This window comes from Pseudonaja textilis, chromosome 1, assembly GCF_049901715.1.
Source record: "Pseudonaja textilis isolate UNSWEBS1 chromosome 1, rPseTex1.2, whole genome shotgun sequence".
NCBI lineage: Eukaryota > Metazoa > Chordata > Lepidosauria > Squamata > Elapidae > Pseudonaja > Pseudonaja textilis.
The window spans coordinates 220,462,068-220,584,165 of NC_141990.1; the positions used below are offsets into that span (position 1 = coordinate 220,462,068).

General features: G+C 41.0%; 2 protein-coding genes and 2 long non-coding RNA genes across 6 annotated transcripts; 2 read left to right on the top strand and 2 right to left on the bottom strand.

The window, feature by feature from the left end:
* Positions 1 to 2,214: 2,214 nt before the first annotated feature.
* Positions 2,215 to 12,157, bottom strand: LOC148128027 (uncharacterized). The gene is made up of 2 exons (XR_015740823.1): positions 11,939 to 12,157; positions 2,215 to 8,379 (listed from the first exon to the last, which is right to left on the bottom strand). It is a non-coding gene; the product is annotated as an uncharacterized LOC148128027 (long non-coding RNA).
* Positions 10,965 to 18,827, top strand: LOC113452576 (uncharacterized). The gene is made up of 4 exons (XR_015740822.1): positions 10,965 to 11,847; positions 12,006 to 12,076; positions 13,415 to 13,525; positions 18,548 to 18,827. It is a non-coding gene; the product is annotated as an uncharacterized LOC113452576 (long non-coding RNA).
* Positions 18,828 to 52,218: 33,391 nt separating this feature from the next.
* On the bottom strand, positions 52,219 to 83,436 carry LOC113441161 (putative thioesterase PNKD). Its single transcript, XM_026708008.2, has 9 exons — positions 83,278 to 83,436; positions 70,708 to 70,823; positions 69,838 to 69,950; positions 62,934 to 62,992; positions 62,196 to 62,288; positions 61,735 to 61,898; positions 61,149 to 61,235; positions 60,052 to 60,167; positions 52,219 to 59,034 (listed from the first exon to the last, which is right to left on the bottom strand). Exons 1-9 carry the CDS (start codon positions 83,427 to 83,429, stop codon positions 58,858 to 58,860), a joined length of 1,077 nt encoding a protein of 358 aa, XP_026563793.2. The 5' UTR covers positions 83,430 to 83,436; the 3' UTR covers positions 52,219 to 58,857.
* A 96-nt stretch (positions 83,437 to 83,532) lies between these two features.
* CATIP (ciliogenesis associated TTC17 interacting protein) lies at positions 83,533 to 114,670 on the top strand. Of its 3 annotated transcripts, XR_015740826.1 has the most exons (11): positions 83,534 to 83,663; positions 92,894 to 93,058; positions 97,236 to 97,436; positions 99,326 to 99,381; positions 101,845 to 101,931; positions 103,899 to 104,069; positions 105,389 to 105,513; positions 108,605 to 108,681; positions 108,950 to 109,038; positions 110,176 to 112,140; positions 113,541 to 113,667. XR_015740826.1 is itself a non-coding variant. In XM_026708035.2 (10 exons), the coding sequence occupies exons 2-10, from the start codon at positions 92,962 to 92,964 to the stop codon at positions 113,751 to 113,753; spliced, it is 1,116 nt and encodes a 371-aa protein (XP_026563820.2). In that variant the 5' UTR covers positions 83,533 to 83,663; positions 92,894 to 92,961; the 3' UTR covers positions 113,754 to 114,670. The 3 variants fall into 3 exon arrangements, 2 of the variants coding, with proteins under 2 accessions (XP_026563820.2, XP_087776683.1); XM_026708035.2 differs by lacking the exon at positions 110,176 to 112,140 and having other exon boundaries at positions 83,533 to 83,663; positions 113,541 to 114,670; XM_087920557.1 differs by lacking the exons at positions 83,534 to 83,663; positions 110,176 to 112,140 and adding an exon at positions 90,635 to 90,680 and having other exon boundaries at positions 113,541 to 114,670.
* Positions 114,671 to 122,098: the final 7,428 nt, after the last annotated feature.

Sequence of the window (122,098 nt, forward strand, 5' to 3'; positions counted from 1 at the left end):
GATTATCTAGTTGTCCTTCCCCAATTCTACAACAGTATTTCTCAACATAAGCACCATTAAAATGTTGGAATTCTGGGAGTTGAAATCCACACATTTTAAAAGTTGTTAAGGGTGAGAAATGCTGTTCTAAATCACATTTTCCTTTCTTTTTAAAAAAATTAAAACTCACCTATAGAAATTTGGAGACTGCTTTAGGATCAATCATAATAAAAATCCTGTTATCAAAGAAGAAGCACTATTAGAGTCTTCTGTCAAAGAAACAGAGGAGAACTGTAGAGAGGGTTGGTTGAAACAAACCACATAAGAATTCCCCAAACTTTTGCAATTGGTGATATCAAAGCCACAGCACAGATTTGAACATCCTGTATCTGCCCTGCTCTGGATGAGACATGTCATGCTCAACAAAGGGATAAAATTATATACACCACTGCAGATGGAAGGCAGATAGGGAGACCATTCCAGATTTGCTGACCATATGAACTGATGAAGTGAGACAATTACCGTAACTGGGCAGTTGAATGATAACAAAGCCCATGATCTGATTTTATTCCTGCTAAAATATTTTAAGCTATATACTAGCTGTTTTGTTGTGCGATGAATGGGGGGGGGGGGGGGGGTAAAGGACATGCTTCCCCTGGCCCTGCGCACGACCCCCAGGGGGCCCCTGCCTTCTGTACAAAATGGGACAGTATTCGAACTACAGTGATTGCTTATATCCAGGTACTCCTCAACTTACAACAGTTCATTTAGTGACTGTTTGAAGTTACAACGGCACTGAAAAAAGTGACAAGATCATTTTTCACACTTACAACCCTTGTAGTATGCCCATGGTCATGTAATCAAAATTTCAGACACTTGGCAACTGACTCTATATTTACGACGGTTGCAGTGTCTTGGGGTCACGTGGTCCCCTTTTGTGACCTTCTGTACAAGCAATGGGACAGCCAGATTCATTTAATAACCATGTGACTAACAACAACTACAGTGATTCACTTAACAGCTATGGCATGAAAGGTAGTAAAATAGGTCAAAACTCATTTAACAAATGTCTCACTATATATACATACATACATACATATATGATATTCAGCTTTGTTCGGGTATTTTCCCATGTCATTATAGTTGTGCTTTTAAAGTTGTAGCAATGTTTCGGCAGAATCTCATCTGCCATCATCAGGCTTCTGTATTGTGTTCGTCTGTGAGTCAGACTTTTACAGTTGTTTCAGTTTTAAATTTGGGGCTAGCCTACTGCTGTGCCAGAATGGTTTTTCCTTCATCCTGATTGGTTGGGAGTCTTGGTCTGTGTTTATTGGTCTTGGAGTTTGCTGTGTTCTGCTTGATTGGTATTTCTAATATCTTCTGTCTGTTTTGTGGCTTTTTTTGTCTTGATTGGCTGGCAACATTGTGTTCCTGTATTAAAGGCTTTTAGTGCATCTTGGCTCCGAGTAAATGGATGGCTATCATTTGTTAGGAAGCTAGGTTTCATCTGGGTGCCTGGTTGGGGTGTGTTTGAGCTGGAGGTATCAGGGGGGATCTGTTTGTGCCTGGCTTGTGGTGTGGAGATTTTTTTGTTTGTGAGTGCAGGCTTCCAAATAATTTACAGTCTGGTGGCATCATCTCTTCTATTCATGCTTTCATGCTTTCTTTTTTCAATCTCTATGGCTTCTCTGATAATTCTGTGGCTGGGGTTTTCTATAGTGGCTAGGGTTTTGGTGCTATTGAAGTTGATGCTATGATCTGTGACTTTCATGTGTTGGACTAGTGAGGAAGTGTGTTCCAGCTTTTTGACTGCATTTTTGTGTTCATCCGGGTGGGTACTTATTCTTCTATTGGTCTGTCCAGTGTATGTGCCCGGGCATGATGCACAGGGGACTTCGTATATGCCTTGATTTTCCAGGTCAATTTTATCTTTGGGGTTTCTAAGGATGTCTGCTATTTTTCTGTCTGTTTTGAAGGCAGTCTTGATGTGATGCCTGTGTAGTATCTTACTGATTTTGTCTGTAGTACCTCTTATGTAGGGCAGGACAGCTGTTCCATAGGTCTGTTCATCTTCTAGGTCTCCATTATGGTCCCCATTATGAAGATGAACAGACTATATGCTGAGTGCACTTGGTCAGCCAGTTGCAGTCTTTTCTCTCTTAAATTCTTGAACTCACAATTAAATATTATGATCTTGGTCTTACAAATGCTGCAGGAAATTACACGACTCAGAGCTTGGAATCAGAAATAGTTTTATTTGCGCAAAGGTTCAGAGCAATTTAGCCAAAGCAACATTTGAACAACTTCCTATAGATTTTACACTCACATATATACATTTCAGAAGCTGCAAACCACAGAAATATCACTTGTCAGCATTTCATTGGTTACTTGAAATACAGCCCCCCTGTTGCTAGGCTACAGTAACAAAATACCTTCCCCTCTCACTAATCGATGTCAAAGGTGAATTTCCACCTTCTAGTTTCTGGCAGTACACTTGTGGTTTTGTTGCAAGGTTATCTGTAACAAAATTCGTTTCCTTTTGAAGCATATTTGCGGTTTTGGTATTCTGTCGAGACAGGAAATTTTAACCAAACTGAACAGGAAACTCTTAGCTAGGCAGCTGGGCAGGAAACATGTGGTTTCTTGTAGGTCTTCAACTCAGACAAGCATTTAAACATAACAGTTTGCAAATATGGGACCCTCTAGGTCAGTGGTCCCCAACCTTTTTTGTACCAGGGACCAGTTTCACGCAGAAACATTTTTTCAAGGACCGGGTAGGGGCGTGAAGGTTCCAATAACAAAAATCTGTCACGGCATATTACACAGAGTGGGTGTGGGGCTTGTGAATCATCTGTTGCGATGAATCCGTAACTCATTTTGCGAGGGCTAGCTTGCATTGCTGATGCAGGATAAATACGCGCCAAAGAGTCAAGCGCGGAAGTTAGGCAAGGGCAGAAGTGGTTGTCTTTCAAAATAAGACACCCGGAACCAAAAACATACTTTTATATATATTTTAATCACGATTATTCATTCTTTGCGGCCCGGTACAAAATGATCCATGAACCCAGTACCAGTCTGGGGCCCGGTGGTTGGGGAGCCCTGCTCTAGGTCATCTAGTCCAACTCCCTTTTGATACATAAAATCCTTTAAAAGAATTCAAAAGAATGTATCTTTCCACCACATACTCTATCCCTAACATCTGTTTTACTTGTTCTTATTTTCAGCCGTAAGTAGAGAGTCAGCTTCCGGAGTAACACCAGTAAGGCCTCTTCTGCCCCGTATGTTGCCTGCCCATTGCTGGTAGGGCAGTTATAGGGGGTGCTTCTTCAAGCGTACCACTAAAGGATGGGCCTTGTCCTGCTCTGCCTCCCAATATTCATCAACTGAGGGCTTAACTCGAGTCCAGTGAATCCAAGACTTGGAGTCCAACATCTTTACTGCAAGTGAAGAACACATGACCACAGTATATGGGCCCTTCCACCTAGGCTCCAAGTTTTCCCCTTTCTAGTGTTTTACCCATACTTTGTCTCCCACTTGAATATTATGACTGGGGATACTCAAAAATGGTGGGCTGAGGGACACACAATATTGTTGGATTTCTTGTATTTGCTTATTTAACTCTCCCACCATTAGGCTCACCCATGAATCCCCCAATTGACTTAAATCCCCTATATTATTTCTCAAACTAGTACTTATAACAGGGGGTCTTCCAAACATCATTTCAAAAGGAGATAACCTCATTCTTTTTATTACTTTTTATTCTTTTAAACTTTGATAGTACTACATCTCTTATAAAGGGAATCAAACAGGAGAGAAACATTAGAACCCAGAATCCTAATACAGCAGACTTGTTGAACCCTTCACCAACCCAATTTGCTACGCTCCAAAATTTTTATTAGGGCTAGCTGGTTTTGCACAATGTTATTTTCCACACTTTCCTTTGGCTAAGGTTCTCACAACTGCAGTCACCTCTTTTAAGGGGGTTTCTACCACAGTTTGTAGTCTAATTGTATGTCCATTAGCTCCCAGAGTGCCATGCTCCACCTACGTGTAGGCCCTTGTAGAATTCCAAGCATCTGGGGCATCACTATGTTTGGTATCTAGGGATTCAAGGGCTCTTTGCTTTCCAAGCCTGAATTCACTCCTTTGATAAGGATTCCCCTATGTTGCTTTAATGAAAGATTGGCCTTATGAATCTCATTACACAGGGTCCAAACCACCCAGTGGGGATGCTAGTATAGGCATATTTTTCACATACCTTATACATACCTTCTGGGGCAGTCCAGTTGCTGTTATTTGCTTCATGATTCTCACAATAACACACTTTACTACTTGTCACATTTTTATTAGTCCAGTCCAGTGTGTCCCATTGGGCAAAACATATAGCCACCCATGATCCAAATTCGTTGGATTCCCATTAATCTCCCATATTTGATTCCACACGCACATACGCAAAGCACACAAAAGTCTTCTTGAAGCGCCCAATTTCCCCCTCTCTTCTTCTTGTTGCATGGCGTTCAGGTTCTTTTGACACCTAGCTGACTTGCAGTAAGTTTTATATATATATAGATATATCTGCAAAAAATCTGTAATAAGTTGCATAGAGAGCTTATATTTCTACTAGTTACATTTTAAGCTCAGCATTTTTCCTAAATTCTTATCTTTTGCTTTGCAAATTAATAGTTTCATCTCCCAACTCTGGCTACTGATGCTGGAGTTGGCTTTTCCCATTTATTAGGGGCTAGTGGCAATCACACTGTTGGTTTTGGTTTTGGTGGTGGTCGTGTTGCTTTTTCAAGGTTCCTAAATTGTTCACGGGTTCTTAGGCCACTTTGTTCCCATAAAAGTTTGATACAAAGCTTCTCTCCTTTCTATTGTGAAAGTCCTCACTCAGTGTAATTTCCCAACTCCCACCATCCAAACACTCAGTATTTACACCAGTCTCAGGATAATTATAAGACCAGCACATCAGGTAAATTTAGCAGTGGGATTTGTTCTGTGGTTGTTATTTTAAGTTGGGGAAATAACATTGGCAACCACTCAGTCCTAAATAGAAAAGGAATGTACAGTCCAATGACAATCAGCACTATCCCTATCCCAGGTAAGGATATCGCCCACCAGTTCTTTTAGCTTTTTCCCCCACTTTTTTCCGGAGTGTGATCTTCAGTGGGTCTCCTTGGTCAGACTTCACTTTCCACTCAGTTGGGGCTGGCACAGGCCCTTTAAGTCTTGAGGAAGGTGTCCACCCTTTTTCTCTTGTACAAACAGCTGTTTCTGTGGTACGTAGAACTAGGAAAGGTCCTTCCCACACTGGAGTTAGTTTTTCTTCCTTCCAGGATTTTATCAAAACCCACTGTCCTACCTTAAATTTATGTACAACCAAGTCCAAGGGTGGTGTTTGTGCAAGGACCCCTTTCCGTCTTAAAAGAGAAAGAGACTGGGACAATTCAAGAATATATTTTCTCACAATTTTGTCTGTTTAATCAGTTCTAGGCAAACCCTCCTTCCCATAATATGGGATCCCCAAAAACATCTCATCTCTCTTTCTGCTACTTTGGCACTTCCATCTATACAGTAGTGCTGGTCTCCTTCACTTATTCCCTCTCCCATCAAGAATTGAGCAGGGTTCACATGATTGTTTGTAGAGAATACCAAATTAGGGTCTTCTATGAGGATTCCCTCATACTTTAGGATACGAGAATTGGTTAACCATCTCTGAGCTCATTGAGGCAGGATGTTCCTGATCTGATGTTGGGTTGTAACCACCAAAGCCCGCTCCCCAAAGGTGCGGTTTCTTCTTTCTTGTACTAAGAGAGCTGTGGTGGCAATAGCTTGAATACATACCAGCCACCCCCCACCCCCCGTATTACAGGGTCCATTAATTTGGATAGGGAGACTACTGGTTTTAAGAGACCTCCCCATTTTTGAGTTAAGAACCCTTTTGCTAATCCATCACAGACTGGTACAAATAAGTGGAAAGGTTTTCTCCCATCAGGTAGTGAGAGAACTGGGGCTGTTTTAAGTGCTGTTTTTAATTTTTTCCCCCCATGGTTCAGTATCAAGCAATTTAATGTAAAGGGGCTTCACTATTTCAGTAAATTTTATTATCCAGTGTCAACAATAGCCTAACAGTCCCAAAATCTTTCTCAAGTCTCTCTTAGTTTGTGAAATGTGTTGAGATATAATTCCCTCAATTCTAGCAGGAGTTATTTTTCTAGTCCCTTCACTAATCAAGCGTCCAAGATATTTGATCTCTCTCTCTCTCTACGTACTGTAATTTAGATTTTGATGTAGCATGGGTTGATTTTTATTTCTTGGTTTTGAAATTCAAATTCTGGCTAATGTGGCATCCCAGAGGGATTATGCTTCAAGATATCCAGGATGCCTCAGTATCCACTAAAAATTTAATTTCACAATTTCTTGGTCCCACTTGCAATTTTATCTAGTGTTCTTGGTGGAACCTCAGGTGCAATGACTCCTGACATCCCTATTCTTCACTATCTTCTTCTACCATCTAATTTTCTGTTTCTCCCTCTCTCTCTAGGTTTAGTAAATCACACACATTTCTTCATGAGACCTTTCTCATTTCCTTGCACATGCCATTTCTTTATATGAAAGTACTCTCCTTTTAATCTGGGATGGGGGTCAACACACAGACATTTACACCAACTTTTTTTATCATCAACATACTCACACATTTGTACTGTAATCAGACTGCTTGCATAGACAATTTCCCACACAAAAATTTAATTTCATTCTTTCTCCAAGCAAATCAATCATTACTTACAATTCTTTTCTGGGAGCTTTTTCACAAGCCAATGAGCTCCATTTGAGTGTGTGTGTGTGTGTGTGTGTGTGTACTGTTGTTAGAGGGTCTCATCCTCCAGGTTTGGAAATGATTACACACAGACACATTCACACACACACATTTCCAGAACTGGGGAGGTTTTGTCCCTTTAAATCTTCACTTTTCTTTCTTTAGCACCCTGTAGTTTGTTCTCAGAGCAATGGGATAACTCAAGGAGCTGTTCCAATCACAAATGTGATTGTGGGCCCTAACCACTGCCTACCTGCTTCCCACAGCTCTAAGTCCAATCCAAAAAAGCCAACTTAATTCTTTGGCTTGCCAGACATGTCACAACTATGTTTTGTTTTCAGAAATAAGCCATGGGTTGTTGCCAACTTCCCTTTTCCTGAGTCAGGACTCCAAGAGCCATATTATTCTTTAAGTCCACATACAAATTGAAAGATTTCTCAAGGGTGGAAGTCCCATAAAAGGAGCTTGAGCTAATGCCAATTTTTAAAGTCTCAGAAGCCCCTATGTGTTAGTCACCCCTAAGGGTTCGCTCTGCCTCCTGCAGCAAGAAAGTTGGCTGCAATAACTACAAGAATTCCCCATTCTTGTCAAGATTCCCCAACCTATGTAACTGCCCCTCCTCTTTGTCTATCCAGTTATTAACACATCACCAACATATTGGAGTGAATAGTTGTTAAAGTGCCTGCCTTTAAGAATTTGGTAATTTAATCTTGAATTGTTTGTGCAATGAGGCAAGGGTAACTTCTCTGCTGGAAATCAACAGGCACTGCCAGAGGCTTCTCTTGAATGACTAGTGGTGCATGATGCCCTGCATATCCTGGCAGATTATCTTCTGTCCATAATTGCTGCACATCAAACTCCTGCCAAGTATCGAGGACTCAAACCTCTTGGGCCAACATTACGTGCCACATCCCATCTGGAGAATGCCTCATAACTAGTACCATATTATCTTCCTAAAATGATAAAGTTGCCCCCATTTTATCAAGGACTCAAACTTCTTGGGCCACCATTTTCACAGAATTTTTTTAAAGTCATCTGTATTGGCCTTGGGGTTTCCATAATCTCCACTAAAACCCTTCTTAAAATTCCTCAGCATACACTGAAGAGGTGTCCAGGGGACACTTCCTCCACCACCCATTTCTAGACACTGCCACTGACCTGTGATGCTGGATGTTCCAAAGGTCACCAACAGGAACTGCAATGGCATAACCACCCACACAACTCTTGGGCCTTGTTAGGATTCACCAATCCTGGACCCAGGGGGGGTGATCAGGCCCCCTCTTCCACTCTCAAAACGAGTGGGTCTACAATTCCGCAATAGTTATACTTGCCTGCAGGCATCTTCTTCCCAGCCGGCGTTATTTTGTCACTTATCTTTGATTTCATTCAGGTTCTTGGATTAGTCAGTTGTCCACCAGATACTCCTACGGTGCCATCTGCCCCTCCTGGATAAATCATCTGTGCTGGCTGAAGGTTCAGCGAGACGGCCCCGGCTGGGCACTGGTTGGTCCATGCCGTCCTCAGAGAAATATCGCTCCAAGTCCCAGTGGAGTCACCATAAATGTTGCAGGAAATTACAAGACCTTGGAATCAGAAATAATTTTATTTGCGCAAAGGTTCAGAGCAATTTAGCCAAAGCAACATCTGAACAACTTCCTGTAGATTTTACACTCACATATATACATTTCAGAAGCTGCAAACCACAGAAATATAACTTGTCAGCATTTCATTGGTTACTTGAAATACAGCCCCCCTGTTGCTAGGCTACAGTAACGAAATACCTTCCCCTCTCACTAATCAATGTTAAAGGGGAATTTCCACAGCTTCTAGTTTCCGGCAGTACACTTGTGCTTTTGTTGCAAGGTTATCTGTAACAAAGCTTCCTGCTTGACAAATATGATTGAATGACTGACAGATGAACCTATGATCTGACATTTTTCATTTCTTTAATACACACATTTCACTATCAAAAGAACAATCTTTTATATCCTCCTTTGTGTTCTACCTCACAATAGTGCAACATTGGTGAAGCGGGCACAGCACCACATGCATTTTCTGTGTCATATGAGAAGAGCGCATCTTCCTTCTCCTATCCTTACCACTTTCTATAGAAGGATGATTGAAAGCATCCTGCCATATAGTAGCATTGTGTGGTTTGGAAATATTATTGTTTCGGACAGGAAGGCTGTGCAGAGAGTGGTGAGGATGACAGAAATGATTATTGGCAGTTCACTTCCTTCTATCCATGAGAATTTCATTTTTAATGTGTGCTATGATCACCCTACCAACAAAAGTGCATATAGTTTTCCCAGTTCCAATGTATGGTTGGACCATAAAAAAGGCTGAGCGCCAAAGAATTGAGGCCTTTGAACTATTGTGCTGGAGAAGACTCCTGCGAGTCCCTTGGACTGCAAGGTGACCAAACCAGTCAATCCTAGAAACGAAAACAGCTTGAAAACCCATTTTTGCTGTCTGAGTGCTCGGGCCACCACAGGCACCCCTGACATGAGTGATGTTGAGCTGGATATGCCCACCCTGGCCACACCCCGCCTGCCCCGCCAAGGTCAAACACAACCCTGATGCGGCCTTCAATGAAATTGAGTTTGACACCCCTGCTATAGACTCTTTGCTTATACCCACCTTTCTTTTCCCATCAACGTAATAGATAATTTGCAAAGATATAGATACATGAGGGTGATTAAATCCATTCACACAGTGGAACAGCCAACATAAGCTCGAGAATAGCCTCAAGTTAGACAAAGCTAGGTTCACATAGCAAGCTAGTTGTGGCCATCAGGTTTCTTTGGTGGGTTAACTAAACTACACACTATTTCATCTTATCCCCAACCCTCAACAGCAATGGCCCCATAATCCAGGTCTGTGTCTGGCTCAGACTGTGGTTCTTTTATCACCGCACTGCTAGTCTTTCTTTAACTAAAATGGGGAACAATGAAACCATGACAAAGCTGGACCCACCAGCTTTGGCTTATTGAATAAGCCCCACTTAAAACACAGATTTGTGTGTCAATTGCCTATGGGGTTACAAATATAGGAATGGGGTACAGAAGGGTTGTTTTATATGGGGGGCTTGTCCTGGGTGTGGAAATGTGTACGTGCTTATGCTAGAATGTCACGTGAGGGGTGTGGGTGTATGTGTTGAGCCAGAAAAGGGGTTGATTAAATGAAGTGGTTTGGGTTGAGTCTGTTCGTTTGAACTGTGAGCATTATAATTATGTTTACATTGTGTTAATTCAGTTTTCTGTGTTTGCTTGTTTATTTATTTATTTATTTCACTTATTTGATTTGTCAATCACTTACAGGATAATAAGTATATGGATAAATATAGTTATGAATACATGAAATGGATACATATAAGAAAAATAATAGAAAAATAATAGAAACAATAGGACAGGGATGGTAGGCACGGTGATGCACTTATGCACGCCCATGACAGACCTCTTAGGAAAGAGGTGATGTCAATAGTAGAAAGTCTAAGGTTAAAGTTTTTTGGGTTTGGGGAAGAAACCACAAAGTCAGGTAGAGTATTCCAGACATTGACCACTCTGTTGCTGAAGTTGTATTTCCTGCAATCAAGTTTGGTGCGGTTTATCTTGTATCTATTGTTTGCTCTTGTGTTGTTATGGTTGAAGCTGAAGTATTCATTGACAGGTAGGACATTGCAATGTATGATTTTATATACTATACTTAGATTGGACCGAAGACGGCGTAGTTCTAGGTTTTCTAGGTCTGGAATTTCGAGTCTGGTAGCATAAGGTATTCTGCAACGAGTAAAGGAGTGGAGAACTCTTCTTGTGAAATATTTCTGGACTTTCTCAACTGTGTTAATATCAGATATGTGATGTGGGTTCCAGACTGATGAGCTGTATTCGAGTATTGGTCTAGCAAATGTTTTGTATGCCCTGGTTAGTAGTGTGATATTACCAGAGAAAAAGCTACATAGGATTAGGTTAACAACTCTTAATGCCTTTTTGGCTATGTTGTTACAGTGGGCTCTGGCACTTAGATCATTAGAGATGAGTATTCCAAGGTCCTTGACTGAGTTTGGATCATCAACAAGGTCTTGACTATTCAGCTTGTATTTTATTTTCTGAATTTTTTTTTTGCCAATATGTACATATATAGAGAGTGACGGCAGCTCCAATCACACACTGCTTGCACTCGCATGAAGCCGAAAGCACCAGCCTAAGGATGGAAAGTGAGACCTCGCCGAAACATCACCAAGATACTCTTAATCTTACATGGGAAGAGACCCGAACATACTTAGACCTATATATAATATATATGTACATATATACAATATATGTATTTTTATAACTTGAAATAAGTATTTAATTCTTATGTTTATGTTTATAGGATTTCAGAGGCTGTTGATCAGTAACTCAGTGGAGTCCAGGTTTAGTTAACATATGATTCCCCATATATTTGTACAAGTTATATAAATTTATAATTTTCCACATTATATAATTAACAGGAGAACAAATATTTAATGTACTTTAGAGGGATGGATGGAGGAAATATTTTCATTTTGTGCAATTGAGAACAGCTAAAGCATCAGCAGCAAACTTGACATCTTGCCAGCTTGTCAGCCTACTCCATAAATAAAAAAAACTACTTGGCTGCAGCATGCCCTGTGCTTTGCAAATCCAGAACATTGCACTCTGATCCTTACTTTGCAAATCCAGAACATTGCACTCTGATCCTTACTTTGCAAATCCAGAACATTGCACTCTGAACCTTACTTTGCAAATCCAGAACATTGCACTATGATCCTTACTTTGCAAATCCAGAACATTGCACTCTGATCCTTACCTTAAGGTATTTACCCATTGAGAAAGAAATGGATTTCCCTTTCTGTTAAAAACTCCTACATCACAATTATTGCAGAATAGGGGATTTTAGAGAAAGAATTTCCCAAAATCAGAGGAAAAAAAAGAGGGAGGAGTGGAGAAGGCACCTCTCTATATATATACTTGCAGTTGTATCACCCAGGTAGCAAACCATAGCTCAGTTTTACTTCAGCTGTACGAAAGGTAAGATTCAGTTTTTCTTAAACATTTTTTAAAATTCATTATGTGCCTATTTATACAATAAATATACAGGGAAAAAAAATCTTACATATACCTTATATTTTAAACTAGAGGCTCTGTATGTACAGCTTGTGACCCTCATTTTCAACTCTTGATTGCAGACAATCTATTTCCAGAAAAACAATGAGAAAAATAGTCTTGTGCGTTCTTGCTGCAATGCTTTGGGCACAAGGTAAGTTATCAGTCATGATCAGTCAACATTGACCATTCTTCTTTCACAGTCCCCTCCTGTTAAAACTGAGAGGGCCTTTTTAATGGCAAGAAAACAAGATGAGTGACATTCAGCAAAGTTTCTTGGCAAGCTAGAAAGAGTGACATTCAAACATGATTGTTGTATACCCTTTGAGTTTTTGTCTAAAATTGGTTTTTGGTGACATTTCTGCCAATGAGCCAGACAGGGCTTTGCTTGGTGATGTTTAATCCTGTGTTTATTGATGGGATAATTTTCCCTATTCTGGAAGGAGGAAGGTAATCTCTGTTCCTGAAAGGAAGCAAGGTTGAGAAATCTAATTCCTGTGTCTGTTTGTTCTAGTAATTGGTCCAACAAGCCACAGCTACCATGTTTACTCTTTTGCTACATTCTAATGCTAATTGTGGGGGTTTTTTTTTTGTAGTTAGGTTTATTACACTTGAGCTTGCCTGAGGTATGAGTGTTTGGATTATTTGCTGCCTCGTGGTTTCTTTTTCTATGGAGGGGTGGCTTCTTTCAGGATCAAAGGGGGATTTGGTGGTACTTGGGGCACAAGGGCCAGCACTGGCCAATTCTGCCCACTCCTAGGCTTTTCTTCCCAGGAATAAACTAGCATGCTCTTCTCCTTTCCCATTCAGGTGCTTCGCTGCAGTTGCCAGAACCAGTTCTTAAAGGGTTGTGTACAATAGAGCTAAGTCAAAGATCAATATTTTTCCTGCCTTGCCTAGAGCAATATGGACTTGACTTTTTAAACTTTCAAGGTCAAGGAATGCCAAAGAACTCAAAGCCTATTATTTAAATATGACAGTCCAAGCTAAAACCGTTCCTTACTGCCACCCTGCATAACCTTGCAGGTCTCTCTCCTGTCCTCTTACCTCTATTAGTTCATACAGCACAGGTGTACCCGGTTGGCTCTCAGCAATATATTGCAGTGTCTGGGAAATTCTAGGTAGGCAGAGAAGGGGCATCAAGAGAAAAAACAGAAGGCAATACTTAATAAGAAAGGCTAAATTGATCCAAGGCAACGACAAGCTGAGTACTAATACAAGCACAGGCTTATTCTGAGAGACTTTTCAATCTGCCATGGTCAGCAGTTCCATTTTTAGCAGAGCTGTCTTCCATTTGCCATTTTTCCCAGAGGTCTCAGTTCTCAAATCTTACTGAATTTGAAATTGAGCCATAGCACTCGGACTTTCCAAAATCTTTCATGCAAATAATTTTCAGCATTTTTATTCCCAAATCCCATCGATGTAACATGTTAGCTAAAAGATAGCTGATGGAAATGAGGGATTGAGTTGCTCTTTTTCTACTCTCTTTCAGCTGTGGACGCTCTGGAATGTTATCATTGTCCCAATGGAGGTCCCAATTGTCTTACCAAAACCTGCTCTAGTAACCAGGACCAATGTATGACCATATGGTTTAGAGGAGTTGGTAAGTATAATAGTATGGGAAAAAATGATTATATTTAGCTCTTTAATTTGGGGGTGGTGGGGTGAGGACTTCAATGAGCTTTGAAGAAAGGCTATGGAGAATCATCTGACGATGGAATTAGTTGAGATCAAAGTCTCCACGTCTCCAAAACGCACAAACCTTACAAAAGATGCAGCTCTACGAAGGATGCTATTTTCCACTTGAGTTGCTAAGTGCCTCTTTCAAAGGCTGTGTACAGCCTTATTCGCTAATAGATGGGTAGAATACATGTAGCCTTCGACTCAGGAGGCCCAGGAGTCCAGGGGTGGATTTTATTTCTACTTCTCTCTGAACCCAGGCAATAGGTTGTTAACATCCTTATTGATCCAGCCATAGTGGCAATAAACAAGTCCAGAGATTGTTTGAGCCAGGTGCAAATATTTTTACTATCGGTTCTGTGGGCATGACTTCCTCTTTTTTCGCAGGAACCCCTTCTCATGCTCCATTTTTTTTTTGCCTCCTAGGCCTCAGGGAAGCCTCCTCGGAGGCCATTTTTGCTCCCAGGAGGCTTTCCTGAGGCCCAGATGGCAAAAAACGGAGTGCGGGCGAGCCATGCAGCACACTCCCTGCGCACCTCTTTTTGTCTCCTAGGCCTCAGGAAAGCCTCCTGGGTGAAGCAGTAAGACAACGAGGGGGATCCCGGCACAGCTGATTGTCAGAACAGCTGATTGTTGGGAGGAAAAAAAAAGAAATAACATAAGGAGGGATGGGGCGGGCGAGGAAGAATGCAGTCAGTGATAATGCACATGCACATGATGTTGTGCATGCGCAATAAGGACTGACTGAGTGGGAAAGGGAGGAGAGGGTGGAGAGGGGCGGGGCCAGCCAGGGGCACAATTTGCCAGTTCTCTGAACTCCACAGAATCGTAACAACCAGTTCTACCAAACAGGTCCGAACTGGTAGAATTGTACCCCTGCCCAGGATGCACCTTTCAGGACCGAAAGAATCCTAGGATACCTAGCTTCCATTGCTCCTCAAAATTTGCATTAGTGTCTCAGGTATCCAAACAATAGAACTGACTAGATTAATCTGGACCCTGGAACAAAGGCAAGTGTTGCCCTAAGTATTGCTCAAGAAGAACAATGAGGGACAATTCTTTATCAACAGTTTATGCAATGTTTCTCATTGCTACAAGTAATGGATGTGCTACATGCCTGGCCCAGCTTTCTGATCAAATGACGAAGGGGTAATTTAAAAAATAATAATTAAAAAAGTACTTTATTAAAGTTCCAAATATTAAAAAGTTTACAAAAAGTAAAACGTTAAAAAGTTTTACAAACATTTCTGTAATAGAAATTATATCAATAATTTTCAGTATCATTTTCTCGACAGTACACTAAATACCATAAGTTCACTTAGAGTTTGACAGTTTTTTCCATATTAATTATATTAATTCACAGTTGTTAATTAATGTTAAGAAAGGGAATGGAAGGGACAAAGGAAAAGATCGAGATGGACATTAAATAATTCTATTTTAAAGGATAAGGAATTTATACAATGGATGGAGAAAGAATTGGCCTTCTTCTTTAAAGAGAACAGAAAAGAAGACACCTCAATACAGAATGTTTGGGACACAATGAAGGCCTATGTTAGAGGCTTGATAATAGACTATACAAGAAAAAGAACAACAGGAAAAGGCGAACTCTTAAAGCCTTGGATGATGAATATAAGGGACTTGAAAAAGAATTACAGAAAATGCCACACAGAAAAGATGTTAAAATGAAATTGGATATAACTAAACATAAAATGGATTTAATAGAGAAAGAAGAACTGGCACAGAAAATTAGGAATGCTAAACAGAATTATTTTGAGGATGCAAATAAGCCAGGTAGATGGCTAGCATACAAATTGAGAAAGGAGAAAGAGTCGAGGAAAATACCGCAGTTAATAGACGATCAAGGTAAAATTTGTTATGGCAGCAAAGAAAAAAAGATTATTTATGATTTTTATAAGCATTTGTATAAGAAAGAAGACATTGATGAGGAGAAAGTTAAACAATACCTACAGAATGCAAATCTACCTAAGATACCTAAAGAGATTGAAGAAATGCTAGAAAGTAATATAACAATGATGGAGTTAAGTCAAGCACTTAAGAAACAAAATAATGGAAAGGCACCAGGTCCAGACGGGTTTCCTGTAGAATTTTATAAAATCTTTCAAGAATCACTGTGTATTTCACTGTTAGAAGTTATGAATGAAGTTATGTTAAAAAAGATGATACCTAAAACATGGTCAGAGGCTTACATTACACTTATTCCAAAAGAGGAGGCGGACCTACTGCAAATCAAGAATTATAGACCGATTTCTTTACTAAATGCAGATTATAAAATTTTTGCTTCAATATTAGCAGAAAGACTTAAAAAGTACTTGAATAACTTTATCCACCCAGACCAAAATGGGTTTTTGCCAAAGCGACAAATCAGAGACAATATGAGAGTAATTCTGGACACCCTGGAATACTATGAGGCACATCCTGAAAAACAAATGGCTTTGATATTTTTAGATGCTCAAAAGGCATTTGATAACGTGAATTGGAGATTTATGTTACTTTTAATGGAACAGATGGGCTTTGCTAGAAGATTTATTCAGGCAATAGAAGCAATTTATAATGAACAAACAGCTAAGGTAATGATGGAGGGAGAATTTACAGATCCTATTAATATAAGAAAAGGCACAAGACAAGGTTGTCCTCTTTCTCCTTGATATTTGTATTGACTTTGGAAGTGTTGAATAGAAATATCAGAGAAGATAAAACTATAAAAGGAATGAAAATTAAAAAGGAAGAATTTAAACTACAAGCCTTTGCAGATGACCTAGTCTTTATCTTGGAAGATCCTATAGAAACAGCCTCAAACTGTTGGAAAAGATAGAGGTCTATGGGGAGGTGGTGGTTTGAAAATAAATAGAGATAAAACAAAGATTTTGTCAAAGAATATGTTGCTGAAACAAAGGGAAGAGTTGGCAGAACTGTTAAAAATTCAAGTTACAAACAAGGTTAAGTATCTGGGGATATATTTGACATCAAGATGTAGTACTATTGAAGGAGAATAATTATATTAAACTTAAACAACAGATAGCTCAAGACTTGAAAAAATGGGAGAACTTACAATTGTCATTAATAGGAAGGATTTCAACAATTAAGATGAACATTTTACCCAGAGTCTTATTTTTGTTTCAAACAATACCAATTAGGCTTGGAAAAGAATATTTTGAGGATTTAAATAAAATTGTTTTGAAGTATATATGGCAAGGTAAGAAAGCAAGAATAAAGTTAAAGCTTTTACAGGATGCTAGATTTAGAGGAGGGTTTGGACTGCCTAATTGGGAGTTGTACTACCAAGCTGCAAACTTGACGTGGGTTAAAGAATGGATAACATTAAGGAAAACCAGATTGTTGACATTAGAAGGTCATGATTTGTTGTTGGGCTGGCATGCTTTTTTTATGGTACAAGGAACTAAAACACAGGGGTATTTTAGAAGGCATTATATACGGGAGTCTCTGTGGTTGAATTGGGAGAAGATAAAAAAACAGTGTTATTTGAAAATTCCAGTTTGGTTATCGGTTTATAGAAGCGTTTTCTTATCCTATAATCTATAAAAAGGAACAAACAGTTAACTATGGGGAATTATTAGATGAAAAGGGTGAACTTAAATCGATGCAAAAATTGGAAGAACAAGGTATCTGGATGAATTGGTTTTCATATTTGCAAATATATTCAAAGTACTATGAGGATTCCAAAGCAGAGGGATTTTATGATAAGCAAACTGACTTGGATAAGATTTTGATGGGTACTGATGAAAAGGTGATTAAAAATTGTATGGTTATTTATTGCAAATTAAGCTTGAGGAAGAACAAGTTAAAGAAACTATGATTGCGTGGGGGAGGAATTTTGGATATGGGATTGATTTAGAGAAATGGCAGAAATTATGGTCGCAAAACTATAAAATGACAATGTCTACAGCCTATAAAGAAAACTTGTATAAGATGTTTTACAGGTGGCATTTTCCCGACAAGGATAGCAAGAATGTTTAAGAACAAATCCGAAAAATGTTGGAAATGTCATCAGAAACCTGGTTCATACTATCACATGTGGTGGACTTGTGAGGATGCTAGAAAATATTGGACTAAAATCCACATGTGGCTGGAAAAATGACAAAGAAGCATATAGACTTGAAACCGGAGTTTTTTTATTGGGAATACTACCAGATACTTATAGTAAAGAGTTGAAATATTTGATTGTAAATGTATTGACTGCTGCTAGGATTGTATTTGCAAAAATTGGAAAAATGAGAAAATTCCATTGCAAGAAGAAGTTGTAAAGAAAATTTTGGAATGTGCTGAGATGAGTAGATTGACTTTGAAATTAGAGAGCAAGAAGATAAACAATTTTATTTAGTTTGGGATCTTTTCTATCAATGGTTGAATGATGAAATATTAAAATATAAAAGTTAGATAATAAGGAATAATAATGACTTTATTTTCCCTTCTTTTTATTGGTTTTGATACTATATTTATATAATAGTTTTCTTTGTTTCTTTCTTTTTCATATTTGGGATAGAATTGGTATGATTATAAGATTTGTTTTAGAATAAAATATTTAAAATATAGTTATCTCATAAAGGCATGACCGAATAAAAGTTTAGTCAAATTTTTTTTTTTTTTTCTTTAATAGAGATATTAGGATTTATAAATTTGTATTGATAAGAGTATTATATAAAGTAACTGTAATTGTGACTATGAGGTGAATGCACAAAACCGATGGACCAACCGACTTACGGTGTGTACAAAAATATGGGGGAGCTGATACTTTTATGTTTTGTTGTTGTGTTTTTTATGTTAAAAAAATAATAAAAATTTATATTTATAAGAAAGGGTAATCTATCTAGGAGCTTCCATCATTAATAAAGAACAATGTGGGTGAAGTGAAAAATTAGATTTATTTTTTCCATAAGCAACCACAAGGTCTTTTTTTTCCCTGTAGGATCCATGCCACCAAGGTATGGCAAGAGGTGTGGCACTCTGTATGAGTGTCAAACTCTGAATGCATTTCCAGGGTCAGGAGTTAGTGCCATTTGTTGTGGCTTTGACAGATGCAACCGTTAGTGTTCCCTTTCAACGGGAGACCTTCTCAATGACATCATTGGCTTCAACTGATAGCATTGGATGTGATTTGTCTGAAATTGAAGAGTGATTTCGAATGTGCTGCCAGTAATCAGTCCTATGTGGATGGAAAAATAAATAAAATCTTACATTGTATGCTATGCATAAGGGCTTGGTTTTGTCTATCCTGTGTCTACACCAAATCAATGTTTTTGGAGTTTCCTCGGGTACTGATAATGTTGCATAAAAGCTAACACAAGTGTACATTATATCCCTGAACATCACAACTCTATGCCAATTATCAAAACTCAAGATGAAAAGAAAAAGCTTAACATTATTTCACACCAATATGCATATGTATATCGCCATCATTTACCTTACTCTTTACACTTTCCAACTTCAACAGCTGATTAGCAGTTTTTTGGGGAGTCTTGCTGTCTTTAAAGTTGGACTACAAAAATTATCTCTCATCCACCATTTTGATGGGAATGTACAGCCAAGCTGGCATGTAGAACCAATTTCTGGGTGGGGTGAGAAGGAGAAGTTCCCCTAACAAAACTATGTCCTTCTAGGAATCAGTAAAGGATGATTCTAACCAGATACAACACAGAGCTGCTATTAAGGTCTACCTCGTGGTGGTAAGAGTGGGTAACAGCTTTATTTCTCCTCGCTTATTTTGTCCTCAGAGTGTCACCCGGTAGCCCTGTTCCAGATCATCTGGTCCCTCCTGGGACAGTGGGGTGTATGTGTCAGGTGATCATCTTCAGGGCTGTGCAGAAGAATTTGTTCAACCCCAGGTAGACAAAGTCACTCAGATTCATTCCCATGTGTGGACCAAGTTCCAGTCATGCATGACTCCTGAGGAGTAGTCTTTCCCGGTTATCTGGGAACGATTTTACGCTGTGGAACCTGACAAAGCTGATAACGTCCTTGGTGCTATCACCACCACTACCTGTCAGTTAGATCCTTGTCCCTCTTGGATGGTGGAAGCCTCCAAGTCAGTGACTGGCAGGTGGATTCAGGCAGAGGTCCTGGCTCACCCCCTCCTTAAAAAGCCATCACTTGAACCCACCTGCTAGGACAATGTTCACTCTCTTTCCAATCTTCCCTTTTTAGGGAAAGTGGCAAAAAAGATGGTTGCCTGGCAGCTTCAGAGAGTCCTGAATAAAACAGATTATCTGGACTCCTTTCAATCAGGATTCAGGCCTGATTAGACCAAGTGATCATGCTTGTTGATGATTTCTGGCGAGAGTGGGATTGGGGTAATGCAACCATCCTCACTCTCCTTGACCTCTCAGTGTCCTTCAGTGCCATTGATCATGGTATCCATTCAGCTGGCTATGAGGACTGTGGCTGCACAGCATGGTTTTCTGCTGGTTCAGCTCTGTTTTCCAAGGCCCCTCCCAATCAGAGTTAATAGGGAGTGAGAGATTCAGCCCTCACCCAATATCTTGAGGCATGTAGCAGGGCTCAGTCCTGTCTCCATTCCATTTTAACATCTACATGAAGCCACTGGGTGAGATCAAATGTAACCATGACTACCGTTATCTAAAATAGGGCTGATGATATCCAACTCTACATTTCCATCTCTGGTGGCCCACATGATGCTGTTGCTGCCCTCCCAGGATGCCTGGAGGCTGTGGAGGCCTGGATGGAGGAGCACAGGCTTTGAGTGAACCCTGGCAAGACCAAATGGCTTTGGGTGCACGGAGCCCCAAGATCTAGGACTTTGACATCTATAGTTCTGGATTGCATAGCACTACCCCAGACAGATCCAGACCTCAACTGGGAGATTCTCCTGGACTCGTGACTCTTGCTTGAAGAGCAGGTGGCAAGTGCAGCTAGGAATGCTTTTGCACAACTTCATATTGTGTACCAGTTGCAGCTCCTCCTGGGTTAGGAGTGTCTACCCTTGGTCTTTCAAGCCCTAGTCATCTCGCGGCTGGACTATTGCAACACACTCTACATGGGGCTGCCCTTGAAAAATATTTGAAAGCCACAGGTAGTACAGAGTGCAGCAGGCAGTCAGCTCTTGGGGCCCAAAAGCTGGCCCATGTAACACCACTGCTCTGGGAGCTGCCCAGGCTACTGTTTTGCTTCCGGATGCAATTCAAGGTGTTGGTAGTCACCTTTAAAGCCCTTCATGGCATGGGTCCTGACTACTTGAATGACCATCTCATCCCACTGGGATGGGCACGCCACCTCCCAGTGGGCTGGCAGAGGAGGCATGCAGTGGGCCCCATCGGCCAGACTATTCTGGCTGGCGGGGTTCTTGAGAAGGGTCTTCTCTGCCACTGAGTCTGCCCTTTGGAACATCTTTCCCCCCTCCCCCCACCAAGTGAGGCTGGCTCCAACCCTCCTGACCTTCTGCAAAAGCTTAAAGACTTAACTCTGCCAGTTGGCTTGCAGCTCCAATGGAGGGTTTTCAAATTGGGGGTGGCTGATAGGCTAATAACAGATACCCTCTCCCTGCTTCTCATCCTACTCCCTCCACCCCTCCTCATCTTTTAGTTAGGGCGGAATAATTGGATCTTTGATCGTATTTTATTTATATCATTTAGGTCAGCAGTCGCCAAACAGTGGGCCGTGGCCCACCGGTGGGCCATGAGAAAATTTTGGTGGGCCACAGAGAAGTCACACCCCCAGAGCACCCCCCCAAAGCAATTAACCCAGGTTGTGCAGAAACACAAGGCTGTGCCACCCACATGGCCCGCGGGAACCCTCCCTGCCCATTCACTCCTTACCCGGCAAACTTGCCTGCTAAATTTCTATTTTTCCTTTTTCCGACCATCATCTGTTCTGCTGTGCCAAGAGATTTAGATTAGCTAGGAAGCAGGAAATGGTTGGATTTCTTGCTTTCTAGCTAGTCTTTAGATCTTTGGCTCGGCTTTTAAGTACAGCGAACCTCCCTTAGGACTGAAGTTTTGCTTGCAGGCAAATTCAGTGCAGACTCACAGCAAGCAAATTTGAGAGACTGATCTAGCCGATGGTAGATAGATAGATCACTGAATGATTCTATGAGCAACTCGGTCTGCCTGCTTTGCCTGGTTTGGGTAAAAGTTGCTCTTTTTTAAATAAACAATTCAATATTTACATACATGGTGTATTGTGAGTCAATTTTGTGAGTTTGCTTGCTAGCAAATTTTATGAGTTTGCTTGCAGGTAAATTTTATGTGACAGACTGAGCTAGCTGATGGCAGGATAGAGTTCTGAATGAATCTGTGATTCTGTGAGCAACTCAATCTGCCTGCCTGCTTTGCCTGATTTTAGGTAAAAGTTGCTCTTTTTTATAAAAAAATCAATATTTACATCAATATTTATAATATTTATATAAAAGCCATGCCCAGCCAGTCACATGACCACCAAGCCACAACCACAAATTAGGCCACGTCCACAGGACCAGTTAGTGGTCCCTGGGATCTAAAATTATGAGTTTGGGGGTCCCTGAGGTCCAAAAGGTTGGCAACCCCTGATCTAGGTTTTACATAGTTTAATCTTCTAATATTGTAAAATGCTCAAGTTACCCTTGTGGTAAGATGGGTGACCAATAAATTTTACATATAAATAAATAAATAAATATATTACAATACCACTGAGAAAGAAAAACAAGAAACCCAAGAAGAAACCAGCATGGCTGCACAAAGATCTCTCTGGAAAATTGAAAGAAAAAAAGGACAAGTACAAAAAATGGAAAGAAGGACATACAACTAAGGCAGAATATTGGCAGATAGCCAGAATCTGCAAAGACAAAGTCAGGATAGCAAAGACTCAGAACGAACAAAGACTTGCAACAAAAGTCAAAGATAATAAAAAAAAGTTTCTTCCAACATATAAATAACCAGAAAAAAAAATCAAAGAAACAGTCAGTCCACTAAAGAGAGAAGACGGCAAGAAGTAACAGGCAACAGAGAGAAAGCAGACTGTTTAACTCTTTCTTTTCATCGGTCTTCACGCAAAAAGAAACTATAGCTCAACCCACCAAAAACATAACTGTAAAAGACAGACCAGAAATAAAAGTTAAAATAAGCAAAAAATAGTAAGAGAACACCTGTCTGATCTTGATGAAAACAAATCACCAGGACCTGATGGATTACATCCCAGAGTTTTAAAGGAGCTGGCAGAGGTCATCTCAGAACCACTGAACCATATCTTTCAAAAATCCTGGAGCACCGGGGAACTACCAGAGGACTGGAAAAGAGCTGATGTGATTCCCCTCTTCAAAAAAGGGGAAAAAACAGACCCAGGAAACTACAAACCTATCAGCCTAACATCAATACCCAGGAAGATACTGGAAAAGATAATAAAAAAACCCGATCTGCCAACATCTAGAAACAAATAAAGTAATAACTAGCAGTCAGCAAAGGTTTGTTAAGAACAGATCATGCCAATCCAATCTGATTTCATTGTTCAACATAGTGATTAAATTAGTAGACCAGCAAAATAACGTGGACATAATATATTTAGATTTCAGCAAGGCATTTGATAAAGTAGACCATAACCTACTTCATAATAAGCTAGAAAAAAGTGGGATAGCACCACCACTAGATGGACTCGCAACTGGCTGGCAAACCGTACTCAACGAGCAGTCTTTAATGGGTCTAAGTCTATATGGAGGAAAGTAAGCAGTGGGGTGCCACAAGGTTCCGTCTCAGGCCCAGGACTCTTCAACATCTTCATTAACAATTTAGATGAGGGAATAGAAGGGGAACTTACCAAATTTGCAGATGATACTAAGCTGGCAGGAATAGCTAACACCCAAGAAGATAGGCTCAAGATCCAGATGGATCTTGACAGACTAGAACACTGGGCTGTATCTAACAAAATGAAATTCAATGTAGAGAAAACTAAAGTCCTACACTTAGGCAAGAAAAACCAAAGGTACACATAGAGACTAGGTGAAACCAGGCTCAATAGCAGTAACTGTGAGAGGGATCTTGGAGTCTTAGTGGACAACCAGCTAAATATGAGCCAGCAGTGTGCAGCAGCAGCCAAAAAAGCTAATGCAATCCTAAATTGCATTAACAGAGGGATACACTCAAGATCAAGTGAGGTACTAATACCACTCTATAAAGCCTTAGTAAGTACTGCATCCAGTTTTGGTCACCACATTTTAAAAAAGATGTTGAGACTCTAGAAAAAGTACAGAGAAGAGCAACCAGGATGATTAGGGGACTGGAGACTAAAACATGAAGAACAGTTACAGGAACTGGGCTTGGCGAGTCTAGTGAAGAGAAGGACCAGGGGAGACATGATAGCAGTCTTCCATATTTGAGGGGCTGTCACAGAAAGGAGGGGGGTTAATTTATTTTCTAAAGTGCCTGTAGGCCAGACAAGGAATAATGGATGGAAACTGAACAAGGAGAGATATAACCTGGAAAGGAGGAGAAACTTTCTGACAGTGAGAACAATCAACCAATGGAACAGCTTACCCTCGGAAGTTGTGGAAGCGCCATCACTTGAGACCTTCAAGAAGAGATTGGACTGCCATTTGTCAGAAATGGTGTAGCGTCTCCCGCCTGGGTGGGGGGTTGGACTAGATGACCTACAAGGTCCCTTCCAACTCTGATTATCTGTTATCTGTAAAATGCAGAAAAAACCAAATTGAGTTTGGAATGCTTAAAATATTCAGAGGACAGGTGGCCATAGACCTATTCCAAATCATTGAGACCCTAAGCTGTAGATGGTATTAGAAGACCCATTAGATTACATTAGAAGATTAGAATTCTTTATTGGCCAAGTGTGGTTGGCCAATCAAGGTTTCTGTACAGGGTTAATTGAATCACATGCTCCTTCATCTTATTCCCCGACCCCCAACAGCAATGGCCCCATAATCCAGATCTATGTCTGACTGCAAACTCTAGTCCTTGAACCACCTCACAGCTAGTCCTTGTTTAACAAGGGCAGGTAATTTGACACTGTGACAGGGTCTTGTAAAGCCCTCCAGTTATACCTTATTGAATAAATTTCATTAAATAAAGCACAGCTTTATGTGTTTGCACATAAATTCAATCTAAAGGGCAAGTGGCCATAGGGTATATATTTAACAGGAAATCAAATATTTAGTATACTTCAGAGGCTCAGGTGGAGGAAATATTTTAATTTTAAGCAATCAGGAACAGGCAAAGAATAATCAATAGGAAACTCTTTGACATCTTATCAGCCGAGCTCCATAAATAAGTCCAAAAGTCCAAAGCTTTACATTGTAATCTGTACAAGGTTATTTACCTGTTGAATAAAAAATGGTTTTCTCTTTCTATTACCACTCCTACAATAGAATTATTGCAGAATAAATGATGGCATTTCGTCTCCCCCCCCTTAAAAAAGGGAGGAAGTAAGAAAACACAAGTATATATATTTGCAGCTGTAAAAAGGGTTAGCAAACCATAGCTCAGTTTTATCTCAGCTATACCAAAGGTAAGATCCAGCTTTTCCATTTTAATTCGTTATTGCTTCTTTATATCATAAATACATAGAAGAAAATTCTTACGGAGAATAGACCTTATAGTCTAAATTAGAGGAAGAAATGCAAGCCCAAGAAAACAAGGTTTTAATGTTATTGCTGTATTATAACTATTACAATTATTATTATTTTTAATTACTTCATTTTCTTTAGCCTGAATATATTAGAGAAAAATACTGTAACAAGAATTAGGGAGGGCAATTGCACTGTTTCCAGATGATAGTGAACCACACGTTCCAGCACGCATTAACACCGGCTAGGCTGCAGGCTTACACTTTCCTACCTTTCAGATGGAAAAAACAGGATCCTTTTATGAGGAGCATTTCTCATTATAAATATAGAGAATTCTTAAAACATAAGGTCACAAAGAGTGTAAAGCACAGTTAAGATAATGGTATTGCTAGGATATACATTTTAATTGATCTGAGCATATTGAATAGCTCCAAATATTAAATAGTGTTATGAACTTAGGTGGGTCTTCCGGGTTCATTGGACACAGAATCTTTTGTGAAAATCAAAAGAAAAAGTACTCTGAACAGCTAGTGACCCCGATTTCCAACTTTTGACTGCAGGCAATCCGTTTCCAGAAAAACAATGAGAAAAATAATCTTGTGCGTTCTTGCTGTAGTGCTTTGGTCACAAGGTAAGTTACCAGTCATGATCACACAACTCTGGCCATTCTTCTTTCACAGACCCAGTCCCCTCCTCTTAAAACTGAGAGGTCCTAGACTGCAGAGCCTACATGCATAAGCATGCTTGAGATCCAAAGGGGATTTGGTGGTACTTGGGGCACACTGGCCAGCACTGGCCAACTTTGCCCAGTCCTGGGCTTCCCTTCCTAATAATAAATTGCTGTGCTCCTCCTCTTTTTTGTCAGGGTGCAATTCAGGTGCTTAAATGCTAGGCTGCATACAATAGAGCTAAGTCAACAATTAATCCTTTTCCTGCCTGTCCTACAGCAATATGTACTTGACTATTTAAATTTTCATGATCAAGGAATGCCAAAGTTCTAAACGTATTATTTAAATACGACAGTTTTCTTACCTTTGTCTTTAATATTATTGTCCGCCATGTCTCACTATGAGCTGTACAATAGGCAATTTATGGGTTCCATCTAGTATCTGAAATGGATCATCTGCCCAGAATCCCTTCTCTGTTCCTTAAAAAAATCAGAAATAAGAAGAACAACGTAATTTTTTTGTCTGCTAGGAAGGAAAGTTGTGACTGTACAATTCTGATTCCAATCTATGTTTTCCCCCTCTCCTCTTCAGCATATTTGGCACATATATTTGTGTATATCTATAAACTGCTTCCCTGGCCCCCTATGTAAATATTGTGTGACATATAAAACACATTCAGAAAAATGTGTAACAGAAGAAAATATGAATGATTTTTTAATCGTTAAATTCCTAAAAAGAAGCTGCACATCTCAATTCTCTAATAGTAATTTTATCAAAATGTATACCTTCAATGACCATATAATGTCAGAAGAAAATATAATTTTTTAAAAATTGTTAACTTCTTAATGAGGAAGCGTCATCTTTGAATTTTCTAATAGTAATTTTAATTAAAATTTATACAGTCAGTGATAAAATAACTTATACAAAGTAAAAGAAAAAGAATAAATAGAAGATGAAAGTGCAGGGGAAAAAGAGAAAAAAATAAAAATAAGAATATAGTAAGGAAAAAGAAAAGAAACATATAAAGACTTTCCTCTTCTCAACAAATATAAACAATTTTAATAACTTATCAGTTTTACTTAAAACACAACAGATGACTCCATCTTCTCATGTCCCTTCGCATGCAATCTATCTCTATCAGTAGTAAATCTTAAAATTAACTTCTGGGTCTGTTGTTCCAAAATATCCTTCAACATGTTCAATGTTAAAATATTTTATTCCATTCTGAAAAAGCAAGTCAAAAACTAAAGCGTTCTTCTCATTAATTCTAATTTTTACTTTGTTCTACTTACTCGCACTGCCCGAGCTTCAAAGTCTCATCCTATAATTTAAAAATCAAAAGAATTCAAAGCAAAAGCATTTTCTCACAGGAACAATTCTTACAATTAATTCCAAACTCTTATTTCAAGTCCATATGAATCTTGTTAATCTGTATTTGTATTTCTTCCATTCATAAGTTTCCAAGTCATAATCATCCTTTTGCTGTTCATTCATTTTTTTAAAAAAAGTATTTCTTAAACTTGTATTAAAAAGTTCTTTCACTATAGAAGGAGACTCATCTGGTGTTTTTAGATTTGTTGATCCCAACGTTCCCAACACCTAAAAGCAGTTAACAAACAACTTTTAAATATGTTTTTTAAAGGAAGTATGCAAACACAGTGTTCTAACAGTTTGAGCAAGATGGCTATTCTCTCTTCTCCCATAGTCATAAACTTGCAAGAGAACACGGTTTTGTAGACCTCTTGTAAGGAGCAATTGTCAGATGTTCTTATGGGCAATCTAAAGTCCTCTCCTTTTTTGGAGTGAAACTACAGACAGCCATCAACTCACCAGCTTTTCAATCTGCCATGGTCAGCAGTTCCATTTTTAGCAGAGCTTCTCTTCCATTTGCCATTTTTCCCAGAGGTTTCAATTCTCAAATCTTACTGAATTTGAAATTGAGCCATAGTGCTGGGACTTTCCAAAATCTTTCATGCAAATAATTTTCAGCATTTTTATTCCCAAATCCCATCGATGTAACATGTTAGCTAAAAGATAGCTGATGGAAATGAGGGATTTAGTTGCTCTTTTCCTCCTCTCTTTCAGCTGTGGACGCTCTGGAATGTTATCATTGTCCCAATGGAGGTCCCAATTGTCCTACCCAAACCTGCTCTAGTAACCAGGACCAATGTATGACCATATGGTTTACAGGAGTTGGTAAGTATAATAGTATGGAAAAAATAATTATACTTAGCTCTTTAATTTGGGGGGTGGGGGTGAGGACTTCAATGAGCTTTGAAGAAAGGCTATGGAGAATCATCTGACGATGGAATTAGTTGAGATAAAAGTCTCCAAGTCTCCAAAACGCACAAACCTTACAAAAGATGCAGCTCTGTGAAGGATGCTATTTTCCACTTGAGTTGCTAAGTGCCTCTTTCAAAGGCTGTGTACAGCCTTATTCGCTAATAGATGGGTGGAATACACGGAGTCACCTTCTTGAAGGTCCCACACATAGATGAATCAAATAAATGACCTTCAAACATGGAAGATAATCATCCTTGGCTTGAATCTGAAATGAATTCAGTATGTTAACCAATTTTCCAAATTAAAAAGAAAATATTGTTTTCATCAATATGATAGTTGAATTTTGTCCTGGAAGTAGTTGCAGGGTATATTGCTTTACTAGCTCTATCTGTGTAAGGGCCATAGCCTTCGACTCAGGAGGCCCAGGAGTCCAGGGGTGGATTTTATTTCTACTTCTCTCTGAACCCAGGCAATAGGTTGTTAACATCCTTATTGATCCAGCCATAGTGGCAATAAACAACTCCAGAGATTGTTTGAGCCAGGATCAGGGGTGGGATGGAAATATTTTTACTATCGGTTCTGTGGGCATGACTTCCTCTTTTTTCGCAGGAACCCCTTCCCACGCTCCATTTTTTTTGCCTCCTGGGCCTCAGGGAAGCCTCCTCGGAGGCCATTTTTGCTCCCAGGAGGCTTTCCTGAGGCCCAGATGGCAAAAAACGGAGTGCGGGCGAGCCATGCAGCACACTCCCTGCGCACCTCTTTTTGTCTCCTAGGCCTCAGGGAAGCCTCCTGGGTGAAGCAGTAAGACAACAAGGGGGATCCCGGCACAGCTGATTGTCAGAACAGCTGATTGTTGGGAGGAAAAAAAAGAAATACCATAAGGAGGGATGGGGCGGGCGAGGAAGAATGCAGTCAGTGATAATGCACATGCACATGATGTTGTGCATGCGCAATAAGGACTGACTGGGTGGGAAAGGGAGGAGAGGGTGGAGAGGGGCGGGGCCAGCCAGGGGCACAATTTGCCAGTTCTCTGAACTGCACAGAATCGTAACAACCAGTTCTACCAAACAGGTCCGAACTGGTAGAATTCTACCCCTGCCCAGGATGCACCTTTCAGGACCGAAAGAATCCTAGGATACCTAGCTTCCATTGCTCCTCAAAATTTGCATTAGTGTCTCAGGTATCCAAACAATAGAACTGACTAGATTAATCTGGACCCTGGAACAAAGGCAAGTGTTGCCCTAAGTATTGCTCAAGAAGAACAACGAGGGACAATTCTTTATCAACAGTTTATGCAATGTTTCTCATTACTACAAGTAATGGATGTGCTACATGCCTGGCCCAGCTTTCTGATCAAATGAAGAAAGGGTAATTTTTTTTTTCATTTTAAAAAAGTACTTTATTAAAGTTCCAAATATTAAAAAGTTTACAAAAAGTAAAACGTCAAAAAGTTTTACAAACATTTCTGTAATAGAAATTATATCAATAATTTTCAGTATCATTTTCTCGACAGTACACTAAATACCATAAGTTCACTTAGAGTTTGACAGTTTTTTCCATATTAATTCACAGTTCTTAATTAATGTTAAGAAAGGGTAATCTATCTAGGAGCTTCCATCATTAATAAAGAACAATGTGGGTGAAGTGAAAAATTAGATTTATTTTTTCCATAAGCAACCACAAGGTCTTTTTTTTCCCCTGTAGGATCCATGCCACCAAGGTATGGCAAGAGGTGTGGCACTCTGTATGAGTGTCAAACTCTGAATGCATTTCCAGGGTCAGGAGTTCGTGCCATTTGTTGTGGCTTTGACAGATGCAACCGTTAGTGTTCCCTTTCAACGGGAGACCTTCTCGATGACATCATTGGCTTCAACTGATAGCATTGGATGTGATTTGTCTGAAATTGAAGAGTGATTTGGAATGTGCTGCCAGTAATCAGTCCTATGTGGATGGAAAAATAAATAAAATCTTACATTGCATGCTATGAATAAGGGCTTGGTTTTGTCTATCCTGTGTTTGGTGTTTTCTACACCAAATCAGTGTTTCTGGAGTTTCCTCGGTTACTGATAATGTTGCATAAAAGCTAACATAAGTGTACATAATGTCGTATATCTCATACGCACAAAGGACGCGAGGCAGTGACTTGGTTCAGCTCTTTATTCGGGTAAAACACAAGACGGGGAAGTGGGGAAGAAGCGCGGCTTAAAGACCTTCTGCTGAGTGCTGCGCCAATCGGGTCGTTTTGAATCGCCAGCGATCGGCTCAGCCAATCGCGGGCGATCCCGAGCGACCAATCAGTGCCGCGCACTCAGCCAATCCGTGGCAGTGCGTTTTAGCCAATCCGGGTTGCCGGATTTCGAGTATGTAGATTTCTATACAGAACACCCCTCCCTCTTGGTTTGGTCCTACGTGGCGTAGTCCCGTAAGTAGGCGGGCTCCGTATTTTCCTACTTGACTTGCGTTGGTCAGTTGTCATCTGGTTGTTGGCGGTTCGGGTGGGACTCCTGTCGCTCTCCGCCTCGTTGATGGAACCGCCTGGAAGGGTGAGTCAGGCCTCTCGCCGCGGCTCCCTCCTGGTCTTCCCGGGTCGGTCGAGCTGCTGGCTCCGCTGCTCCCGCTCGGCTTTTCCGGGCTGGTTGAGCTGGCTTGGCTGCTCCCGCTCGGGCTTCCGGGGTCGGTTGAGCTGGTTCGGCTGCTCCTTCCAGGCGAGGCTTCGAGTGGGTCGTTCTCCGGTTCTTCAGGTGGTGAGTACTGCTGGTTCCTTTTCGGGTGGGTTTGTTCTTTGGGGTCTTCCCTCCCCTCTTGGTTGGTGTCCTGCCGGTTCCCTTCTGTACCTGGTATCTGCGTGTCGGTTGTGTTTCCCGCGGTGGTTCTTGATCTCAGTTGGTCGATGTGGCGCTTCCACGCTCGTCCGTCAGCTGTTTGGAGGCGGTGCGAGAGTGGCCCTGTTGCTTGGGTGATCGTTGCGGTACCCAGAGGGGTCTCCGGTGAGGTTTTTTGCGTAAACCTTGTCTCCCGGTGAGAATGTTCTGTGTTTGCTGGTAGAATCAGGGGTCTTTCCGGGTTGTATGTGGGGTGCAGGCGGTCGAGCGGGGATCGCAGTTTTCTTCCCATTAATAGCTCCGCTGGGCTCTTGTTTGTTGTGGTACTCGGGGTTATGTGTTGAATTAGGAGCATTCGATTTATCTTGTCCTGTATGTCGCCGGTTTCGATCTTTTGGATGGTCTTTTTGTGAATTGGACCATTTTCTCCGCCTACCGTTCGCCGCCGGGTGTGCCGGCGCTGTTAATGCGTGTCGGATTCCTCGTTCTGCTAGGAATTTCTCGAACGGTAGTGCGGTGAACTGGGGGCCGTTGTCCGATACGATGACATCTGGGAGGCCGTGGGTTGCGAAGAGTTTGCTGAGTTCTCTGATGACGGAGTCTGTGGTGGTCGCCTTCATGTTGCTTACCTCCAGCCAGTTTGAGTAAGCGTCTACGGTTATCAGGAAGGTGTGTCCTTTGGTTGGTCCCGCGAAATCTACGTGGATTCGGGACCATGGACCCTGGGGTTTCCCACTCTCGGCTCGGGCGGCGGGGGTTTGGTCTTGATTCCTGGCACTGCTTGCAGGAGGCTACCCAGGCTTCGATCTCTTTGTCCATCCCTGGCCACCAGACGTGGCTTCTGGCCAGGGCTTTTGTCCTAACGATGCCGGGTGCCCTTCGTGTAGCATGCTTAGGACTTTTTTTTGTAATTTTTCCGGGATTACGACCCTGTCCCCCACAATAAACAACCTTTTTGTGTTGACAGTTCTGTTTGTCGGCTCCGTAAGCTTTGAACTCGCTGTCTTCCTCTTTTTCTGGCCAGCCTTTCCCCACCCATCTCAGGACCTGCGCCAGACGTCTGTCTTTATTGGTTGCTAGGGCAATGTCTGACGCGGTCAGGGGTAGGTTGGGTAAGGTCTCGATGCTCAGGGTAGACGTGGTTGGTGCTGGGTCGTCGTCCAGGGTTGGCAACGGTGTGCGGCTGAGGGCGTCTGCGTGCGGAATTGTTTTGCCGGGCGGTGGATTAGTCGGTAATTGTAGGCGGCAAGAAATTGGACCACCTTGTCATCCTTGGGGAGAGGATGATTGGTGTGGCCCGGTCTCCTGCCAGTATTCCCAGCAGTGGTTTATGGTCCGTGATTATGGTGAAGGTCCTGCCGTAAAGGTATTCGTGGAATTTCTTTACGGCACGCGACGATGGCTAAAGCCTCCTTATCCAATTGGCTGTAGTTTCTTTCGGGTTTTGAGAGGGTCCTCGAGAAAAAGCGATGGGCGCTTCTTTTCCGTCTGCGAGGGTGTGGCTGAGGATGGCTCCTACTCCGAAAGGGGATGCGCGCACGCCACCGTGATGGGGAGTGTCTCGCTGTACTGGATGAGGACAGCGCCTGATGTGAGAAGGTCCTTGGTTCTGTTGAAGGCGTCCTCTTCTCGTCTCCCCCACGTCCAGGTGGCTGCCTTGTCGAGCAGCCTATGCAATGGCTCCGCCGCGTCGCCTTTTGGGGCAGGAAAACATTGTAGAAATTTATTAACCCCAGGAACGCTTGTAATTCCGTTTTGTTTCGGGGCTTCGGGCTTCTTTAATGGCTTTTATTTTGCCCTCGGTGGGGTGGATTCCATGCTGATCTAGTAAATACCCCAGGAACTCGACTCTTGTTGTGTGCAGTTGGCACTTCTCTCTTAACCTTGAGCCCGTTTTGGAATCTCCTCAGTACTTCCCGTAGGCGGCCCTCTAATTGTTTCCGATCAGCCCCGGCTACCAATACATCGTCAAAGTACGGCACCACCCCTTTTATGCCCCGGAGGAGTCTTTCCATCAGGCTTTGAAATACCCCCGGGCTACGCTGACTCAATTGCAGCCTCTTGCAGCGGAAGGCCCCCGGTGTGTGACTATTGTCTGCGCTGGCGGTTTCCTCGCCTACCGGCAGTTGCTGATAGGCTTGTGCCAGGTCGAGTTTGGCGAAGACCCTGCCTCCTCCCAGTGAGTGCAAGAGGTGTTGTACTACTGGGACGGGGTAGGCGCTTTGTTGTAGCGCGCGTTTAGGGTGGCCTTGTAGTCCCCACAGATTCTCACCGACCCGTCTGGCTTTATCGGGTGACTATGGGGGTCTCCCATCGGGCATGATCTGTGGCCTCGAGGACTCCCTGTTCGATGAGCTTGTTTAATTGCTCATCGATTTTGGGTCGGAGGGCGAAAGGTACTCGCCTGGGTTTGAGGCGGATGGGTGCAATGGTGGGGTCTAGGCTGAACGATATTGGGGGCCCGGTGCTTGCCTAGGTTCCCGTCGAAGACCTCCTGGAAGTCGTGCACGAGCTGTTCCTCCCAGTCTGCTTCGGCGATGTGGTTGGTGCCGGTCACTTCTAGTCCCAGCGGCGCAAACCATTGTAGTCCCAATAGGCTGGGGCGGTCTCGTTCGGCGACTGTTAGCGGAAGTATTTCGGTGCGCCCTTTAAAAGTGACCTTGAAGTGCCCGGTCCCCACCACGGGATGCGATTCCCTGGTAATCTTTGAGGACGAGTGTTTGGCTCTCCAGCTCGTGCCGCTTCATGGAAGGTACTAGTCGCTTAATTTCCCGCCATGCGACCATGGACAGGTACGACCCGGAGTCGACTTCCATTTTGCAGGGGCGGTCCTCGATCTCGACCTCCACGTGGACCTTCCGGCTGTCCCAGTTGGAGGAATGGCCGACGATGACCGTTTGGTGGGTTTCCTCACGCTGGCGGCTTCCGTAAACGGCGGTTCCTCGCTTCCCGGCTCCAGCGGCTCTGTCCCGATCGCGGTTTCTTGGTGGAGTGTTGTTGCGCCTGGTGGTGTCGCGTCTTCGGGGGTTGTGTCTCGGTGGCGGGGCTGTGGTTCCTCTTTAGGCGGCAGACCTTTGCGATGTGTCCCGTTTGTCGCAATGGCGGCAGATCGCGCTAAAAAGGCATTCTGACCTTGGATGCTCACCCCCGCAGCCGGCACACTGGAACTTTGATCTTCGGTTCCGTGGGTCGCGCCGGTCGCGCCCGTCTGCATGCGATGGACATCTTCCTCGCCGTCTTCCGAGCCTGAGGAGGACTCGAGGTCGCCGTGGTGCGTGGAGGTGGCTGTTCGGTAGTTGTCGCCGGTCGCGGCTGCGGTGGTCCGTTCTGCGGTGCTGGGTTGCTTCAGTTGGGCTGCGGATCTCGGGTCGCTTCTGCTGCCGTGGCGTCTGCGAGGGCATCCGCGAGGAGATGTCGCCTTTTGCCATGATCCGGCTTTGCAGGACGGAATCCCGGAGGCCGAGGACGACGCGGTCCCTCAGGGCTTCGTCTAGATCGGTAAACCCGCATAGCCCTCCGAGGTCCCTGAGCTCTGCCACATACTTGCTGACGCTCTCACCTTGCTTCTGGTCGCGGCGGTAGAATTCGTGCCGACGAATGAGGGTGGGCACAGCGGGTGCGTAGTGGCTCCTCAGCAGGGGTTCGAGGTCGTCCCAGTCCATGACCTTCACATCGAGCGGCTTGGCAAGGGCTTTTGCCATTTTGAAAACAGCGCGGGCGCAGTGCGTGAGAAAAACGGCCCGTTTTCTCTGTCCGTTCGCCCTTGAGATTGTTGCTCTCCAAGAACATGAGGAATCGGTCGATGTAAGATTCCCATTCTTCAGTAGCGGCGTTGAAAGGAGCGGGTGGCACGTTGCCGCTGGCCATGTTGCCGGTTGCGGTTCCGTGGGCCACGTGCGGTGTGGGATTTGCTAGGATCCCACCTTCGCCGCCAGTGTCGTATATCTCATACGCACAAAGGACGCGAGGCAGTGACTTGGTTCAGCTCTTTATTCGGGTAAAACACAAGACGGGAAGTGGGGAAGAAGCGCGGCTTAAAAGACCTTCTGCTGAGTGCTGCGCCAATCGGGTCGTTTTGAATCGCCCGCGATCGGCTCAGCCAATCGCGAGCGATCCCGGCGACCAATCAGTGCGCGCACTCAGCCAATCCGGTGGCAGTCGCGTTTTAGCCAATCCGGGTTGCGGATTTCGAGTATGTAGATTTCTATACAGAACACATAATATCCCTGAACACCACAACACTATGGTGGTTTGTCAAAATCAAGATGAAAAGGAAAAGAAGACCCTTCACACTATTTCACAGCAATATGCATATGAATATCTCCATCATTTTCCTTAAAACTTGTAGTTTCCAACTTCAGTTGATGGTTAGCATATGTTTGGGAGGCCCTGGTCTTTAGATGCTGTCTTTAAATGCCAATTCAGCCTACAATAAATTACCTTTCACCTACCATTTTAGTGGGGATGAGGAGCCTACCTAGCATGTAGAAGCAACCCCTGGCTGGGCCCAAAAGGGAATATGCCCTTCTTAGTACTATTCCCTTCTAGAAACCGAGTGTGGGATAAATTAAATATTCAGAGGAATCGTGCCCATTGTCATCAGTGAGACATCGATACTTGTCAGAGACACCACTCCACAGATAACTGGGTATTAAATCCTATGTTTAAATTTAAGAGTTAGAATTATCTCTTGTGTACTTGCTTCCTTCCTGCTCAGCATTATCCCTGGCTGACCTAATGGATTCCATGACTATTAATTTACAGAGATTTCTAGTTCCTGCTAGGCTACATTGAATCAAAGGCCAGCTCAGAGATTATGCTCTGCATGGATTGATCACCTATAGACCTGTCCCACATCTTTGAGAGTCTAATGCATAGCAGGGATCACCTTCTAGATCTGTTCTTCCCCACTTGGGCAGTTACAACATGACTTGGCATTGGAGGAAAATGGCATTGGTGATTGCTGTGGACAGATCCTTCTTTGATCCCTTCAAACTCACTTGGTGTCAACCGCCCCAGGGAGTCTATATTTCCAGAGATTTCCAGAGGGATTTTGGGATTCTCCCGGAGGATCTGGGTGGTTATTTGCTGAAAGCTTCCATGATAAAAGGCCCTGTTTAAGATTTTTCATGGTAATCAGGATGGTAAAATATAAAAAAAGAATGCTTTTATTGTATCTACTAAACTTCTTTTGATAGTCCTGTTTAAGGTAACCCTACAGGGAAAATATCAGCCTTTCAAGGTAAACCAGATTAGGAATCCAAAGTCATGCAGGTCAATATTACTTTTATTATAAGGTTATGGTAACAGAATCTTGTAAGGATGCAGTGGCTCAGTGGCTAAGACGCTGAGCTTGTCCGTCAGAAAGGTCAGCAGTTCGGTGGTTTGAATCCCTAGCTCCACGTAACTGAGTGAGCTCCCCTTACTTGTCCCAGCTTCTGCCAACCTAGCAGTTCGAAAGCATGTAAAAAATGCAAATAGAAAAATAGGGACCCCTTTGGTGGGAACGTAACGACGTTCCGTGTGCCTTCGGGGTTTAGTCATGCCGGCCACATGACCACAGACGGAGACATCTTCCGACAGCACTGCCTCTTCGGCTTTGTAATGGGATGAGCTCTGCCCCCTAGAGCCAGAAACGACTAGCACGTATGTGCAAGGGGAACCTTTACCTTTACAAGTATGAATGCACTCATTCCACCCCACATCTTTGTGAGAACCAGGAATGGTCTTGTTGAAGATGTTTTTTTCAGGTTACTGTTCTTCCATGGACTTGGGTTTTTAAATATGTCTGTCATCTTGGTAATGCCCATTCCTCCTGTTCCTTCTGCCTTTCTGTTACAGGAACATTTACAAGGACACTATACATATTATTGTTACAATCTTTCAGAGAAAGTTGCTCAAATCCACTTGTGCTCTGTTGTTCTCAGAGTGCACGACTTTTGCAGCCAGTCGAGTAGATCTGAGATAAGCCAGAGATAATTTACACTCTGTTCAGGTTTTAGTGGTCATGAATGGTATACCCTCCTTTCCCTTCAAAATGACTTTTGTTCCTTCTTCTTGAATCAAAGAGCACGAGTGCACCACACAGCTTCTTTGCAACCGACAATCAAAGTTTAAACAGAGTTCATTTCACTCTATGTAACTGCATCCTTGCAAGTGCCCAGAATATTGGGAGCTTTGGGTTCTTGGATTCTTAGTTGGCACCTTGGTTTATCAAGAAGCTCTGGGAGATTAAAATCCTGGGGTGCCCCTGGAAGAATAATGAAGAGAACATCTGATCAAACAAGGATAAAAGCCCATATTTAGTGTTATCTCATGGCAATGGAGCTGAAGAAAAGTCAGTCTTCCTTCAGCCTTACTGCATCTGCCAATCATCATTCAGCAGCTTTGTTTAAGGTAACACAGTTCCTACTGGGGAAAGAATACCCTACAGGAACCCCTGCGGGACCACTCTAAAGCAATGGTGGGATTCAATTTTTTTTACTACCGGTTCTGTGGGCGTGGCTTGGTGGGTGGAGGAAGGATACTGTAAAACCTCCAGTCAGAGGTGGGATTTGCCGGTTCTCCAAACTACTCAAAATTTCCACCACTGGTTCTCCAGAACCGGTCAGAACCCACTGAATACCACCTCCGCTCTAAAGAATATTCTAATTCTAACAGCTGGATAACATTACTCAAATCCATTTGGGATGGTACTCGATGTGGAGAAATCCAAATGAGGGAAAGAATTTTTTAGGATTATCTGGGATAAATTCGAGGCCGTGATTCTTACAAAGGGGGACCAGGTCTTCCAAACAGTTCAGCTGCCTGCCTATTAGATGGCAGGTCTTTCCTAGGTTACCAAGGCTGTCTGAGGGGGGGAAGGTCAAAAAGTTGGGTCAGCTTCTTTTAGAGAGTGGATGTTCTCCTTGGACCTGAAGGCAGCAGTGCTATGACAGTGATTTTGAGGCTCTTTAAAATTTAAGGCTTGGATAATGTTTACAATACCAACCAGAGGTGGTATTCATCAGGTTCTGACCAGTTCTGGAGAACTGGTAGTGGGAATTTTGAGTAGATCAGAGAACCGGCAAATACCACCTCTGACTGGCCCTGCCCCCATCTATTCTCTGCCTCCAGAGTCCCAGCTGATTGGCTGGGTCTTCTTTAGTTGCCTTGCACAGGAGAACAGAGCTGGAAAGCAGGTTAGTGGTGGGGGAGGGAGTGAGGATTTTGCAGCAACCTTCCCCTGCCATATGAAGCCACCCCCACCAAGCCATGCCCACAGAACCAGCAATAAAAAAATTTGAATCCCACCACTGGCTTTAACAAAAATATCAAATGACATTTCCTTAACAGGTTCATCTAATAATTCTGCAGAAATCCAAGCCGAAGGCCGTTAGGATTTCTAAATTTGAATTTGGGGTTTCTGCTGTTATCAGGTGCAATATTTTTTTCTGAAGTTAATTCACAAGCAAACGACTTCAGCAGAAATTGTTAATAGTAAGGAAACTGCTGATTATTTGGAACACACACCAAAAGAATCTGGGTAACTCCAGAAATGATGAAAAAGTTTAGAAAATATTAGAAAATGAACATTCCTTTCTTTGGAAGCAAAGGAAACTCAGTGTAAAAGTAATGTGATTAAGGAGGAACAAAAACCAATCTCATATGAAGGGGCAGGTGAACCTGTAACAGATCCCCAGCAAAATTTGAACATCAAGTTTTATTTCCCTAGATTCGATACAGCCATCAATTCTGTAGATGAGAGATTTGTACAGATGCAGACCATTAATTCTGTGTTCAGTTCTGTTCATAATTTGCTCTAGAAGTCAGAACAGAATGTAATGGACTGCTGCATACAACTGTAATCATCTTTAAAGCATGGCAAATTTGGGAGCTGTTGATTTACTGTATGCAAAAAATTCTATCGAGGACAGTTCCAAGATGTTTACCATCATTAGAACCTTTGCATTTCATATGCAAAAACAAATTAATGGACAGTTACCCAAGCAATTCCTAGTACAATGAGAAGAGAAGAGAGGACAACCACATTATACAACTGTAAGAAAACGTTAAGAAAACAAAACCTTGTTTCACTTTAGCTATACAAAAGGTAAGTTTCATCTTTTCATTGACATTAAGTTTAATCAATTTGTTGCCTATTTATACAATAAATATACAGTACAAAATTAAAACTGAGTAATGGACCTTATGTTCTAAATTAGACAAAGAAATACAGATTTGGTTGTCCAGAGAAAACATGGTTTTACTATTTATTGTTATTGTAGCAGTATTATAATTATTATTATGGTTCAGCCAGATGTTTAGACTGGATTTGGCATTTTATCCCTCTTTCACATCTTTCACAAAGACATTGGATAGGCAGATGTATTTAATAATACATTTAATAATTTAATAATCCTCAGAATATTTGTGACATAGGCTAATCTTGCAGGTTAAATTGTATTACGGTATGTATTAATGTGCACAGTCTTTTGTGAAAATCAAAAGAAAGGGTACACCAAACAGCTAATGACCCTAATTTCCAACCTTTGACTGCAGATAATCAATTTCCAGAAAAATAATGAGAAAAATTGTCTTGTGTGTTCTTGCTGTAACGCTTTGGTCACAAGGTAAGTTACCACTCATGATCATTCAATGCTGACCCTTCTTCTTTTACAAATGCAGTCCCTTTCTCTTAAAGCTAAGAAGAAGGCCGAGAACAAATTCATAGCCTAACTCGAATACATTTTCAACATATCAATGTTACTATAGGTCTTTATTCTATTTTCTAAGTTAGGGCCCATGTCAGGTCACTGGGGAAACTGCAGATGGTGAGATGCAAGCAAGATTATATAGGTAGTCCTTGACCTATGAGCACAATCAACCCCAACATTTTTGTTGCTAAGTGAGACAGTTGTTAAGTGAGTTTTGCCCTATTTTATGACTTTTCTTGCCACAGTTGTTAACTGAGTCACTACAGTTATTAAGTTAGTTACAAGGTTGTTGAATGCATCTGGCTTCCCCAACTGAGATTTCGCTTGGCCAGAAAAGTGACCCCAGGACACTGCAACCATCATAAATATGAGTTGTTAAGCATCTGAATTTTGATCATGTGACCCCAATGCTGCAATGGTCATAAAAAAGGGTGAAAAATCACTTTTTTCCATGCAGTTGTAACTTCAAATGGACACTGAACGAACAGTTGTAAGCCAAGGGCTACCTGTATCGGTTTACAGGTAGTCCTTGACTTACAATCATAAACTTGAAATCATGAACTTGAAATTATGGTCATAAGTCATTACAGTCAAAAGTCAAGGCAACCATTTATTTAGAAGCAATTTTCCAATCTTTTTCATGGCTATTGTTAAGCAAACACAGTGGTTGTTGGGGTGTGGTTTTTTTGTAAATTTTATTTGAGTTTTCACAAAAAGAAAAGAAATACAAATAAAGCATCTTTTTTTAAAGCAGCATACTCCCGGGTTACAAATTCAGGTTCATGCTCATTTTTATATTCTATTCCATATCTTATTACTATTTTGCATTTTCTACATAGCTTCTCCCCTCTTTTAATTTTCTCAATTTTATTTTATTTATTTCATCTCAATTCAAATCATTATATTTATATTTTTTTGTCTGTCCTTTTTCAATTGTCTATTATCTTTTCTCATTAAACAAAATTTCTCCTGTAGTTGCTGATTGGAATATGACGCCTTTATATCTTTCCCCTAAAATTATAACTCTCAATATAATACATAGCTTCCATTCGGATTCTGCTTGGTACATTCTTAAAATACACACTGTATTCTTAAAAAAAGAAAAAAATTATAAATGTATAATATAATTAAAACAACATTCCATTCCAATTCAATTCTATCATTAATATTAATATTCATTAAAGTCTTAAGATTTTTCACATTACTTTTCAATTAAATATCATACTTCTATGGGAACAATTATAAACATTCCATAGTTAATTCCACCCCCTTCACTTATATTTTATAAAACATTGACTAATTAAAATGTTCCCATTCCTTCCTAATTCAATTTTCTCATTTATTTTATTTCATTTATTTTATTCACAAACATTTCACTAAATTACACTAATTTATCCCTCATTCTAATCATATGTTGTTTCCAATTTTCTAAAGTTATTTCTATTACAAATATAACAATACAATCTTATGTACCTTTACAGAATCCCTTTTTCAGTTAGATTTTCACCCATTATCTCTAAATAAATCCTATTTCTTTATATCTTGCTCTGGACCTTTGTAACTTCTTTTCCTTTCCTTCTTCCCTCTCTTCTTCTCCCTCCCCTTTTTACCCCTTTGTCTCTCTACCTCTACTTCCCTCTTCTGTATTCCCCTTTTCTGTTGCTTTCCAGCATTTTACTTATTTTTCAAATTATTTTTCTTTTCTTTGGTTGTTTTTTTAAGTCTTAAATTCTCCATTCTCTTCCCACCCACCCTTTCCTTTTTCTTCCCCACATAGAGTTACTTGTTCATTAAAGATGGCTTCTTCTTTGTCCCAGTCTTCTTGTTTTGCAGTCTTTTCTTATTGTTTCTCATAGTTCCAGATCTCCATATCTAAGAATTGAAAAACAAAGCCAAAAGAGCCCTTCCCTTCTTGTGCATCTTCTTTGTATTTTTTAAGTTCCATTTTCAATTCATCCAGAAGTGATGCCATTGTAAAAATTTTAAACAACCACCCAATTGGTTGTAGTCATTCAAATATAATAGCCAAAAATCCAAAAGTCACCGAGCAATCCAAATACACACAAGCTGTTTCTTTTTACACTTTCTTTTTTTCACTTTCTCTTCCTGGGGTTACTATTTAGTTGCAAAGTTTCAGTTAAAATGTATCTTTTAGAAGTCTTATTGAAATTTTACTTTAGATTCTTTTAAAGTCCAGGCAGTCTCCTCCCTCTTCCAGATCCTGCCCTTATTCTTTTTCTCTCCCTTCCTGCTTATAGAAGAAAAAGTTTTTAATGTCCAGAAACCTTTATTGTCCCTTTAGCATTTAGTATTGATGCCAAAGCGGATTTTTCCGATTTCTTATTTAGGTCTCTTAGTTGTCAACATAAGGAAGGAGAGAGAAGAAGAAAAAAGCCAAACCTTTCCCTTTTCACTTTCCTTTGCTGCTTCTGCCTCTTCTTTGGGAGCGATGTTATTTTTTGTAAAATTTAAATTCCAGGGTACCTTAGTTGTTGCTTTTTCAACTTAACCCGGTCAGCCAAAACTTTCACTTCTTATCTTCCTCCTGCACGTTCTTTTCTGGTTGAGTTCTTCTTTGAGGTGGCCATTTCTGATCACTGCTCCTACCGCCTTCAGGAAAGGGAGTAATGGCCAGCTGAGGAGGAGAGATGCGGCTCTCCTCAACCCTGTCTTCCCTGTCTTCACCACCTCTACGGGGTGGCTTAGCCCCGAAATCAGCCGGATCAGGGTGCTCCAGCGGCGAGCCCAGACAGAAACCACACAAGATCACGGATTCCTGTCTGTCGCTGAAGCCCTTCAAACCGGAAGTCTTGCAAACACAGTGGTTGTTAAGCAAACAGGATAGTCATTAAGTGAACATTGTGGTTGTTAAGCAAACCCATTCAATTTGAGAAATTACTGTTGGAATTCCTTGTTGCTATAAAACTTTCCTTTTACTACAAAAGCATTCTGTGAAAGTGTCCATTGAGAAAAACTAGGATTGATACAGATAATCCTTGACTTACGACTGTAATTGAGTTTGCAATTTTGTTCATAACGGTTGGAAAGTGGGTAACCCTGTGACCGCATCTGACATTATGAGCTTTTTTGCAGTGGTTGTTAGGAGAATGCTGCTTTTCTTTAAGTTAATGCCAAAGTTGTTGAGTGAAGCGACGGAACAACAATAAAAGAAGTAAGTGTTGGTTTCCATCAAAAACATCATCAATTGAAGTCACATGACTGTGGAACATTGCAAATGGCCATAAATGCAGTCATGTGACTAAAGGGGACAGATGTTGGAACTTCAAATATAGGTCGCCTCTTTTTCAGGCCCTGTTGTAACTTCAGTCACTAAGTGACGGTTTGTAAGTCGAGAGCTTCCTGTAATAGCGATGGGTAAACATAGACAATTTTTGGGACCATTTACTTATCTCTTGCCTTTAACAATTTTGCTTACTAGTTCTCAATATAAAATCCAATTCATAACAGAATAAAACAATATGTTTTTTTTAATAATTACATTTGTAAAGACAAAACTTCATATTTTAATCTCAAATCTACTGAATTTGAAGCCCAGAGATTAAACATTCTAAAACCTTTGGTGCAAATGTCTTCCTGCTTTTTTACTCAAAAATCCCATTGATGAACCATGTTCCCATGAATATGGTCTATGAAAATTACAGATTTAGTTGCCATTTTGTCTCCTCTTTTTCAGCGGTGAATGCTCTGATATGCTTTAATTGTCGGAGAGGAAATTGTTTAAGGAGTACCCTTTGTCCTACTTTTATGGAAAAATGTATCACCATAGTCCGGGAAAACCCTAGTAAGTAGAATAGCAGGAGAAATATGAGAAACAATTATATTTACTTCATTTTTCTTAATTTGGGAAAAATACCTCAGTTTTCAGCAGAAGGTTGTGTCGGTACCCTTGACTCATATGAAAAGATATAAGGGAGAAGATTCCAATGAAGCTGCACAAATCTTACAAAAAGGGCAGTCCTATTCAATGATACATGCAGGGGTGGGATTCTACTGGTCCGTACCGGTTCTATAGAACCAGTTGTTATGATTCTGCACAGTTCGGAGAACTGGCAAATTGTGTCCCTGGCTGGCCCCACCCCTCTCCACCCTCCCCTTCCTGCCAAGTCAGTCCTTATCGTGCATGCCCAACATTGCACATGCCCAACATTGCTGACTGCATTCTTCCCCACCCAGTAGCTCCTTAAGGTATTTCTTTTTTTTTCCTCCTGATGATCAGCTGTTCTGATGATCAGCTGTGCCACCCTCGCTGTCTTACAGCTTTGCCCAAGGAGGATTCCCTGAGGCCCAGGAGGCAAAAAGAGGTATGCGGGATGTGTGTGCTGTGCGTGTGTGTGCCTGCACTCCATTTTTTGCCTTCCTGGGCCCCAGGGAAGCCTTCTGGGAGCAAAAATGCCCCACCCAGGGGGCTTCCCTGAGGCCCAGGAGGCCCAAAAACGGGGGTGGGGATGCTGCAAAAATAAGAAGAAGCCACACCCACCTAGCCACACCCACCTAGCCACACCCACAGAATCAGTTGTTAAAAAACTTGAATCCCACCCCTGGATACATGTGAGGAATAAGTATTTTATTTATTTTATTTTATTGGTCAAATAAAAAATACAAATTCAAACAAACAAAATGAAAAAACTAAAATCTGACAGGGACAATTGGCATGTTAGTGCACTTATGGACACCCCCTTACAAGCCTCTTAAATATGAGATGAGGTCCACAGCTGGGAATTAAAACTGTGAAAGTCAGTAACTGAGCTGACTGAATCGGGTAAGATATTCCAGATTTTGACAATTCTGCTACAAAAATTGATCTTTTTTACAATCAAGTTTAAAGCAGTTTACATTAAGTGTAAAGATATTGTTTGCATGTGTTATATTATGATTAAAACTAAAAAAAAGTCATTTGCAAGTAAGATGTACAATTTTCTATAAAAAATCTCAATCTGACCATAAGCATTACAGTTCTAAACTATCAAAACCAAAAATTTCAAACCTAGTAGCATTAAGTATTCTATTTGACAGAAGAGTGTAAGACTTTTCTAGTAAAGTATTTCTGAACTTGCTTAATTGTATTAATGTCCAAGAGGTGGTAAAGATTCCAAGTGTTCAACTGTTGTTCGATATTCTAGGATTGCTCTAACATATGTTTTGTCAGCTCTAGTGAGCAATATGGGATTTCCAGAAATTTAATTTTTATAGAATTAAATTCACAACTTTTAGTGCTTTTTTTGCATGGCTGTTACAGTAAATATTAGAATATAAAACATTAGAGATGAGTACAGCCCAGTCCTTAATAAAATCTCTGCTTCTCTGTGAAGTTAGGCAATTACTGTACCCAATCAGGTTGGAGTTAGCCATTGTAGCAATAACATGTCGGGGATTCTTTGGCTCAAGATTCACCTTTCAGGATTGAAAGAATATTGGAATAAGGAGCTTCCACAGCCCATCAAAATTCGGATTGTTGTCTCAGTATCCAAACAATAGAACTAATTAATCTGGACCCAGGAACAACTTGGGGTTGCCCTAAGTACAGTAGATCCTCTGGTCACGAACGCTTCTGACCACGACCAAATTGGGTTCCTATCAAAAATTTCACAACATTTTTGAATCTAGTCATGAACACGTACTTGGGTGGTGATCAAACATGACCCCCGACCAGTGGTGGTATTCTACCGGTTTGGCCCGGTTCTGCTAAGCCAATAGCGGTGATGAGCAGTGGAGACCAAACTGGTTCTCTCCACTGCTCTGCTGTTGAGCCCAGCCCGGGCTCCCATACTCACCTTTATCTTCTGCTTTTGAAGCGCAGCTGCTTTGCACGGCACAGAAGAGTGCTGCACAGCAGCTGCTGAAGTGACCAGAAGAGTGCTGGCTTGCAGGAGGTGAGTTGGAACACCTCTGCACCTGCGCAAAGTGCACGTTTGGCACCCATGCAAAGTGTGTGCACGCACACAAAGTGCGCCCGCCAAGCCAAGCCACGCCCACCAAACTGGAAGTAGAACTTTTTGAATCCCACCACTGCCCCTGATCCAGAAATTCCTGAAGACAAAACTTTAGAAGATGAAGAAATCAGCAAAGTTATGGAACAAATTATGGTCATGACCAGAGTTTCTACTGTATTGCTCAAGAAGGACAATGAAGGACACCTCTTTATCAACAGTGTATGCAACGTTACTCATTTTTTCAAGTTCAGGCTCCTCTACAAGACTTTGTTTATAGGGCAAGCAATAGCCTGCTGATTCTTTTGGATATCAGGGTTGCTTTCAAGGGAGCAGATAGGTCACATTTAGATCTCACCACCCTGCCCCAGTCTTAGTCTTTCTATCCAACACATTTCTCACATGAAAGAAGGAAGAATTTGGAATAATGTGGATGTGTTTGCCCATGGGCCAAGCAGGTAATGACTTCCTGACCAAATGAGAAAAGAGTAATCTACCTAGGACCTTCCACCATCGACAAAAGACAAAAGTTGGTGAAATGAATGGGTAGATTTATTTTTTGCCAACTAAAGCCACTTTTTTTCTTCCCCATAGGATACAAGAGAAAAATTATTATGAAGAAATGTAGCACAGAGTTTATATGTCAAATTCTGAATTTAGTAGTAAAACCAGTTATTCATGTCATTTGTTGTGACTCTAACGAATGCAATCGTTAAGTGTTATTTTCATCTAGAGACCTCAATGATTTCATAGGTCTCAACTCCTTGGTGGTTTATGTGATTTATCTGAAATTCAAGAACAAAGTGGAATGTAGCATGTGATTGAAAAACAAATAAAAATATGGGGGTTTTCTTATGTCTACCCATGCCTGCACCAAATCAGAGTGGTTGGAGTTTCCCCTGGTTTTGTTGATTTTGCAGAAAAAGCTGCCACAACTGTACAAAGCTTCTGTAAATCATTTGTGGAAAAAAAATACAAGAAACTGTAGAGATGTGATCCCCCTTTCCCCGGGTTACCTTAAGAACTCTATACAGGTAGTACTCAACTTACAACACTTACAAAAATTTAGTGACTGTTCAAAGTTGCAATGGCACTGTAAAAACTGATTTATGACTGTTTTTCATATTTACGACTGCTCAGTGGTGGGATTCAAACTTTTTTATTACCGGTTCTGTGGGTGTGGCCAGGTGGGTGTGCCCAGGTGGTCATGTGACTGGATGGGCATGGCTATGTATTTTTTTTTTCCCCTTTCGCAGCATTCCACCCCCGCACCCCATTTTTTGCCTACTGGGCCTCAGGAAAGCCTCCTGGGAGCAAAAATGGGGCACGGGGGGCCCACACAGCACCCCCCCAACACTCCATTTTTTGCCTACTGGGCCTCAGGGAAGCCTCCTGGTGAGGTAAGTACAATAGTGAAGGGAGGATCAGCTGTGTCGCGTGATTTAGATTACCTAGAAAGCAAGAAATCCAATGATTTCCTGCTTTCTAGCTAATCTAAATCACGTGGCACAGCTGATCATCAGAAATACCAGTTTGGCCAAATTGATAGCAGTTTTTTACTACCGGTTCAGTAGAACTGGGTCAAATCGGTAGAATGCCACCACTGAGACCACTGCAGTATCCCCATGGCCACATGATCAATTATTCAGATGCTTGGCAAGGGGTTTGTGTTTATGACAGTTGCAATGTCCCAAGATCACATGATCAGCTTTTGCAAAATCAGTGGGGAATCCAGATTCACTGAGCTTCTGAGTGTAATTAAGAATTGGTTATCACCTATAAATTTCTGCATGGCATGGGATCAGGTTATGGTTTCTGCCCACCCAGTAAGATCAGCTAAAATTCATACTCTTCAGTACATTTCTGTCCATTCTTATATGCTACATCATTCAAGTACCCTTTTACAAGATACCCACATCACTTATATTTTTCAACCGATTTCTAAAGTCGTACTATTTTGTTTTTTGTATCTATACCAGGTAGGATTTCTGTGGCATTTTAGAAACTAATAGAATTATTTGTTAATAAGGTGCCACAGATTACAAGCCACTTCCTTAGATCCATGAAATTCCCATGACAGGAAAATGCTTTATAAAGATTGATAGAGAGAAAGACAGAGACAGGAACAGAGAGATACACACACATATACACACATGTGTATACTGTATACCCTGACAAATGATCAATAAAACTGAACTGAAATTTGCAAAAGGAATTCTGAATGCTTTCCTGAAATCACCTTTGGGAAAACCCAGATTCACATAGCATGCTAAGGCACTGAACATTCAGTTTCCAAAGTAGGTTAATGGGATTACGCCCTTACCATTCCCATTGCACTGCCAAGTTCGTGCCAGAATTTAGGCCCCTGCCTATTCAAGGACATGAAAATTGAAAACAGTAATAAGCTTTGAATTGTCATTTCCAAAGAAAATATATAGAATGGCCTAATCTGTTTGCATGAACTAAAACTGAAGGGGAAACTGTTATTTATGTATTTTAAAAGGAGAGCAAATGTTCAAAGTTTAAAAAATATCATCCCTCCAAAGCCAATACAGTTCATCCATCCAAGAACTAATAAAATCCATCTATGGGAAGACAGCCCTACTTTAAGTGAGCAAAACTTTGCCAAGTTGGGACATTAAGGTACTGCTTTATTCTTGGCTCTTGGCTCTCTGAACATCAAGTTCCCATAAAGAAATGTAACCACTTCACTGCAGTGGATGTTGTGCTTCGTGCACCTGAACACAGCAACAATATCCCCAGGAAATATTTGTTTAGACCCTACGGACCAAAACTTCTAGATGGAGTTCAAGGTCTCCTTGAGAACCTGGAGAGAAATTCAAACAAAGTTTTGATCAAAGCCAGGATTTGTTGTGTGGCATCTTTCCCTGCACACTAATTCTGATATTTATTTTGGTTTACCACGAAAACCTAAACCCCATCCCCCAAGATAAATAAAATGTGGACTTTGCTGCTTAAATAGAGGAAAACAAAAACTCATGAATGTTCTTCTTACTGTTTGTTGATCTAGGTATCCTCGTTTATTACCAGAAAGTATTTCAACATAACCCTGCTTTTTATACTCCATCGTTACTATTATTGAAACTACTGTGGATTTTAGATAACCGGAGTCAATAATTGTTGCGCTGTTTGGGTTAATGTGAGGGTACAAATAGATAAAGAAATGTTTGAGTTTAGAACATTTCCTTCATTCAAAGCCAATAAAGTTCATCCACCCCAGAACTAATAAAGTTCATCCATGGAAGGCAACCCTACTTTAAGTGAACAAGGCTTTGCCAAAGTAGGATATTACGGTACTGCTTCATCCGTGACTATTTGCTCTCTGATCATCTAGTCCCCATAAGGCAATTTAACTACTACACTGCAGTGGATGTTGTGCTTCATATAGCTAAACTTTGCAACAGTATCCCAAGGGAACATTTGTTCATGATTTCCATTCCTGTTATTTAAAGAACAACAACAACAACCACAACCAGGAGAAAGAATGGAATTTCAAGTATCAAGAAAGAAAAACTGTAAGATCAGAGAGCATAAATAAAATCGACATCAACCTTACATAAATTAGCCAAACAAAGATTGCATTCCACCTCAGCTGCACAAAAGATCAGATTCAGCTTTTGTGTACCTTTGGATTCATGAATATATTACTTATTTTCTTTTTTATATATCCGGGATAACAAGAGCTAAAAGTTTCTGAATCAGAAATCCACTTTTATAAACTAGAATATGAAAACTTCTGACAGTTGTGGAAACTTCATTCCTATTTTTTTCTTCTTCTTCTGAATTGCTACCACTTTGACCATCTGCTTTTGTTTTGCTTGGAATATATTAGAGAAAAGGATAAAGAAGTAGAAGAACTGTTGACTTTCCAGATATATGTAACTATCTGGTATTACTGGTAAATAAAGTAACATCCAGAAATCACTACATATGAGTGTGTATGGGTGTCTCTGTGTCTGTTTGTGTACACGTGTTGACTTTAGGCAATTAGCTGAGCAAGTCCTTGAGGTTTTCTTGGCACCATTGCAGAAGTAGATTGCCATTGCCTGCTTCCTAGGGCTAGGAGGGAACAACTGATCCAAAGTCAACCAGTCAGCCCATTTGCTAGCTGATCACAAGAGTAAACTGGTCCTTGTGTGTGTGTGTGTCCATGTACATGTGTGTATGGAATAGGAGTCTGTAATTGGTGGAAATGTTCTTAGAAATGGCGTGCATAAGCGCACCAACGTGCCTACCGTCCCTGTCCTATTGTTTCTTTTATTTTTCTTATATGTACCCATTTCATGTATTCATAACTATGTATATACTTATACTTATTATCTTGTAAACAATTGACAAATCAAATAAATAAATAAATAAATAAACCATCCAATGTTATGCTCACTGCACAAATTCACTACTGCAGCTTCTCTGAAGATGGCCCTTCACCTTCTATTTACATTTCTCCAGCAAAGATTTAATTGCCTTCCAATATCATTGTTCCACTGTTGAACAGCTCTTATAATGATTTTTTTTTTCCTGGTGCCCAGTGAAAATTGGTTTCCTTGTAATTTAAATCTAGTATTCCTTATCTTGCCTTCTTCCCATTTTCTATACAATAATCCTTTGGAAAGATGAAAACAGATATTATATTATCTGCAATCTTCTTCTTGCCCATGACAGCAACACTTCTAATTGTCCTTTTCAAAGTCTTTCTGAAACATTAAGGTGTTTGCTTTCCCCCCACCCCTACCCCCCTACATTTGTATTGTCTGCAAATTTGATGTTTAATCATTATTTAACTTCTCATCCAAGTTCTTCTCGACTAGGCTCCCTTAGAAGGCTTGGTTGGAAACGTGGATGAAGTCAGCCCACATTAGGTCCACCACATGTTCATGGTTAACCCAACAGGTGACTCTCCCAGAAAAGAAGACCGGATTGTTTGGCATGACTTACATAAGCATTCCAGCTGCAGTCAAGTTGAACAATCAAGTCCCATAATCTCAACTCTATAACTCTGTTGACACAGCCCCAGGTTGCATTTGCTGCTTAGACAGTTGCTCACACTACTAATTTATGATGATCTTGCTTTATCAAGACAGCCTGATCTTCCTCTTGTGGCTAATATTGAAACACCAGTAATTCTTAAATACAATGCAGCAAAGGCAAATCGGGTATTCTTCTTAATCAATCATATCAAGTCTTTATTGAAAAGCCTCATACTTTCAAAACAGTTTACCAATCCTCCCAAAAGCAAGTAAAATTAAGCAGAGAAACAAAATAAAAATTATTCAACTGACCAAAAAAAGGAAAATTTAGCCATCCATTTGCAATTAATCTAGAAAAGGATGTCTATGTGTCCTCATTTATTTATCAGACTGCATTTTGTTGGAATACATGTTGGAATGAATTATGTGCAACAACTACAATAGTATTCAGCCAGTAGATGGCAGTGTTTCTAAGTTTGCTAGGTATAATCTATGATATGTACTCTATGGCAGAGGTGGTATTCAGCAGGTTCTGACCAGTTCTGGAAAACCGGGAGCGGAAATTTTAAGTAGTTCGGAGAACCGGCAAATATCACCTCTGACTGGAAATTTTATAGTATCCTTCCCCTGCCACACCCACCAAGCCACACCCACAGAACCGGTAGTAAAAAAATTTGAATCCCACCACTGCTCTATGGTCCTTTTGTTCTGAGATTTTCCTGTTACAGTTAAAATGGTAAAGCAGCAACACCATGGTGACTGTACACTTTGATATGTAGGCTATATATAAACATATTTTCTAACACATTTCAACATAATCCTGCTGTTCATGATTCATCATTACTATTGTTGATACTACTGTGGATTTTAAGTGCCTGGATTCAATAATTGTTGCAGTATTATGCACGTTGGGCTAATGTGAGGGTACAGATAAAAGTTTAGAGTTTAGAACATTTCATTCATCCAAAGCCAATAAAATTCATCCACTCCAGAAGAAATAAAATGTATCCATGGAAAGAATCACACCTTAAGTGAGCAACTTTGCCAAGATAGGACATTAAGGTATTGCTTCATCCTTGGACTTCTGATCATCTGGTTCTCATAAAGAAATTTAACCACTTCATTGCTGTGAGTATTTGATTTATACAGCACTATTCCTAGGGAATACTTGTTTAAGAAGATCAGAGCACATACATAAAATCCACAGGAGCCTTACATAAAATAGCAAAATAAAATTGCATTCCATTTTAGCTGCACAAAAGATAATATTCAGATTTTGTGTATCATAAGATTAATGAACATATTATTGTCCTTTTTATATAACCAAGTATTAACAGTTAATGGTGTCTGGGTCAGAAATGTATTTTTATAAACTAGAATATATCTATCAATAGTGGACACTTCATTCCTGTTTTGTTTCTAGATTGCAGATGTCTAGCTCAAAATCACCCAGCTGGTGTCAGGGCTCCAACAAATCCACCCTCACTGAAATCAAAAGTCTCTAGCCACATCTCAGAGAAAAGAAAATTGATTTATTAGAGGTTGCCATGTTGGCGGGTGGCTGGGTGCAGCCGATACTAAATTACATCATACATTTCCACCTTGACCCTGGTCTTTCCCCCACCCTGTCAGTGGGTGCTCCATTCAAAATCCAAGAAAGAAATACTTAGACTCCTTTAATCAGAGGAAAGATATCTTTTACTGGAAATCAAGTGGTAGCAACAAAAGAATTCTGAATCTGAGAAAATGGGCGTGTAAATCACATATACAAAGTAATGGCAACGTTCCTACTCCCAATAGTTCAATTGGCTCATCCAATGAAAAGTTGTGTATATCATCATGTGGGCATCTCCAGGTGGTGATGAGACTTCTGTCCGTTGACCTTGACATAGTTTGATAAAGGGTCGCAGCTGCGCATAGCATAGGATAGAAATCTAAGCAAGAATGTACCCCCCCCCCGTTTATACAGTTCTGGTTTGTAACACCTCCGGCTCACTTCCCATAACCATTAACCCCTCCTCCACGTTACTTATGACAGCCGAAAGATGCAAAGCAAAGCAAAGGGAGAAAATCTTGAAGGCTGACTTCTCCAATGGGACACATCCATCTCCAAGTCATCCATCATGCTCTCATATAACCTTCTTATGCTGACAACTTTGGGCTACTGGAGTGATTATCTAGGCATTTCCAGAACGCCTTCATTTCCCCCACTCCCTTTTTCTGGCAGCTAAAAAGACCAAAGGAGTATCTTTTTAGTTGACATTCAGCTCCCCTCACTTCCTGAAGATGACCTGTACAACACAAAAAGAAAACAAATGTATCACAGGTATAGAACTTAGGGTTGTGAAACACCCCCCTCCCAAGGTTTGGTTGGGTTTTCTGCATGGAATCTCGTCACAAGACTATCAGCTTGGACGTTCCTACTCTTTACCCAAGATGCCTCTGATGAAGGGTAGCCTTTCCACTTGATTAGGTATTGGAGTTGTCTCCTGTGCCACCTTGAATCAAGGATTTGCTGTACCTCATAATGGGTTTGGCCTCCTATGACCACGGGGTCTGGGGGTTCATGAGGTGGTGGCCTCAGGGTCAATCCCACTACAGGTTTTAAGAATACCGGGTGTGTTTTCTCTAACAGTCAGGGCAACTTCAGTTGCACCGTGACTGGGTTGATAACTTTACTATGGGGAAAGGTCCCATGAACTTTGGCCCCAACTTCTTATTAGGAAGCCTTAACATCAAGTACTTGGTGGATAGGTAGATCTTCTCTTCCACCTGGAATGGCCTTTGTGGGGTCCAGTGTTTGCCTGTTTGTTATAGCCTTGTAACGCTTTTGCCAGCGCCTTTTTTACATTTTCCCAAGTTGCTTTCAGCGTTGACATCCAATTGGTCTGGCTGACTGAGGAGGGGGGATCCCTTGGATACTCAGGCATTGGGACGAAGTCCATGCTGCTCACTACTTTGAAAGGGGTTAGTCCTGTGCTACTGTAAATAGCATTATTGTATGCAACCTCCGCAAAAGGCAGGTCTGTCCAATTGGATTGCTGATAATTCATGTAACATCTCAGATACTGCTCTACCATGGCGTTCAATCTCTTTGCCCCACCCCCCCATTGGTGCTTGGATGAAAAGCCAAGCTAAGACCCTGGGACAACCCAATAGTCTGCAGGAACTACAAAATTTAGCCATGGACTGGACTCCTTTGTCTGAGTTAATTCTTTGTGGCATTCCAGGCAGGTGATAGATGTGTTTCAAAAACAGCTTGGCTAACTAGTGGGCTAAGGGTAGCCTGCTGCACGGTATGAAATGTGTCTGTTAGGAAAATAAGTATTACCGATCACCGTTTCCTCTACTTTTCAGTAACTCTACTATGAAATACATTGCAATCTCCTCCCACGGCCTCGTTGGTTCTGCAACCGTCTGTAGCAATCCGGGGGGCTTTCCTGTCAATTTTTTTCATTGCAGGACAAGTGGTGCAACTCTTCACATAGCTGTCTCCATCTTGCTAGGCCACCAGAATTGCCTCCGAGCTAAGTGTAAAGTTTTTAAGAACCCGAAATGGCCTGCCGGTTTGGCATCGTGGCTCCTCTGAAGGACTAGAGTACGTAGGGATTCTGGGATGTAGAGTGTTGTTCCTTTCCAGGCTAGATCATCTCTTATCATTAAGATGTGTTGACTGTCCTGCAACCAACGGTCTGCTAGCAGTTCAGTTTTTAATTTCATGGCTAAGTCGTCTGTGGGTCGGTCTTGTTGGTTATCTGGTGGTTACTTGGGCAGCTATTTAGATAGGGGAAATGGGACACATCCATCTCCAAGTCATCCATCATGCTCTCCAATAACCTTCTTATGTTCCGACAACTTTGGGCTACCAAGGTGATTATCTAGGCATTTCAAGAATGCCTTGTTTTCCCCCACTTCCTTTTTCTGGCAGCTAAAAAGACCAAAGGAGTATCTTTTTAGTTGACAGCTGGCCTGTTCCTAGCCTGATGCCTTAGCCACTATAATAAACTGGCCTTCAAATATACATGGATATATTTACGTGAGTGAGCATTCATATATTTGTGCAAATATACGTTGACACATGCAATCATGGAATGTAAAAAGTGGAGGTCATCCAATCCAAGTCCATGGTTACGGCAAGAATTATTCTAACTTCAGTGAAGGTGGCCCTCCATGTTCTGTTTATACTTCAGCAAAGAAAATTTAATTACTTTCAAATGTCATCTGTCCCACTGCTGAACAGCTTTTATCATATGGATTTTTTTGGATGCCCAATAAAAATCTACTTCCTTGTAATTTTAATGTGCCATTCCCCATCTTGCCTTCTGGAACAATTCTTTCCCATTTTCTATAGAACAATCCTTCAGAAAGATAAAAGACAGATTTCATGTTCCCTTCAATCTTCTCCTTGCCCAGTTACATGAGAGCAACACTCACAATCCTATAAGAGCCATGGTGGCGCAGTGGTCAGAGTGCAGTACTGCAAGCTACTTCTGCTGACTGCAATTTGGCAGTTCGAATCTCACCAAGCTCAAGGTTGAGTCAGCCTTCCATCCTTCAGAGGTCGGTAAATTGAGGACCCAGATTGTTGGGGGCAACATGCTGACTCTGTAAAAACACTTAAGAGAGGGCTGTAAAGCACTGTGAAGCAATATATAAGTCTAAGTGCTATCGCTATTCGAAATCAATGTTGCATCAGAAGTTTGTATCAATCGTACAGGAACCCAGTAAGGCATTTGTAGGGTTATTTCCTTCAGAAAAACAAGCACAGATGCTTAATTAAATGATATGAAAGGTTTTGGCCTTAAAGTGACAATGTAGTAATTTATTTAGGAATCAACAACTTTCTGCATTATCTTCTAGCTCCCTCATTTACAACCCCCCCCCCCCCATACACCTCCCTTTCCAACACTTCTATTAAAATTAGGAATGGACTATAAATGAAGGCAAAGGGATGCCAGCAGTTTCCTTGCATCTTCAGATCTAAGTTAGATAGTCAAAGCAGGAAAATAAGAAATACGAGTTGTCCATTGTGTCAATATATCAATTAGCATTTCTCCACATTCATGTTCTTCTCTTAAATTTTCTTCTACCTGATCTATGTCTTTTCTAATTTTTTTCATATCCATCTTATTTGAGAGGTATTTCGAGCTAGCTCCAGCTATTACAATTCAAGAAATCAGGTCCGTATTTATTTTCCAGCAATCAAGGCAGGATAATCCCACATCCCTTTCAAATGAAGACCTGCAACAGTTGGAAAGAAAACAAGATCTCTCTGTAAGTGACAGCCTTATAGTCAAAAGAAAATGAAGTGTCTTTCCCACTTGTACATTTTTTCTCTTGTTAACTGATATTGAGCAAAACTAAGTACGAGGGAATCCCAAATCAACACCTTAATCATTTGTTGTTATTGTAAATATAGCATGTTTATCTTTGAGAAACAATGACTATTCACAATAGTAGTAACTCACAACAGCACAAAAGCATTCATGTACATATTTTGACTCATTTTGCTAAAATAACACATGGAGAGTAATGCCACAACTTTGTTACAAAGGAAGAGGAAGACTGGTTTTGTTAGACTTTCTTTTCAAGCTAGATTTTCTTTCAGCTGCAACCATGAAATGTTTTATTTTAGGTGGCCTCCCACTGAGAATTCGAAGGTATGCAACATATAAGCACACAACACATTGCAACCTTATTAACTCAATAGGGGCCTCTGATGTTGTGGTTGCTGCTTGCTGCTCATATGGCCTGTTTTAAAATTGTCCTAAATTATTACCGTATGGCTTCACTTTGCAAAATACATTAAACCAAAACCCAAGGAAACCTACTGTTCAACTAAATGCACAACACATGAACTCAGCAAAAAATATTCTTCCTCAGCCTGGGGAAGGAAGACTAGTACTTGAATTCTCAATTAGTCCGTATTATGACACTCATTTACTCTCACTGTGACTTATCTTACCTTCAAAAAATGTTAAGAAACCCATTCCTTGATGGAACCATGAACACAAAAATCAATTTTATATGTCAAAATAAATATTCTGGAGCCAAAAAGCAATGGGATTATTTTTAGTGTGGTCCCAGATTTCATTTTTCAGATATAATTTGGTAAAAAAAAAAAAAGAATCTTGATAGTCAAATCCACCTATACCTGAGAAAATATCCATTTTAATCGGACTGAACAACTTTCTTCCAATGTCATGCCTCTGCTAAGTCTAGAAACAAGATCTGAAGGCAACAATTCCTATCTCCATGGCTGCTTTCTAACAGATTTTCTAAAGTATGTTGCTTCTGAATTTACAGAAGGCCTACATCATTTGTGACCAACAGCCACAAATTTGCTTTTGCAAGGATCTGCCCAAAGTCATAGTCACCATCTCTTCCAGCAGTCACATGTTCCAAGTATTTATTATTCATAGGGTGAAGAGGGCTTCTTTAGTTAGTCCTAAATAGACTCTAAACCAGGGCTGTAAAACTCTTGGCCCATGGGCCGAATGGATCACATGCAGGCCACGCCCACACACACTTTAGCAAAGGGGGGAAAGTCCCAATATATCACATGACGACGCGAGTTGCTGATCTAAATCTACATGGTTGGAGATTCCCTTTCTGTTCTGGTAATATAAGAGGGTAAACACTGGAGAAATACTACTACTACAAATGTACAGTGTTGCAATCCTGATCATAACACAATGTAGAGAAGATCACTACACTTCCATAGTGACTTTATTTCCAACATATAACTTCCACAAGTTAGTCTTCTGCCTCTCTGAAGTTATTCCCTTTTTGACAAAGTTGTGCAGATTCCAATTTCACAATACGGTTGCTTTAAAAGTCATTGTTCAAATTTGAAGGACTCTAAAAATATTTTCCCTGAGATTCAGCAGACAAGATACAGCATTATAAATTATGGACATTTCATTTTAGTGGTATCATGAAATGTCAACATTTGGCAAACATTTCTCAGTAGTAATACAAATCAAAAGTGTTCCAAATTTCTCAGTTCCAGAATGCAATGTTCATAGACTCTGAGGAAGAAGGCCAAACTAAAAAGTATAACTTACCAATCTCTTACTCCAAACAAAATAGCATCGCAAATGGGATAAGACTATTTCCTATTTCATTCAAGATTTAAAGAAACTGGTCTGATAAAAACTTTGTGCTATAACAAATAAGAGACTAATTGGAATTAAATTATACTTGGCTGTGCAAAGCATTCACAAAAGGAACGTTGCAGGTACAAAAATAAGAATGTGTAGATTTAGCCACGTGGATCAGGGATCACTTTCAAAACAGCTGCACAAGCTAGGAAAAAGACAGGGCTGCTTTAATGATCCAATGTGAAGTGCTTTGCTGGCATTGTTGCATGTTTCAAAGCATCCCTTTCCAACCCTTTGCTCAGTTGAACTGTAGATAACAGTCACTATAATTACTTACAGTAACACAAATGCTAAGTTCAAGACAATGGTCCTGAGACACTTGAGTTAAATATTACCAAGTTGTTCTACACAATCTTCTGCAAGCAACTTGCATGGGATCTGTGGAAGGAAGGCTGAAAAACCAGCACTATCTTTCAAACAAGCATCCTACTTCCATTCTCTTGCTCTCTCAGGAATTTGAGCAAATTTTGGCCTAGGATTTTATGAAAAGTGAAAGCTGAGAGGCTTTACATTAACACTGACATGTTTGATCTGAGCCTGGACATTTCTGTCAAGAAATCTGTGCATGGTGTAGTGGTAGATGTTATGCCAATCTTCTCAGTTCTATTAAAAGAGGGAAAAGCGGAACCAAAAGTATATCGTAACAAACTTCCGTGAACATACATGGCTGCAAGTTGCAAGATGATTTGGTTCTTAAGAAAAGGTTTGGCAGAGAAGGAGGGAAGGCCAAACTTCCTTCTCAAGTGCCAGTCAATGACTGGAAGACAACAAAATATCCTCAGTTTCCACATGTGGATTAGTCGCTAATGGAAACAAGAGAAGTCACCCTTGTAGTGAATTGCAAGAGACTTTGCTTAAACTCACAAAAACTGTTTCAGCATCGCTTTGCTATATGCTATGCCTCTTCCTTTCCTGCAGAAAGACAGCATGTAGGAATTGGGGATGCATACTGGGTTTTCAAAAAAAAATCTGCTCTGCCATCCATAAGGTGAGTGAGACTCTTCCTGGGAGGCTGTGATTCCCATCATGTTGTAGTGTAAAGACCAGTAATCCCAATCGAATGTTTCTCAGTATGACAAAATCCATTTTGTTGCCTGCACTGCTCCTTGCAGAAGTCGGATTCAGACCCTACTCTGGACTGGACTCTCTACTTAAAGGTTTGCTTTGTAGACATCCTTTCGTAGTCGCACTTCCTTCAGTACCCGGGCCCGGAAGTTGTCCCAGTCCTCCTCCCTTTGGCGTTGGAGGCCCATGGCTTCCTGAATCTCCTGGCAGTGAGTCCGTAAGAAAGGATTATATTGCTTTTCTTCACCAATGGTGGAAGGACACTGTGGGGGAACAGAGAATTAGTGGGTTACTTATTCTGAATGAGAAAGAAAATCAGTAGCAGATACCTTGCAGAGAGTAAGGACGATAACCATGACAGAAACACGCAAGAACTATTATCTAAACAAAATTTTAAAAGACATACCTCCACGATTCACTGGAATGTAAGAAGGAAAAGGTCTGTATAGCAGACCTGGGCATTTTGTAGTGCATGGGCCACACCTGGCCCACATGTTGTCCCTGCCCAGGCCATTGCAGTCAGTAGCAGAACGTTACATCGGAAGCGGCATCAGTGTCAGGGTGGCGGCAACATGGGTGTGTGTGTGGAGGGGCAAGGTGACAGGGTCCACAATGGTCCCCGTTTCTCATGTGGAAAAATTAATTGCCTGGGGTACAGCATAACCAGACATGCAACATTCTGCTAATAAAACACTAAATAATAAATAATAAAACAGCAGTGTTCAAGCTGCTCTGTCCTGAATACAGTATTGCCTCTAATCTATTAAATGCTAACCTGGGAGGCTGTCCTCGCTTAAGGACTGCTCTGTTTAGTGATCATTCAAAGTTACAATGGCACTGAAAAGTGTCATCAATTCTCATGCTTAAAACTACTAGTGACCCCACAGCTGCATGATCAAAGAATTGGACACTTCACAACCAGTGGGTGTTTCTGACCAATGCAGCATGCCGTGATCATATGAATGCCATACGATCATATGATTCACAAAGAGTTTTTGATAAGTAGAGTCCATGAAGTTCAGCCAGCAATGAAACTGCAAGTGGGAGCCATATAAGTCTGTCATGCTGTAATGACCTGAGTTGCTTGTCCCAAATGAGGATTAATCTGAGTGCTACTAAAGGGGGAAAGGGAAAACTTACACAGCTCCTGAAGTATTTCATTCTTAAAGAAATTACGAGCCCCAATGGCTTCCGAGCCTCCTCCACCCCAGGTTTTCTTTGGGGTGAGGGATGGATCCCCTGCCATGAAAAAAACATCCCATGCATAGAAACATCCTTACTGTGCTTCTCTTTTCAAGCCGCTGCTGGTTCACCCACTGGAGCTTCTGTTTTAGAAAGGGGTTTTCTGCCTCCAGAAGGCTTGCAAACATTAGGCATTCAAGTGCATATTCATGCCCTAAAGAAAGAGGATGAACAGTCAATACAGTGTAATCATCCAGGGTCTCTCAACATCTCTGCTACTTCTGTATTTCAAGCTGGTTAATTTCTGATTCCCAAACCGTGGTTTTTCTTTGAGAATCACGCAGACTGTACTAGTAGAATCCCCGGGACAACCTCAAGGCAGTTCTTTAAGTGGTCCAATATCATTTCAGATTGCTGGATCAGTGATGAAGGTCATTCAGGGGGGCTTTGCTTCACAGAAGTAGTTCTTCACACAGGTAGTTCTCAACTTACGAGGATGGGGGATACGGGAATCTCCGCGTGACGGGATGTCGTTGGAAAGCATGACCACATTGCTTAGCCATGGCAATCCTTGCCGTCCCAGTTGCTGTTGTTGGCTGAATCTCACGTTCATTAGGTAAAGCAACTTCCTGCCAGTTTTCCATGACCCAAGTCAGTGGGGAAGCTGGCAGGACACTGCAAGTCCCAGGTGGCTTGCAAGCAGGTTGGCAGGTAGGTAATGAGGGAGCAGGAGGGTATGAGGGAGTGAGGCAAGGCTTGGGCAGCAGTGGCGCAGTGGTTAGAATGCAGTAACTAGGCAGGCTATGTCTGCTGACTGCCATTTGGCAGTTCGAATCTCATCAGGCTCAAGGTTGACTCAGCCTTCCATCCTTCTGAGGTGGGTAAAATGAGGACCCGGATTGCTGGGGGCAATATTATGCTGATTCTGTAAACTGCCGAGAGAGGGCTGTAAAGCACTGTGAAGCGGTATATAAGTCTAAGTGCTATTGCTATTGGGAAGAGTGGAAAGGAAGCTTGGTAAGTCTCAGTGAGGGTTCCCAAAGGAAGTGAGGCTCAGGGAAGATGCACAAGGACGTGAGGGAAGCACTCCAAGGGGGCGAGGATGTGATTTTTTTTTTTAATTCTAAGTTCAGAAACTGGAAAAAAGGGAGTAGGGAAATTGAAACACAAAACAAAACGGTGATGCATGGCCTACCTGGCCAAAGCAGGGTATCTTCAGCCAAGTCAGCTGCTATGTCTAATGAAGCCAGCATTGTTTCTGGTGTGCCTTCAAAGATCCGACCTAGAGAATACAAGGAACAAATTCATTTGATGAAGAAGGACACGAGGGACACTTCACATGCCTACATTTCAGTATAATGGTTGGTTTCCTCTTCACATACTGTACCTAACTGATGCCTTTCCTTCCCTTCAATTTGTTCCTGCCTTCAAACAAATCCACTACATAATTTCAGATAGCAGATGTTTCCATGTTTTACCTCAAGGGTCTTCAAACTTGACAGCTTTAAGACTTGTGGACTTCCATTCCCAGAATTCCTCCTCCAGTCATGTTAGCTCAGGAATTCTGGGAGTTGAAGTCCACAAGTCTTAAACTTGCCAAGTTTGAAGGCCATTGTTTTATCTACTGAGAGGCCCTTCCAGATGCTTGCAGAGGTGTCTGCTGCCCTCCGATGGCTAACAGATGCAAATTCATATTAATTTCCAAGGTGGAAGGAAATAACACATGAGGTTGAGTCTGCAATACGAGGAAAATTGGTTTCCTCCTTCAACTGGAAACTTACCACAGCCAGAGAGGAAGAGGAGGTCTCCCGAGAAGAGAGAGCTAGGACCTTCAAACGGTTTCCCATCCAAGACATAGACCATGTGCCCTAGAGTGTGACCTGGAGTAAAGAGGGCCTTGAAGTTCAAGCGCCCAATCACTACAGCCTCCTTGTCCGTGAGGGGACTGAAAAAGAACAGCATGTTTATGGTCACAAGCTGAAAGGGACATCAGAGAGCCAATGCTGAGTCGTCTTATTATTTAGATGAACACAAAACAATAAGGTGAGTTGTCTTATAATATTGAGATGAATAGGAGAGAGAGGGCCATCATTCTCCATCACTCTCTAGACCATACTATTAACTTTCTAATGCAATTTCCAAAAAATTTCCAGTTGAGAAGGGGATTTGTCTTCACACTGTAAGCCCAGCATGTTTTGCGCTCACCTTCACCAAAGAGGAGCAGAAATCAAAGATCACTTACTCTGTCAGTTCGGGAATGTCATCAAAGCTGCTTCCGTAGACTCTGCAGGAGCCATACCATCGCCGCAGGGCTGTGTTGCCTCCACTGTGATCCCTGTCAGAGGAGACACATTTAACTATGAAAGCATGGAATGTCCATCTTAATTCACTGGTTGCCCTGCCACGTCTACAGGCATGTTCTCCAATAAAACTGACTAGATCAGGGGTGTCAAGCTCAATTTCATAGAGGGCCGCATCAGGGTTGAGGGTCGAGGTGGGTGTGGCCAGCTTGACGTCACTCGTGTCGGGGGCACCTGTGGTCGCCCAAGTGCTCTGCCAGTGAAAACGGGCTCCTGATCTTCATTTTCGGCTGGGACAGCCTCCTGCAAGCCTCTGCCAGTGAAAACAGAGCTCGGGAGGGCCACACTTGGCCTTCCTGAACTCTGTTTTCGCTGGCAGAGGCACCACGGGCCTGTCTTTCACTGTATCCAGAGCAGCCCCACAGGCCAGATCTAAGCACCCTGTCAGCCAGATACATACAGCCCATGGGCCTTGAGTTTGATACCCCTGTGCTAGATTAATTTTTTCCAAGGAAAAGGTTAATTTTGTCACGTGCAAACATTTGTCCTAATCACACTTAACTGATAGCAACAACACTTTTCTGCTAAGATTTTACTTGGTATACACACATTTCACAGTTTCCCGATATTCCCCCTTGTCTGCAACCCATCAAGAAAAGGAGAAGAAAAAAATCCCTTACCAGTGTTTGTGAGTACACAGAATAGCTTCCAGTGTCACTTTCTCTTCCTGAATCACTCTCTGTGTGGCAAAAAAGAAAAAAGAAAGGAATTCAAACACTGCTCTATGATTACACTATATACATACCTTTCCCCCTCCCCTACTTGAATGTGGAGTCAGGTAAGGCATCTAACTAAGCAGGTGCATGATGGAAGTTTGTTCCAGGAGGACTTTCACCACTTCATCATCTTTTGAAGAAGATGAAGGGGAAAAAAAGGATGCTGGATGTACGCATGTATTATTTTGCAGATGTAATAGCCTACCTTTTGATGCTTGGGGCCCCCACAGTTTCCTTTTATGGAAGTGGGCCACTGAGGGTGAGAGATATGCTAACTGGAAGGGGCCTTGGCAGACATGGTAGGATTTTTCAGTGTTAAAGGATTTTCTTCTTTATAAAAAGATACATTTATATAATTGTAAAATTATAGGGTTCCAACTAGTTTTACAACATTGCCCATAATTTTTTTTTTTAAAAGGCCACCATAACGAACAGAGGTAGGAGGGGGTCTTTGGTGCCTTCCCAAATTTGTTCTCCTCCTGCTGATGATTCATTGCCCTGTGCTGATGTTACCTAGTATGGATAATGAAATGTCCAGAAGGAAACACCCAAGCACCAAGGACTCCCCATTGACTATCACTAAGCGTTGTGTCTCATGATTCTTGATGAATGTATTTTATTTTTTCTTATGTACACTGAGAGCTTTTGCACCAAAGACAAATTCCTTGTGTGTGCAATCACACCTGGCCAATAAAGAATTCTATTCTATTCTATTCTATTCTATTCTATTCTATTCTAAATTCTATTCTAATTCTATTCTAATTCTATTCTATTCTATTCCATTCCATTCCAATTTTGAGCTACAAATATGTTCCTCTATCAGAATAGAGGTATATCTCTTATCACATTGCAGGGGAGAATCAGGGCAAATGAGCAACCTGTATCACGAGGGATCCAGAGTTTCAGTCTCTCTCTCCCTCCCTCCCGCTTCTGCTTTTGTAAAAACCAGAGTCATGGAACCAGAAAGGGGGTCGGTGGTGCCAGAGTAGTTTTATAATGGAATTGCAGTTCCACAGCCATTTTCAGATCTGTATCTTTCCTCTGACAGTTGATAAAGCAATTTGAGAGGGGGAGGGGGGGAGAGGAGAAGAGGAAGATGTGGTTTCGATCAGAAAGCAGCCAAGAGGAAAAGGTCAAAGCAGCCTTAGGCCCAATGCTTTGTGGCAGAGGTCCATGTACGCACACACAGCCTATAAAGACACGCAACCATATGAGATTGCCCAGATTCTGCTACTTTGTGTAAAAGGGCCCTGGGGCGGAGGAAGAAGAAGAAGAAAAAAGGCAAGAATCTTTTGGACAGGAGTTTGGTTGCTCCACTTGTACAAGATCACATTTGATTGCTGTTTAAGCATCACTGCCAAGTATTACCAGTTGTTGAAGTTTCTGATTTAGCAGGCTAATTTCCTTGCCTACTGCTGACAGACAGTTATATCTAAGCTTTAGCGTCCAGGAAGATATCAAATCTTTGCCATTATTCCATCAAAAATCCAAAAGTGCCTGCTCCATCTAGTGTTCAAACTGTCATTTACTTGGGGAAATTTTATCTGGCTGTGCTGGGCTCTATTTATTATACCTTTAACTATCTCATAAGTTGCGTTCCTGATTTACAAACCATTACAAAAATGCCCTGCTAAGATGATCTTCTGGGTTTGATTTAATGGTGTTCATTTTTTTTAACAGATAGATTAACTGCCTTTTTGACACTAGGTAGTTACTTCATCTTCATATCTGAAAACTACTCATTTTACTTGGATGTCACCTTTCCTCTTAAAAGAACCAGAGGAGTGTACCAAGCATTGCATCACAATATAGCAATTAAACTTTCCAATAAAAAAAACAGAAGATACCAATTAACAATAACATAACCAGCATGAAGTTGTTTCAACCAACTGTTGCATTTTCTCATAAATATCTGAATGAGCAGATATGTTTTTCACCGTTATCTACATGAGAACTACCAGCATTTTCGTGGGAAGGGATTGCATATCATGCCCTGCTGCTGAGAACACCCTATCACAATCTACAGACACTGCACCAATCCAGTTATGCTAATATTATCCTGACTTCAAAAAGCTATGTTCTTTGAGTTTAGATAAGATGGGCTCCAGGTAAAACCTTGGGACGATGAGTACCATTAGGAATAGGAACAGCACCGAATAAGGGAAGCTCTTGTGAAAAATGAACCCACTCCTTCAAAAGGAAGGAATTTCAATTTTCTGGTTCTCACGCAGCAATCAATACTTCCAGGTAGCTGCTCAGTACCTGCTCGCTAACCAAAATCATAACAGCTCTGTCCCCCAGCGGACTATCTCTAAATACACAACCTGGGTAACTCCTAGCCAGCTGGAACTGCGTTTGGAGATGCCTGGAACAAGCTGCCTTTGATAAAGCCCCGGGGTTGGGGTTGGGGGTAATTCCAAGGGGATGGGATGCAAAAATCAGGTATCCAGAATCAGAATGGGTCTGGAAGAGGATGCTATAAATAGCATCCTCTTCCAGACCCATTCTGATTCTGGACACCTGATCTTTCTCTTTTAAGCTCTCCCTCTGGCCTCTCATTCAGCTACACTTGACATTTTATTCCAACCGCATCTGAAGAAAAGCAAAGAGCTGGTCCTTGAGAATAACAGGAAGAGCCAGTATGACAGGTGTTTCTGAAGAAGAGAAACCCCAAGCAGGAAGGAAAGGATTTTGAGGAGGTCAACTTGCTGCTGCTCTTACTGCTCTAACTTTGGAATACTCTTGGAAGGACCCAGCAATTACTTAATCAACTACTGTTTTTTTTTCCAGAGGGGAGGAAGGCAGCAAGAAGCAGATTTGAAGAGCCGTGAGTCCTCTCCTTCATAGGACAGTATGGCCCATGCTGAACAGTGGAGAAGAGGAAGGCAGAAGCCAACAGACTTATGTTCCCTTAAAGTGCTTTGCAGATTGCAAATAACAAGTTAAAGGGGAATGTAGCAAATGTGCCCTTGGATGGGATAATAGGTGGAGGTCAAAGGGCATACCACTTATCAACCAAGCATGCGGCTATACACTACGGTATATAAAAAAATAACTTCATGATAATAAAAGCCTTAACAGGATTTCCAGGCAAGAATCATGAACAGTCAAACCTGAAGCAGCAGGAGAAGAGGTATCACAAACCAGACCTGAGTACCCTCTAAAAGTTTATTTTTTTGAAGAGGGAGCGGAGAGATCAAGAAAACTATAGGGATTACTTTTAGAAAAATAAAGTAGAAGTACCATAACTGTTAGCACTTGACAGTTTGCATTGCCTTCAACTTACGTTATGTTCTAGTTGTTTTCATCTGGGCTATGGAACTGAGGCTCCTTTTGGTCATTTTATCAGATAACCTACATCAAAAACTAAATGAATGGGGTATGATCTGTTTATTTCCTTTAGACCTCTCAGTGCCTTGGATTATCACTGATTATGGTAAATTTATAGGTAGTCTTGGGCACACTATTCTAAGAGATTGTCATTTTTGTTTGGCCGTGCCCGGAAACTGCAATTTTATACTTTGGCGCACAGTTATGCTGTTCTCCAAGATTTTCCTCTTGTTCGCTGAATACTGTTGGTATTGAAGCAATTGGAGGAGGTCATGCAGAACTTTAAAAGAAGGCATCATCAGCAGGCTCTACTATTTCCTATCTTCTAACTCCAAGGAAACAATCAGCCTGAATTGTTGCCTAATCTCAATAATAATTGGATGAAGCACAACAAACAAATGGTGGGACCAGTATCATTGCCCCCTCCCTCAATTAGCAGGTGGCAGCTCTGATGAAAAATGTGCTCGGCAAAGAAGTCATAGTGTTCCAACTGTGACCATTTCCTGAGCCAGTCAGTGAGGGTGATTCATGCCTTGTTTACAATCCTTGTACTTAAATAAGGAAAATGGCCAGAAATTATAACCCATGTGGAATGTAGTATCAAGACTGCTGACAAACACTTGCACTAATTATCAAGTACTTACTAGGCACAACTTAAGGTGCAGACATTGAACTAAAACTCAAGGCACGGTTATTTGCAAAACTCAAATAATGGACCTGCCCAGGTCCTCTGATCAGGAAGCCACGCGTTACTGAAATGCTCCTTCTGCCAGAAGCTTGATCACCAGGGACCATCTCCTTTTTTATATTGTTTCTGCCCACCTCTCCAGATCTAGTGGAAAAGTCATAAATCATGCTTTCTCAATGACCTGCCCGGTGGAACAGAACCCCCTCACCCAAGAGTTGGACAGCTCCACCTATATTCATCGTTTGAAAGGCACTGAAGACCTGGCTGTATCCCAGGCATTTAAGTCAGGTGAATAGATGAGTTCTATTAAGGTTAATGGTGAGTAAAATGGACTGTTTATCCTTGAGCATGGGCAGCTATGTTTCATGCATTTGTCTGTTTAATCCTAGGGTTAGAGTTCTGTTAAGAAAGCCAGTTTCAGATGCATGAGTTGGGCAACTACTGTACTTATTTAGAAAAGGCCTCCTCTTATCTAGCTTCCAGGCTATGGATACAACTCCTTCTAAGGAGATGCGTTTGATTCCTGCTGTCTCACTATTTAAGGAGATGGTAAAACACATTTCATTTACCAAACATTTCCTGTAAATTCTTTTAATGGCTACATTTAACTTTGGCTTCGGTTTTAGCCAGATTTTTAAAAATGTTTTATACTCTGTATATTTTAATTGTTGTAAACTGTCTTGGAGTAAATAGAAACCTAGGGTATAAAGACAGTAAGAATAGATACGTTATCTTCTTTAATCTCTACAGTGATTTGTAAGTGTAGTGAACTTAGATAAGGTACTTCCCGCACATTGTGAATTATGGCTAAGAGGCTTGTTTGAGATTGCTTAATGAGACAAAGTTGAATCCAGGAACTTCCTGATGTGTAATTCAATAGCATGAAAAAGAAATTGCACCAGGTCTCAGTTTAATGCCAGTCTGGCACTTCAGTGTGACACCTCAGCCAATTCCCAGAATTTCCATACTGGCTAAGAATTTCAATCCAAATAAATCCAGGAGAGTCCCAGGTTTGGAAAGGTTGGAAATACTTTGAAGAACTGTAGTTTGGTGAAGTTTCTGATAGTGTAGTTTCTTATATCCCAATATCCTCCTATGACCATGGCTGTAGTATCCCAAGTTCTACATAGATACCGTAGACCTTGTTCACTAATTGCCTCATTCAGTGTCCACTTGACATTACAATGGTGCTGAAAAAAATAACTTATCCCCCCCCTTGCTCTCAGGAATACACTGGGCTGTTGCATAGCATGTGTGTTGCAGAGCACACTTGAGGTCCCACCTCATTCTTTTATATGTGTATTCCCCAGTGTGTGTGCCTGCTTATTTTCTTATAATCCCTTCCTCTTCAATTAATGTAATTACAAACATTAATTTGCTTTTTGTTAGTTACCCTGGCGCCAGGATGAACATATCAAAGGGCAGGGGAATGGAAAAAAAAGAATGCAGTTGTGGTCACGTGATTTTTCCACTTAGCAACCACTTAACAACAGAGCTGCTAGTCCAAATTGTGGTCACTAAACAAGGACTACTTATAAATGTTAAATCAGCACTTATGTGTGGAAAGAGGTCCTTTACAAATGTTCCCTCCTAGAAGCACTGAGATTTATGGGGTAGAAGACAGCTGGCCTACCAAAGATTTTGCCAGAGGAACCATTTAAATACTGACCATTTGAAATTACGGAGGGTCGAAGAAGAATCCTTTTTTTTCCCCTTTCCTAGCAATCAAACTTGGGATCAATTCTTGAGAAATGCTAGTTCTTTCCAAAAATATGACAAGACACTATTTTCCTTTTGGCCACTTGCCTGGTATAAAACATACCCTAATTCATCAATGGGACTTTTTCACACTTCCTTTCTACGATTCATGCTTGATTAACATCTCTATGGACTTATACCAGGTCATGGCAACCAGTCATTCTCCAGCTGGTTTTGATATAAAAAAAACAACTCCAAAAGCCACAGCCAAAGTAGACAATTCCTCAATTGCAGGGGTCACTGCCTGGATATTAAATATGCTTGCATCAATGCAAGAGATCAAACCAACTGATTACTAAGTCCTTCTTAACAGGACAGCTTGAGTCTATTTAAAAACATTGTCAACAATGGCAATCTCCCTTTCTGGATTTCAAACATCCATATTTGAGCCAAATATGTATATTTATATACATATTTGTATATAAATATTTATATACATATTTGTATATTTTTATATAGCTACATTTGCAGAAGAGGCAAAAACAAAACAGGACATATTACTAGATTCCTGGGTGATTTGCAATAGATCTGGAAAGATCTGATTGCTAATTGCTAAACAGCAATAATAACAAAAATAATGTATGCTCCCACCATGACTGACTTAAGCAACTGAGACTTTAAAAAAATGAAGAATAGCTATGGATATTTATATGATCAGACTTCAAAGTCAGTTCTAGCATCCAAATCTATTACTTCATCTCAGCCACGTGCAAAGAAACATCCTATTCCTTAATTCTGCTAAGAGTACTTATGCGCTTTAAAATGAGATTTTATACTCAACAGCATTTGATTGCTGCTACCAATCACAACAGGGGTAGGGAACCGAAAGAACTTGGTTACTGCTGAAAATCAATGTTCTATAATCCTGAACAACAGGTCCAATTTTGAGGAAAGTAATAGAAGGGAATTTAGCAACTTCTAGAGAGCTCATGGGTTCCATATCCCTGGTTAAGGGAGGCAAAAGTAGACCCACAGTCCTGAAATCTTCCTATCTTTACCTCTGGAAGGGAGGTGTCGCATCTGGTTCCTTACCTGTACAGCCAAAGGATCAGAAGGGTCCACAACCACCGCACTTTTGGAGACAGTGTCAACCACAAGATAGCTGTAATTATCAGACAGGACAGGGATGGGAAGGATCTTCAAACCTGGCAAAACAGACAAGAAAGCAAAGAAGGAAGCAAAGGAGGAAAATGAGCCCAGAAAACCCTCCACTAAACCTGCAAAATCTATATTGCTATTTGGAACTATATTTTGTTGGCCACCTTGAATAATTGTTTCAAAGAGAATTATTTTAAAAGAGAATTATTTTAAAAGGTAATGAGACATTACCATCAGAGGAAACAAAAATGATTTTAAAAGATAGGCCTATGCAGCCCAGCAGCTTTCTGGGTCTTAGGAGGAAAGTGAGTGCCTTGATTATTCTTGTCTAATGAGCAATGGAGAGAAATACTCAGTAATTTCAACCAGGGTGCTGCGGGCACAGAAGTTCAAGTACAGCGATCTTGCTGTATCCTCCATCAAACGTGCTGCAATCTCAGCTGATCTCAAAGATCAAACTGCGAAACTGTCTGGTGTCCTTCTCAAGGTTTCTGACAAAGTCAAATTTGTAGAATTTTGCACTTGTATAAAACGGCTTTTCTGTACAAACTGTTTGCCCAGTTCAGGAGCATTAGTATGAGTATGGCTGAATCCCAAACATATAGACCTAATTTGACTCATTCATTCATTCTGGGCCCTCTCAAGAAGTTCATTTCCATGATGGGATTTCTTCATTATCCAGAATCCAGTTACTACTACTCCTTCTCAAAATTCACTGTCCAGAAGTAAAATCAAACCATTTGCCTCAAAACAATGCGGTGGGTACATCTATCCAAAATACAACGGGAAAAGCCAAGCTCTCACCATTGAACTCCACAGTCTGAGGAATAGAGTGTCCTTGGGGATAACGCTGGCGTGCCTTCTTCACCTGCCGCTTGTATAACAGGTAGCCCAGCCGGGTGTGGGCATAGAGATTATAGCTGTGGAACCAGAGAGGCAAACAGAGAGGCAAGTCAGAACAAGTTCATAAACAAAGACTTTGCTGCAGTATATTGTTGCGGATGATACTTAACAAAGCAGAGAGAGATGAATAGCCACCACTAGAGTTGCTGAACCATCCAAAGCAGACAACGAAAAGCAGAGGTACAGGTAATTAAAAGAGACCTACATTATCATCTAGACGCCAGTATTCTAGGAATAAACAGGTATGCACCCTCAAGCTGTTAAAACTACACAAAGATGCCAGAAAACTCAAATTATACAAGTGTACACCCAACTTTTTGTTTCTGTGACTGATGTTTATTTTGTCTTGTCCGCAGGTTTCTGAGGGTATTAATTAAAAAAGACTGAGAGCTGCAATAAGTCTTGTACGTTGCTCTCGTAAAAATACATTTGCAAAGTGTTAACACAGCTAGTTTAAAAGCTGGTTTAAAAGCAAGCCTACTGAACATATGCTTTTCTGATTTAAAAAAAAAAGAAGAAAGTGGAATTGGAAAAAATGTTGGGTTTTGACCCTTAGACAAAAAATACTGGAAAAAACATGCGCAGTAACTAAACTCAGAATAAATCACAGCAGTCTAGAGAAAATAGCTTTTCGGGCCAACTGCAGCCAAGACATTCCCCGAATTCAGTGTTCCCTTCTGGAGAATTCTTGATGGAGAGATGAATCCTTAATTACCCCTCACACATTACTATATCGTCCTGAAATCTCAAACTCTTGGCAATTGATTCACATTCCTCATTTAATGGTGACTCATTGAGTGACTGTTCAAACTTATGACAGCACTGACAAGTGTATTTATGACCAGTTCTTATAATTGTGGCCATTGCAGTGTCTCTTTGTGGTTATGGGATGATAATCCTGGCACTCAATGACTAGCTCACAATTATGAAGTTGCAGTGTGCTGTGGTCACAACATCACCAACTGTGACTTTCACTGCTGCTTTCTGATAAGTAAAGTCCATGGGGAAGCCAGCAGGTGGTCACAAGTGGCAAAGACATGACATTTCACTTAATGATGGTGTGGGATCCACTTAACAACAGCCACTAGAAGTGCCAGAACTTCTGACACTAAGCAGTGTAGTCATGTGCTATCACATCTTCTAACGGCATCCCTTAGCCAACAGAAATTATAGTACTAATGGTTAACCAAGGACTAACTACATCTAACTACATTCCTAAAGGCTCCTCATCAGTCCACAAACTTCTGGAGAAAAATATGGAATCAGCATCAAGCCAAGGTTTTCTGTAGCAATTTGTGGTGGGTGCTGCCAAAGATGGGGATTCCAGTGAGAATTGGGGGTGGGGAGGAAATGAGCTCAGATAATCTCTGTGATAGAAGACTGGGAACACATAGGAAACATGAAAACTGATTGTGAACTCCAGCTTGTTGACATGAAGGTAGATCTTGTTTGGAATAAAATTCCACATCTCGCTCAAAGCAGCTGTACCATGCCAATAAAAACTGACCCCACAAGCTGCATGTCAAAGCTACATGCATCATTACAGCACAGTACACCAGCCTTAAAATGCACTGGACTACAAGCTAGCCCAAACTCAGTGTGGATGATGGCTTATAATCCAATACTTCTGTAGGAAGTTAGCACCCACCCCTCTCCTAGAAAAATGAAATATTCTAGGAAATATTAAAAAGGCAAAATATTTCCCCTAAAAGAGAAGTAGAAACTCAGAGAGGCAGAAACTAACACCCCCCTCCCTTTTGTTAATGGGTCATTAAGGCCTGGGCCATTCTACATAACAAAGATCTACCTCCTTCCGGCAGAGCCATTTAATTGCCTTTCCTTGCACCACCCATCAAGTTTCAACCAAACTTAGCACACAGACAACCTACGAAGCTAGCTATGACCTCTGACAGCAACCAATCAGGATGCTCTTTCTGTGCCCCAGGAAGTTCAAAGCCCAGAGAGGGCATAAAACTCGGGTGCTCTCAGCATCTCTTTCCTTTTTCCTTCGCCCAAGAAAGGCATGTGATCCTGTTCATCAATAAACCTTTCCAAGCAACTTCCATAATTCCAGTGTCTTTTTCCCCACTTGGAAATGAACCCAGAAGGATATTTCTTCCAACACTTCTACGAGTCTTGCAACATAAGCACAGGGCTGCTTATATTAAAAGTGGCTGAGGAGGTTTCAAAAACGTTAGATTCATAAAAGTTTGAAAGTGAGCCAACTTTTCTCCGAAGGTGCCTCCACTCCACAGCCATTTCCCGGAAGATTGAGCAGCCTCTAAGCTGAGTCCACAATAACTTTCTTCAACAAAGCAACATCTGAGAATCCAGTTTTCCTGTGTTATCAGCTCCAGAATATGCACGGTTGAGCCTTCAGATTAAACTTGCAATCAAACAATATACAGAGGGTTGGTTTTTTTAAAAAAAGTTTTTCTGGGACAGCAGGCCCACACAAACTCAAAATGGGACAGTGAAGCCACACATACAAGAGACCTTCTTTCCCTGCAGGAGTGAAATCATTTTATCCAAAATGTCTGCAGATGGGCTCAAATCAAGAGTCTCTGAAGGAAAAAATCTAAAATCTTGCAGTTAGTCAGCAGTGCCTTAACTAGGATCCTCAAGAATAGGAAGCCAAGGACCACTGTGAAGCCCCCAAAATATACAACTATAGCAATAAACATCCCAATTTGGTCCCTTGGTATCACAGTCAAAAAGTATTTCAGAGATCCGTTTTCCATACATTTCTTTTTTCTGTGCTTGCAGGCTAATCATTCCACAGAGATTTCATCATTTTCAAATCTAACTGTATAAATTCTCTCAATAGGCATAACAATTCTGTATCTGATCCCCATACTGTGCATCTAGGCAAGACTGAGGCGAGGCAACGTGCCCAGGCCATCTAGTAAATGTATGGCCAAGGTTTCCCAATGTAGCCTTGGGCTTATAATACGCTTGCTTCAGAGATAAGCACACAATTCAATCTTCTCACCATGCAGACAAGCTAGTCTAACTTGCAGTTCAATCAGGTTATCACAGTATAAGCTTCCTGTAGCAAGTAGTAACACTTTCCAAAACAAATAAATACAAACACACCCTTTGTTTCTGAGAGTTCTGTAGCCAGGAAGAAGTTAAAAAATACTTTGCACTCTCCCCCCCCCCTCAAAAGCTTATTAATTCCTTGGAGTTTCCTCATCTCTGGGGATTTCTCTTCATTTGCTAAAAAGCCCAGACGGCTGATTTACGGGAAGGATGTGATAGAAGAAAAAGGAGGAAGAAACCAAATGCACCCAGGGGATACACAAGCAACGGAAGGAACCAAGTGAAGGAGATAGGCAGTGGTATGATAGAGGCCACCTGTAGGAATGGTGAAGAATAAAACAGTGGATAAGGAGCCCAGACAACAGATAAGGAAAAGATCACATGCATTCAATGGGAAAAACAGAGGAAAGAAAACTGGGATGGGATAATCTTGCAATAGTTCTAAATGGTATAATCTTTTGTTACTTTTTAAACAAAAAGAGCTTATACAGGTAGTTCTTGACTTACAAAAGTTTGTTTAGTGACTGTTACAATGTGTTCTGACCCAAGCCTTGTTCAAATTAAACACAAACTGTGTATAAAAGCACACCTTTTTAAATGCGGCGCTGGGAATTCAGTGCATTCCCAGCCAAAAGACATTTAAACCTAATTGTCCGATATCAAAAGCGAGCCCTTTCAAGGTTGCAAAAGGCTGCCAAGAACAGAAGACTACTGATTAAATATCCACCGACAGAAGTTTCAAAAACAAACCAGAGTAAGCAAGGCTTCAATGAGGACACTGAGTCTGAAGAACTTCTTTGCTTCCTGCAAAGAGCACCTCCCCGAGGGCTGGTTTGTTTGTTTTTTTTGTAAATTTTATTTGAGTTTTCACAAAAAGAAACAAAACACAATTAAAACATCTTTTTTGAAAGCAGCATAATCCCGGGTTACATTTCTTTGTGCAGACACAATTTCAGGTTCATGCTCATTTTTATATTCTATTCCATATCTTATTACAATTTTACATTTTCTACATAAGTTCTCCCCTCTTTTAATTTCCTCAATTTTATTGTATTTATTTCATCTCAATTCAATCCATTATATTTATATTTTTTGTCTGTCCTGTTTCAATTGTCTATTATCTTTTCTCATTAAACAAAATTTCTCCTGTAGTTGCTGATTGGAGTATGACGCCTTTATATCTTTCCCCTAAAGTTATAACACTCAATATAATACATAGCTTCCATTCAGATTCTGTTTGGTACATTCTTAAACTATACACAGTATTCTTTAAAAAAATATACATATATAAATGTATATAATTAAAACAACATTCCATTCCAATTCAATTCTATCATTAATGTTAATATTCATTAAAATCTTAACTTCTTTAACATTACTTTTCAATTAAATATCATAACTCTATGGGAACAATTATTAGCTTTCCATAATCAATTCCCCCCCTCTTCACTTAATTTTATAAAACATTGACTAATTAAAGTGTTCCCATTCCTTTCTAATTCAATTTTCTCATTTATTTTATTTCATTTACTTTATTCACAAACTTTTCACTAAGTTACACTAACCATTCTATCCCTCATTCTAATCATATGTTGTTTCCAATTTTCTAAAGTTATTTCTATTACAAATATAACAGCACAATCTCATGTACCTTTACAGAATCCCTTTTTCAGTTAAGTTTTCACCCATTATTTCTAAATAGGTCCTGTTTCTTTATATCTTGCTCCGGACCTTTGTAACTTCTTTTCCTTTCCTTCTTCCCTCTCTTCTTCTCGCTCCCCTTTTTACCCCGTTGTCTCTCTACCTCTACTTCCCTCTTCTGTATTCCCCTTTTCTGTTGTTTTCCAGTATTATACTTACTTTTCGAATTATTTTTCTTTTCTTTGGTTGTTTTTTTAAGTCTTAAATTCTCCACCCTCTTTCCCCCCTTTCCTTTTTCTTCCCCACATAGAGTTACTTGTTCATTAAAGATGGCTTCTTCTTTGTCCCAGTCTTCTTGTTTTGCAGTCTTTTCTTGTTGTTTCTCATAGTTCCAGATCTCCATTTCTAAGAATTGAAAAACGAAGCCAAAAGAGCCCTTCCCTTCTTGTGCATCTTCTTTGTCCTTGTTAAGTTCCGTTTTCAATTCATCCAGAAGTGATGCCATTGTAAAAGTTTTAAACAACCACCCAATTGATTTTAGTCATTCAAATAGCCAAAAATCCAAAAGTCACCAAGTAATCCAAATACACAGAAATTGTTTCCTTTTGCTCTTTTTTTTTTCACTTTCTCTTCCTGGGGTTACTATTTAGTTGCAAAATTTCAGTTAAAATGTATCTTTTAGAAGTCTTATTGAAATTTTACTTTAGATTCTTTTAAAGTCCAGGCAGTCTCCTCCCACTTCCAGATCCTGCCTTTATTCTTTTTCTCTCCCTTCCTGCTTATAGAAGAAAAAGTTTTTAATGTCCAGAAATCTTTATTGTCCCTTTGGCATTTAATTATATTTTCAGCTTAATTGCCTATTGATGCCAAAGCGGATTTTTCCAATTTCTTATTCTTAATTGTCAATATAAGGAAGGAGAGAGAAGAAAAAAAAAAGCCAAACCTTTCCCTTTTCACTTTCTTTCGCTGCTTCCGACTCTTCTTTGGGAGCGATGTTATTTCTTGTAAAATTTATTTTTCCAGGGTACCTTATCGCTTTTTCAACTTAGCCCGGTCAGCCAAAACTTTCACTTATCTTCCTCCTGCATGTTCTTTTCTGGTTGAGTACTTCTTTGAGGTGGCCATTTCTGACCACCGCTCCTACCGCCTTCAGGAAAGGGAGTTTGACCAGCTGAGGAGGAGAGATGCAGCTCTCCTCGACCCTGCTGGCTGTCTCCCCCTTCTTCACCACCTCTATGGGGTGGCTTAGCCCCGAAACCAGCCGGCTCGGGGCGCTCCAGCGACAAGCCCAGGCAGAAACCGTGCACGATCGCGGATTCCTATCTGTTGCCGAAGCCCTTCAAACCGGAAGTCCCCGAGGGCTGGTTTTTATCCCTTTTGGGAGGGGCCATCACCTTCCAGCCTTACTCCTGAGTCGCCCTTGCTGCTTCAGCTGCTGTTTCCTTTGAGCAGCCCTGTGCACACACTCACTGGGCACAGGCTCCCCGGGGTCTTCTGCATCACTGCTGCCAGACTTCACAACCTCCAAAGTCAGCACCCCACTCTTTGATAGAGCTGGTCCTATCCCTGCATCACACACAGGCCACTCATCCGAGTCCTTGTTATCAGAGACCTCTGCCGCCTGCACTTGCTGCTGGCAAACCACAACACAATGGCGCTGAAAAAAGTGGCTTATGACCATTTTTCACACCTACAACCATTGCAGCATCCCCATGGTCACATGATTTACATTCAGATGCTTAGCCACTGGTTCATATTTACGGCCATTGCAATGTCCTGGGGTCATGTGATCAGCTTTTGTGACCTTCTGCCAAGCAAAGCCAATGGGGAAAACAAATTCACTTAACCACCGTACTACTAACTTAACAACTACAGTGATTCTTTTGACAAATGTGGTAAGAAAAGTCATAAAATGGGGAAAAACTGACTTAACAAATTTCTCACTTAGCAACAAAAAATTGGGGCTCAATTGTGGTTGTAAGTCAAAGACTACCTGCATTAAGACAGTCCCCATTTCTCATGCATTTTTCAAAGGAGGAAAAAACAGATTTCATTCCGTGCTACATCCAGTCAATCGTGCAAATCTTATCCCATGAAAACACGCAGCACATTCTTTTTAGTTTTTATTACTAGGCTCTTTTATAGCTGTTTAGGAAAGCTAAGTACTTCCAAGCGATATTAAATGGACACATGCTCTGAATATTATGCTCAAAATGAATATCATCTTTTCTTTGAATGGACAGGAACTTTTAATTTGGTGGAAAGCAAGGCTGAACTTTTTAATATTAGGTTGATAAAAGTATTACGGGGGATCACAATGATGATAAGAAAAGGGATTTAAGTATAACATTCAAAAGGTTTCGGAAACACTCTTTCAGGTTACTTATTTATAAAATGAAGGCTCCTGTTTGTACTACGAAGGGCCTATAAGAGCTGAGCAGCTGAAAGAAAATATGTCAGGCCACCAGAGCAGAGGAAAATAAGCACAAAATCATTAAGATTCAAATAGGGATAGTTGTTCTACAGGATTACATTTCTTGACTAATAACACATCTTAAGTTACTTTTCCTCAACCAGATGAACTTGAGAAGTGCTAAATTGTTATTCTAAACATTCCCAGGGAGAATAGCCAGCATGTGGGAAGATGGGTGTCGCAATACAACATTACTGGAGAGAATACTGGATAGGACTAGCCCTAAAATACCCTTCATGACAGCAATATGCTACAATACAATCAAATGGATATACAATCAGATTCCATGCACTCTGAAAACAGCCAATATCAAGAGGATATTAACAAAAAAAACCAAACCTTTTATTCTAAGCAAAAGGAACAATTGTTCAAATGAACTCGATGAACCAGAAAAGAAATCTGTTCTCTAGAGGAAGAGGAGGAGTGACTGGCAAACTACTTAGTAAACCAACACTTATATAAAGAAAAAACAGCTGGTTTGTTTATACCATGTGTAGCTGCTGCTTTTAAGCTGTGTTTTTTATGCCGGCCTGTAGAAACAACTCTGCACCCAAAGTAATGGTCAGATAAGCAGGCACCAGACTGACCTGTCAATAGACAAAGTCCAAAGTACAGATGACCCCTCTTAGGAAGAACACACCCATTGCAGGAATTTTTATGCACATAGAAGACAACTCCCCAAATTAGCATAGAACTGAAATACAGGTAGTCCTCAACTTACAACAGTTCATTCAGTGATCAAAGTTACAATAGCAGGGGGAAAAGTGACATATGATCACTTTTCACACTTATGACTGTTGCATGGTCAAGTGATCAAAATTCATATGCTTGTGTTGTGGTTCGCCGCAGCAGGTGCGGACGGCTGAGGTCTCGGAGAGTGAGGACTCAGATGAGGGGCCTGCGTGTGATGCAAGGATGGGGCCAAGAACATCAGAGAGTGGAACGCTGCCTTCGGAGATTGTAGAGGCTGGCAGCAGTGATGAAGAGGTCCCCGAGGAGCCCGTGCCCAGTGTGCGTGCGTGCAGGGCTGCTCAAAGGAAAGAGCAGCTGCAGCAGCACGGGTGACTCGGGAATAAGGCTGCAAGGTAATGGCTCCTCCCTTAAAGAGATAAAAGCCAGCTGAAAAACGGAGTTCTTTGCAGGAAGCAAATAAGTTTTTGCACTCAAGCCTTGTGGACGTTTGGAATATCTTGGTTGGCGTTAGGAGACTCTTTGTGTTTGAAATATTTCTTAGTAATTTTATCTAGTGTTCTTGGCAGCCTTACAAGGCTCATTCTTATCAGAGACAATTAGTTTGAGAAACAGCCTTTTAACTGTGAAGGAACGAAATTCGTAAAGAATCATTAAAATCATTTGCTGTTACCTCTGTTTTGTGTTTGTTTCCTTGGAACAAGGTTTGGATCAGAACAGCTTGGCAACTGACTCATATTTATGACCGTTACAGTGTTCCAGAGTCATGAGATCACATTTTGAGACGTTCTGACAAGCAAAGTCAAAGGAGAAGTCCAATTCATTTAACAGCTGTGTTACTAACTTAACAACTGCAGTGATTCATTTAACAACTGTGGTAAAATTCACTTAACAAGTGTCTCACTTAGCAACATAAATTTTGGGCTCAATTGTGATCGTAAGTCAAGGACTACCTGTACAGATAATTCTGCTTGAATAGCTAAACGCATCTCCATTTGGTTTCCAACAATTATCTATAAAGCAAGCAGACAGGAATCTAATGCAGAGGTGACAGCTTCCTAAACTGCATGTAGAGCATGGTAGCACAGTGTTTAAAATGCAGCGCTGCAGGCTAATTCAGCTCACTGCCAGCAGTTTGATCCTCACCAGCTCAAGGTTGACTCAGCCTTCCATCCTTCCGAGGTAGGTAAAATGAGGACTCAGATTGTTGGGGCAACATGCTGACTCTGTAAACCACTTAGAAAGGGCTGCAAAGCACTGTGAAGTAGTATATAAGTCTAAGTGCTATTGCTGCTATTGCTAGTTTAATTTATTGGCTTCTTTTTTTCTTCCCTTCTCACTTTATACATATTAAAAAAAGGAATCTCACTCTGCATGAAAAAAACAACCATGACTCAACAATATATCTGACATCTCCCTTTTCATTAAACCAGAGGATTAAGGATGGAGATTTGACTAAGATTATGCCTTAAATCAAAGCCAGATTCCTAATCTCCTGAAAATTATCCTCAGAATCATAACTTGGTGGCAGCCTTTGCTCACTTAGACTGACCTTGAAAAAGCTAAGCAAATAGATACTTGGATAGGAGACCTGTAAGAGCTCCTAGGGCTGTGGGAAGTCAAGGAATACCGAAAGCAGTGGCAAATCATTCCCATCTTATTGCTAAAATCACTAGGAGTCAAGATCGATTCAAGGATAACTTGACTATAGTATGGATAAAATGCTACCTGAAAACTTCATACATACTACTCATATTTCAGGAATGTCTACAGAGATGCTCAATCATCCAGGCCTTGGTTGTCCCGAAGGTACTTTTTCCAAAAGGCAACTGGACTTTCTTGGTTTTTTCTTTTGAAAACGTTTCATTATGGGAATATGAAAAAGTTCACATTCTGGACAGAGGGCCGCTAGCTTGAAAGAGGGGTCAAAGAGGCCATCTGTGTTAAAACTGAACAGCCCCTCCCTCAACAGAGGGGAGGGATATGACACCACCTATCTCCTGTCTACAAACACAGCCCTTTCAGCAGTTCCAATAAGATTCCACACCTTTACACTTTGATTTGGGCGACTTTGAGGACACAGATAAACCACCAAGTGGCCTCAACTACTCACAGAGAGCTAACTACCCATCCTCAAGAGTGCTAAGGACCAGATTACTTCAAAGACTATAAATATTATCATTCCCTTCCAGTCAGGTAGAACTGAAGAAGCTTCTTGGAAAAGAAGCAAAACTTTTGTCTGTTGACAAAAGCGCCTTTAGGACATATTGAAGGAAGGAAGGGAGGGAGGGAAGGAGGAAGACAGACAGAATGCAAACATATAAGCAAACTACCCATACAGTAACATAAATTTCAACCGAATTAGAATACAAGAAATTTCTTCTTGGCAAATTTGTTTCTGTAAGATCTGCAGCCAATCTCAAGAGTGGGGACTTTTGAAAGAAGAGGAAAAATGGCTGGAAAAGGTTTGGGAGATTTCTCTCTCACCAATTCTCAAAAAGACATTGTAGATGCACTTGCCTGTGTTGGAAGAGCCAGGGACAAAAGAGAATTCTGTGTTAGGAATGTAAGCGTCTTTCCAAAAATAATTTCTGACTTCCTCCTCTTTGTTCTCAGCAGGATCTGGCACTCTCCCTTAAAAGCTAAAAGCTCTGTTCCGTCTTTAGTGAGTTATATATCTCTATTGTCAAATGTCTTTAGTAATGGATGGGTGAAGACAAGCACTTAGGGGTTAGGGGATTTGGGGCAGTATTCCAAATTCCTGATGGCTCATGCATCTATTATTTCACCTATTGGAAACGGGTTAAGGCCTCATCTGTAACCATCTACTCAAGGCAATAACCCTTTTAATCTCAAAAGATGGGGGAGAGGATTTTGAAGAACTATTATTAGAAAATATAAGTGCCCCTTTTCTCTATATCACACGCACAATACATCGCATGCAGCACGGTTTGCAAGGCTTTTTCTTCCGCAGAGGCCGTGCCCTTTTGTTTTATGTAAGCAAGCATTCTGCTCTCTAGATACTCCCTTGGAATATCAGTCTTATCTTGACAGTTTGTGTTTTCTCACCATCTGTTTTCCCTCCTTCAAACTGTGACTCGAATGTATTACACATGGCTCTAAATTCAGCATTAAACTTGGTTCCCATTTATTTATGTTTAGAGTGAATACAAGGATCAGAATTAGGAGCTAAATGATGAAGTAATGAAGCATATGCCGGTTTAGAGATTCAAGTCATTGATGAACCATTTACTATCTGTATGATTAACACAATGATTTTCTGGGACTTTTTAAAGCAGGTTTCTCCAGCTCCACATGAAGTATTAAGGGGTCGGCCCAGTCCTTTTTAAAAAAAAAAAATATACAAAGCATATGATCTGCCAGGTTCTTCCCTCCCACCCAAGGAGATGCCTGGAAGAGAGGGAAATGCGCATATGCTAAACGGCAAAGAAGCGAGAACAGCACAGTAATACTATTGTTATTTTTTCTTTTGAATGACGGGCATTTCTAGAAAATATGCTCGTCATGCTCCAGCTCTTTCAAGGGAAAAAAAAAACCACCCAAAAGCAACTGCCGTAGGCAAAAAATAAAAATCCCACAAAAGTTGCGCACAGCAGAATCTCGTCCTTTTAAACTTTCGATTTGGGAGGAGGGGAACAGACACGGGTCGTATTCTAGAGCTACCTGCGCAAAGCTACCGATTACGCACGCAGAGAGAAGCTCGGATCCTGATGTTCCTTTGATGCGCAGGCATCCATCGTTCCCAACCAATCCAGCCCTCGTACTAGCTTGTTCCCAGAAGTACCCACGCCTGCGGTACAAGCGCGTCTTTCCTGGCCGCAGAGCAAACGCCGGCAGTTTCTTAAACCGGCTTAAATCGAATCTTTGCCTTTGCAAAGTGTGGCGGTCGGCCTCCTCTCCGCAGGGTCGCTCCTTGGGCGCTTGCGACGCCCCCTTAGGGCAACGCTGCTGTTCCAATCCCACAAACGGGACCCCCAACCCGATCTCCGTGAAGCCTGCAAGCAGCCTCGTGTCCCTAATGACCTATCGTTCCTTTCGCCCGTTCTTCCTGCCGAATTCTTCCTCTGCGTTCGTTTTGCAAAAGCCAGTTAATTTCCCCCCCCAGCGCAGGCGCACACAAACTCTTTCCCCCCAAACACACAATTAGACTGTCCTCCCCCCCCAACTGAAGCTGCAAATGCTACCGATATACATCCTTTAGGCTCGAAGCAGATGCCCCTCCGAATTCAAAAGCACAAAGCCCTGGAACAACGGACTTAACCTAGCCAGGTTGCAGCCCGAAAGAAACAGAGAAAAAAAATTCGACTCGCGTGTCCCGGCTATTCTAGCCAGGCTGCCAAAAAAAAAATCCGCAGAAAGAACACTTAGCTGCTATTTAGCGGCCGCCCTGATTTTTGCACTTCAGATCTGGTGGCCTAAGTCCCCCGTCTCAAGCTCCCCCGGTATTCATCCCGGCAAGACCTTTCCAGTTGCAGCAGACCGGGGAGTGCATCCTGTCAGCCCAGGAATGTGCTAAGTCCCAGTAGTAGCCACTACGAAAAAGAGCGCGCCCCCCCCTCCGCCTCCCCCATCGCTCCGGTCGTCGTCGTCCCCCTCCGACTTACCCAATGCGGAACAGCAGGGGACCCGCCAAAGCCATGGGCATCAGCGGGGAATGCTGCCTATTCTTGCAGCGGTAAAAGGCGTAACTCAAGGCCCGGCGACCCGAAACGGCGAGTGCGGTTACCAGAGCCCAAATCCACAGCAACCAAGCCATGCTCCGCGGAGCGGGGGGAGGGCGAGACAAGCCTCCAACCCGCTCCGCTGGCTTTAAAGCAGCCCTCCCATCTCCCGCACGAAACACTCGGGATCCGCCCCCTCGGATCACCCAGGATTTCGCAGCCGAAGCGCGTGGTCGCCCGCTTCTTTTCGCAGCCGCCAGGCGCCGCGATCGCGCAAGTGCGGAGGGATCCACGCTCAATACCGCCCCGGCCGGTTATCCGCAGCATAGGTAGGCCACGATCGAGAGCGTGGCTTGAATTCGCCGGCTTGAAGGTGCCTTTACTGTGGAGTCAGATCCGCGAGAGAGTAGCAGCAGCAGCGGGTGAAGGGTGTAAGCTGCAAGCATGCAAAGAAGCAGGTTGTTTTGCTCCCGTGAGTCTTTGCCAACGCCAACTCCTGGTTGGACTGATGGGAATTGAAGTCCAGACTTTCCAAAGGTTCTCAGACTTCTAGGCCGTGAGGCGTATGGCTTTTGGAAAATGCATATTTTATGTCCTTATAAAAGGCGTTCGCTTCAGCAATTACGAATTCGGATTATAGCAGGTGTCTATAGGACCGATTCATTGCACGAATGCACAAAACTTTAAGTACACTTGATCTTCCCTTCGAAATAAGCCCCATTGAGGGATCCTTGGTGTTCTTTGAGCTTGGTTGTTGCTTTCTTGGTGGCATTACCCAGCACTGATGATGTTACCTAGTGTTGAAAGAAATATCCTTCTGGGTTCAGTTCCAAGTGGGGGAAAAGACACTGGAAACATGGAGGATGCTTGGGAAGGTTTAATGGTGGACAGGATCACATGGCCTGGGGCTCCAGAGCGAAGAGGAAGAGCTCAATAAAAAAGGGTTGAGGTGCTGCTGAGAGTGCCTGGTTTTATACGCTCTGTTGGGATTTGAATTTGACCTTATATTCTGATGGGTTGTCAGACGCCCTTGGGCAACTCTGTAGGCTGTCCTGAGTTCCAGGCTTGGTCTAGCCTTGCTGGATGATTTATGCCCTAAAAGGCTTTTGGCAATTGTTACAGCGTTACCTGGAGATCTTTCTTAGGTAAAGTATTCTGGCCCAGGCCTTAATGGCCCACCCAAACAAAGGTGGGGGTGAGATTCTGCTTCTGGGGGAGTTTCTGGTTCTGAGTTTCTACTCTTTTTAGAGGAAATATTCTGCCTTTTAAATATTTCCTAGGCTATTTCAATTTTTCTAGGAGCGGGGTGGGTGATAACTTCCTACACTAGTTTGAGTAACAAAATGCCTGCAAGAAAACAAGCTCAGCACCAAGAACCCCCTCATATCAACCCTGAGCTACAAATATTCTCCTTTATTAAGCCCCACTGAATTCAGCATTATTTTTTTTCTTAGGATTGAGTAGTTTCATCTCATTCCGGCAACTTTCATTTTCTTAACTGATAAAGAAGCATACAAGTGCATTTTGCCTCACTTGGGGTATTTTAATTTTGAAATGCATATGTGAACAATGGCATCTGATGAATATTGCAAGCATCTGACGTGAAGTTTTGTTTAGGAACATGTAAAAGGGTGTTTTAAATATACAGAATTTGTTTCAAGGTTGTGCTTTTGGGCAATTTTAAGTTTCTTAATCAGCTGGGCTTATTTCTGAAACACGTATGTGCTGTATATATGTATGATCAAGCTGCTATTTCAAAGGCTATTTAGAAACAGACCATTCATCCCTCTACTCTTTGCTGCTCTTTATCTCAGGGCATTTTAGTGTGGTTTTAGGAAGGTGCATTGTGGATCCAACCTGGTGGAAAGGAGAAGTCTGAATATTAAGGAACCCAAAGAAAAGTAATTATTGGAAGGTAAAACTGCACTTACACATACATTAATATTGCCAAATTGTTGCAATATCACCCAATGATCCAATGATACCATACCTGCCAGGTAACACGTGTAAAGCTATGATTGGTCAACATAGTGAGGCAGGTAACAAAACAACCAACAACACGTGTAAAGCTATGATTGGTCAACATAGGTATTACCTTATATGGTCAGTATGCCTTATATGGTCAGTTTCCTTATATGGTCAAATATGCAAATACATAGCCTTATATGGTCAAATGTACCCAAAGGAATGTTTCCTCATACACCCTAAACCCCACCTAAACTTGCACAATAAAAGAGAGGGAAAAGTTTGCTCTGGGCTTCCTCCCCAAGAACATGCCTTTGTGTCCTTGTCTTCATTGCCTCTGCGAGAGAAGCCCGTCTGGGCAGTCAGTCCAGGCGTGGGCTACCAGCTGACTCCTCATCCCTGCAGTGGGACCAGCAACTCATCAACTGGTGGCTACCAGCTGACTCCTCATCCCGGCACTGGGACCAGCAACTCATCACCAAATATCTCTAAATGTAGGTTTGTATTGTAATTTTTCCCCAGTCACCTACATGCCAGTTGAGAAGTACAGCTTTATAAATTGGACATTTCCAAAATGTTTTTAGACTTCTTGTCTGATTATTTTTCCTGCGTACTTGATTGCTACTGCAGTTCTTTGAAGTACAGAACTGGAACAATCTTGGGGTAACAAAAAACCACTGTAATGCTGGGAAACATTTCAGCTTTATTTCAATATGTATTACTAATACTGTGTAGTATACTATACTATAAAACATATTTAATCCACACGCATTTCCACAGCAATGCATTGAATTTTGTAATATCAATAATTATCTCTCTATTGCAAAAGAGCGATCTGTGCTATATGAGTCACAAAATTCTAGGAGCAGAGTAGTTGTGTGATGTTTGTTGCATTAGCTTGCGAATTTAATTTCTGAGTGATTGTGATACACACAGCCTTTTTTTTTCTTCAGCTCTTTTTAAGAATACAACGCATATTTCTGATAATTGTTCTTCATCCTTCCCTCCCCTCCCCCCAATATTCAGTAGGGTTCATTGAAATGATGCTCTTCATAGTCATCCTTTGAATGTATCAAGAAACTCAGCAAACTTTAAGAGAAAACAAATTCCGTGGTGGTGAGCAAAGCAGGACTTTCTGGGAAGTGCAGAATTTAGTTGCAGGCTAGTGGACCGCCCCTCCATTCTTCTTCCACCAGTATCATACACCAACAAGGTTTCTTTTTACTAGCCTGCTAAAAATCTGAATTTCCAAGCATGTTGCAGATAACTGGGCTTCCTCTGCTTTATGGCAATCATGGGAATTCAAACTGCATTAGCCTCCTCAAAATCCACATTAAAAATAGAAGTCCACTGAGTTTTACACATTTCATCCTAGATTCTGTTCAGTATTTTAACTCTGTTTTGTATTTCTCTAGAGGGAAAGGCAAAAAAGTCAAGCCACTGGCTGCTGGAAATTTTCTCAGTTTTTGCATATATCAAGCATGTGATACATCTAAAGAAAAAGGTCAGCTTCAATCAAATGGTTGCAGACACCACTTTCACTTTTTTGATGGCCTCCCTACCGATCTTTCACACTTCTGTCCTTTCTTCCTCTTCTCTTGGTTATTTTTGCCATCCTCAGATACCCTACAGTGCCCCCAAGCCTAGCCAGATGCTAGAGATCCTTTCTCATTTACCATAGAAACAGCTGAGAGGAAGAATCAAGAGCAGCAATGATATCCCCCTTTCAGGCAAAGCCTAAGCAAGTTTAAATCACTTTTGTTTTATGCTCTTGAGGGATTCCTTCCAGGAAGTACCGTGTTACTCACAAAATTAAGGCTGGGCCTTATTTTTTTTGACCCCCGAAAAAATGGCTAGGCCATCTTTTCGGGGGTGACTTAATTCCCCCCCCCTTGCATCCTTGGGGTGGGCGGGTGGCGACAGCTTGGATGTTGACCTCAGCGTTGGTGGGGCACTTCATATCGGGAGACCTTCCGCCATCGTTTCTTTCCCTTCTCCCATGCTGCCGCGGCGTTTAGAGCAACGCCGTGGCATTTGGCGCAGCCACACGCGGCCAGCCAGGGCTCCTCCCTGCAATCAGAGCCCGGCGGAGACACTCGGCTTCAGGTGCTCCTATCACTGCCTTCCCTTCGCCTTCAAAGGCAAAGCGAATTCTTTTAAAAACGACACCCTACTACTGGCATGACAAAGCCTCCCCTGCCCGAGAGGGCAGCCCAACCCCACGTGGGAGGGGAATCTCCTGGGGCCGCAGCGCAGGATCAGCCCACCCCGGGACAAGCGTCTAGCCGCCATCCCTGCCTGGCGCCAGGCAGAGCACGAAGAGCTTCGCCTGGGGCGTCCAGCATAGCTGACAGGCGGGCCCTCCTGCCCACCGGTGGAGGTCTCACCAAGGCAGCAAGCGCCGCCCCACCGGGCCCTCCGCTCATCCCGGCAGGGCCGCTCCAGAGCTGTGTGGGCTGGAGCCGGAAAAGCGAGAGCTGGAAAAGCGAGCCGCAGGTGTGAGCTCGCCCACCAAGCAAATGAGCCAGGCCGACCCAAGCTTGGCTTCCTTCCCAAGTCCCTCCAGCCCAAACCCAAAGGGGCCACTGGGAGAGGCTGCCCAAGGCAGTGATAGTGCCCACCCGTCCGCGGACAGGGAGGCAAGGCGACGGCAGTGCTGCTTCCCTGGAAGATGGGTCCGGCGGAGAGAGCCCGAAGCCACCCGTCCTTTCCACCCCTCGCCCAGCCTGTCCTCCACGCATCTCCAAATGCGCCAGCAGCTCCAAACGCTGCAGCGGCATCAGGCAGAGGCGCTGACTCGGCGGGGCTCAGCTCAGAGGAGGACATGGCGCAGGCTGTCGCCTTGCCTCCCTGTCCATGGATGGGTGGGCACTATCACTGCCTCAGATGGCCTCTCCCGGTGGCCCCTTTGGGTTCGGGCTGGAGGGACTTGGGAAGGAAGCCAAGCTTGGGTTGGCCCGGCTCTTTCCCTTGGCAGGTGGGCGCGTACCTGCGGCTCATTTTCCCAGCTCTGCCCAGCCTGCACAGCTCTGGCGCGGCCCTGGCGGGATGAGCAGAGGGCCTGTCAGGGAGGCGCTCGCTGCCTTGGCGAGAACTCCACCGCCGGGCAGGAGGGCCCGCCTGTCAGCTGCGCTGGGTGCCCCAGGCGAAGCTCTTCGCGCTCTGCCCGGCGCCAGGCAGGGATGGCGGCTGGGCGCTTCTCCCAGGGTGGACCGATCCTGTGCTGCGGCCCCGGGAGATTTGCCTCCCCACGTGGGGTTGGGCTGCCCTCTCAGGCAGGGGAGGCTTTGTCGTACTGGTAGTAGGGCATCGTTTTTAAAAGAATTGTCTTTCAAGACTTTCTTCTAGCATTATTGTGATGCTGTAATGGCAGTGTCCTTTCAAGTATCTTTCTATGTGGGGCCACCAGATAGTATACCAACCCCACTAGGCTGATATTGATACTCCCCCCCCCAAAAAAAAAAAAAATCAGTGAACAAAGCATACACTATCTGTTTATTTTTAAAGAGTGCTTGAATGCCTTGTCTTATTGTCTGGTGCATTGCTTCCTTGAAACGATTCAGGGATGTTTGTTTGCAGCTCCAGGCAGTATACAATTTTAAAAATCCACAATTTAAAAACCCACAGTTTAAGCCCAGCAACCCCTAGCCCCACTAATGATACCTTTTCCCCAAAGGTTTGATGTTTCTACTTTGAAGATACAAAATAAAAAAAGTGCCTTACTTTCTAACTCACATTCTACTTTCTATAATATTTTGTTCCTTTGTTATTATTGTAATGTTAAGTTACAATAATACTAGGGCAGAGATTCTGTGAGTTGTCCTTCCATTAATAATGGCAACACTGCTATCATAAATATTGTTTAAGTAAATAGAAGGGTGTGCATAAGCGCACCAATGTGCCTACCATCCCTGTCCTAATGCTCCCTTTTATTCTTATCCATTTCATGTTTATACTTATATCTGTTAACTCATACATGTTTAACAAATAAAATGAAATAAAAAAAAATCTGAACTACATTTGAAATGGTAGCCTGTAAGTTGTATATAATAGCAGACTTCTCATCGGTTGGATCTTCCTCTGTCGATATTGACTTCCCTAAAGAAATAAACAGAATGACCACATATAGGCAAAACAACAGTGGGAGTAAGAGCGAACTTCAACTTCCTGCTGTTAAGTTTTCTTATAGGAAGAAGGCAGGGAGTGTTGAAAATCATGGTCACATGTTCACAGCTGACTGCAGAGGTGCTGCAGCAGCCACAGTTTGCAAATGGAATATAATTGGGATTAATTGTGAATACAATTGTATTAAATACAATTTATTTAATTGTTCACATACATCACAGTATGGGGCATTGTTTCTCAAAGTAATTGCTCTTGAAAGTTCGTATTCAAAAGACTAAGTAACACCTGTGAAGTATGTTTTTAACTCTACAAATTTTACTAGAATTATTACTACTGAGGTAATCAGTGTCTCTAATTTTTGTGATGCTTTTCCTCTTTCAGATGTTGTCTCTTCTTTTTGCCTAGACACAAAATTTCAGGAAAGTTTAAATTTAACTTTTTAAAAAATTGTAATTTTAACTTTAGGGTTGATTCCTATATTGTTTTAAATAATATTGTAACGTTGTATAAATGCATACATTTTAATTTGACTTAGAATATATAGATATAAATTCTATCTCCTAGTAATCTAGTTTATTCAACAAACCATTATTAAAATAATAGCTTGATATGATCAGGATTCAAGTGCTGATGATTAGAAACAACTCTGGGATCAGATGAGAAGAAAAAGAATATGGCTAAATAACATCTCTTAACAGTAGGTCTTGTCTTTCACTTAGATTGTGAATTCAACCAATAATAGCTTTATAGACTACAGTTAAACCATGGTTCACCATAATTTGTGCACCCGTCTATTAGTATCACAATGCATCCATGCCAACTCTATTTCATAAATGTCATATCCACCTGCCCTCCCTTTGGTAACTTTGAGCTTATTTACAAATACATTTCTAAAAAATATTTGGTTTTGATAGCATTTTGCTTTAAACATAAAACAATGTCAGTTAGATTTTTTTCCCCAAGCTGCTGTTCTTCCTTATTTTATTGTTTGTGATTGTTTGTGCTGAAAGTTAAAGCAAAGTAACAAAAAATAAAATAAACTTTTTGTATTCTGAGTAGTGTGCCTGCCAAAATGTTTATTCCTGTTCTCAGAGATTTAGCTTTATGCATCCTTGTATGAAAAAATTGTCAACTCTGAACAAGATATGTTTCTTTAAGAGGGGGGGAGAGGGAGAAAGAGGAGACTGTTGCTATAGAAACCAGTACATGCGTTGCAACCTCTTTGTAAAAAAGAAAGAAAACACGGATGAGAGCAGGTGATTTGCTTGCAGCAGTGGGGTAGTTTTTCCTCATTTCTTTCAAAGCTCATTCCCTTTTGGGGAAGAGATATAATGGGTGTTGTAAATAATTGGGATTTATTTATGTATTTAAAAGTGTTGTGTGGTCTTCGATCACTTGGGACCGCTATTGTTGAGTGTAACAGATGAGAACAAGAACTGGGTGTTTGTGTGATGCACAGGACAAAAAACATCTGAATTTTGGAGCCATTCTTTCTGAACTCCTGAATTCACACGTTCATTGTATCACTGTGTGATATTAAGCCATTTATGATTGATGGTAACCCATCCATCTCTACTTCGGGCATAAGGAGATTGTCCTCCAGGAACCGCTAGTTCCACCAGTTTTAAAGTAATTACAGCTTCTTATTTCCTCTCCCTGGATTCATTTCACTCCTAGAATTATCTCGATTGGACTCAGATTTGGCCTGCTTTCTATGGAGATTGATGAGATGGAATGCTTGATTAATGTGCAGTTTCCTTGCCTCTATGTCATTTTGTGTTATTTACACCATAAAATATTTCAGACTTTACTATATTCTTGTACCTGATTTTTTAGCCTTGGCTATGACACCCCATTTCTCAGTTGGCCTGTCTGTTTGTTTTGTTCTGCATTGTTTTTGTGGTTTCTTGTATCGATTTAAGTGTTGTGTTTGTTGAGAGTCAGGTCTAAGTTTGGGCATTTCACAGGGCTCTTTCCATTTTTCCAGAATCCCAATTCTATGTATAGAAAGTCATCTATCGTCATATTTTCTCCAGAGAGTTCTTCAGGGAGAGTCATAATGTAATCTTGTGTCTGTGAGATGGAGAAAAAAGTAGGTGGTATTAAGGGACTAAAGTTAGAAAGCCACCATTGGAGGTTTTAGGCTGGTTTAACTGCCAGATTATTATTATTTTTCCCAAATAATCCTGACAATGGTAGCTTTTTGAAAATTTTGGAAGAAAGCCTTCCACTACATTTCCAGAACTCCCTAAGGAGAGGCAGTGGCTGTCAAAATTTGTAATGTGGATATATTGAGCATTCTTAAATGTTCATGGAGGAGTCTGCCAAAGTATTATAGGAAGGTCCAAAAAAGTGTAATATCCAGTCATTATATAACATGATTAAAATGGTGTGAATAATCTTTTCTGAATTTCTGGATTTACTCCATCTAGATTGGAGACCCAGTGGAATGTAGTTATTAAGATGATAGGCTAGCTATAGGAAGATTGGGATTTCTAGTCCTTCCTTAGGCATGAAAGCCAACTGGGTGACCTTGGGCTGGTCACTCTCTCAGTCCAAGGAAGAAGGCAAGGGCAACGTACTTCTGAAAATAATGCTAAGAACGCTGCAGGAATTAATCCAGGCACTCACCACGAGTCAAAAACTTCCAAAGGCTTTCTTTTACACACACACACACACACACACACATACACACACACCTACCTTTAGATTTCCATAATAGTTAGATGGGGAGAAGTAAGCACAAAGGGAAAAAATATGTATATTTTTCCTTCTGTTGTTCTATTGTTTGTTATCACTTTGCGCAACAAATGCCAAATCTCAATTGACGGTCCCTCCGACTACTTATCTAATGTGCCTACCTAACCACCTGCTAAGTAACCAATTTTTCTGCTTATTTTTTCTGGTATTGGTTTTATTTAATTGTGACTGTGACTCTAGGGTTTGAGCATCTGTCTGTCTGTCTGTATACATATGTATGTAAGCATACACTGAATATGAAATTTCAGGATGCACATTTGGCCAAAAATTTTATCTCAATTATGCAACTACCGAACTAATAGTCTAATGCACAAATTTGTCTGGATTTGTATTGCTGCAATATAGCAACCTTGTGCAAAAGTTGTGGGAAAAATCAAATCTAAAGTCTTATTTGAAACAAAATTATATACAATTTCGCAATACTATCCTACCCACATCACCTTCTTTTCCATAAATTTTATTAATGCAGTCTCAGTTACTCTTTCAGGATATAAGCCTACATCATCTCAACAGCAAAAATGACTTTTCATAAAAGGACTTCTGCGTGCAGAAATAGGGTAAACTGAATTATCCCACTTCCTCACATAGCAAATGATTATAATTGCAACCAATCCAAGTTACAATATTACTGATTGGGAATCTTATTTACTTGGATAAAGAGTATTATTACAATTTGCCACTACTAACAAAACCCACCTCTTCTTTTCAGAGCGTTACCATTACTGAAAAGGGCATCCTTCCATCAGTTCCAGGTGTCCAAGCTCTCATTTCTCCAGCATGCAAAAAAAGTCAGTAGAAGAGGCAAAAGAAGCTGAACTAACAGAAAGAATCCCAGCTGCCAGCAAGGAAGCAGTGAGTTTCCTTTCCCTCATTGGTGAGTGGCCCTTTAACATATGACATACACAGGTAGTCCAACAGTTCATTTAGTGACTGTTCAAAGTTACGACGACCCTGAAAAATGACCATTTTTCAAACTGAAGACCCTTGTGACATCACTGTGGTCATGTGATCAAAATTCAGATGCTTGGCATTCATGACAGTTGCAGGGTTCCAGGGCTATGTGATTCCCTTTTTCGACCTTCTGACAAGCAAAGTCAATGGGGAAGCCAGATTCAATTAACAATGTATGACTAACTGAACAAGTGCAGCAATTCAAGAAAAATGGGGCAAAACTCACTTAACAACAAAAATTTGGGGCTCAATTGTGGTTGTAAGTCAAGGACTACCCGTACTCTTGTTTATTTCAGAATTGTCTTTTAAGCAAAAGCTATGGTTGACATGCAAATTTTGCTATGCTGAATTTTACAAAATAGGTATTATGGAGAAATGTAGATAGGGTACTTAAACCAGATTTGTTCACACCACACACCTTCTACTTCTGCTGGACTTAAAATTCCCATAATCCATAGCTATGAAGAGCATTGACCATATTGGCCTGGAAGTTCTAATCCTAACACAGCTGAAAGATGCTGTGCTAGAGAAGGATGCCCAGAATACAATACTACGGAACCTGGGTTTTCAAAATCATAATAGATGCAGCAAAACAAGAGGTTTATATCAGGACCAAAATACACAAGAAGTATTTACCCTCTCCAACTGGAGTTACAGGAGGGAATTCCTTCACTGAAACACCAATTAAGACATGAGAACTTTGAGATGAAGCTAGTCTAATTTGGCCCTTCATTCAAAACAGCTAAGGAATGTTTTCAATCAGCATGAAGCATGAATTTACCAGTGTTAACATTCCAGTCTCCAATTGCCAGGCCCCATTAATTTGTTAATTAATTTTATTTAAAACATTAGTACAGCTACCCATCTTAAAACCAGGCTTTGAGAGGCTTGCACTCAACAGTAAAAGCCACATATACATTTACAACAACGATAAAACCCAAAAAGAAAAAAAGAAGCAGAAAAAATTGGTGCCGCAACCATATTTTCTTCCTATGAGTTCAGCCATCATCACAGTGCCCACGGCAGGGGTGTCAAACTGGCAGCCCACGGGCCGGATGCATCACGCACAGGCCACGCCCACCCAAGCTCCATGAAGGGTAAAAAACTTTGTGATACATCACATGATGGCAATGGCACACAGCAAGTTTGACACCCATGGCCTATGGCAACAACCAGGTTCTGAGTGCTCTCCAGAAGATTCAAAGGAGAGGAGGGGATTGTGAGGTCTCCAAGGAGAGGGTGTTCCATAAGGCAAGAGCTTCCATGGAAAAGTCAGGCTTCCAAGAACCCATAATGCTGATGGGAAGGGACCTATTGTATGCCTATTCTACCTGTTCTTGTGGGGGAGATGGGAGGGGCTATAGATAACCTGGTTCTGTGCCATATGGTTCTAAAGGTAATAACCAACACCTGGAATTGCATCTGGAAGAGGACTGAAATCCAGTGCAGATGGGTGAACCTAGAAGTAACCAACAGTACCCAACATTGCACAGTTCACTATATTCTGCACCAATTGTAATTTCTGGATAGTTTTCAAAGGCAGCCTCATGTAGAACTCACTGAAAATAGGAAGTGGTCAAGGCATGAGTGGTGTGATCAAGGCCTCTCAATCTAGGAAATGGCACAATTGATGCACAAGATAAATACAGGTGAAACTCGAAAAATTAAAATATCGTGCAAAAGTTCATTTATTTCAGTAATGCAACTTAAAAGGTGAAACTAATATATGAGATAGACTCATTACATGCAAAGCAAGATAGTTCAAGCCGTGATGTGTCATAATTGAGATGATTGTGGCTTGCAGCTCATGAAAATCCCAAGTCCACAATCTCAGAAAATTAGAATATTGTGAAAAGGTTCAATATTCTAGGCTCAAAGTGTCCCACTCTAATTAGCTAATTAAGCCATAACACCTGCAAAGGGTTCCTCAGCCTTTAAATGGTCTCTCACTCTGGTTCAGTAGGAATCACAATCATGGGAAAGACTGCTGACCTGACAGCTGTGCAGAAAACCATCATTGACACCCTCCATAGGGAGGTAAAGCCTCAAAAGGTAATTGCAAAAGAAGTTGGATGTTCCCAAAGTGCTGTATCAAAGCACATTAATAGAAAGTTATGTGGAAGGGAAAAGTGTGGAAGAAAAATGTGCACAAGCAGCAAGGATGACCGCAGCTGGAGAGGATTGTCAGGAAAAGGCCATTCAAAAGTGTTGGGGACTTTCACAAGGAGTGGACTGAGGCTGGAGTCAGTGCATCAAGAGCCACCACACACAGACGGATCTTGGACATGGGCTTCAAATGTCGTATTCCTCTTGTCAGGCCACTCCTGAATAACAAACAACGTCCAAAGCGTCTTACCTGGGCTAAAGAAAAACAGAACTGATCTGTTGCTCAGTGGTCCAAAGTCCTCTTTTCTGATGAGAGCAACTTTTGCATCTCATTTGGAAGCCAAGGACCCAGAGTCTGGAGGAAGAATGGAGAGGCACACACTGCAAGATCCTTGAAGTCCAGTGTGAAGGTTCCACAGTCTGTGTTGATTTGGGGAGCCATGTCATCTGCTGGTGTTGGTCCACTGTGCTTCATTAAGTCCAGGGTCAACACAGCCATCTACCAGGAGATTTTGGAGCACTTCATGCTTGCTTCCTGCAGACAAGCTTTATGGGGATGCTGACTTCATTTTCCAGCAGGACTTGACACCTGCCTACACTGCCAAAAGCGCCAAAACCTGGTTCAGTGACCATGGGATTACTGTGCTTAATTGGCCAGCAAACTCGCCTGACCTGAACCCCATAGAGAATCTATGGGGCATTGCCAAGAGAAAGATGAGAGACATGAGACCGAACAATGCAGAAGAGCTGAAGGCTGCTATTGAAGCATCCTGGTCTTCCATAACACCTCAGCAGTGCCACAGGCTGATAGCTTCCATGCCACGCCGCATTGAGGCAGTAATTGCTGCAAAAGGGGCCCAAACCATGTACTGAGTACATATGCCTACTTATACTTTTCAAAAGTCTGATAATGTTCTATGTACAATCCTTGTTTTATTGATTGCATGTAATATTTTAATTTTCTGAGATTGTGGATTTGGGGTTTTCATGAGCTGTAAGCCATAATCATATCAATTATGATACATCACGGTTTGAACTATCTTGCTTTGCATGTAATGAATCTATCTCATATATTAGTTGCATTACTGAAATAAATGAACTTTTGTACAATATTCTAATTTTTCGAGTTTCACCTTTATATGAGAAGGCCTCCCTACCCACAGCTGCCACCTACTCCTTGAGCTTTAACTGTGAGTCTTAGAAGACCCCCAAAGTGGGCACTAGCTCTGTCCAGGGGAATGCCACTCCATTCGAAGTCAAAGATAGCATGTTACTGCAACCTGGAAGTCAAACATTCAGAATCACTCTATTTTACCAAGGTTGAGTTGGTTGCTTCCCATCCAGATTCTCACAGATTCCAGGCACATTCAAGTTCCTCTTCTCTTCTCAGCCCAGATTGTTGATGAAATTGTCTTGACATTCCATCGTGCATTTTGGCATCAATCCATGCTTTACCTAACAATTCCTGTTTTTCATAGGCTCCTTGAGACAAGTCTGTCTTTGAACAGAAAAATATGTTGAAAATATACTCTTCCCAAATAAGAGTTTTTACGAGCCATTTGTGATCCAAATGCTAGTTGAAAGACAAGAGACTTAAATTATTTACTTAATTTACGAGCTCTCCAGTTCCATAAAAGATAGCCAGATGCTTGACTGTGTTTCCATGACAATAAGCAGACTCAATATGCCTTAAGCACAGTTTTTACATATAGTTGTTATTGTGTAATTCAATTCCCCGAGTTCTGATTTAAAGTCCTCATGTAATCTGTAGACAAAGAGGAAGGAAGCAAAAAGTGGGTTGCATTCTTTCCCTCCCCCACCCCACCAATTTTCCTTTAATACAGGGATACCCTGCATGGGTAAATTGAGGATGAAACCAGGACAAGAAAGCGGTAAAGAGAGGTTCTAACCCAACTAGGCCATCCCAGTTTGTCCATCTGAGAGTGAGTAAAATTTCCTTCCTGAGGATGAAATTGCTACATCTCGTTTCTCAGAAATAAAAGAAATTCAGCCCTGCCTTTTTGAAGAATCGATGGTGGCTATTTCAGAGTCTGGAGAAACTATGGGGATGTTTTCCATCTCAGCAAAGTCGGCCTGCTATTCGTTGGATGGATGGCATGAAGAAGACTGTTTCCTGGTCCGTGCAAACAGCAACGGGACCGTTGATGGGGTATCTTGCAAAATCTCCCTTACAGGTAAATTCAGTGCACTAATTCAGCATAAACCAGTTTGGTCTAGTGGGTAAGGCACCAATTTAGAAATCAGGAGACTGTGAATTCTAGTCCCGCCATGGGCATGAAGCTAGCTAGGTGACTTCGAGCCAGTTACTCTTTCCCAGCCCTAGGAAGGATGCAAGGGCAAACCATTTTCGAAATCTTGCCAACGAAGACTTGAAACACACATAAGCACAAATTAGCACAATGAAGATGATAAGGAGAAGAGAAAGACTAGACACATTGCTATACCTAAATGCAGGTTTCCATTTTTAAAATTGGTGATATGGGAATTTCAGAAACATAGAGATAATGATGGTAGTTAGAATTATTCAGTTTGATACTCTTCTCCCATTCTCTGATCCTGATACTTGATCTAAGATTGCATTCAGTTCCTTTATGCATCTGGAACATAGGTCTTCAGCAAGGAGCAGAAAGTTTGATCTACTATACTACTTACACATTTAATCTTTCACGAATCCAATTAAAACATTTTAATTCCTGGCATAATTGGCTGGATCCTATCAGATTTATTTAGAAATAAATCCCATTAAATTTTATTGTTTGCTTTTTGGTTTTGATTGTTTTACCATAGAATATAAATACCATATAATACAAATAAAACTGAATAAATATCTGTACAATAGATACTAGAAGCTGCTAGCACTAATTTTCATAGGACTTATATATGTAGTAAAAAAAAAAGTTGAATTTAGAATTGCATTCATTAGTGGTCTACACATTTTGTGTGACTCCTTGTAACTATCATCTCTTTAATTACTTCCTATTCCTTCTGATTAGCAGAATGTGGTTAAAATATTTTTTATTATTGCAGTGACATTTTCTAAATAAATAAACAAAACCCAAAATATTTTTGGAACAATCGCAAATACACCCGTATCTGAAAAGACTTCATCAGCCATTCTTTGCTGATGTCACATCTTGCCTTTAGCCAGGGGTGTCAAACTTGATTTCATTGAGGGCCATATCAGGATTGTGTTTGACCTTTGGGGGGGGGCATGGCCAGCATGATGTCACTTGTGTTGGCGGTTGCCTATGGTGGCCCGAGCACTCTGCCAACCAAAATGGGCTCCCAAGCTCCGTTTTTGGCTGTGAAGGCCTCCTGCAACCATCTGCCAATGAAAATGGGCTCCCAATCTCCGTTTTTGGCTGTGAGGGCCTCCTGCAACCATCTGTCAGTGAAAATGGAGCTCGGGGGAGCCACTTCTGGCCCTTAGCTCCATTTTCACTAGCAGAAGTACCACAGGCCAGTCCTTCACTATTTCCAGGGCAGCTCTGCGGGCCAGATATAAGCACCCCATGGGCCAGATCCGCCCCTTGCGCCTTGAGTTTGACACCCCTGCTTTAGGCAATCATAGAAACAATACTTTTACCAGTGTTGATAAAAGCAAGAGTGCAAAGCTAGCATTTTGAAACTCCTCTTCTACCCAAGTACCTCAGTTTAGCTGCTTTTCTTTTTGGAAAGTCAACGGGGCAGGACAAGGAATGCGGAAAACTTAAGTTTCACTCCTGTCCAAATGCACAAATAAGATTTTGTTGGGCAGGGTTGGTTAAGCTGTTATTACAGGCAGTTCACACAACAGAAGATTACAGACAGACTCATAACCCACTGGTGAAAGATGAAACATTTCTAAGAATCATATGAAATTTCCTTGTAGCACCAACGTGCCAAGATATCCCAGAACAGTTATCTCCAGACTAAAAGTCCCACTATCTGGACCAATGTGGCCATTCTGAGTCATAATTGAACACATCAGAGAAGTATTAAATTGGGGGAAGCTGCCAGAAAGGAAAGAAAACAGCTGTGCCATTGCCTTGATTTCCTACAAATGCCCTTTTTTTCCTATCAGGATACGTATCAAAGAAACTGGAGATTTTGGAGCAGCATATTCAGGAAAGTGTGAGGGTGAGTATCTTATGTATTTTGCTTTCCCCTCATTGCTGGCTTCGTTATCCAGCAGGGGTCTGGCAGTGGTGGAGCATCTGCAGCCTCCCCCAGATTCCACTCTCCTCCCCAAAGTGCTAAAATGTGCTAAAATGTGCAAAAAAAAAAAAAAAACCCTTTAAAAGCTCAGAAACAAGTTGGCAGGTGGGAGGAGTAGCCAAGTGAAATGGGAAGGATCATTGGGTGGAGTAGAAGAAGAGCTGCCTAGTAAAGTAGCAAAAAATGTTGGTTGCTTTTCAGAAACAGAGGATGGGAGGATGGGTCCAGATCCCTTCAACCTCTATCTTGTATTAAAGAGGCACTGTGGTTTAGTGACTTAAAATATGTCGGAGAAGGTCTGTGCGCCTGCAGTTTGAGTCCTACGATGCTCCCATCACTTTCCTCAGCTCCTGCCAATCTAGCAGTTCGAAAGCATGTCAATGCAAGTAGATAAATAGATACCATTTTGGTGGGAAAGTAACAACATTCCTTGTTTTGCTACACGCTCTGTGCTGTGGCATGATGTCATGCTAGCCTCATGACCACAGAAATATCTTTGGCCAGTGGCTGGCTCAATAGTTAAGAAACAGAGATGAGCACCACCCTCTAAAGTCAGCTGCAACCAGCAGAGTAAAACCCTGCAGGGACATCGTTACCATTTTGTAAACCTGTCTTGTACTGTATTGAAGTACAAGGCACAAGAAGAGGGTGACCAGATCTGGATTGCAAAACTCTGAATAATCATTAGATGGCAGTAAAAAAAATTAGGAGTTTTGCGGAGGCAATTCTCTTAGAGCTGTTATAGAGTGTCAACAAGCACATTCCTCATCATAGTTTCATAAATAAACAGGAAAATCATTGAAAAAGATGACTTGTCCTGTATGGTTTGCTAGTTAGTTAAAACAATTATGAGTAATAATAAAAGGGCAGTTTACTAACAGGCTTTTTAATTTGAATTTTGAAGAATAGCAGAGCTGGAAGGGACCTTGGAGGTCTTCTAGTCCAGCCCCTTGCTCAAGCAGGAGAACCTATGTTATTTCCAATAAGTGACTGTCTAGTCTCTTATTAAAAACCTCCAGTGATGGAGCGCCCACAATTTCTGAAGGCAAGCTGTTCCACTGGTTAATTGTCCTCACTGTTAAGAAGTTTCTCCTCAATTTCAGGCTGCTTCTCTGTTTGATTAGTTTCCAACCATTGTTTTTTGTCTTGCCCTGTGGTGCTATGTAGAATAATTTGACCCGCTCTTCTTTCTGGCATCCCCTTCAAATTCTGGAATACTGCTATCATGTCACCTCTAATTCTTCTTTTCTTTAAACTAGCCAAACCCAAATCATGCCTAAGGATTACTCCTAGTTGCTCTTCTCTGAACTTTTTCCAGAGTCTCAACATCTTTTTTTGTAGTATGGTGACCAAAATTGGTTGCAGTATTCCAGATGTGGTCTTACTAGGTGGGTTTTATAAAGTTTTATAAATTTGCTCATAAATTATTTTGATTCAAGAGTAAACAATGAGATGGCTAAGTCTGTGGAGTTTTTACTAAACTACTGGAGTGGGAAAATCAAAAAGCGATCCTGAAAAGTTCAAGAGAGATCTATTTAAACTTAGAGTCTGGACAACCAAACTGCAAATGCAATTCAATTCAATATAATTTAACCATAAATATACGTCTATACATTGGCACGCACTTCACATATACACTAATGAAGTTTGAAGTATCTGCAGCTAATCAGGAAAACAAGTTGGAAGTTGGAGTAGATTGCTCAGTGACGACATCAGCTTGGAAAAAGACCAACGTCACAATAGAGATCATTAGATTTGTGCTACATCTACAACTGAAATATCACGTACTGTTCTAGTTGCCGTAATAGGGCAAGAAAAATGTTTAAAAGTGGGCATTGAAATGATTGAGGCCATGAGCATTTTCCACACAACGAAAAAGTGACTGTAAATGTTCGGGATTATTTCGTTTGAAGGAAAGGCAGCTTGAGGGAAGGCTATAAAATCATGCATGGCACGGAAAGAGAGTACCAGGAGAAGCTTCTGTTACAACAATAAAATTAGAGATATCTAATGAAGAAAAATTATAGATATTAAAATAGAGAAGAACAACCTTACCTTCCAAATAATGAAGTCATTATCAAAAGACATAATAGTGACCACTGATTCAAATGGCTTTAAGGATGGATTTAATACACGTTCATGGACAACTGGCCTGTTACAGGCTTTTTCTCACGGTCAAGGAGAAAATAGGAGGAGGGAGTGCTCTGCTGTGTACCTTTGGCTCCCAGAGGAAAGGCAAGATATAACAAGTGAGTAAGAAAGGCTTAGGGAAGCTCATAGGGGAAAGTTAACTCAAGCCTCAACTAGTTGTGAAGCCTCCGTAGTTGAGGCCAGTCCTGGCATAGCTGTGCCACCTTTTCCTGCTCCTTTTTGCTTTTCTTGCAGTTCAGAGATCATCCAGTGGAAACCAAGACCCAAGTGGTGAAGAGGCACGGGCAGCTTTATGTGACCAAAACTATAGTAGAAAAAGATGTGAGTAAAATGAGATGTGCTTAAAGAACCTGGAATATTAGCCCAGTTTCTTCTTCCTCACGGTTCATATGAGTTAATTCAGGAGTCTCCAAGCTTGGCAACTTTAAGACTTGTGGGCTTCAACTCCCAGAATTCCTCAGTCAGCTGGCTAAGGAATTCTGGGAGTTGAAGTTCACAAGTCTTAAAGTTGCCAAGGTTGGAGACCTCTGAGTTAGTTGATTATAATATCTTCAGCTTTACCTAGACCTCAGGACGGTTTCCTTCAGCCTAGCACCCTTCAGTTACATCAAGATCCCTACACCCATCCAGCCAGGCTGAAAACTCCAAACGTCTCTGAGAGTTTTGCCAGCTTATAAAACCTGTCTAACTTGTTGCTATGAATCCTGTTAAATCGAAACGAATTAACCACAATAAGATAGATTAGGAAAGGCTGCTCCAATTGATCTTGTGGTTTAACTGCCTTATGGAAGCTAACGTGGTGGCACAGGTGGAGCAACCTTGGTGTTATGGAATACAAAATCACTTTGAATCCTGGACACAGTGACAAATAGTATTGTTGCATTTTCTCAGGAGTGGGATCCGACAGGGTTAACTACCAGTTTGGTCATTTACGAGGTTCGGTGATTTACGATGTGCTTCCCTGCATGCTGCCGGCGTGTGCCTATAAATCGTCACCAGCATGCGTGCAGAGAAGCAGCTTTTCAAAAAGCCCCCTTTTCCTGCTTTTTTAACTGCAGCTGAAGTTGAAAAAAAATCAGGAAATAAAGATCAGGTAAGAGCCAGGGTGGGTGGGTGGGCAAAAACATCAGCAAACATAGAACCAGTTCTATGTCTGCTGTTCTTCAGAGCTACCGGTTCTACAGAGGTGGACAGAACCGGTAGAACCCCACCCCTGCCTTTTCTGTATCTATGCTTCACCTTGCTTCCATGCTGTTGCAGTAGTGAACTCCTTCCAATTCTTGATGGTTCCTTCAAGACAACACAACTGGTATTCCCAGCCAGACTATTTTCACCCAGGTGTAGGAAATGACCAGCCTGAGGGAGGGATCAAATGTGTCATCAGTCATGACTCCCTGTGCGACAACAAGAGATCTAAGTCCAACCCACCTTGAATTCCTTTCTGTTCTTATCCCCGCTAATTTGCCTTGACTGTTAGTAGTTCAGATTCTTGTAGAGATCTTAAGCTTGTTATAAATCTTTATACTCCTTTGAACTGCCTAATTTCCCCAGTGCTTGATACCAGGTGACTATCCCTATAACTGTCAAATTTGCTGAAGGGTCTTTAAAGCACATCCTCATTCAGCATCTTTCTAGAACTTATTCTTGGAGGGGCCTTGAGCAAATATGTGCCTATTCACACCTTTCTTGGGGCTTGCAAGTTTGCTGGTCTATCCCGTTCCATTTTTAAAGGCTCCTTTTCATTAAAAATAAACGCATGGAAAGTTCATATGGCACAAATCAAATACTGATGGTCAGGCTGTTCTTGGTTCTTTCTTGGCCTTCTGAGATAAACATCTAGCGTGAAAAAAAATGGCATGTCCTGCTTGGACATCATCCCTTCCACTGTCCTCTTGGCCAGCTGAAGGAAATATTGTCTTATATGGCATTTCTTATTTTCTGAGGCATGGCGGAGAATGGCTACAAGCCAATTTGAAACTAATTCTGAAGGTTTGAGGGACATAAATAGGGTTGTGTTTGGAAGGCAGCATTTAAATTTAACGTCAGATCATAAAAAGATTGCTTTTATTGAAACTGAGAGCACTAAAACTCCTAGCATTAACTCCCAGTTTGTGTGAAGAGGGAAGGAGAATTATGACATCATAGTCCTCTTCCTCTATCTAGCCCAAAAAGATAGCTTTGTCTCGAGTATGCCTTCTATAAACCCCATTTTCCTTCAAGGCGGCCTGTTGTTTTGGTTGTTGATTGAGCTTTTGTGAAGAACGTTTAGCCTTTTCTCTCTCCCTCAGGAAGAGATCAACGTCAGCACATTCTCTTACAGATGTGCACAACTTGAGGGCCTCATCTCAGAATCTGCCAACTTCTTGGTGCTGCGGGTGATGGCCAGGAGGCAGTCCTTGCCACAAAATGCTATTTTCCTCTCCTTTGATTCTGACCAACACATCTGTACCTCTACCTATGTAAGTTCAGTGACTTATCCAAAATGTTGGAAATGTGGACAAAAAGATGGTACCTTTTACCACATGTGGTGGTTATGCCCCGAGACCAGGAAATATTAGGTCAAAATAAAAAAAAACTGGCTGCAAGAGATTTCCAAACACCAAATTGAATTCAAACCAGAATTCTTTTTGCTAGGAATAATTACAGGCCAATAAATATAGTGGGAATTCTATCTTGGAAAAGAGCTATAAATGAGTAATAGAGCACATGTTTTGCCTACAAAAGATGCCAATGTTAGCTCTGGCATCTCTGGATAAAAACTTGGGAAATCTGCCTGCATCTTTATCAAATGACCACCAACTGGCTTAAGATAGTAGAAAGTTAATGGACTTACAGTGTCCCTCATTATAAAGCAGTTTCTTGTAGTTCTCTTGCTCTACTTTGACTAATCCTTTTCTTCCTATATATTTATCATTGGTATCAAAAAAAAAAGAAGTACTGGTAGTCCTTAACGACCACAATAGAGGCCAAAATTTATGTCGCTAAGTGAGACATTTGTTAAGTGAGTTTTGCCCCATTTTATGACCTTTCTTGCCACAGTTGTTAAGTGTATCACTGCAACTGTTAGGTTAGTAACATGGTGGTTAAATGAATCTGGATTCCCCATTGACTTTGCTTGTCAGAGGGATGCAAGAGATGATCGCATGATCCCAGGACACTGCAACCGTCATAAATATGAGTCAGTGGCCAAGAATCTGTATTTTGATCACGTGACCAAAGGGGATGCTGTAATGGTCGTAAGTGTGAAAAATGGTCATAAGTCACTTTTTTCAGTGATGTTATAATTTTGAATGGTCACTAAACGAACTGTTGTTAAGTCGAGGACTACCTGTATGTGTTGAGGCAGAGGAATAAAGATGTAGCCTGTGTTGACGTTGGTGGATAAAAAGGAAGCCCAGGGACCTCCATCCAGACTCTGTTTACCTAAAATAAACCCTGAATGTCTAGCACAGTGGTTGCCAAAGTGGGCAGTATTGCCCCCCCGGGGGGTGGGATGCCTTAGGAGGGTGCTAAGAGGCAAGGGGGCCGGCAGGGGGCACTAAGAAGCAAGCGGGGGCGCTGGAGGTGGACGCCTCACAGGGCGCAATTCAGGGGTGGGATTATACCGGTTCATTACCGTTCCCGGTAGTTTGGAGAATCGGTAAAACAGGCCCCTGGCTGGCCCTGCTCCTCTCCGCCTGCTCCTCTGTTCCCTGCCCAGCCAGTCCTTATTGCGCATGCACGACATCATTACACATCTCTCTTTGCCATTTCTGCCAATTCCTCAATCTCTTTCTAGAAAAGTCTCGGCTTCCAGAAGCAGAAAGTGAAAAAAGAGGAAGTGGATGTGTTTGTGATTGAAAGGACTGTACACACTGTGGAAGCGCCCCCGCTGAACTGGCAGTTCTACTTCCTACCAGATGGGTAAGAAAGCTCTGGTATACAGCTAGCCCCTGACTTACAAATATTCATTTCAAAATTACAACACCACTGGGGGAAAAAAGTGACTTATCCAAAATGTTGGAAATGTGGACAAAAAGATGGTACCTTTTACCACATGTGGTGGTTATGCCCCAAGACCAGAAAATAGTGGGTCAAAATTTTTTTAAAAAATGGCTGCAAGAGATTACCAAATTCCAAATTGAACTCAAATTGGAATTCTTTTTGCTAGGAATAATTACAGGCCAATAAACTAAAAAAGACTAAGCATATTATATTGCATATTTGACAGCAGCCAGAATAGCTTTTGCACAATTTTGGAAAGGAGCTAATATCCCCTCAGGATTTAGTTATAGACAAAATATTGGATTGCACCAAAATGGACAAGCTCACATTGGAAATGAAAGACGAGGATTCCAAATATTATTTAATATGGGGTAAATGGTTGAGTGATTAAAAAACAGATGTAAAGATTAGGAAGAAGGATTATAATAAATAAAGCAAGAGACTTTAATAGAGTATTAATGTGGGTATGTATATAATAATGCATATAATACATATGTATTTGTTGATGCCAAAACGTTGTTACAAATACAAGTGAGATTTGTATCTTTGAAAAGTGCAATAAAAACGTTTTTTTTAAAAAAGTGACTTATGACCAGTTTTCACACATTGCAGCATCCCCATGGTTGTGTGATCAAGTTTGACAAAGGGCATATATTTCTGATCATTGCAGGTTCCTGGGGTTCTAGAGTTGTCATTAGGAAACTTCTGATGAGCAAAGTCAATGGGGTACGCCAGAGTTGCTTAACAACCGCATGTTTCACTTTACAACTGTAGTGATTTGCTTAACAACCATGGCAAAAAATGATCATAAAATGGGGCACAACTTACTTCCTGAGCAATGGGGAAAAAATTTCTATTCGGACTTTTCCTGCATTCAATGTGGTCATCAGTCTTTTCCTCCATATATTCAGTCTTTGCTATTGCCACTTAGTTGGTAAGACCCATGATACCTCCTGCTGTTGAAGCTTGGTTTTCTTTGAAGCATTTACAATTTTTCAAGTACTACCAATTAACTCAAGCTACTTTTTCCAATAAAACAGGTGTGAGTTAATGCATACTAATCTTTTATTTTATTATATGTATATTTTATACTACCTAGATCAAAATAACTCAAAGGAGTTGACAAAGTTTAAAAAAATCCAGACCATTTGTGCATCAACATTGGGCATGTAAACGGTCAACCAAATACTTGGCTGTTCAGTTATGAAATAATTTTACAGTGTCAACCTCCAAATGTCATTTCCAACGCAATGCCCTTAACTCCGTTACAGAATATCTTACAGACTGCTAATGGGTAGGATCACACTTTTACTTCCAAGGGCAAGATGTTCCAAAGCATTTGCTGACACCCACACTGATAGCTGTAATGAGTCTCTCCTTCTTTTCTTCCTTTTGCCAATCTTAGAAGTATTTAAAGAATATTTCTGTAAATACTCCAAGAATAACATATGTCTCCTCTAGATGCTTTCTACACTCAGTCACTCTCTGCTTACATAGCCAGTGATTGGGGAGAATAGAATTATAATCTGGCAACACTCAGATAATTCACAGTTTATCTGCAGTACTTTTGCAGAGTTTTGGATGTTTTTCAATCCAAAGCTGATTTTAAATGCCACGTACCTGCCCTAAATCTTCTATAATTCTTCGCTTGAGTAAGATAGGCTTGGGCTGACAGCTTTCGCAGGCAGCACATATATCTTGATTCCTTTCAAGGCACCAAGTGAAAATAATAAAGCTACATCTAGCCATTTTTCCTCTGGGCTTTTGTCTTGTTGGTGATGGAGGCATTCTGTCCGGGTATGAGAGAAAAACAACATTCCTGAAAGTGGGAATCTGCTATGAATAATGATTAGTGGAGCAGGTGTAATAACTATTGTATTATAGAAATAAGATTTATTTACCAGAAATATGTGATAGGAATAGACAAAGTCTAGCACCCTGCAACCTACTGGAAGAGAGTCAAATACTATATAAGTGCCTGATAAGAAAATGTAGTGGATCAGAGCCTGGCAATTTGTTAGACAAAGATAACAAAGAGAAATGACCCAGAGTAAATCCTTAAGACTCTATGCCCCACTGCCCTCTTGTGGTCAGTAAGTCACAAAGTATTCATAACTACCAACAAGGCATACATTGAGTTCATACTACCCACAAGGCAAACTGCCCATTCCCATGTTTTAGGGACATCAAGCAATAATTTCAGTAAACTGAGAAAATGTTTTTGAGGAATATAGCAAGAGACTCATTAATTACCTCTTTTCTTTCTTTCTTTTTTCAGAACATATGATGGGGACTGTTTTGTGGCACACCAATAGCCACTTATAGCCAATAACCAATAGCCGATATAATCTCCAAATGCTTGCTATAAATGACTCCAGTTATGTGTTTACATAACTGGAGTTATTTGTAGCAAGCATTTGGTGGTTATACATTCTGCTGTCATAAAGTGTCTGGGTTTGTCTTGCCATGTTTTATAAAACCTGTCAGCTTCATAAGCAGGTTCTGGCTTAGTCCTTGCTTGGTAATTTAAGTCTTGGCAACCTGGATAAGAGAAATAAAAGGCAATTTTTATACTGAAAAAAATGTCAGTGGATCAATGACTAGAAACCACATTTAATTGGATTTATGAATTCACCTGATTTTTCTGTATTTAAAGCCAAAGGAATTTGGCTAGCATGTATACCAATAATAAACCATCCACATTTCACAGTGAACCTATGGGAGTCATATATTGTTTTAGTCCCAATCCAGGGACATTCTGTCCTTCCTTGTAACCCCAAGCTTTCTTCTTTTTTTTTTTAGTGGTGTTATAAGTTAGAACATAAGTTCTTTTATTGCTTCTGATGTTGATAATTGGGAACCATAAATTATTTTGATCTGCTGCAATTCAGTATATTATAATTTGGTTCTTAGCCAAGCTCTGCCATTGGTTACTGCCTCTCTCTCGCACTCCCACAACAAATGCAGAAAGTCCTATTAATTTGCTTCCCTTCCTTCTTCCTCCCTCCAGGCATTTATCTCGCCGTGTACAAGTTGGATCTCCGGCCACCATGGTGATCCTTCAGATGCCCATTTTGATTGACATAGGTAATATTCTCACAGGCATTCTCTCTGTGTTGCAAATAGGAATTGTTGTCGGCATTGAACTGGGATTGCTTCTGGGTGTTCTTTTTGTCTGAAATGGGCAACTGTTGGAGTAGATCCCCAGTCTCAAGAAAACAACAGGAACACCTTCTCTTTAAAAACAAGAAAATTTCAAATTTCTACTACAAGATGTTCTGCTGCATGCTATCTATATATCTCACATTCCTATATAGCTTGAACCATTCTCATCCATTTTCCACTCTTTTTCTAGATGAACCAGACCCTCGTCCTGTCTTTGAAAAAGTCCTCTTGGACTGGGAAGAGGATGCTGAATTATATTCCAAGTTCTTAGACAGAAAGGTGAATTGTTTGGGGATTGAGGGCAGCGTGCCGTGTTTCCCCCAAAATAAGACCTAACTGGAAAATAAACCCTAGCATGATTTTTCAGGGTGCTCAGAATATAAGCAAATTAAATAAATCCCAGTTAAATTTGTCAGCCTGATGGATGCATTAGTACCATATTTCCCCGAAAATAAAACCTAACCAGAAAATAAGCCCTAATGCATCTTTTGGACAAAAAATAATATAAGACCTGATCTTATTTTCGGGGAAATACGGTAACAACTGAATTATGGCTCATAAAATGGCAGACTTCTAAGTTCATGGGATAATTAACTCATTTTACTTCTGCATAATCCACAGGTAGCCCTCAACTTTATGACCACAATTATTGCTAAGCGAAACAGTTAAATGAGTTTTGCCCCAATTTTACAACCTTTCTTGCCACAGTTGTTAAGTGAATCACTGCAGATGTTGTTAGCAACCTGGTTGTTAAGTGAATCTGGCTTCCCCATTGACTTTGCTTGTCAGAAGGTCGCAGGTGATCTCATGACCCCTCTAGGACACAGCAATGGTCATAGACATGAAGCAGTTGCCAAGCATCTTAATTTTGATTATGTGACCATGAGGATGCTACAGTAGTCTAAACTAAGTATGAAAATCAGTCATAAGGCACTTTTTTCAGTATCATCATAACTTCGAATGGTCACTAAGTGAACAGTGGTAAGTTGAGGAGTACCTGTAATAACATAAAACCTCTAAGCAGTGACTAGTCATTGATTTCTTGGCACCCTCGAAGCTTGTTTCACTTCCTGCAGACATTCCATTAGTATCACTATGAAAGTCAGCTTTGATCTGGTCATTCTCTCCTAGCCCAACTCATTTCATGGAGTTGCTGCTTTGGGGAACATAAGAGGAGGAAAGAGTGTAGTGTATGTTTGTAGCCTGTAGTTACTTATAAAGTAATGAAGGCAGGATAAAAATCTGATTATTAAAGAAATGTCTCTTAATAGCTGACTTGCAAGACTTCTATGTCTCTTAAGAATTCTCTTCTGTTTTTACATCTGGCTTACATGTCTACAGTTCGCCAATTGAATTTGTGGTTGAACTTGTCAGCATGTTGTGAAATTAAGGAGTTTTCTGTCTTCTGACTTCCAGATGATGTTTGTGGATGCATTCTTTCGATTTTCTTCCTCTTTGCCCCACATAATTTTCACAGATCTTGCATTATATGTGTAAATGACTCCAATTATGTGTTTGGCTATTGGTGTGCCATAAAACAACAGTCAAGTTCACTGAAATATAAATAAAATATAACAACCCAATGGCACAGAAAAGAAGTTGGGTAAGAATTGCTAGAGGCATCGTATATTGCAATAACCTAGAATTCCAAAAATTTGAAATAGACTATCTATACATGTCTTTAGGCCAGACAAGGAATAATGGATGGAAACTGAACAGGGAGAGATTTAACCTAGAAATAAGGAGAAATTTTCTGACAGTGAGAGCAATTGACCAATGGAACAGCTTGCCCTCGGAAGTTGTGGGAGCTTCATCACTGGAGGCTTTCAAGAAGAGACTGGACGGCCATCTGTCAGAAATGGTGTAGGGTCTCCTGCTTGAGCAGGGAGTTGGACTAGATGACCTACAAGATCCCTTCCAACTCTCTTATTCTATTCCATCTAACAATGCCTCAGTGGCGCAGTGGTTAGAGTGCTGTACTGCAGGCCACTTCTGCTGACTATCAGCTGCCTGCAGTTTGGCAGTTCGAATCTCACCAGGCTCAAGGTTGATTCAGCCTTCCATCCTTCTGAGGTGGGTAAAATGAGGAGCCAGATTGTTGGGGGCAATACGCTGACTCTGTAAAACCGCTTAGAAAGGGCTGTAAAGCACTATAAAGCGGTATATAAGTCTCAGTGCTATTGCTATTTGCTAATGCAATGGATATGTAAGCAACTTCAACAAAAAATTTAAGGGAAAGGAATTATAAATTAACAATGGTGATTTCTTATAAAGAAAATCTATATAAAATGTTTTATAGATGGCATCTGTCACCTGCTAGATCAGCTACAATGTTTAAAAATATGTCTAGGAAATATAACCAAAAAATGGGCACACTTTATCATTTGTGGTGGACTTGTGTCATAGCAAAAAAAAATTGGGCAAAGATACACAGGTGGTTAGAAAAGATGATAGGAAAACATGTAGATTTTAAATCTGAATTTTTTATTAGGTATAATATCAGAAAAACTTGATAAGAAAAGTATGTATTTAATATTACATGTCCTAACAGCAGTGAGGATTATTTTCACACAATATTGGAAAAATAAAGATATACCACGAGAGGAAGAAATTGTGCAGAAATTGATAGACTGACATTGAAAATTAAATGGAAAGAGGATGTAGAATGGAATTTATTTAATCAATGGTTGAAAAAAAGGGGTGGAGATTAAGAACGTAATTTGTATTGCTAAGCAAATTAAATACCCAGACAACATGATGTTTATTAAGCACTAAGAAATGTATTTAATAGAAAATCAATAAAATAAAAATAATGTGTCTAACCATACAACCAGCAATTACATAAAGCTGCACGACCTATTAATGGGATAGCTACTGTATGTCAAAACCTTAATGAAACTATTAGCAAATTGCTGCAACCTCTAGGCATCATAGTAGTCCATAAACCAACAAAATATCATGAGAAAAACCAACAGCCATTGAACACAAAGCAAGAGTCATTTACAACATACAGCAGAAAGACTGTGGAAACCACAGTTGCAATTGTAAAATTGCAGACATGCTAAAACCAATCCAGTTCCAAAACCGCAAGAGTTCTAAAAATGCTAGGGCCATGGCTCTGATGAATCATTCATTAACAGACACACTGAGATAAGCATTGTCTGCATATGATTCAAGAAAGAAAGCAACCAAAAGGTCAAAGAAAGACTCAGATACACATCTTCCCATCACACACCTATTAATCAATACCCAAACAAGAAAGAACACTCAAGGAAGAAACAATGCCCCAAGACAATTTATCATATAAACAACCAGCGAACTCTACTCCTGCATGAACTGATGATGTTTCTAGCCTGGTCACAAAAGTCTGCAAGAACCAAAGTAAGTTCAGAAAACACCAAGAACCCACCCAACAATTCAAACCTGAAGTACTTATATTCCCCACTGTGGCAGGGTGCAATCACTTCTAAATTTTACAACATTTTTACTTAAAAACAAATGCTGTAGAGATAAGAGAGAGTCTTTTCCCTATGATGCTTCCTGATTTTGCCCAGCATTGAAGGGGTTGAGGCTTTTAGATAACTTATTTCACAATTGGCTTATTTAATAAATGGAATTCTGACTTGTTTGGAACTTGTAGTGAATAAAAATGTCAAGATGTGCTGCCTTGATATGGATGCAATGCTAAAAAGCTACAGTAGTTGAATGTAGAATTAATTATACTTTATTCTCATGAAATCAGTGGGACTTTCATAACTAACAAATGCCATTGATTTCAAATGAATTTATTTTGCACCCAGTGTCACAAATTTCCAGTTAATATATAATCTAGCCCTGGAGGAAAGTCCTAGCGAGCATCACAGGGCTGACGGTGTGGTGTGGCTGTATGACCAAAATGCCAATGGGATAGAAACACAAGAAATGGACAAGAGTGTCTATGTTCATACCTATGTTGAAGATGTTAACAAGCAACCTGAAATGCTTTTTCAAAAGGCAACTGGACTTTCTGGTTTTTCTTTAAAGACATTTTGCTTCTCATCCAAGAAGTTTCTTCAGTTCTGACTCAATGGTGGAGTATGGAAGGATTTATACTTCTTGGAGACGGCTGATCATTTGCATTCTTTTAGCAAGTCATTAAGGCCACCTTGAGGTTTAACTGTGTCCTCAGGGTCACCTGATTGGCGCACATGGGTGTGGAGCCGCCTTGGAACTATTGAAAGTCAACAACAGTCTATTGAAAGGACTGTGTTGTAGACTGTTGTAGACTTTCAACAGTTGCAAGATGTGCACCACTCAAGTGACCCTGATGACACACATAAACCTCCAGGTGACCTAATGATTCCCTAAAAGAACACAAATGACTAGCTGTCTGCAAGAAGTATAAATCCTCCCATTCCCCACCATCCAGCCAGAGCTGAAGAAGTTTCTTGGATGAGAAGCAAAACATCTTCAAAGAAAAACCAGAAAGTCCAGCTGCCTCTTGAAAAAGCACCTTTGGGACAACCATGACCTGGAGGACTGAGAATCTCCATAGACATTAAGCAACCTGAGATGTTTTGAATGCAGTTGCAACTGTAGTAGCACAGCCAACAAATGGGGATTAAGGCTCGTACACAAAACACAAAACATAGCTGATGCGGCTACATATTGCTTAGGGCAGGAGAGTTTTAAAAAATGGCATTGCAGGAGTTGGGGGCAATGAGCATCTTATTTTGATCCTCATTTACTGCCATTGAAGAGTTATAGTCCTAAAGAAAGAATGGGCTGTTTGCTTTCCACAGGAAGAGCTACAAGCAAGTCATGCTACCTATGTGCGTCGCCATCCAGAACTCAACACCTTGCTGGCAGATTTCTTGCAACTGCTTCTCCTTCGCAAGCCTGATGATGTGATCACCTTTGCCGCTGAATTCTTCGCTCCCTTTTCTGCCCAACAACCGCCATGCAGATCATTTCGGTCGTCTGACAGGCCCAGCCCCTTTCGCAGTCATGTCTAAAATGACTGTGGTAAAAATAAAGATCCAGGGAATAACTTGGGAATCTGGCAGAGCTATTTCTTGAAGCTGTTGAAGTGCCTTGTCTACAGAGTTGTATGGCTCCTCTTTTATTACAAATACTGGATACTCCATTTTGGTCATCCTCTTTCTGAAATGATGTTTGAAGTGTCAGCCACTAAAAACTGCTAAATTACAGAGAGTGCATATGGGGAGATCGAGATTATAGTATTGTACTGTATTTGTGTCGCAGTTTAATCAAAAATGATGGACAGCCAAAATCTATAAAAAGCCTTTTTGTTGTTTAAGAAATGAACCATAAGTTCAATTGTAATGGTAAACCATAGTTGGATCTAGAGTTGTGATTTGTATAAACTGCTGTTCAAAATGGCTGTTATGAGACATAAGTTCCCCATTCTGCATAGTGTTGTTTTTTTATTAAAAAAAAATACACTTCAACCCAAGATTTATTAAAAATGGGGAACTATTCTGAATTTTCCTTCCTTCAGTCAATATTTAAGGACATCTGGTGTATTATTTTGACTACTTAGAGGTAGTACAATATTTAGAAATAATAGCACAGAAATAGGAGCTAAAGCATTTTGTTCTTGATATAGACTACAGATGCCTGTTTCTTATTTATCCTCACGATAGTTGCAAGCCTATGAACATTTTATTTCGGAGAAAGTCTCATTGAACTAGTGGATCAGTCCTGTTAGACAAGTCATAATTCAGAAATATATCTACATGTTTCCCATATATGAAGATTGTATAGAAATGGGGGAAGACTAGAGTTAAAGAATTAAGGTTGCCTGTATATGATCATATGATTGTTGATGTATGTTTGTGTGAGCAAACTAATTCTGTATATTTGTAATAACCTGATATTTAGTTAATAAAATGTAATTGCTTTCATATGACATTTTTGAAGAGATGTGTTTCCAATACAGCAGTACAAAGCTTTAGCAAGAAAAGTCTTGTATTGTGCAAGAGAGTGGATGAAATCCCTCTCCTTGAATCAGTGAAGGATCTCTGTCTTTTGAGAGGTTGCTTCAAATACTGTTCCTGGCTGTCCCCATGTATGTATGTAATTAAGAAAGTGACACTCTTTCTTGAAAGCACCATATATATTTCTGTAGTTTCCCAAGTCTAAGCTAATCTCTTTCTCCAGAGTTAATAAGTACAGGTGAAACTTAAAAAATTAGAATATCATTCAAAAGTTCATTTCAGTAATGCAACTTAAAAGATGAAACTAATATATGAGATTGTTGTAATGACGAGGCAGTCAAGTTGATCATGAACAACCGAATCATGATGATCTTTATTGGAGTCTAGTCTTGCATTTACACACATTTTTAGTTATCCTCCATCATTGGTTAACTTTGGTTACTGCTTAACTTTCGTTACTGTTTAGCACAGTAATTTATACAATTAATTATTTCTAGTTAAAGTCTAACATATGTTTACTTCCTCTCTCTAATCCTCCTTTAGATTAGTGACTTTGTTTGCCTGAGTTGTATTTGCTAGGAAACATTCTTTATCTGAGGTTTGCCATCCGAGATTGGAACATTCCTGCAATTACAACTCTACATGAGATAGACTCATTAAATGCAAAGCAAGATAGTTCAAGCCGTGATTTGTCATAATTGTGATGATTATGGCTTATAGCTAATGAAAACCCCAAATCCACAATCTCAGAAAATTAGAATATTACATGCAATCAATAGAACAAGGATTGTACATAGAACAATATCAGACCTTTGAAAAGTATAAGCATGCATATGTACTCAGTACTTGATTTGGGCCCCTTTTGCAGCAATTACTACCTCAGTGCAGTGTGGCATGGAAGCTATCAGCCTGTGGCACTGCTGAGATGTTATGGACGACCAGGATGCTTCAGTAGCGGCCTTCAGGTCTTCTGCATTGTTCGGTCTCGTGTCTCTCATCTTTCTCTTGGCATTGCCCCATAGATTCTCTATGGGGTTCAGGTCAGGCAAGTTTGCTGGCCGATCAAGCACAGTAATCCCATGGTCATTGAACCAGGTTTTGGCGCTTTTGGCAGTGTGGGCAGGTGCCAAGTCCTGCTGGAAAATGAAGTCAGCATCCCCATACAGCTCGTCTGCAGAACGAAGCATGAAGTGCTCCAAAATCTTCTGGTAGACGGCTGCGTTGATCCTGGACTTAATGAAGCACAGTGGACCAACACCAGCAGATGACATGGCTCCCCAAATCAACACAGACTGTGGAAACTTCACACTGGACTTCAAGCATCTTGCAGTGTGTGCCTCTCCATTCTTCCTCCAGACTCTGGGTCCTTGGTTTCCAAATGAGATGCAAAAGTTGCTCTCATCAGAAAAGAGGACTTTGGACCACTGAGCAACAGACCAGGTCTGTTTTTCTTTAGCCCAGGTAAGACGCTTCTGACATTGTTTGTTGTTCAGGAGCGGCCTGACAAGAGGAATACGACATTTGAAGCCCATGTCCAGGATCCGTCTGTTTGTGGTGACTCTTGATGCACTGACTCCAGCCTCAGTCCACTCCTTGTGAAAGTCCGCAACATTTTTGAATGGCCTTTTCCTGACAATCCTCTCCAGGCTGCGGTCATCCCTACTGCTTGTACATGTTTTAAACAGGTGTATTTGTTTTGTTTGTTGAATATGGCTAACTGCTACATCAATGTGTAAGTAAAAGCACATCAGGCTGCTTCCTTTAGATGTTGTGAAAGTGGCCATAAGAAATTATGATACTGAATTGTGGAACTGGCTTTGGGATTGGTGAACGGAAGGTGAGTGGAAATTTGTGGGCAGGAAAGGGTTGGTTCCCACCTCACAGAAAGTGACCTGGGTGGTGTACAAATATCCAATGAAGCTAATATACAACAACCATTATCTAAAACCATTATATCATTATTAAAAGAGCATTAAGAATATAAAAGCAGACTGAAAACAGGAAAAGAGATGGAGGGATGTAATAATAATGGAGCTAGCTCAAGAGTTTACATGTCACCTGGGGTCCCCAATCTTGCTGAAATAATCAAGTCTTGAGGGGCCTTTGTACATTCAGGACTGATAAGGCTGGACTTCTGGTTTGTTCCTCGGTGTCGGTATGGAAGCCACAATTGTGCGCAGTTTTACCAGAGCTTTCTTGCTGGAGGGTCCTGATCTGGACGGAACCACCCTGATGGAGTGGTGAAGAAGGGGGAAATTGCCTGGAGGGTTGAGGGGAGCTGCAACTCCCCTCCCTGACTGGAAAATCCCTCCTGAAGGTAAGCTGCAGCGGTGGTCTTAAAATGGCTACCATGAAGACGAAGAACATCCCGGGAAATTTAAGTTTTGTGCTGGAGAGAGAAGTAGTGGGCAGAGTGTGAACCAGGCAAAGGACATCACTTTTGAGGAACCCTGGTATCAAAGGGCTATTTTGGAGGAAAGTGTATGGAAGCGGCAACCAGAGAAAGTGAGAAAGAAAATGGGTTTTTAAATTTGGATTTGATTATTCTACTGGACTAATCTGGAGGAGAAATTTAAAAGAAAATACATTAACACATTAAAGGTTTAAAAATTAAACTGGACAGATATTGAATTGTGGGCACTTAAAGGGCGTAACTAAATGCTGGAATTGAGTGTATTGAAAAGAATAGCTAATGATTGAAATTAGCAAACTTAATTAAAACATATTCAACAAAGAAAGTTAAAAAGAAAAAGACTCAAGAGGGTCACCTGATGCTACAGGAAAACTTTAATATGTTTTAAAACAAGGGTCTGGTCTTTTTGAGACTTTGGATCTTGGAACTTGAAAGAAAATAAAAGGAATTTTATTATTGTCATAGAACCACCCGGTAATTTGGGAAACAGTTGGGAGACCAATTAGAAGATTTGGAATAAAGATTCAAGAGTATGAATTGTTGAAAATAAACTCTAAAGTTATTAGCTGAAATAAGATACTGGACTCTGGATTAAATATATCTATCGAAGAGGATTTCAACTATTAAGGAAGAGGAAAGAAAAAAAAAAGAAGATATAATGGAGGAGCTACTTGTTGATTTAAGACTGGACTTACAAGACAGATCGGATATGCAAGATACAAGGGACATGATAAAAATTAAACTTGAAATGTGTAATTATGTATTACAGAAATTAGAAATGGTGACTCAGCATACACAAGAACACAATAAACCAGAGTGTCATGCCCCTGATGGAGACTGACTCTGAGGAAGAGGAGGAACAGCCAACAGGGAGTGGGAGTGTGGCTCCAGAGGTGGTGGAGGAGGCTGGGGAAGGGCAGAGTCCGGCTGAGCAAACAGAGGAGGATCCAGGCCCATCCCCTATCCATCCTAGGTCACACAGGGAGGAGATGATCAGGGAAAAACGAGGTCTACTCAGGAGGAGATTACCATGATCCTCCTTGTGGCTTGCAGCTGGGAGCTACGTATATAAGTTTGTAACTGCATAGTCAGAATTGCTGGAATCAAAGTTTATTGTTTCCTTTGAAAGAGGGTTATCTTTGCTGGCATTCTTCCCATGGACTCCCCTCGGTTATTTTCCTGGAATGTATGATTAATTATCTTGTCTTGCTTTGGAACTCTCGTCAATGCGGTTTGTTTTGGTTTTCTTTTTGCCTCATTATTTACTTTTGTGACTTTAAACTGTGCCTAATAAAACAGTGAAGGCATTACCGGACTTTAATGTATGTTGTGGGTTTTGAGTTATTTTGAGAGAATACAGGTCATCAGACAGAGGGGGAGGAGTTCTTTAAAGAAGAAGCCAACTTAGAAGAACAAAACAAACAACAATTATTCAAGTGGGGGGGGAAAGGAATTATAATTAGAAATTTGTGGTCTGATGGGATGATCAAAGGGAGAATGGTTCGAAAATGGTTAAAGAGAGAAGGAAAAAGCAGAAAAACGAAATGCAGAAGAAAAATCCAAAGAGGGAGACAGAAAAGTTTAATAACTGGAATGTGAAAAGGAGGGGAATAAGAATGGGGAAAAGGGGAATTAAGAGAAAGGACCAGAAAACAAAGAGGAACAGGAAACAAGCAAGGATGAAAAGAAGGTACATTGTTCAAAGAGTGAGAGATAATGGGTGAAAAAAAAGGGATAAGGAAGGGGATTCCACAAGGTAATATGTTGGGATGTATAAAAATATATTGAAAATAGTATTTTGTAATGTATAGATGATTGATAGAGAAAATATAATGCAGAATCTGAGAAAAATATATATTTGTGTTAGATAGGGAGATTGATATTAAGGAAGAATGAAGGTGGTTGGCTCGAATTAGTAACTAGAGGGGACAACTATATTTACAGATAAGGATTGATAAAATGACAAATGTAACAGGAATAATAATAATAATAATAATAATAATAATAATAATAATAATAGAAATGATGATGATGATAATAATAATAATAGAAAGAAGAAGAAGTAAAGAAGAAGAAGAATAATAGAAAGGAGATGAGAATTTTAATATTTTAATATTGTAAAATAAGATATGAGAATATACTAAGAAAAATGGAAGGAGATATATTAGATTTGGAATTGAATAAATGAATATAGAATTGAGATAAGAATTTTAGATAATATCATAAAATAAGATATGAGAACATGAATTGGGATTGGATAAGATACGCTTAATATTTAATAATGACAAGAATGATGCAATATGAAATTAGACAAATAAAATGAATAGGTAACTATGATCATATTTGTATTGAGAGGTGAAACCTGGAACCACACTGCTTGCCAAATGAGATTTTTTCATTTAAAAAAATAAAATGAAAACAGGGAGAAAAATTGAATAATGGAATTATTAGGTATGTTTAATTGATATGGTGGTAGGCATTTGGAGAGAGTAAGGTTGAAAATAAATATTGAAGAAGTATGAATTAATATGAATATAATGCAATGAGAGATGTATGATATACTGATGCCACACTGTTAATGTATTGTTATATGTAGATTGAAATAAAAAAAATGGGAAAAAAGGACTGATAAGGCTGACTTCATTTCTGGGGAGGGGGAGATCCAAAATGTGAGCACCATAGCAGAACCACTATCAACTGTCTGCTCAACGTAACTCCCTAGGCAGTGGAATTTGTAGGATCTGGTTGGATGGACAGATGGCATCAGGAAGAGGTAGGCCCTGAAATAAACCAGTCCCATGATATGTAGGCCTTTAAAGGTCAGCACCACCTTGAACTGAGTTACAAAGCAAATGTAAACAAGGCAGCTCATGCAGCAGATGTATCAGAAACAAGTTCTTGGATCATGTTTTCAGATACTCTTTTAAGGGCAGCTCCATGCAGAGTGCATTGTAATAGTCCAGTCAGGAGGTGACCAGGGCATGAGTGACTCTAAGTAGGGCCCCTTGATCCAGGAACAGGCACACCAGGGTGCACAATACGAAGTCCCTCGTAGACACAACTGTCACCTGTTCTTCATGTGAGAGTCAAGAGTACAGGAGGGCTCCCAGATTGTACACAGGAGCAAGTATAACAGAAAATTGTGTCAAAACAATTGATATACTAACGGGCCTGGAACTAAACCATATGACCTTTCTGAAACTTACTTCTCAGAGGTGGTATTCAGCAGATTCTGACAGGTTCTGGAGAACCGGTAGTGGACATTTTGAGTAGTTCGGAGAACTGGCAAATACGACCTCTGAATGGCCCCACCCCCATCTATTCTCTGCCTCCTGAGTCCCAGCTGATTGGCTGGGTCTTCTTTTGTTGCCCTGCACCGGAGAAAGGAGCTGGAAAGCAGGTTAGCGGGGTGGGGAGGGAATGGGGATTTTGCAGTATCCTTCCCCTGCCACACTCACCACACCATGCCCACTAAGCCATGCCATGCCCACAGAACTGGTAATAAAAAAAATTGAATCCCACCACTGTTACTCCTGCCCTGGTGAAAAAAGTAGGTGTCTCACGGTCACGTGAATTTGGTTCACAAATCTCATTTCTAATGCTTTGCATTGGACATTCCTGCCACTGCCTGTGTGGGACTTCAAGGGTGTATTTGAGGAGGAGGGGCCTTCTGCTGCACATTCCCAAAGTTTTACCGGTTAATAAAATTCTGATGCAGTGTTGGAGAGAGAGGAAGCAAAAGGATTGGAAATGCTTTCTTTATAAGGGAAGATGAAAAGGATTTTAAATCTTTTAGTTGGATTTCTAATTTTCAGACAAAGTGACAGAACAGTCCAAATTTCTCGGCTTCCGGTTTGAAGTTTCTTCGGCTACAGACACAAATCCAAGATCGTACACGGTTTCTGTATGGGCTTGCTGCTGGAGCGCCCTGAGCTGGCTGGTTTAGGGGCTATGCCACCCCGTAGAGGTGTTGAAGAGGGGGGAGACAGCCATCAGGGTCGAGGAGAGCTGCATCTCTCCTCCTCAGCTGGCCATTACTCCCTTTCCTGAAGGCGGTTGCAGCAGTGGTCAGAAATGGCCACCACAAAGAAGAACTTGACTGGAAAAGAATATGCATGAGGAAGATAAGAAGTGAAAGTTTTGGCTGACCGGGTTAAATTGTAAAAGCAACAACTAAGGTACCCTGGAATTTAAACTTACAAAAAATAACGTCACTCCCAAAGAAGAGTTGGAAGCAGCGAAGGAAAGTGAAAAGGGAAAGGTTTGGCTTTTTTTCCCCTTCTCTCTCCTTCCCTATACTGACAACTAAGAGACTTAAATAAGAAAATGGAAAAATCCGCTTTGACATCAATAGGCAATTAAGCTGAAAATAAAACAAAATGCCAAAGGGATAATAAAGAATTCTGGACATTAAAAAATTTCTTTTTCATAAGCAGGAAGGGAGAGAAAAAGAATAAGGGCAGGATCTGGAAGAGGGAGGAGACTGCCTGGAATTAAAAAGAATCTACAGTAAAACTTCAACAAGACTTCTAAAAGATACATTTTAACTGAAACTTTGTAACTAAACAGTAACCCCAAGAAGAGAAAGTGAAAAAAAGAGCAAGAAGAAACACCTTGCCTGTATTTGGATTATTTGGTGATCTTTGGATTCTTGGTTATTATATTTGAATGACTAAAATCAATCAGGTGGTTGTTTAAAAATTTATACAATGGCACCACTTCTGGATGAATTGAAAATGGAACTTAAAAAGTATAAAGAAGATGCATAAGAAGGGAAGGGTTCTTTTGGGTTCGTTTTTCAATTCTTAGAAATGGAGATTTGGAATTATGAGAAACAACAAGAAACAACTGAAAAACAAGAAGACTGGGACAAAGAAGAAGCCATCTTTAATGAACAAGCAATTCTATGTGGGGAAGAAAAAGGAAAGGGGAAAAAGAGAATGGAGAATTTAAGACTTAAAAAAACAACCAAAGAAAAGAAAAATAA

Bases quoted from the DNA above. Each gene is read 5' to 3' on its own strand.
- LOC113441161 (XM_026708008.2), bottom strand. From the start codon at position 83,429: ATGGCTTGGTTGCTGTGGATTTGGGCTCTGGTAACCGCACTCGCCGTT. The intron at 62,289-62,933 runs GTAAGGGATTTT...CTCCTCTGACAG, and splicing joins CTGTGTACTCACAAACACTG to GGATCACAGTGGAGGCAACA. The intron at 60,168-61,148 runs GTAGGCCATGCA...CTCTTTCTTTAG, and splicing joins AGATACCCTGCTTTGGCCAG to GGCATGAATATGCACTTGAA.
- CATIP (XM_026708035.2), top strand. From the start codon at position 92,962: ATGCAAAAAAAGTCAGTAGAAGAGGCAAAAGAAGCTGAACTAACAGAA. The intron at 93,059-97,235 runs GTGAGTGGCCCT...CTCGTTTCTCAG, and splicing joins GAGTTTCCTTTCCCTCATTG to AAATAAAAGAAATTCAGCCC. The intron at 109,039-113,540 runs GTGAATTGTTTG...TGCTTTCCACAG, and splicing joins CCAAGTTCTTAGACAGAAAG to GAAGAGCTACAAGCAAGTCA.